This window comes from Miniopterus natalensis, chromosome 9, assembly GCF_054644295.1.
Source record: "Miniopterus natalensis isolate mMinNat1 chromosome 9, mMinNat1.hap1, whole genome shotgun sequence".
In the NCBI taxonomy this organism is placed as follows: domain Eukaryota; kingdom Metazoa; phylum Chordata; class Mammalia; order Chiroptera; family Miniopteridae; genus Miniopterus; species Miniopterus natalensis.
In genome coordinates this window covers 56,318,260-56,441,493 of record NC_142089.1, presented here as the reverse complement: position 1 = coordinate 56,441,493, position 123,234 = coordinate 56,318,260, and the positions used below count along the sequence as shown (strand labels likewise).

Below are 123,234 nucleotides of genomic sequence, written 5' to 3'. Positions count from 1 at the left end.
TACCTACCTTTTAAGGTTCTAGGAAAAATATCTGCAACCCCTCTAGTCGGTCCTATGGAAATGGTAATTATATTTACATTGTTTGTTGTTAGCTAGAATGCAGGCTGGGTTATATCATTTCTTGAAGGTATATTTCAAAAGTGGCCTTTTCTGTGAAGTCTCTGCAGGCTCCAGACAAGTGTAATTCTCCCATCCTTGGGCTCCCACAGCACTTGCTTTTGAACCTCTATTTTAACACTTACCATGGTGTGCTGCCATTTATCTCTACATTTCTGCTCTACTACTGTATCTTTATTCATCTCTATGCCAACACCTAGCATAGAGCCTGGTATTAAATGTTGAAAGAATGAGTTTTGAAGTGTTCTACTGGTTCTGACTTTCAGTGTATACTTGTATTAAACTAAAGCCTCGAATGAATCCGTTAGCTCATAAAGACTTTATATTAAAATAAACTGTTAAGTACATGTGTCTGCTTAAGCCTTGATTTTTCAGTGCTGGGCTTGTTCTTTAAGACCAACCTGCCATTCTTGCTTTGTTTCGTATTTGATGGCAGTTGATCCTGCCTAGTAATAGTGAAAGTAAAATCTAAATTCTAAACCAAAACCACCAGCATTCTCTGTCACTCTGTGCACATCTGCTCCCCAGACCATTTCTGAGCTTTGTGGGAAGGATCCTGAGCTAACAGAAAGTATTGTTGTTTTAAGTTTCAGCTGTTAACACTGTTGCAACCATTAGCACTTTCTGAATTAAGAGCTGCAAGATAAAACCCACCCTTAGCAATAATTTTGAAATCCTTGACTCTAGGCCATTCAAAATGCTGGGACAGGGAGAATTAAACTTCCCCTAGAAAATGTCTTGTGAGACAATTGTCTAAGAGGTGATACGGTCAAATGTGGTCTTGACCCTAAAATGGCAGTTGACTTTATGCCAGAGGGGAGGGTGGTGGTGCTGAGAACCTAAAAACAGGATACTAAAAACTTTAGGTCAAATTCTTCTAAAATCAGCCCTTCATATTTTATACCACCCTACCCCACCCCTCCTCCTCAACAAACACGATAGAAGTAGTTGGTCCCCCTAACTTGTGAGATATTCTTCGGAAATAATGAGTCAGCACTTATTAGGTACACACTATGTGCTCAGTACGTATTACCTTTATATATCTTGTTTAATCACCGTAGCTATCCACTAGGTAGGCAGTGCTATTTTCTCCTATTGACAGAGGAGGAAACTGAGGCACATTATAATCAAGTAACTAGACAAAGGTCATGTGACCAATGAGTGGAAGAGGCAGGATTTGTACCCAGGTAAGTCTAATTTCAGAGTTCTCATGCTTAACTACTACTCAGTCACAGGGCAAAGGTACAGTTATTTTAAAATTGAATCGAAGTGTATTCAATACTGTTAATGATTTTTTTCAGTCATTTTTGAAATTGCATTTGTTTGTGCTTGCCCAGTAGTGTACTCACACCCTAAGAGTGCCTTCGTGAGGTGATTTTACAGCTCAGCTTTAACTCAAAAGCATTTTACGACTGGAAAAAAAACCTTTTTAATGAAAGATCATGAAGTGTCTGTGGCTCTGAGTTTAGGCAACGTAAAGTATACCAGGCAGAGAGCCTCATTCTTGGAATTATTGTTCACATGGGCCAATGATAAATAGGTCACTCAATAGATATGCAGGGTAACTTTAAAGTAAAAAATGAGTTTGACATTCTCAGCAGAGATTTTTCTGTACCCACATACCGCTGCTATAACTGTATTATGAAATAATATTTGCTTGCTACCATTAAGCACGCGCAGCCACTGAACTGGGAACTTTCATGTATTATTAACTCATTAATTAAGTCTACAAATGACTGGCTCTAGCCGTGAACTGAATTATTCTAATGATAATGAAATACTCTTAAGGGGTTTAGAACTTGCTTACTTATTAAAAAACAAATTAAAAACACAGCTCCTAAGGAAGGTAACTCATTTTTCACAGGACTCAAAAATTTCAGCCATTTCTTAACACCGTATCATATTGTGCATATGGAATGTACCATAGAACATCTCAGATCCGGTTTAACATCGACTCGCTTCAAATTTCAGTGACATCAGCCCTGACCAAGCACATAATTTCAAGCCTGAGGAATTGCTTTTTCCCTTTGACTAAGAAACTTCTCTTTTTCTGAGGCATAAAGACCAAGGGCTCAGGAAACCCTATCAGAGTAGTGAAACTGAAGATGCTCTTGTTACTCACATGACTCTTTCTTTGGAAAAGTATCGCGGACGGTGCTTTGTACACTTAGAAAACGCTATAACCACACCCAGACGCCCTCTTCTTAAAGACACCGCCCCGTAGTGACACAAGATGCATGTTCATGAGCCTTTTTGGAGTTCATTTATTAATTTCCTGAATTGACTCACGTTGTTTACCTCTCCAGAGGGTGGGTGGAAGGCAAGAAGAGGGCCTGGTTTGCCTTCTCAGTATCAACGATAGTGACCATTAATGGTCACTTTTATTGCTATTTGTGAAAAGATCATAAACTGGGATTGATGAGACCTGGGTTCCAGGCATGGCTCTGCCATCGACTAACTTCGGGACTTGGGATAAGTCTCTTAATATCATTGGATCATCAGTCTCCTAATCTTGAGGTGAAGGGGTTAAAATAGGCAATTTCTTAGGATGTGTTCAATGTTAAAACTTCACATCAGTCTTAAAATGATACATATTTATCTTTCCTAGACTTCAGTCAGTGATGGGTACAATCACCACCATGTAATCAAGGAAGCAGAAAGGCGTCCATTTCTGCTCTCTATGGGAAATCTGTCTAAAGCAGGGTATACTAGTCAGGCAACATCTTCCCATAGCACCTTTGTCTTCCGCCATCCGTTGTCAGTGAGATGGAGCCATTCCTCTACTGAGACATTTCCAAGCAGATTTCTGTAGGACTCTACCCTTTGAGCACCCTGTGGTCAAATTCATTTGGGGTACACTATATCCCTCTTAGAGATCCGCAATGCATATTAACATGCTTAATGCTCTGAGAAGTCCTGCACTAAAAATACTTGTTAACTTGGCTGAACCTAGCATTTTTCTAACTTCATTTGATTATGGAACTCAGAATAGAATGCCTGAATTATTATCCTAGAGTTAAAGACTGCAGAACCTTCATAAGACATTTTTTTTTAAAGAGAAGGAAAACGATATGCCCTATTAACTCATCTAATGAATGCCTACCAAGAGAAGCCCTCTTGGAAGATGTTTTCTGCAGCTATTTTCCTTACAAACATCAGCCATAATGGAGTGCCTGTCATCTTTAATAGGACAAATAGCATCCATTCTCACTGGTAATAGTGTAGCACTATGTGGTTTTTTTTACCCTGAGGAAATTTCCTTGTATTTACATATTCTTATTAGCCTCTGGGTTCTTTGACATCCTTTTAGAAATAGTTAAAACCAATGGAAGACAAACACATACATTCTGAACACTCAAATGGCTAGCATAGGATAGTTTATTAGTGACTGTTGGGAGACAATTTTCCCCGGGTCTCTAATATTTCTGCACATCTCACACACAGTGAGCAAGGCACGACATGTCTTGTGAGCAAAGGGCAAGCACACTTCCTATCCAGTATCATAAAGTGTCTCTCCAGGGCAAAGCGCAGGCAACTCACACTCATTATAGAAGGTTCTCATTCCCCAAGCTCACGGTTCCTCTCCTATAACACAACCTACTGTTACTGTGTTGGGGCTCCAGGAACTGATACAAAAACGCTGGTGCTCTGGCTACAACTACTGTTGTAATAAACTTTCTTTTTAAAATCTATCTTTATTGATTTCAGAGAGAGGAAAGGAGAGGGAGAGAGACAGACAGAAACATCAGTGATGAGAGAGTCATTGATCAAGCCCACAACTGGGCATGTGCCCTGACCGGAAATCGAACCCTGAGCGCCTGGATCCCAGGTCAACGCTCAACCGCTGAGCCACGCCCGGCCGGGCTGTAATAAACTTTCTTTCCCCTCTCATTCAGGAGTTGCATGTCTTCTTCCAGCGTCCAAAAAGCCATGTCAGGCTAGTTTTTCAGTTTGCAAGGAATAGTCTTAGGTCTTTCACAGCTTTTTATAATAACTGGCTTTTTCCTCCCTGTGAATTGAACATTGGGAGAATAACTATATCTTTAGGTGTTCTTTCTTCCTGGAGCATTCCTGGCCTTGTGAAGATTCCCTCCTAGAATGCTTCTCTAGGCTTGTCCAAGCATTTGTAGCCACCCACTCCTGTTTCTGGGGAACATTCAATAGAGGCGTAGCATTAGTGAGGCAGTTTGATTATGGAATATCAAAGAAAGGCACTGTGAATTTCTGTCCTGCATGATAGCATTTCGTTAAAACGATTACAAAATATTTTACAATTATCTTGTTTTTTTCAAAGGAATTTCAAAATTAATCCTCAATGAAAATGAAGTACTCTCTTACAGTAAAGATATGTGGGGAGTGGAAGAAGTACTTCTGAGTTAATTGTACTGATTGCTTCCAAGAACAACATAGAAAGAGGAAAAGACTGGAGTTTAGATAAGATAAATTGCTTCTGTGACCAAAGGGAGAATCATTTTACCACAAAATGAAAACAACTGTGGTTACATTTAGAAGAATGAAAGCATCCAGATTTCTTGAATGTCAACAATATTCTTCAGCTTGTAAAATGCTCCTGACAGCAGTCTATTTACATCTGATCTGATATCATTTCACATTAACTGATTTCATTGGCTAAACCCAAACTCAAAATTATGCTTTCTGTAATTATGCTGTTCACCAGTTGCTTTGAAACAAACATTTTCTGCTTGAAAGGTTTTCAAGGACTTTAGAATATAACAATAATCAGGTTGGGAGCAACCTGGCCTGGAAGTTTGTAGAGGCAGGCTGCTAACTTGCGACAGTGAATCAATGGAATACCACAACCGGGCAATTAACATTTGTTGAGTAGTCTCTGCAAGGTGTGGCTTAAAGCATTTTACTTGTATTGTTTAATTTAATCCCTGTATCAGCGCTATGAAGTAGGTATATCATTGTCTCCATTTCACAGATGCAGAGTTTGAGGCACGGATTGGTAATGTGCCTTGCCCAAGGCCATGCTGCTTGTCAGTGCCAGAGCCTGGGATGGAATGCAGGCACCCTGGCTCCAAAGCCCACACTCTTACCACCACCTGTCTGCCTTATAACATCAGAATTTTTTAAACTGCTAGAAAATGTGATTTCCCCGCCCCCCCCCCGAAATGCTTAAGAAATAAACATCAATTTTCTTGCTGCTTTGGAGTTTTATCTCTAGACTATTATCTTCCCAGATATACTGTTCTGTTCTTCATTTCTCTATAAGGAAAGTATTTCAGGACCATGAAAGGTTAATTATGTCGATCATCAGCCCATGTTAACAGAAAAGGTAAATATTGCGCAGCTCATTTTGAGTAAGGAGACACTCCAGTTAAGGACACTCTAATCACATTTCCATCTCGAAATGTTCCACATAAGGTTTTAATGTATCTCAAACTCCTAACATAAGATGCATTTGAAAAATTATTAACTAATCTAAAATAAATCATGATGTTTGTCTTTAAGTCTGTATCCGGAGAAGGGGGAAAAGGCAACAATATTTTTTTAATGTTATTAGTTTTTCCCTTGGGCAAGCATTAATTTAAAAAATATATATGTTTTTATTCATTTAAAGAGAGAGGAAGGGAAAGGGAGAGAGAGATAGAAATGTCGATGAGAGAAAAATATCGATCAGTTGCCTCCTGCGGATCAAGCCTGCAACCGGGGCATGTGCCCTGACTGGGACTCGAACCCGTGTCCTCTGGTGCATGGACCGATGCTCAACCAACTGAGCCACACCGGCCAGGCAGCAGGCTTTCATTTTTCATGATCAGGAGTGGTATTATTACCAGTCCCCAAGTCACCCACAATTGCCAGTCCCCAGATGGGCACATTGTGACCCTGTCTAGACTAATAATCCCATCACAATGCTTTTCCTCAAATCAGACTGGCAGCTCACCCTAGCCAGTCTCCCAAAGAGCATGTAAGTGGGAAACAGTGGGTGGGACTTTGAGGACTTTAAGGGGAAAAAGAACTTTAAAATCTTGGCTTGACTATTCCTTAGAATGAGGAGGAAATCATTGAATATGCAGAATTTGTAGATTGCTGCCCAGCCTCTGAAACTGCAAAGGGATTTCTGAAAACTAGTGATAGGAAGGTTTCACACAGAACTCCCTGCGATGTTAGATCTGTGCAGTGTGCCGGCCACTGAAGACGAACAGGGTGGGACAAGTCTCACGTGCGAGGGCAGGATGCACTTCTACATCCGCTGCCACCGTTTTCACAAGCAAATGAAGGGATCACCCTGGTCTTTGCTGAACGACTTTTGTGGAGCTTGGTGGTTCTTTTTCTCTCTCCCTGGTAAGGCCTTGAAGAGCCAAGTGGTGAGCGGAATTTTCTGCCTTCCTGCATCTCAAATCTAGAGTGAACCTAGAGGTGTAAGAGAAGCAAGTATGAAGCCGTCTCCTGATCTTTGTGAGACCGCAAGTAGCTGCGCAGAAGCAGTGTAATTCCTTAACTAAAAGGATTTGCGTTTATCTGGATTTGCATTTATTTTTAAGTCTATTGCATGTTTTTGTAACTTATATGACAACTGAATGCCTACGGACCCAACGTTTTTTGGCAAAATCACTTTTCTAAATGTTGCGCTTGTTTACTGAGGGGACACTAATCAAATTTGCACCTGCCTTTGGTGGCTTTATTGCTCTTTCCTACCTCCTTGGTTTTGTGCATGTCTTCACACCATTTTCCAATTTCTTACTTCCCTTTTCTCATCTCGCCACTCCTCTCAACTTCCATCAGTCTTTAAATGTCCTATTCAAATCCTGTTTCTATGATGTTTTTCTAACACTTTCATTACTGTAAACTCTTACAGTAATTAATCATCATTTTATCTTTCATAACTGTGAGAACTTGGATAAATTACTTAACCTCTCTGAGCCTCAGTTTCTTCATAGGTAAATGAGGAACACTATAGTATCTACTGTATAGTGTGGTTGTCGGGATTAACTTAATACATGTGCCTTAGCACAATGCCTGCTACATTATAAACGTGCAATAAATGTTAATTTTTATTAAAATTAAACAGGTAATTATACCTCCTTTTTTTTTTTTTAACACTTTACTTTTTTTTTTTCCCCCACATAGTTAAGGTTCAAAAATATTTGTTGATTTAATTATTTGAATATAATGTCAAAGGAGTGGTCTATTCTTCAAGATTTTTTAAAGGATATTGACAAACATGAAGAGCAGCTAGTTGCCAATTTTCTTAAAAATCAGCATCTTATAACTTGATATATAATAATTTTTAAGTAAACATAATGAGTTCTTACTGCCTGAATAAACTATATATTTTTTACTATTTCACTTGTATTTAAATTTTACTATACCCATGATACATTAAAATAATCATAATTGCCCTAGCTGTTGAGTGACTTAGTTGGTTAAACTTTGTCCCATGCACCAAGAGATCACCAATTTGATTCCAGGTCAGGGCACATGCCTATGTTTTGGGTTCGATCCCCAGTAGGGGGCATGTATGAGGCAGCCAATCCAGGGCTCTCTCTCATCAGTGTTTCTATTTGTCTCTCCCTCTCCTATCCTCTCTCTCTAAAATCAATAAAAACATATTTTAAAAAAATAACCATAATTTATATTTCCCCCCATTTAAACCCATGAAATTATTATTTTTAAAAAATCTTAAGTATCTGTCATATTGCAGAACTTATGGATATGAATGGTTCACTGTTTAAGTTACTATCATGAAAAAAGAGTACACACTGAGAATTCCGAGATTACTTTTATTGTTAACTGAAATCTGCTTGCAGAAAGAAATAGCTAGTTTTAACACTGCAGTGTCACAGGTTCTCTTACACAGGACTTATGCAGGGATACATCCCACATTCCCCAGCCCCTTCATGAATGTCTGATCTACAAGGGGAGGAAGGACCTTGTACTCAAAAATGAACCAATTTTAAAAGGCTGTTTGAAAGGTAAAAAATGACAACATTTATTTTAAAACAGAAACAGGTCTTCCATTTAAAAACAAGGGGAGTCAACATTTTTGTTCAGAAGAACCATTGGGAATATGACATTAATAAAGGACAGGGGCTCTAAAGTTTGTTCAAGAGGTAAAATATTAAGATCTTTAATGTTACTTTTTAAAAAAATTTATCTTTACTGTTGAAAGTATTACAGATGTCCCTCTTTCCCCCCCATGACCCCTCTCCACTCCGCTCCTGCCCGCCCCTGCCGCTCCCCCCGCCCCCCAGGCCTTCACCACACTATTGTCTGTATTGTCTGGGTTATGCGTATATGCATATAAATTCTTTGGTTAATCTCTTCCCGCACCCATCCCTTCCCTCTGGGATTCATCACGTTTAAAATACAAAGTTCTGTTAATCACCGAGGAGCCACTTTATTACTTGGATGTCTTTAGAAAGTAGTTGAACTCTTCAGGTAGTTTTAACTTCTCGACCCATGATTAGTATTTTGTAAAGGACACAACACTTTAGATAAAAAATCTCCCTCAGGTCTCCCTTTCCATTTCCACTTCTGTGCCCCTAGTTTAGCTCTCACTTTGTGGTTACACAGGGCTACTGCCTCCTTCCCAGTCTTCCCCAGTCTTAGCTTCATCCAGACCACCCTCCGCGCAATCCTCTAATTTATCTTCCAAAAGTACTGCTCTCAACACATCTATTAGGAATGGCTGGCCCACAGCAGTTGCTCAATAAATGATCATTTCAACGTGCCTTAAGTGACCCCCCACTGCCCAAAGGATAAAGCTTAAACTTAAAATCCCTGATGATTTTTAAATGATAATAGGAGACCATAGTATAGTAAAAAACAGCTTTGTCCCTAGTTCCTGGTATAGAGCTCTTGAAATGTTTGAAATTTCCTGAGTCATGGGGTGTCTTTGTTAAACTAATGAGGTGACTCAAGTGAACCTCTGTATAACTTCAGGATGGGGGCTGGACATCAGAAAGACCAACAGTGTGAGTAGAGTGCAGGAACTTTGGGTCAATTTGACCTCCCCAGGGAAGGGTTGGGGGGCTGGATATTGAGTTCAATCTTGTGGCCAGTGATTTAATCAACCATGTCTGTGTAATGAAACCCCAATAAAAACTCTGGATACTGAGACTCAGTGGAGCTTCTTGGTTGGTGAGCTCATAGATGTGCCCAGAGGGTAATATGCCCTGACCCCACTGGAAGAGTGTGCAGAAGCTCTGCGATTTCTTTTGGGCCTGGCCCTGGGCATCCCATTTCGCTGCTCTTGAATTGTATCATTTATAATAAAGCTGTGATCATGAGTATAGCACTTGCATGAACTCTGAGTCATTCTAGTGAATTATAAAATCTGAGTGTGTCATGGAACCCTTGAATTTGTAGCCAGTTGGCCAGAAATGTGGGTGGCCTGGGGACCTCCCAAGACTTGTGGCTAACATCTGAAGTGGGAGCAGTCCTGTGGAGATCTTTGCCCTTAACCTGTGGAGTCTGCACCAACTCTGGGTAGTCCGTGTCTGAATTGGGTTGGAGTAAAAACAGCAGAGATGTATCGAGTAGCTATTACTAGAGTCTATAGTCACAAAAGCATGATTTTGATATATTATAACTATTATATATGGACTGATATACGTCTCCCCAGGGCCATAAAATTATAATACTGCTTCCTCTAATTTGGCTTACATACAACTATTAGGATGACTTAACGCTAAAGAATCACGCCTGTGAGTCACTTGAACATAAGAGGAGTCAAAATGTTTTGACTAGCCCAAGGCAAGGCATTGTGACCTATGGTCTTAATTCAAGGAGGCTCTACCAATAGTTTATTTTTGCAGAAGATAATGTGTCCTTCTCCACTTCCTTTCTTTGAAAACCATTCCTCCTAGGCAAGGCAATTAATCCTAGCTGAAGTGTTACAAGTAAATGGGTATGTTATGTGCAAAGATTTGGAATCTTCTCCACTGCCTGCAACCTCTGTAGCAATTCTGAGAATTAAGCTGCTGGTGCTGGTAACGCTACTGGTTATGGGAGGGAAGTTTGTCTACTTATTGCTCACCAAGCTGTCTGTTTTCCAGTTTGGCTGTAAAACAGCAACAGAGAGAAAGGAAAGAGAAGCCATGAGGCACTGAGTACCTGTTGTCCACTGGGCTCGGTGTGAGTGCTTTAGGTTAAGTTAGCTTATTTCATCTTCATAGCCTTCTTGAGGAGGGGACTGTCATCCAGCTCTGCAGATACTCAAACCGTGGCTCTGAGTCCCCCAAGGTCTCATAGCTAGTAAGCTAGAGAACAAGCTGTCTCATTCCAAATTTAAACTCTGCACTCGACTGTAGGGCTGAGTGTCCAGGTTTGGGTCCCACCCTGGCATGCCCAAATCACAATCTGGGGTAAGAAAGCGGAGAAAAGTTATCTTTTCCCCTCAATTAGTGGGGGTGGGTGGCACGGGTGGCTGAGTTAATCAACCCTCAACTTAGGGTAGAGTAAGCTACTGAACAAATTTTCCCCAGACAAGTCAGAGATTGCCACTGGCAAGGCAACCCTGAACTCTCTCTGCAGCCTTTTCTCTCTGCATTCTCTCTTTTAGGCAAATTGGTGCTAATTCTGGGGCAGGCGGGAACCAGTAATCATCACAGCCTCCTAGAGACATCCTTGACGAAGCTGCCCGGAGCACACTTGGCTGTGTTCACAGAACCTTCCCCCCACTCCCCTGGGTTAATTTTGTCTAGTTTCTAGTAGCCAGCAGTGACTCTTCCAGCAAGAATCCTTTATTGTGCATCTCTCTGTCCACCAGAAGGTCACCTAGAAGATTCAAAATGTGCTGAAGCCATGCTGGGAGGAAGAGGCTGGGCCCTGCATTGCTAAGTGTCTGTTTGTCACTAAAGGTGCTCCTTGCTCCTCGCATGGTTGGCCGAGGACCTACCACTCCAAGGCCTGGAGTGTAGAGCCCTGCCTCGTGGTGGTGGACGCTGAAAGGAGTAGGGTAAGGTATGCTGACCTTTACAGGGCTTCTTGGCCACCAGCAGGGTGGGCAGCCTCGCATTTTGCACAGCTGGGGACTGGAGGCTGGACAGCAGGCACAGTGCCTCCCCTCGCCGGAGGACACCTCGCGCGGAGCCCGCTCTCCCTCCCATATCCTAAGGTTTCGTGGCAGTTGCTTTTCCATGGAAACAAGCAGAAATCTGTTTTCATCGTGGGGCATTTTTAGTTTCCTAATCTGTGTGGGAACCTGGAGATACAGACATGTGGTACATTCATTATCCCAGAAAGCGACAGCTGAAAGAAAAATAGTTAAAGCCAGTCCTAAAACTGGAAAGCGTCATCATACGCCTTCAAATTACTTTCCTTAATCTCAGAGACTGTCATCCACGCCGCCAAGAGTGGTTTCTGTTCCAGCTCAGGGCTTCTGGCGGGATTTACATCTGAACCTGGGTGTGCTTCCCCGCTGCACAGCACAGCTGGCCAGCTCCCATGGCTGGAGAAGGAGCCCCTCTCATCTCCTGAACTAGCTGAGGGAGTGAAATGAGCAGGGCCTGAGTTCTAATCCTGACCCTTGATTTTACTAGTCCTGTGACCTTGGCCTAAAACCGAGCTTCTCTGTACCTCATCTGAAAATTTTATTCAGTCATTAACAACGATTCATTGACCATCTGTTTTGCGGCAGACATTGTTCTAAAAACTGAGATGATAGCAGTGAATAAAATAGGATCCCCACCTTTGTGGAGTTAAGATCCTATTTGGGGAAATTAACAAAACAAATGAGTAGAAGGTGTAATATGTTCACTGGCAATAAGGATTATGAAGAAAAATAAAGCAGAGGAAGGGAGTATCTGGGCAGGGCAATTTCAAATTTAAAATGCACTGGCCAAGGAATCCTCGCTGGAGAAGAGGCAGGTGAGGAAAGTCCTGAAAGAGGGTTGAGAGTGGGCCAGGCAGATAGTAGGAGAAGGGCAATTGGGATGAAGGCCTCGAACTTGGAGAGGACTCACTGTTTTGAGGAATAGCAAGAAGTCCACTATGGCTGAAGTCCATGACTATGGGGCTTTGGGAACCATCAAAGACGTTTGACTGTGGTCACTGTCATAGTGGAGGGTTTTGGGCAGAGGAGATATGATCTAAGTTGCGTTAGGGTTACTTTGGCTGCTGTATTGATAGTAGACTGAAGGGGGAAAAAGTTAGACCACTGCGGTCATTGAAGAGAGGGGAGGCCCTGTGATGTTGGGAGGTGGCATTTGGTGGTGAGAATTGGTTAAATACTAGCTACTAACGCTATTTTGAAGGTAGAGCGACCAGGCTGACAGATTGGCTGAAAGGATAAGAGGAGTGGAAGTTTCCTCCACGGTGTTTAGCCCGGTTGCAGGCTGAAGGGAGTGTCCGTTTTCTGAGCCGGGGATAGTGGAAGGGGCGCAGGCGGGGAGGAACGGCAAGTCTGGAATTCAGCCTCCAACGTGCAAACTTTGAGATGCCAGCTAGAAAAGCAAATGGATGAGATGAAAACCTGCTACTTACCAAACAACAGCACTTACCAAGTGAAATAAATCTAAAAGAACACTTGCTTTGTCTTCAAGAAAAATAAGAGTAACCTCTGCTGATGCAATATGATGAGAAGCCGAGATGACTGAGAAGTAAATAATTCAGTTTCTATGCTTTCTTAGCATTATTATTACTATTATTATTATTTTATTATTATTTCCTTGCAGTTAGTTATCACATAGGATTTCAAAGGTTCACAAATTTAAAAGTGAAGAAAGGTCTTATCCCTGGAACGGACAATAAAGAAACACACATCCACCTGCCTATTTACTTGGTCCCTTTGAGAAAGTTACACAGTGCTTGAGTCTGAATGCTTCTGTTCCCCCAAAATTCATATATAGAAATTGTAATGCCCAACGTGATGGTATTAGGAGGTGGGGCCTTTGGGAAGTGAGTAGGTTGTGGGGGTGGAGCCTGTGTGAATGGGATTAATGCTCTTATAAAAGCGACTCCAGAGAGCTCCCTGCTGTCCCACGGTGAGAACACAGTGAGAAGTCAGCAGCCTGTGACCCAGGAGAAGTCCTTCACCAGAATCCGACTGTGCTGGCGCCATGATTTTGGACTTTGCAGCTTCCAGAATTATGAGAAATAAATGTGTGTTGTTTATAAGCAACCCTATCCATGGTATTTTGTTACAGCAGCTAGAATGGACAAAAACACAGGTTAGAGTAGGAAAGAGGGTATTTATGAAGAAAGGCGTAGAAGGATCGTGGAGAAGAGAATGCCTATGCTTATATCAGTTTCAAGAAACTACACCCCCACCCCAACACCTTTTTCTTTTTCAAGAGAGAGCTTGAAGCTGGAGTCCAGTTGTGTAGTGGAAATGATAATATCTAGCTGGCAAGGATGCCCAGGGCCTGGTGCAACTAGGACTCAGTGAATCTTAGTTCCTTCCCTTTCTTTTTCTTAAGGAGAAGAACTCTGTATTATTAGTCTTTGTACTCTTAGTAAGTACAGAATCAGTGCACTTATTTCTAGATTTGAATTTAGTCACGTTATATATTACTGTTTCTAAGGTACAGGAGACTTAAGTATCAGATCAAGGAAAAGTTAAGACTTTAATCTAGAGCAGCGCTACCAAGTGGAAATATAATGCAAGCCACATGGGTAATTTTAATTTTTCTAGTATCCACATTTTTAAAAATAAAAAGAAAGCTATGAAATTGATTGTAATTATGTTACTTAACTCAATATAGCCAAAGTATTACCTTTCAACATGTAATCAATATAAAAATACTGATACAGTTTGTTCTGTTTTTAACTAATTCTTTGAAATCCAGCATGTATTTTATGCCTATAGAACATCTCAGTTTAAACTAGCCCCGTTTCAAGAGCTTACTAGCCACATGTGACGAGTGGCTAGCATATTGGCCAGTGCTGTTCTGGTGTCAATCGGGAGCTATTTCCCTCTCTTGCTTTATGTTTTTGTAAGCCTGACACTCGCCTGCAGAAACATGGTGTATTTTCAGGCAGGCAGGCTCAGATAGTACTCGTTCCTTCGCTTTATATAGCAGGCAGCTATGTGGTTGCTATTCTTGTGCACGCTGGGAACAGAGGATCTCAGCGGGTCTCGATGCACTGAGCACTTGGAATGGTGAGCTGCCCTGCAGGGCCCCGCTTCGCCTGCTCTCTCCTCCCACAGGTAGAAACACAACCCAGGGAAAACCATGAAGGGAAGATCCAGTAACAGCATTTCTGCTTGGGTGAGTGGTCAATCCCAATGGCTACGTTTTAAAATGTCACTTTTTAAAATTGACCTAGGATCCAGGAGATAGAGGTTCCATTCCCCTTCAGGTTGCGGGTCCAAACCCCAGTCGGGGGCGTGCAGGAGGCACCCATCAATGACTCTCTCATCATTGATGTTTCTATCTCTCTCTCTCCCTCTCCTTTCCTCTCTCTGACATCAATAAAGATATATTTAAAATAAAATAAAATGTTACTTTTCTCTGATTTGATGTTAAAAATCTCTGTGATGGAAAAACATAAAAATGTTGGGTAAGGGGGATACAACTTAGAACTGGTGGCAGGAGGTCTTCTGGGAAATGGTACACATAGGAAATAAACACAAAGGAAAAACTATCTTGAAAAAGATAGAGCTCTTAGTCACAGAATAAATGGGACCTTAACTTACATTTCAGCTTATTAAAATGGGTTCACACACTTTTGCTGACTCGATCATATTTCTAACCTACAAATTTCCTCCCTGTCTCCAGAATATTAATGTTGGTCCTTAATGGGGAGGGTTACTCCAAATAATACTGGTTCTAAGCACTTTAAGTGTATTAATTTATTTACTCCTTGTACCAGTCCTGTGATCCTTATAATAAACCTATAACAGGTTTGGACTGAAAAAACAACAAACCCCAAAACCCCAGAAACAACAGCAACTACAAAAAACCCTAACCCACCAGGGATTAAAATTGTGGTTACCAGGGGATAAGATTGATGATATTTAAGGGTACAAATTTATAGCAAGTAGTAAATAAGCCATAGAGCTCTAATGTACAGTATAATGAATATAGACAATATTGTATTATGACTGTGTAATGTGATAAATGTCACTACAATGGCAATCATACAACAATATGTAAATGCATCAAAATAGCAGGCTATACACCTTAAATTTACAGAGTGTTGTATGCTAAATTTTAAAAAATATTTTAAATTGTTCAATAAATAATTGTAAAAAGAAACAAAAGAGTATAATAGGTTTGAATCTCAGCTCTCACTAGCTAGTTAGGATGGTGTCTGCAGCTCAGTTTTATAATATGTAAAATAAGAATAACTGATTCACTCATAAGATCGTTGTGGAAATTAACCTGAGTTGATGTGTGACATGTACATTGAATAGTGCTTGGTTGCTTTACAAATCTTGAGGAAAAGTTTTCAAGATATTCTATGGCAAAGTAGCCACAGGATTAGAATCTTTTCTTCTGGCTATTAATAGACAGTGGTTTTCAGCTTCAAAAGCCACAATTTTCCTTGTCTATATATTAGAAAGTTTTAGAAGCTATACCAACCTTCAAAGTATTAGAGAACTCTGGAGTATTTAAATCAAGAACTTATTCCAACATCACTGAAATTTTGAAGTAATTTTTGAACAGCTAATATATGCACAATACAAAATGAAAAGAAAATACAAAAAGAAATGAGAAGAGTACACAGTTACCAGTTTTTTATGCAAACACCCGAGATAATCCGTGATTATTCAAGGGCTCCCTCTCTCCTCTCCTCTCTACCTCATCCTCTCTCACCTATACACTTTCAAATGCTCAATTTAGCAAGTATATTCAATAGGCATCTATTGTTTTTACTGAGATACTCCAAAGCCCCAAGTGTTTGTAAAGACTTCAAGCAAGAGTTTTAATTAGGAATATTGATCAGAGTTTCCCCAGGGACACTTTCTTACAGACTCACACAATAGCTATCGGCTCTGTTAGGGGTCATCTCACCCAAGGCTCAGAGAGGTGTCAATAATCAGGTATCATGAGCAAGAAATGGTAAGAAGAGAGTTTAAGGAAAGAAAGGTGAAGCTGGTGAGTACCCACTGGGTGCCAGATATGACTTTAAAAATGTTAAATGTACTGTCTTATTTAAATTTCCCAACAACTCAGGGAAATGGTTATTATCCTTTACCATTTTGCAGATAAGAGAACTGAGGTTATAGAAAAGTTAAGTGACTTGCCCAAGGTAACACAGCTAGAAAGTTGAGAAGGCAGGATTCAAACTTAAGTCTGGCTGACATCAGAGTCCCAAGCCCAACAACTTCTACCCTCGGAGAAAGGCAGAAGGGATTAGATATCCAGGAAGGTGAAGAGTAGTTGCATTGCTAGTTGTTTTAAATGCTCTAGGAAGGGGTGGGGGGTGAAATCTGAAAAACTAACAATTAAAACATTAAAAACAGCACCCAGAGGCTATAGTAAAAAACACTTTTTTGTCTCGGCACTGCTTCAGACACAGAGTCACTGACCAGGACATATTTTAAATGTTCACAGAGGTCAGTCTAAGACAAGCGTAAAGAGATGGTGATCTTTTATTGCAGAAGGTAAGCGATCCAACCCCTTAGCGCATCTCCAGAATCCTCACAACTATGGCTAAGTGGGAATCAGTTATAATCGCTGAGAATATAAGATTTTTGTAAACAAAAATTCCTGAATTAAAAAAAAAAAATTCAGTTTTGGTGGTGGTATTGTCTTCGTCAGTTCAGGCTGCTATAACAAAATACCACAGACTGGGTGGCTTAAACAACGAGCATTTATTTCTCAGCGTTCTAAAGGCTGGAATCCAAGATCTTGGTTTCCTCTGATTTCATCGGGGTTCCACCCTTATGGCCTCATCTAAACTTAATTACCTCCCAAGGCCCAAGCTCCTAAGAACATCACATTGGGGTTTAGGTTTCAACATATGCATTTTGGGAGGACATTCAGTCCATATACTGACAATAACAAAATAATGCACTCATACAGAGTTTAACAGTTGGCAAAGTTCACACAAATCACCTCATTTGCACCTCAGGGTTGGTTAGTTAGCAATTTTTATTTTCTGTGTTCTACAGGTGAGGAAGCTGAGTTGAGAAAGATCCAGTGATTTCCCCAAGGTCACACAACTAGGAAGCGGTAGGGGGTGGAGCGCAAATTCTGGTTCTCTCAGCCGCGTCGGGAATCAGGCCACTCTGCCTGCAGCATTAACAACAGGTGTTCCCAAAGCAGGCCGAACAATTGATGTTTATTTAGCACTTTACTATGTGCCAGTCTCCTTGAAAACATTGTCTCCTGGGGCAGGTACTATTACTGTCCATTTTATGTCTCTGAGAGAGCCTGAAATTATCAGGGTTAAATCATTTTCCAGATCACACAGCTAGTACATGACAGAACAAGTCCTTGAACCAGGTCTAGCTGATCCCAGAGATTATGTTCTTATTAAACGCTGTGCTCCAGTGGCCTTTGAAATCCTCTTTGAAAAGCAGTGTGTGAAACATAGAGGGAATAAATGGTGGTGGAAAAAATAAACAAACAGAAAACCAAACAAAAAATAAAATGAAAAGCAGTGCGCAAGATGAAAATATTTTGTTAGACACGTTTATTGAGATTTTAGCAAGAAATGCATTTCTTGCCCTTTAAAAGCATTCGTGTCCTACAATGTGCTCCATTGAAAGTCCTATTTTTTAGGCACGCAGATGGAGGACAGATGTTCTTTTATGCTCTGAAAGGTCCACTCTGTAGCTGACCATAATGAGATTGTATCTTGTTCTGAATGTTTCAGAAAAATGGCAATGGGCAGATCATTCCACATAAAGCCAAATCAAAGCGGCTGCTGCATAGATTTAATGAAAACAACAACAGGATGTTACTCAGTGGTTCGGATGGGAACTTCTCATCTCAGACTTCATTCTGAGCCACACGGACGTTTCCAGAGAGGCATTCTACCCTAAAATTCAGCCTGAGTCAGAGAATTGCATGATTGAGGCTGATGTGATGGGTGGGGTGCTACAGGTGTGGGTAGAGCACTGATGAACTTCATTTCAGTGTGATACAGAATTCCAGGCAGGTAAAGGCCCTGGGGCCACGGGGAGCGAGTGGAAACTGCTGTGACGTCAGCATGACTCTTCAGATAAACAGACACTTTCTGGGGGTGCAGCAGTTGTACTCCAGTGCCTGAGCGTATTTTAAATGCCCATTTGGGAAGAAGGCTAATAATGCTAAGATAGTATTACACAGCCTTTCTTGTGTTTTGGAGTCATGATTACAACCCGTGAAAAAGTTTTTAGGGTCAATACACAGGTGCACTTATGTTTGACTGAGCTGATTTCCAGGTGGGGAAGCCCATTTGTATTCTACAGAGAACCACAGAGACTAAAATTGGCCTTGCAGTCACCTAGCTCACGGTTCCTCATTTTATTTTTATTTTTATTTTAAAGAATTTTAAATATGTTTTTATTGATTTTAGAGAGAGAGGAAGGGAGAGGGAGAAAGAAACATCAATGATGAGAGAGTCATCGATCGGCTGCCTCCCGCAGGCCTCCTACTGGGGATCGAGCCGGAAACCCAGGCCTGTGCCCTGACTGGGAATTGAACCGGTGACCTCTTGGTGCATGGGATGACACTCAACTGACTGAGCCACACTGGCGAGGCACTCGCTGTTCCTCATTGTTTTGAAGAGGGAACTGAGGTGGGACTAGTGAGGGTTAGTGACATTCTGGAGTCAAACTTAGCACAGCTGGGAGAACACTCCCTGAAGACCTAAAGCACCCCGTTCCTAGTGGAGTTTGCAGATTTGGTGGAGTTTTCACGTAGTATCTAAGAGTACAAACTCTGAGATCAGATCTGGACTCTAAACCAAATTTCTTTGCTTAGTAGCTGTGTGAGTTTTGGTAAAACATTTAACTTCTTAATGCTTCAGTTTTCTCATTTATAGAATGGGCACAAGATTTTCACCCTTTAACCTCACTACACCCATTAAACCCTCAGATAATGTACCCACAATTCTACTTCCTCATGCTGTTTCCTTGCAGACAAGCCTCTAACGACTTCTCGTTGTTTTAACAGTTTGTCCACAAAAGTACCCACTGGTAGTTCCTGGCACATGCACTTGCTCTTAGGCATTCTGGCTGACCCACTGGTCCCAGGACACCGTTTGTCAATGCCCGGCTTCCTGTCTTTCATTCATTCTGCACCTACAATATGCTAGGTGCTATGCTAGGTGAAGGGGATTACAAGGACAAGGTTCCTGTCATCGATTTAGTGAGAAGGAAATGTGTAAATAACCTCACTACATTGTTGGAAGGGTTAGGAATGAAAGCAGCTAATTCCAACTTGGGGGAAGGTAGGTGGTTAGAGAAAGTGTTAGAGACAAATATTTCATCTTAGTCTTGAAGAATAAATGGATGACAGATAATAGATAGATGATAAAGAGATAGATAGATGATAGATAGATAGATAGATGATAGATAGATAGATAGATAGATAGATAGATAGATAGATAGATAGATAGATAGAGATGATAGATAGATAGATAGATAGATAGATAGATAGATAGATAGATAGATAGATAGATGATAGATAGATAGATAGATAGATAGATAGATAGATAGATAGATAGATAGATAGATAGATAGATGATAGATAGAGGATAGATAGATGATAGATAGATAGATAGATAGATAGATAGATAGATAGATAGATAGATAGATAGATAGATAGAGATAGATAGATGATGATGATAGACGATAGATAGATAGATAGATAGATAGATAGATAGATAGATAGATAGATGATAGATAGATGATAGATAGATAGATAGATAGATAGATAGATAGATAGATAGATAGATAGATAGAGATAGATAGATGATGATGATGATAGATAGACGATAGATAGATAGATAGATAGATAGATAGATAGATAGATAGATAGATAGATAGATGATAGATAGATGATAGATAGATAGATAGATAGATAGATAGATAGATAGATAGATAGATAGATAGATAGATAGATAGATATAGCTGATAGATAGATCTTCCATATTTCCATGAAAGGAAGGGACTTCTGATTGAGAGAACAGCATGGGCATAGGTGTGATGGTTTGGAAAGGCGGGACACAGGGGACCGCCGTGCAGTTCCATATGGAAGGCCTGCAGGAATGCACATGGAAGTCCAGCACTGCCCAGAGGACTTGGATTCTGGCCAATAGAAAACCACTGGAGTCAGGTCATATGGCTGCTTCTTTAAATCCCACAGGGGCAGAAGAGCAAGAGCATCCAACATTTCCAGTGAGTCCCATGTAAATGACTGTGTTTGCCTAGGTCTCTTTCTCAAGGTACTGAGACACCTAGAGGCTGGGGCATCTTTTATAGGGGGTGACAGAGTGAAAAGTCAACATGATTCTCTTTCTGCCACTGACATCGTTCAGGTTATGTGGCTTTGGATTTCACTTTTTCAAGCTGCTTCTATTTACAATGATAAGAAACAACACTTTTTCCTTTAAATCATGCTTCCTGGCTGTGGGAGAACAGGCGAGGGTGTGACTCTTATGGCCCTGTTCTCAGCAGAGCCCTGAGTGGTAATGGATAAATGCTTGTTAACAGTGGGGAACCCAACATGCCATCCTTTGCACTTGACTTGGCCACCTGCTTGCTTCCAAGGAGGTGTGAGGCTGCCCAGGGTGTGGCCTGTTTTTTCAATCATCTCTTGGCTGTCCCTCCTTTTCATATAAGGAGAGAGAAAAGAAGGGGGAAATAAAGGGCCCATGTGCTCCTGATGGGCCCGATTCTCTTCTTTCTGGTCCAGTGCACTTTTTCATTCAGAGGGGAACATCTCCTTCACATATCAGCTGGTTGGATGGTCAGATATTTATGGAGAATCTCAAAGGCAGGTGCCCAGACTTCAGTAGACATGGACTGTAACCACACCAGGTTTACAGCATTAAACAAGTAGTAATATCCAAAGTGATGGAGAACTCAAAGTAGAGTTCTGGTTGCCATGATAATGCACAACAGAGGGACCTAGTGGACCTGGTCAGGGAGGTGCTACCCTGAGGAAGCGACCATTTAACCTGAGAAATGGATGAACATGGGTTAGCTAAGCAAAGGGAGCAAGAAAGAGTCTTCCAGGCAGAGAGAAACACATGTGCAAAGACTGAGGTGGGATAGGGCATGTTTCAAAAGGTTGTCTACCGTCTTTGGAAGGAGGAAAACTCATTAGAGCTAACACGCAGTGAGCACCCACCAGGGTCAGACAAGATGCCAAGCATTTTACATGATCTCATGGCATCCTCCTAAGACCATGTGAGATTTGTTTCCACAAGGGCAGGTCCTGTTTATCTTGTCCCCATTGGTCCCACCATATCTTCAATACCTAAGGCAGCACCTGTGTAGGAGTAGGCACTCAATATTTGTAGAATAGAGTTTATATTTTGCAGAAGAGGAAGCTGAGGCTCAGAGAGATAAGGTTACTCAAGTGTTACTGCTGGAGATAGGACTCCAACCCAGGGTGAAGTTGAGTGCCTTCCCAGCAACTGGCAGTGCAGCTCCGTCTAGAACAATGGTCTTGCTTTCTCTTGCAGACACAGCAGAGCCCAAGTCTAGGCTGGAGCAGCCCTGAGCTGGGCACCAGAACACAGAGTTGTTGCACAGCACACAGCTCCAGCACAGCCCACTGCGGGTCAGCTGAGCCTCATGGATGCACAGTTGGCCCTTGGAGCTGGCACCCAGTTGGGGTGGTACCCTAAAAACAGGGAGGAGCTGACATTTCTCAGTGCACCAAGCCTGGAGGTGTGTCTCTCCAACTGGGAGCCTGTTAGCTGACTGGACAGTCAGGCCCAGAGTTCTATGAACCAGAAACCTGAGATCTGAAAACTTGGAGGCATCCGTTGGTCCAGGTCAGACTCTGGGCTGCACACATCAGCGGTGATGGATCAGCCTCAGATTTCAAGGTTTGGTGTAAAAGCTCAAGAGAGCTGAGTTCTTCACAGGTCACCTCTTTACCTGTGCAACCTCAGGACAGTTCTCCATACTGGGAACTGTAACCTGAGCGCAACGCAGGATCTCCTGGGGGTGCTCCTCTCTGCCGGCCCTGGGGAGCTCCTCTTCGCTGTGCGCCCAGCTCTCCCGATGCCGAGGTGCTGCAGGACAGACCGAAAAGTCATCCCATCCTTCTGCACTGGCTTGTATGCCTTAGGTTCTTTAGTGAATAGAAGTCTTCTTCATATGTCATCGAAGCGAGTCATTTCAAAAACTGATAAATGAGTGTATGACATGCTCAAGCTCTTAAGAAAATTACTCAATATTAACCCCGATCAACACTTCCCACTCGCTGTGCATCTCATGTAGATCAGAATAACGGAGTGGGAAGGCACCCTAGGGAACAGCTCGGCTCTCGTGAGGCTCAGGAAGGCCAGGGCCTTGAGCACGCTGACATGCACAGATCACCTTAGAAACGGGAGCACCACGAGGGCCAGTGCTAAATCCCAGATGTCACAAGGACCCCACTGTGAGCCAGGGCCTTGGGCATCCTCAACAGAGCCAATTCCCTGAGACACAGGCCCCCGCCACCCCCGCACAAGAAGCATGTTAATTTCTTGCAGGTCCACCTGGGCTCAGCCAGGGCCCCTGCTGATGGTCTGAGGCAGCCCCAAAGCCATTTGGCTCATTTCCAGCCTTGCAAGAAAATGCTCTGCAAGCACTCTTTTCTAGGCTGGAGGAGTTTGACTCAGCACCAGAAAGAAGAAAGGGAAGAGGCCTCTTCAGGAAGAATATAGAAAGCAAATGCAACTGTGCAAAGTCGCTTGGTAAGCCCTTGTCCCTTCGTTAGCAGGGTTCAGAGGGCGAGGGAGCGAGAGGACATTTGAGAGCTGCAGTCCCACTGTGTGAATGGGCCTTGGAGACCGCTGATCAGGGTCACTCACAGTGGGCCTGGTACGCCACTGGCCTTGAAGGGCAGGCATTTTGAAGCATCCAAGGGGAAATGCCAAGCGAATGAGTGCTGCAGGAAGGGGGCTCTCAGAGCTTGGGGAAGGCTTTCTCCAATCTTAGCAGTGCGTTCAGCCAAAAGCCAAAGCCAGGGAGGGACATGCCGTCAGCTTCTTGTCGGGAGCGTGGCATGCATTCAGTGAGGGCAGCATAGCCCATCCCTCCTCCTCACTCTGCAAACATCTAAATCAGCAGGACGGATTTAGAATGAATTTAGCCTGAACTGGGATTGGTGGTGATTTTGCAAGTCTAAAACGTCTGCCAGCATTTCCCTATAACAAATCTGGACTCTCAGGGAGCTAAGCCGACTGCGAGCCTCCTCTGCACCTTAAAACAAAAACCACAGTGCTAACGGCCCTCTTTAGCAGGGTGGGGGCCTGCTAAACATCCAACATCTCCCATAGGGTCCGACATTCTGAACGGCACTCCATTCTTCTAATGAGAGCAAACGTGCTCATGGTTTACGTTAGCGTATTAAAATAAAAACTGTATTTTCACAAAAATAACCACAAAGCTTAAAAGTACACTGGCCCTTTGGATTAAATGATTTATTGATACTATAGGGTATTTAAAACTGTTTGTGCGTGTCTGAATGTATACCAGTCTTCTTTAGCCTATTTAGAACCCGCGCATTATAAAGGAGAGAATAGTGAATTAGATGTCGAAATCCTAGGCTGTGATCACAAATCATCATTCTCTTGCCATATGATCTTGGCAGAGTGTACGATACAAAAAACAGAGAGCCCGGCCGGGCGTGGCTCAATGCTTGAGCATCGACCTAGGATCCAGGCGATCGGGGTTCGATTCCCGGTCAGGGCACATGCCCGGGTTGTGGGCTAGGCAGCCGATCAGTGGCCCTCTCATCACTGATGTTTGTATCTCTCCCTCTCCCCCTCCTTTCCTCTCTCTGAAATCAATAAATATATGTTAAAAAACACACCAAAACACACACGAGAGATTTGGTGCTACAGTTTTAAACCTGGCTCTGCCATATACTAGCTGTGTCATCTAATATATAACCTAAAATGTCATTTAACCTGCCTGGACCAATTTCTTTTTTCTGTGAGATGGAGATAATGCCTACCTTAATATGTTTTAAGCATTAGAGATGTTTACAAAGTAGACAGCGGAGGACCCGGGGTAGGGAGGAGGCCTTGGCTCTTCCACCAGGCTTCGGTTTCATGTAGGTGACCTGGGTCCCGAGAGCCAGCCCAGAAGAGGGAAAGGAGCTCTCAGCGGCTGCGCAGACTTGGGTGCCATCTCTCAGACATGGGCTTGCGACCGGGAGCTAGGGACTCAGGCTTTCCCCCACAGAGAAGCCCAGGGTTCTTTCCCACTGGGAAGTCCTGAAATTCTAGACTGACATCAGGGATGGGGGCGGGGGTGGCTGGAGATGGCCAGAGCGTGGCTCCCTGGCTCAGGAGAAGACAAACCAGGATAGACGCGGGCGGGAGGAAGCAGGGGACTTACGGCCGACGGGCAGAGCTCAGCGAACAGGCCGCCACCGTGAGCCCTCCCGACACCGACACCGACACCGTGTGGGAGGGAAGATGAAGCGCTGTGCTAGGCGGTTTCCCTAAACCTCTGCAAGCAAACTGTTCAGACCTGTAGGCTGAACATGATTCCTCTTCTGAACAGTCATGAGGCCTCGGGAGTGAACATGTCTAAGTTTCTGTACAATGGGAGTAACGCACCAAGTGAAGTTGTCGGATGGGCTGAGATAACACCTGGCATGATTAAATTTTTTATCTTTTCTGTTTGGCGTCGTTAATGAGGCTCTGCCCAGGTATCACAAGTCCAGCATATTTTCCTAACGCCTCTTAATGGACACGATCAATCCTCCTTCCCTTGGTTAGTACTTCAGCCTTTCCCTTCCCACCGAGCAATTGCCTGAGCCTGGCTGGCTGTTATGAAAAAGATGACAGAACTGCTCTTTTCTCCCCATAACGATCTGAGTAGTTTCTCTATGAAGTCACCACAATGGCAATAGGAAAGGATGTGAATCCAAACCGAGTTCAGGGAAAGACTAGCCGGAAACTCCCTTCACACGGGTGGCATTTGGTCCCCCCCCCTCGCCCCCCCATCCCCAGCTGTGTTTAAACACTTCCCTCGACACTAATTTGACAAGCAACACCCCATGGCATTGGGCTAATTGGAAATAGGGGACCAGTTAACTCAGGTTTCCACATTCGATGTCTCAGGTTTCCAGCCTAAGGAATGCGAATTGGTCCTGCTCCCAGCCAGCACTCTGAACAAGTCTCTTATCTGAAACTGTGACAAGGAGCCACCTCGTAGGAAGGAAGAATCTTGGTAACTGAAAGATATTTATTTTGGTGAGGAAAACTAAAATATCACCCTTGGTATGACAAGCATTTAATACTCTCAAAGATGGGATTTAGTAATGGGAGAGGACATGTGAGCTTGGAGTGTGAGATTAGGACAGCAGCGAACAGCAGAGACAGGGAGAGAGTGGGAGGGAGGGAGAGGGAGAGGGTCTGGAGTATGGAGTGAGATCTGGGGAGGGGGCAGGAGAGTAAAAAGCGGGGAGACCCACAGCTGACAGGCCTGCTCAAGGTGCCTGGGAGAAGGGATTTTCCCCATTGCAATGTTTAACAGAAATGCCATGAGCCCTCCAGCCCCCGCTTGTCTCTCCGCTCAGTGACCTCTAAGCTCTGTCTCCCCAGTGAGAGTTTTGTTATTGGAGAAGGCAACAGACAGCTGATAGGAAGGTTCATGAGTTTCAGTAACAGAAAACCAGTTCCCCCACCTCGACCAAATACATAGTGAATAAATTATTCAAAGAATGTTTTTTTGAAAGGGGTGCTAAATTCTTGCTTGTCCATCTCCGGTCTGGTCCCGGTGCCAAGTGCTGCAGGGCGCTTTCTAAGGCCTCTGATTTGAGATGGAGTCGTGGGCATTGAGTGAAGGCCATTGAATTCTCAAGATCTTCCCTTGGGGGCCGCATTTGCTAAAGGCAGGCAGTAAAGGGGAGGGAACCGAAGCCGAGGAGCTTCTCTGCAGTTTGTTTTCATCTCAGCAGCAGAGGGAGGCAGAGAGTAAAAAATAGCGTATTGCGCTCCACACCGACAAATAGGCCTGCGTAAAAAGGTGAACGAGCTTTAAGGTGTTTAGTATGAGAAATCATTTGAAAAGCTTCTCAGTAACATGAAGGTAGTCCTACAGAATCGTTGGTATTTAGGGGGCAGGACTTACAACTCTTGGCTGGAGGGTGGGTGAAGAGAGATCTGTATTTTTTAAAAAAACTACACATGATAAAAATGACATTTTTTCTGATCCTTCATTGGCGCATATATATATACACATATATATATGTATATGTGTATATATATATATATATATATTTATACACATATATATATATATTCCTCTGTAAATATGTGGCTTGAGTTCAAGGTTTAACTTTGTGCCTTTGGATGAACCGCTTTTCTCCAGACCTCAGAGATGAGAGGGAGAGTTGACAAGTTAGGGTTTTAGGGAACCCAGAGAAGGGGCAGAAACCCAACAAGAGCTGGAGCTCCCGAGAATCAAACGGCGGCCTGGACAGCACGGCAAAGCCCGTCTCCCCCACAGGCGGGCCCTTCACGTTTTCGATAAGCCGTTTTGCACTGTGGAAGGGAATGCTGAGGAACACGAGGCCACACTTACTGTGCTCATGGGGGCATGTCACCGCCCTGCAGGCTGTTAGCACAGGACCCCAGCAGCCCCAAACACCTAGCAGTCCCCGAGTGGCTGCTAATGCCTTGAGTCTGGAGCAGGCTTTATGTCCCCTTCAGTATATTTCCCATTCCCAAGGCACTTATGTGGAGGAAAGCCTTCTCGAAGGACCGCATTTCCAGGGAAAAATATGTCCATCTGATTTCAGCAGTTAATTTCCTTCATAATCCGGTTCGGTATAAATCAAGTTCTGTCCTCTCGCAGAGAAAAGATCTGAGCACCGGCTTTCTAATGTGTTTCTTAAACTGTGTGTGCCTATGAGAGAGAGGGAAACAGGGAGAGATCTATTCAAAATTTCAAATGATTATGTGTCTATTTTATTTTTTTTCTCTTTACTGAAACTTCTGAAAATTTCATCTTGCAGCTCATTACTTTCTATTTATCTGGAGCCAAGAAGAGAGGCAGAGAGATGGGCTGGTGGGTGATCATTGGTGATGAACCTATTAGGAGTGGCAGGTGTCACCTCCCCTTCCCCTCAGTGCATTCTAGGATCAATTCAGCTCTTTTCAGGGGCTTGCTGTTTTGTGATTATTGTAGCTTATTTATTTTTTGTTATAGCTTATTCGAAAACTCATAGGACCGTTATGAGATTCACGTGTAAACCTAAAATCTATTGTTTGGTAAATAAAGTAACCGCACAGCTGGCTGCCCAGGGAAGTGTGGGAGGAAGGAAATCAATTTTAGAACCTGGGCACTGACAGGTGTACACAGGTAAAAAGGAGTACAGTCAACCTCTTCCAACATTTAATCTGGTTTTATTTGCCATTTATTATAAAAACTGAATCTTCCTTTTACACAAAATGTACTTTAAAAACAGTAGAGTTTACCAAACTGATGAATCTCAGGCAAAGGGATCTACTACTAAAATGCAGATTTACATGGTAAACCTGAGGGCCGAAAACATTCAACTCATGACAAAATCCTACATTTTCTAATAATTTATTGCCAGAAGCAAAAACCCATTATGCATGTTCCAAAATATGTGATAAAGATAAAATAAGCAATGCGAGCCTTCAGAGTGACGCTAACAAAAAAATGTCTCTACTTCAGATTGGCCCATCATTTCACTGAGAGTGAAACATTTAATGAGTTTTTAAAATATTTAAACATAAATATTTAGGATTATACACAACACATATATGCACAGACACATCCATTCTAATTCTATGCCCCTTTGTATTTTTTAAATTGCACCATCTCTGTTAGAGATAATATATAACATGCAGGAGGCATTCATAATTGTTTTTCTTAGCAGTAGTGTATTATACAAGTCAAATGCAAAACTTGAATATGAATTAAGTTCAACTGGAAGCCATCTCAACTCAGTGCTTCGGCTTATATTTTCTATGTTAATGCTTTAGTGTTGATGAAATTGTTCATGTAAAAAAAAAAAGTTTAAGAGAATGTAGTCCATTATGAAAGGTACTTAGTTCCCAGTGGATATAGAAACAGGCAGAAACAGGAAGAGAGCAGTGAAACAGGATTGCAGTTTTTTGACTGCTTCAGCTTTCATATCTGGCTGAAGATGAAAAATAATTATATTCAGGGTGTTCTGCAACTGTTTCATGTATACAATGTCTTCAAAATTCAAACCAGGATACAAAATAACTCCTCCCTTCTCCCATCAGCCTTCCTTATGTTTCCAGAAAAAAATAAACACAGATTCTGATGCAATATACAGTTCCTGAAAGCAGACTTACAGTTATGTTCTCATGCTTTGGCGAGGGATGAGGGACCCACCGTTGGATCAGGGATGGGTAAATTAGAACTACTCGATTAGGCATAATTATAGGCTCTGGCTTCCCCCCAGATAAATGCATGCTCAGGTAGCGCTGCAAGCTCTCTAGCACAAATATGTTGTTACTGTACAAGTGCTGATCAAATTTAAGGAGGTGGGTGGGTAGAGAGGGATAACAAAACGCCTTATGTGGGTAGGGCAATGATAAGAGAAGAAAGATGGAAAGAGCATTTTATTGAAAATACAAGGAAATAAAGCTACAAATCCACAGAACTGTTTATTTTAATAGTTTCTGAACCCATCAATAATAGTATGCAGTTTTAATTAAACATACAAAATTTGCATCATGAAACACTTGAAGAACAAAAACAAAGATTTTCACTATCAAACAATGGTATGCAAGTAACTCACTGCAGTCACCACAGCACACTCAGGGAGCTGCGTGTGCCACAGCGCTGAGATTCGGAGGATCTCTAGTTACCCTGTTTCATGCAAACATCCGTTAAGTGACAGTGAAATATGGTGACATCAGGGGGAGAAAAATTAAGACTGAGAATGCAGGATGAAAACACAGTATCTATGTGCCACATAGAGGTACCCTGATGTAGATTAGGGAAAGAACACGACACCTTACCAGAAATGCTCAAAACTGCTTGGATTCTCAGACTAAGGTTGAGCATTCAGTTTTCTTTTCAATATAACTAAGAGAATAGAACACTCATAATTACAAGTAATGAACGAAACAGAATTAATATCCTAGCTTTAACCTAATACCTCTTGCAACCTTGGGAAAAATACTAAACATATCCAAAACTAATATTACATTTTGCATACATGGGTGTGTGTGTGTGTGCAAGGTCATGTGTGCATCTGTGTGTGCATCTCTGTGTGCGTGTGCATGTAAATAAAATGAACCAATGCCACTGCTAGCACAAGCCATCAACTTTGTTCTGAATAGCATCCATATTTATTTTTTGGAAAATGTACAGCATGTTCTTAGAAATCAAATGCCAACTACAGTCTCACAATTTTGAGTGAACAAACATCATTTTCTTCATTTAAAATCCTCTTAAGTGAATAGGAACACTTATACAATGATCTGCTCCAACAATTCAGGAAAGGTGGCATCGAACTCCTTTTGTGTGTCAAGTGGTGGTCTCAGAGTTCACGGCATTGGTGCGATGTCATTTCAAAAGCTACCTAAACACTGGTGTGTAAGGTTGAAATAAAAAATAAACCTAAAAACTATGGCATCAAGAACAGAGTTTGCACCAGTTACTACACTCTTATGTTTGGAAAGAAGCTTACAACATTCATTATTAATCCTGATGGTAACTTGTTTCCAGGAATTGAGAGAGCTGGTAAGGAAGATTTAGCCAATGAGTTTTGCATGTGAACAAAACCTGTGACGAGCCATGGAGAAGTTCGAGTTTGTCAAGAAAAGGGTAACAGTCTAAAATTTGTTTTGAAATCTATTCTTTAGAAAAAAGAAATTTTTCATACAAATTATGGCTAATTATCTGTCCAAAATATTTACGTTCCAAGGACATTTAAATACCTCTCCATGTTATCATGTTCATGTCCAAAACTTAGGATAATTCTATCTAACACTGAATTGATACACATGACAATTCTATTGTGAAACATTAAATGACCATCAACTCATATTAAAAATATGAAAATGACCAAAAAATCCCCCCCAAACCCACAAAAAAACCCTAGATATAGTCAGAATCTGTTTTCTGAAGTCCTAGAAGACAGTTTCATCAGTTATGCCTGGGTCCCTGAGAACATGAGTATTCTGACTAAAGGCAAATTTTGGTAAGAATTACATTTTTACACCATTCCTTCTCATTCAGGATAAATAGTAAGGTTCAGGCAGCCTTTGGTGTTTTATAATTTTTATAGTTAATATTCAAATTCATTTGATGCAAACAATTCTTTGCTCTGAGATTCAGTCCAGGTGTGCGTGGCAGGTGAGGGAAGCTACATTTTGTTATAAAGACTCGCTTTTCATCTTTTTGGAATGGGCAAAGCAACAAAAACAGGACACAGGGCAGCTCCATGCTGAAGGTACTCTTTACCCTTAGTGTTTTCCAGCTTTGTCTAGGTGCGGTGAATAGATTACTTCATAGTTACATTCAAAATCAGATGCCAACGCTCATTTGAGAAAAACACATTACAAGTGTATATTTCCCTAAAATGAGCCAGTTGGTTTTCATTTTACAATATGCAGGATAAAAGGCCAAACACAAAAACCCTTCATAAAAAGGAGCAAAATGTATTCCAGAAAAGTTAAACAAAGGCATGAAATGAATTCCAGTTAAATGGATTTATTTCTTTGTGTGCTTTGAGAACTCATCTTTAACACTAAATAGAGGCTGAGTGTTTTACATTATAATCATATCCATAGATCATGCAGACAGAGAAGAAAGTATTTTGCTTTAACTCTTAATTCCTACAAAGTATTTTGCAGTCAATTTTAAAGATCCAAATCTCTACCTCTCCCCTCCATCACAGTTTCTGAAGTAACTAAGAATTGTACCCGTACAATAGCACAGCAACAAGGGAAGAGAGAGGTAGATGATACGGCCGTCCTCTTATAAGGAAACCCCTAAATATTTTAGGGCATGAAACACAAGGCTTTTGTTACCCAAAAGTAATTAGCTGCAGAGTACAAAAACATTTTGGAGAGTGCACACAAACATGAGAATCCTAAGCAGCCAAAATCAAGTACGTTAGTAGTAAATTCTTAGGGAAATGCGCGTGTTCTCTGTACCTTACAAACATGATTCCCACAGATTTTGAATTCATTATACAATAAAAATTTTTTACATTTAATATAAAAACTTAATAGCAAATTAAAAATGGCTCTGGTGATACACAAGAAGACATCTGAGAGAATACGTTAATTTTCAGGATGTCCCAAGGGCCTCGTGTCCTAAGTATCCTTGCTCCTGTCCTAGGCAAAGGCCAAGAGCAGGCACTTTCTCAGGGTTCATTACTGTTAAGAGAAAAGCAGATGAAGACACAAGCAAGAAGGAATTCTGCCAAGCACCAGACACCCTGCCTACAAATAATTAAGAACATAAAGACAGCTTTGAGTGTGCATCAAGGAAATTTATATTGATGAGTGTACGGTCTGGGTGATAAATCTCCAAACAGGAAGTCAGTTAAAACATGTGTGCAAATAAGTAATGGGGGCTGGGGAGGGAGAGGGAAGAGTTATTTAATCTTCAAGGTAATAGCTGCAAGGTAGAAATACACTCAAAGTGTGTTTCTTACAAGTCAGTAAGCCATAGACCAATTATTCACAATGCTCAGTTCAGTGTTCACACTTTTTACCTGTTTCATTTAGGGCTACACACTGAGTTGCTTTAATAAGACATTCGGTTATAATTAGTCATTATTATTACCCATTTTTAAAATCTTTATAAGTTAGGAAATTTTAGTTCTCATTTAAAGCCCTGGGGCACACTTTTAGGAATCATGTTGTCTTTAGGTCAACATTTATCCAAGCAGGTCTGCAAACGTTCTGTGACAGGGAGAGGAAGGGTACTGAGCAAATTCTCCTCGACAATCAGACAGCTCCGCTTGAGGGACTGACATCCTTCCAGTTCGGGAGGAAGTGTTTCCAGGTAATTGTCAATGAGCTCCAGGTGAGTAAGGTTCGACAGCTCCCCCACCTGAGGGGACAAGCTCATCAGGCTATTTTTCCCCAAAAGTAAACACTGCAGCTTTTTGCACTGAAACAGCCCATCTGGTAGCATCTCAATCTGGAAATGGGAAAAAAAAAAAAAAAAAAGCCAGTAAGACCAGTTTCTGACGGCCTATTATGATACATTTACTTATGTATACCTCTCCCCTTTCCCCAAAACACTTCCCGATGTTTACATACAACGATGATAAATTTGAAGTAGATGGAAAACATGAAGGGAAAATAAGGCCATCCCGACGTGGAGTCAGAACGGAGGCTGCCACAAGCTTCTAAGCGCCCTTGTTACATGTGGGTGGGCAATGAATTTGGCTTTAAGCATTCTAGTCCTCAATTCTCAGAGAAAACCTAATCAGTTACATACTCACTGTCCCTCAGATAAAATACAAACCAGCAGCTCAGGAGCATCATAATTATTCTTGAGTCCTAGAAAAAATAAATTGCTTAGAAATAAATTGCTCTCATGAGTCCTCGTGAAGAGTTCGCTGCCTTACATAACAGGCAACATCCTCAAAGACATCCTGAGAACAGGCGTGAGGCTATTTTCTTAGGGTCTCACAGTAGAGATGAAAAACTTGATTCTGTTAAAAAAATAAAAGTCAACAGAAGCAGAGACAAGAAGATATGATAATATACTTCACTGCCCTCTACATACACACTCATAAGTATTTATTTACCCTTCTTCCTGCTTTCTGGCTGGTTCAATTCAATGATGTAACACAGAGAAATATAATTTTAAATATGAGAAACAGCCTGCAATTAGGTCAACTCCTAGAGCCACTCGACTCAACTCCTAGAGCCACTCGACTGAACTACTCTCCTATCTGGTGGGTAGGCTGCATGTGAATTTCTAAGGAGGCCACTGTGTGCACGTGAAATAGGGTTTATTGGAGAAAGCTGTCCAGAGAAGAGCTGAGCATGTACAGTGCCCTCAGCTCTCACCATGCCGCTGAGAGGTGAGTTTGGGCCAGGCAGAGCTGGACTGCACACGCCTCACCCTATAACACGCCACATATTTATGTAAGTGGGGACGGGGCATCTTGGCTACCATGAAACAATATGGCTCTTGGTTCGGGAAGTGGCTGTTAGAAACAAGGAGGAAAGAAGCACTCTGGAGGAGCTCGGCCTGCTCCTCTGATGGGCTAGCGCAGCCCTGCTGAGCCAGCTCTCTGCTGGGACTTCCAGGGCCATCCAGGACGCTCTCAAAAGGATAAACACTCTCTATACAAACTAAAGAATCACCAGACTGAATTTAAAAATGTTCTTTATGCTGGAAACTCCTCTCTCCTCCATCACCCACACATACACTCAGTACTGCAGAGCACTGATAATAAATCTAATGATCACCGTTGCTAAGACAGGCATTCGATACAGCTCGTCACTTGGTACATCAAAATACTAGGTATAAGCAATGAAAAAACATCTACCCTTGTATTTCAATCCCTTCTCAAGAACGCAAATGCAATACCATACATATGTAGATTTCTATATAGAGATATGACAGAGATGAGACTGAAGAGGTTACTTCTGAAGGTCAGAGACATCAGCAACTCGGAAGGAGGGTCAGTGAGATATAAGTAGAGGAAACAATCAGTCCAGTGCAATGTGCTCAGGGTTGATAGTGCCTGCTGGTGCCTAAGTAATGACTTAGGCAAACTGGCTGAAAAGGGAGAAGGCTTGGCTCGTCTGTATTTGTACATGTGTGCTGAGAGCCTCCTTCTGTGCTTAGGCGTTGGGGATAAAGTGCTGAGCAAGACAGTCTTTAAGGACCTTAGTCTAATGCAGGGTTTCTCAACCTTGCACTGCTGACATTTGGACAGGATAATTCTTGGTGTGGTGGGTGCCCTATGTATTATAGGATGTTTATCAGCATCCCCTGTCCTCCACCTACTAGATGCTGGTGCCACTCCCCTCCCCCGTTGCACCAACCAAATATGTGTCCAGGCAAACGTCTCCGGGACATTGCCCCCCATTTGAGAAGCACTGGTCTAATGGGAGAAATATTAAACAATTGCACAAATAATTAGTGTGTAATGGGTGCTACGCAGAAGACAGCCCTAAGCAGAGGTGCATCATGGTACCCACAACCCCCTTCTTCAGCCCGCTTCCAGATCCCAGCAAGAACCTTGCTTAAGCGAGCTGCCTGCCTAGTGGGTGAACACCCTGAAGCCACAGCCCCATTCTCCTTCTATCTGGTTATCAGAACTATGAGGTTCACACTAGTCTTCTTCCAAATCTCTGACTTTGTGATTTTAGCAATTTCTCAAGGATTTCACAAGGCGATGGGAGTGAACCTCTGGGGCCCAGCTGTCAACACGTCTGTGCTGCTCTCGTGACAGTGAGTCAGGCCTGTGGTTAGCGGAACCACTTCCCGAGTGTCAAGTGTCCATCTCGGGGGCTTCTTCTCAGCATCAGCACCCTGCTAAAGCGCAAGACCTCAACTCACCTACTTGAATTTAATTTTGCTAAAGGAGGCTGGGCAGCTCTGTTAGAGACTCAAGACCTTCCTTCAGCTTAGGAATCTTACCCTGAAAAATCTAGTTATACCTTTAAAAAATAGTTTGCTAGAAGTTTATAAGAACACCAAACACTTTTTGGCCTGGGCCAATGAATTTTATAAAAAAATGTTTGTATAGCATTTACTTATACTGAATTCATTTACCATGTGCTTTCTTACACTGTGTAACACATGAGCCAGAAAGAAAATAATTACCTTGGTGGACTACTGATTTCTTTAAAAAAAATCAAAAGAAATATTTATAGACGTGATCAGGGAGATGATAAAGTTCATAAAAAGAATGGTTTATAGATTAAACTATAACATGTACATATAACAAACTATAAAATAAACAACAAAAAAACTAATGGCTACAATGTCACTGTATATCCTGGAATTCTCTGGCAACCAAATATCTTTGACAAAATGTACTGACACCCCCAGAATACCCAAAGAAGGGTGATTCTTTTCCTGTACCTATGGCTGACATTGACAATGAAATAATCCACTGTTTCCCAGAGGCTGGGACCTTACTCCCGAATTCTTCTCAGTGTCCTATTTCCTTTACTTCTGGCCATTGACACATGCTATCTCACTCAGGATGTGCTAACCAAATATGTAAAATACAATCATTTCAAGAAACAAAGCTGCTTATTTCCATCTCTAAGCAGTGATGTCAAAAACAAGAAGCCCTGCCACAGAAATGACCTTCCGCATTATTCCACGTGGATGTGTGAAATAATGAGGAATTTCCACATTATTCGCCTCTGGCTAGGAGTCTTAATATGCATTAAATGTAGACGTCAGGAGACCTAGTTGTAAACTGGGCTGGTTTTCATGATTTGAGTGAAGCTATTAACCCCTCCCCCCCACCTTCCCCGTGCTTCTCCGTCACATTCCACACGGTCAGGCTCCAATCACAGCTGAGCCCTGGGATGCAGATGGATGCTCTCTCTCCCTCTCCGGTCTTCCGCACACACCCTTCTTCCTAGGAACATCAGTTGGACCGATACATCGAACGTGTAGTAGAAAGAGCTCTCGAGCAGGGGTTGAAACACTTGGGTTCCATCCCAGATTCACCACTAGGAAGCTTCAGACCTCAGGTCAAATGACTATGAGCCTCAGTTTCAGTATCAGTAAAGGAGACTAGAGCAGAGGCTGGATAGTGACTACTTTAGGTTTTGTGGGCCAAGAAGCAAAACTGAAAATTGTGTAGGTGCTTATATAATGAGAGAAAAAATTTCATACATTTTTAAGTGATGAAATTCAAAATATAATAACAACTGAACATAATTTTTTTGTAATATAGGCCCACTAATGAGAACAATGGAATTTATTCAGGGACACTGAAATTTGAATTTTCATATGATTTTTATGTGTGACAAGATATTATTATTCTTTTGACTTTTACCCCCAACCATTTAAAACTTTAAAAGCCATTCTTAGCTTCAGGGTGTGGGTTGATTTGGCTCCCAGGCTATAGTTTCCTTTCAGATATGTGTCTTTGTCTCTAGGTTTCAACCTGTGGAATTCCTAATTGTATATCATAACTGATTTTCATGGGGTTTTGTTTCTTGACTGTCCTCTCCCAACTTTTTTTTTTTTTTAATTTTATTTATTGATTTTAGAGAGAGAAACACTGATTTGTTGTTCCACTTTATTTATGCACTCATTGGTTGATGCTTTTAAGTTCCCTGACCAGGGATCGAATTTGCAACTTTGGTGTCTAAGGGCGATGCTCTAACCAACTGAGCTACCTGGCCAGGGCCCAACTCTTCTAGACGCTACAATCAGAGCCTCCTTTGAAACTACCAGGTCAAGCTAACTAGAGCTTTCAAGCTCAAGTCTCACCACAGCCACTGTCCAGTGAATCCAACATGAACCACCTTGCTAAATACTCTCACTTCTTATTACATCTGGGTATGCCTGTTGCAATCCTCTGTGCATGACCTCTATCTTTTTACGTTTCCTGCCTCTAGTGTTCTCAGGATGTTCCATGGAACACTCCTCTCAAAAAGTTTCTATGAAAGAGTGTCTTGCTCAAGTAAGTTTGGCAAATGTTGCATATTGCATCGCCCCTTGGCAAAGCATAATGCAGACTCATATTTAAAGGCTCTGAAGTATCCTGCTGCAAAAATATGATAAAAAAGGAAATGTTTAATGCTTTTGCGATAAAACCCATTACTAGCCTGTGGAAGAAACTCTGGAGTGCCCTCTCTTTGAGTGTCTGTCATTTGGGGAACTAAGTTTGATATCTAGAGAATTCCCTCTCTTATCTTGGCGGGAAGCAGAGTCCACTTCCCACTAGAGGAACTGACACCACCAGATTGTGTTCCCAGCTGCCTTAAAGCTCGAGTGTGAGCATTCGTAACTCCGCCAATCAGCGCTCAGACTTGGACGTTGAATTGTGGCAGTGTCACAAAGAAGCAGAAATCGTGAAGAACCTATTTGGTGGGAGGGCAAGGGCTGTAGTAGCAGCAGAACCAAGTCCTCAGGGGCAGCACTGGTGCCCAGGGTTGGTCACTGGCCAGGGTATCTCTACCATTTTGCTTTTGTGCTATGATTTTGGCTTTTTTGCTGACTTTGTGCTGGTTTTTCAAGCTTAATTCTGCAGCCTTTTCAGTGATAATGAGCTAACATCCTTTCAAAAAAAAAAAAAGTCTTTTCTGCCTAACGACAGAGTTAGTATTTGTTGCCTCCAACTATGAATCTGATACACTGCTTAAGTCATTAGAAGACTCTTTAAAACATCTTCTCTCAGGAATTCGTACCAACCTCCATTCCCAGTGGGTGAATCAACTCACATTTCTGAGTATATGCATATCTAAATATTTATGCATCAAATTTGATGTTTTATTTTTAAATTTTATAACAATTTTGGTCTACCTCATAGAATCATGAGGATCCGAAGGTTAGAAGGAACCTTAAAATTAGTTAAAATCCCATATGAAACCTGAATCTCTGATTCCCTTTAACAACCTTCCTACTAAGTGGTTGATAATCTATATCTGGACACTTTTATTGATAAGAAAGTCACCTCTTCCTTCTCAAATATTCATTCAATCTTTGGACAGCTTTTTGGGAAAGGTGAGACATCTTCTCCTGCTTGTCCTAGTTCTAATACTTATGGGTACTCCCAATAAGCTTCTTCTTCTATTTAAGTCTTCCAAATTTTTGAAGACGAATTTGTGGACTACTCTCTGTCCCTTCTCTACTCAGTTTTCCCCATCATTACACTAACCTGTTCCATCAGAGAGGCACTTCTCATCATGAGTGGGTTCCAGTTTTGCCACATCTCTATTAAATAAGTCTCTTCACAGTTCTGAGAAGAGTGTTCCTCACCCATTCAGTTGTCACGGTCATCATATGGCTCCGAGGATGCTCAGACACAGATTATCAGATTTTTGAGACAACCTAGCCAAAGATATTCTACTTTGGCCATAAACTATCTTCAGCATAAAATTTTTCATGTCCTACCAAGAATCCTCCCTTATCCAAGACAGGATTGTGTCACATACTCATCCCTCGTCTATCTTTCAGACACTGTCAAGAAGTCAATAAATGTGGTGTCAAAAGTACTACTGGTCTTAGGTTTCATTATATTAAACTAGAAAAAACATTAACCTGCTTATACATTTACAGAATTCATGGCCAGCTAACAGCTTAATCAAAAATTCATGTAGTGATTTAACTGTATGACAACTGGGTGAAACCAATGCCTCTCAAAATAATTATTTATACTTTTAATTATAGATTTAACAATAAAAATAAAACCAAAATATTATCACTAATGATAAATCTCTAGACCTGTAGTCTTTAAAGTATGGTCACAAAACCAGCAGCAGCAGCTTCACCTGGGACTTTTTAAAACTGCAGACTCTTGGATCCTACACCAGACCTACTAAATTGGGAACCCGGGAGTGGGGCCCAGGAATCTGTGTTTTAACAAACAATTCAGGAAATTCTGAGTTTTAAAGCTTCATAATCCTTTAAGATCTGAAGATTTCTCATTTATCTTAGAATGGGCTCTAGCCTTTTACATGTGCGTAAAGTCATAGAGTTCTAAAAATCAGTATGAATTCTGCCCTCATTGCCCGCCTTTCTGGAATTCCTCTAACAATCCATCGTTTTCAAAAATAATACCTGGTGATTAATATGTTTATTAGCCAACACTATGCTCACAGCTATATTTAGCATGAACCATAAATTATAAAAGTCTAGACGATAACACATTTGCGGGTGGGGTAGAAGAAAATAGTTCCCATTTTCCGCCAGAGGATGATCACTTTCCTCTCTTGGCAGAGCTGAGTTCTAACAGGTCCCCCCCTTCTTACCACATTACCATCGCTCTCTTGCCCCTTTTAGCTCGCACGAATTTTTTCATTTTCCTTCTCCTTCACATTTTAACCTAGGAAACTACTCATTTATTTTGTTTTTTCTTGTTTCAGAGATGTTAAGTTTTCCTTAACTTGGCTTTACTGTTGCAAATTATGGTTCATTTTTAAAGCATGGCTGCTGGAAAAAGCTTCTAAGAAGCCCTACTGTTGCATTATAGAGCCAGGCCTTTCATTTTGAATTGCCTTTCTAGACACGCATGTAGATTTCAAATCTGTCCTACTGCATCACAGAAAAAGATTTACGAATAACTCATGATCACAGTATTTTTAACAAAGGTTTCTGCTCCTATGACAGATTTGGGAAGCTAAAAAGTTTCATGAAACTTTCTAAGTAGTTAAGACCTTTCCAAAACGAAAAGTGAGTTCTGTCATTAACTAATTAGTTTAAAATACTTCCAATGTGATGTTTATGTAAAACATAGGAAAAGAGACTAAAGATATGTTGAGCAACTACTAGGAACTGTGCCTAGTGCTTATATAGTTTTTCATAAATTCTCCATGACAACTTGTAAGTTAGATTAAAAACTGCTGCTTGGTGTTTTGGTAATTTGTCTGCGGTCACATGCCTAGCAAGTGGTAGTCAGGCCATTCTCAGAGGATGCTTAGCATGATTTAATGTCTTTATCTACACTACACACTGCAATAGCAGATACTCAAAAGACTGAACCAAGGGAAGAATAAATTTACTTACATTGTTGTTGGTCACAGCAAAGTACTGCAAATTACTCAAATATTGGATTTCTTCTGGAATGAAGGTCAGGTGGTTATAGCTTAGATCCAAATAATGTAGTTTGGTGCATAGAAAAAGCTGCAGGGGCAGATTCTCAATATTATTATGGTCCAAAGACAGCTGCTCTAGATTAGATAACGCCCCAATTTGGGCAGGAATATAAGCAATGTTATTGTGCCACAATTTTAAGCAGGAAAGATTCTGGAGATGCTGAAAGCTAATGATCTCCTCCACAGTTTTAAGGTTATTTTCTTTTAAGTCTAACTCATGCAGATTGTTCAGGCTGAAGATGGAGTGTGGAATGCGTTCAAGGTCACAGCTGAGCAGCTCTAGGCTTTTCAGATTGACCATTTTTTTCAGGTTGTTCAACACAACCAGTTTGCTTCCCTCGTTATTGAGGGACAGTTTCTGCAGGAAAGGCAGGTGGTCTGTAATGACTTGTGGGATCCGGGACAGGCTGCTCTTCAAGTAGAGGGTCCTCAGGTTTTTTAAGTCCTGAAAGCTCTCCAAATGCATGGTACTCAGCTGCTCAGGGAGAACACAGCCAGACAGATAAAGTTCCTTGAGATTCTTCAGGTGAAATACCCAGCGTGGAATTTTCCCCATTTCTGTAAATTTCAGGCGGAGGATTTTTAGATTCTCCTCTAGAAAGGCCAGGGCAGGATGGTCGACCACCAGAGATGAATGGTACACATGGAGCTCCTTGAGGTTGACCAGCTGGGAGACGGTGGAGGGCAGCTTGACCTCGGGAATCAGCTCCAGGCTGAGCACTTCAATTTCAGTCAGCTCAAAGACATTGTCTGGAAGCCCGTTTAGCATAAAAAGATGCAGTTCTACCTTGTCCTGGGAATTTTTCACCAGCTTGCTTTTCAGTTTCTCCACCGTCCACTCGTTATTGAGGTTGATCTGCTTCAGTTTGTTCTCGCTGACCTCCGAGAGGAAAATGGAGAAGCGTTTGGAATAAAGGGGGTCGTACTGATCAGCCAGATGGAGTATGAACGCGAAGTCATTCTTCACGTCGGGTATGTCGCTGTAGTTGCTTTTCTCCCGCAGTGCCTCAAAGGAATATTGCTTCAGGGAGCTCCTCAGCATCCACCACAAGCTGTAGGAGGAGGTGAGACCATAAAGTATAACCAGAATGACATAAAACGAAGCTAGGACCTTAAATATTTCCGCCAAGGAGTAGACACACTGGTAACGTTTATACCCCGTGAAAGCCTGCACGTCAATCGAACAGTCAATCTCAAGAGTGATATAGGTTAAAAAATATGGAACATAACTTATGATGAAGACAAACAAGATGACCTTGACAATTATCTGCTTTAGATACACTCTGTAAATGATATCCTTCTGCTCCACGTGCGTACGGAACCTTTTCACTTTTTCAAAGATGGCTTTGGCCTGTTCACCCTCCTTCTTGTCCAGGACACTGGAGGTCGGGCTTTCTATGCCAGCCGACTCCAGGCCAGGCTGCGGGTAAGGCAATGACTGCTTACTGGCATCCACGTCAGCTGAACACCCCGAGGATGAGAGCAGAACCTTGGATTTGGAGAGTGTCAGGGGCCTCACTGACTGCTCCGCCACTGTTTCCGACAGGGCGCGGGTGGTCCACGGAGAATCGAAGCACTTGTGAAGGATGGCCACAAAGTGCTCCAGCCTGGAGCTGGTGCTGGGGTAGTGAAGCCAAAAGTTGCTGCAGGCTGCAAAGATGAGCGTGTGCAAGAGCACCAGGTAGGGGAAAAACTTTGCGAACCAGTGGAGCTGCTTCTCGTAGCAGACGGCGTCGATGTAGGAGTACTGCTGGCGGTGGAGGTCGTTCTGGATTCTGAGGGGGAGTGGAAGAGGCGTCCCGGGATTGGAGGACGCATTCACGCTGGCTTTCAGGATGTGCCAAGGCACGGTGCAGTGATTGTCAAATTCCACCTTGCATGGAAGACAGCAGAGAACCCTGCTCTGCGTCAGCTGCAGAGCACCGGCCAGCACGGCCACCAGCAGCATGACCAGGGTGATGTAATACCAGAAGACGTCCCACCACGGTTTTAGGATATGATAAGATGATTGGGCGTCTGCTAGACATTTTAGTTCTGTTAGTGTAATCATGACTTTCCCTTGTAGGAGTACAGAAACTGAAAGAGAAAAATAAAAGAAAAACCACTGAAGTAAAAGTATCCAAAACAAGCATTTAACTCTAATGCTTGTACATACATAGCCTACCTGAGTAGGATTTAGCTCAGGGGCAAACCCCTGAAGGCAGGGCTGATCAGGGAGCACAGAGGCCTCTGGTTTCATGTGAAAATGTGTCCTCTAAAGTACCTTAGGTGAGAAGCCATTTGGTGATAACCAGACTGGGTGGGGCAGGACGTGAAGCAACAATCTCAGAGTTTCCTCCTGGATTTTTACATCATGCTAAGCTATTAAGAACCAGAATCCAAATTTTCTGCAGTCAACATTGGGAAAAGCTGTTCTCCTGTTACTTGTTCCTGGCTGTATTTTATACTGCCTAAAAGGTCTGAATAAGCTCTTTTCCACATCCTACCCCCACGTCTGAAGCACTGGTTTTAGCCTAAGAATTGTGTTTCAGTCGCTATGAGGAACCTCTTTTGAGCAAGCACTGCTTTATAAAATTATCCCTTTGGATAATTCTAGAGGGTTCTGCCAATTCTATGTTCAAATGCATTATCTTTCCCCCAAGCCTTTGTATCTTAAGCTCATGTCCAACTTAGAAGATTTAAAAGCTGACAAACAATAGTAATGGCTTAAGAAGGGCCTGGGAATAAATACTCAAAGCAATATTCCACTACAGAGACTCCGATGTTTAAGGTTTCCATGGCAAAATATTAATAGAAGAAATGATTAAGGGCATAGTCTATTATTAAATGATTTTTGCCTTCAGAAAAACAAGGTGGATTTTGCATTTTCATATTCAGAAAGAAACATTACATAAAACATTAAAATTAATTAAGGCATTAAAAAGGTTAAAAAAATCAATTGTTTTTTAAAAAAATAGTTAATTAGTAAAATCCAGACCACCTATAAAATGGCACAGAGTAACACAGACAAAAGGAAATATTTAATAACGTATTTGGTAAGAAAAAAGAAAATCACAGCAGCATGCTTATCTTTTGCTGGTGGTCAAGTCTGAACCTATGTCCAAGGGCTTGTCTTGTACTTTCTTGAATCTGAAGTCTTATCATCTTTCCTGGGTCTGAGTTTCTCTTTCTAGATATCCTAGTACTGGTAGCACCCCACAAGGAAGCAATTTTGAGCTAATCTGTCCCCCTTCTAGAGACTGGCATTCTGCCTTGAACCCCAGAATTCCATTACAGATGCCCTGCTACCTGTTAATCAGTGTGTTCTCTTTTACTGACCCTGAACCCTATACCTTCGTGCTCTCCCACTTGTTAGGGCACCCCATGGTCCCTGATTCTAACTGATGGACTTGCATCCTCTCTGGACATCATATCATATGGATTTGACTTCCTCTTAGGACCGGTGGCTTGATTATACAACGCTCTAGGGCTTCTTTCTTTTAGTTTAGTGGGTCTATTTCTAACTCTCAGCTCCTCCCATTCTGCCTCATCCAACTGCAGTTAACCATAATTATGTGTCAAGACAAGAAAAAAACCAAACCCAAGAGGATTATATAAGACAAACAGAAAGTTCTGGACTTAGACCCCCAAATGCTATAAACATGGTGGCAGGCAGGGTGGTAGAAAACATTGCTGGATGAACATGTGAAAAATACCTAGGGATTTTAGTTGCCACAAATATATCTTTTTAGCTAATAGTGTGATAGCTATTATGCTAACTACAGCTATGTTAATGCTAACTATAGTTATAATATTACTATAATCTGGAACCACATTAACAGATGAACCCAGATAAAGGCACAACAGTCATTCTGTGCCTGTCTGGTGAGATCACACCTGGAACGAAATGCTCAGTCATAGGTTAAAAATTAAGTTGGCAACAAAAAAGTCAGGAGCTACTTGTCTGCAAACCATTATCCACAGAGAAACAAAGGTAACTGACGATATTCAGCTGCGATTATGGGAAGGTGGATCCAGATGGCAGTGAAATAGATGGAAACCACACTCACCTCCTCCCAGGACTGAAATAGAATTACACCGAAATTGTAGAATAATCCTGAAAAACCAACTGAAGACTAGCTGAACAGTCGTGTTATAACCAAGGATTTACAGAAGAAGCCACATTGAGACTGGTAGGAAGGGCAGAGACATGAAAAGGGCTGTCCTTGCACCCACATGTGGTGGCTGAAAATCTGGAGGGCTATCTTAGCTGCAAAGGTCCCTCCTTATGAGCAAGGGTTCTCAACCCCATACTGGGATCCCCAGCCCAGAACACCAGAACCAGGAAGAGGAGCCCAAATAAGGTTTGGCTGTGAAAATCAGTGGGGATTCTGACCACCAGGGAGAGACAGGAGTCTGTTAGAAACCCAGGCACTCTCTTTAAAGGCCAGAAAGAAAAATCTCATCCATGGCCACTCACTGTAGGCTATGGTGGAAGGAAGGCAGATCAGAGAGGACTGGAGTCATTCAGGGAGACACTGGGTTGTGTGCCTTAGGGTAGAGCGCTGAAGAGACAGCTGCCAAGGTTCCTGTGCTGAGTTCCTCCCTAACACCGCCCACCGACATCATCTTTCCTGGGTCCACTGCTCTCCAGGCCGTGTCAGCCTAGGGGAATGCACTATCGTCACCCACCTGACTCCCTGGGGCCAGCCTGGTCAGCAATGCAGACTTTCTTGTGGAGCTCTTGAGGAGATTCTACCACACTCAAGGGGTACAAAAGACAACAGGGAAGGGCTGAGTTGTGTGATTCTAGGGCAAGGGCCAATTTTCCCTCACACAACTAACCAGAGCCACCACCATTTCTGTGTACAGCACTCCCTCCACACATCCATATCTTGGCTATTTTCACCTAATGAATTCTGCTGGCCTCACTCTGACGACACCCTGAGAGCCCACCCCACCACACAGGTCCGCTGGGCCCAGGCAGGTGACATTGGCCTTGGTGTATACTGAGACTTTTGCTGAGTGGCTTCAGACCCAGCACCTGTGCTGAGTTTAAATATGTATCAATCTGGTGAATACTACTCACCCCTACCTACCTGGTGATTCATTAAGAACCTACCTGACACAACTCACGTACCACCAGATGCATTTCCAGACTAACAGGCAGCCCACAGGCAGAAGTGTGTCTTGGGTGCCTTGGGCCTTTTGCTGACCTGCCCCCAGGCTTGGTGCTGGTAGAAGCCAGGCTTGGTACACAGCTTGGCCCCTCCCTCTTAAGCCCAGCAGAGGCAGCCACAAACTATAGATTTCTTTGTAGCTCCAAACATGTAATCTGGGGCTGATCATAGGCAGCTCTTGACATTGACCTGCACTAGAGTTCCCCAAAAGAGGCCCTTGAACCAACATACAAGGTGATAAGCTTCTGGCCACATAAAGCATGGCTGAATATGTCCATATGGGCACAACCAAAAGGAGATGTCAGCAGGCACCAGAACCCGGGGTGTGACTTCTACTTTGTGGGGTCAGTGCCTGCATAACAACTCATACACTATGATCAAGATCAATCCTCATAGTCAGCCAGTCTGAGAGTCAACACCATCAAGACAGGCCAATAGCACTCAAGACTCAACTACAACAGGAATGCTCACATAAACCAAACAAGAGACATTCCTGAAGCACCTAGCTCAGGTGATAAGGGAGCATGTGCCACCAAGCCCCACAGGACACCTACTACATTAGGCCACCATACTAAGACTGGGAGGCAAAGCAGATCCACTTAATATACAGAAACAAATACAGAGAGGCAGCCAAAATGGGAACACAAAGAAATGTGCCTCAAATGAAAGAACAGGAGAAATCTCCAAAAATGAACTAAATGAAATGGAGGCAAGCAATTTACCACATACAGAGTTCAAAACAATGGTTATAAGGATGCTCAAGAAACTTAGGGGAAGAATGAATGAACTCAGTGAAAACCTCAACAAAGAGACAGTAAACATAAAAAAGGACATAGAAACAATAAAAAAGAACCAGTGAGGCTAATTTCACTTAGCATAATGCTCTTGAGGCCAGAGAAGGATAAGTACCATATGACTTCACTCATATGTAAAATCTAATGAACAAAATGTTGTAGAATTGTGCACCTGAAACCCGTATAATTTGTTAGTGTCAACCCAATAAGTTCAATAAAAAAGGGGAAAAAGAAACAGAGGAGTGACATATGCTATAATAAATAAAGCAAAAGAAAAGAAAAAAAAACACACCTAGGAAATACCCAAAATTCCATACATTTCTCCTAAACATATGAAATGCATAAAACTTTTGGATTGGCATTTGACTTTGTATTTCATTGATACATTATTGTAAAAAATGCTCTGCCTTTTTCCTCAGTGAAATCAAACAAAAGTCACAATGTCTGCTCTTCCAGAGCATTCATGACTTCAATAAACCTGTTTTATATACAGCTGTGGCGATACTTAGATATGTAAGCATTTTAGTTGATTACAAAATATACATAGGATCAACATAAAGCTGACTGTACAGCTAATTTTAATGGGTGTGATGGGTAATTTAAAAGGGTGCGATTCCAGGTTCCTACTCCAAATCACAGCAGTAAGTGATTTCAGCAGGTGTCTAAATTATGGTGTGTTTCAAAATGAACAGGAAGGTCAGACTATAATTTTAGGTTGAAAATGTAAAGGCTATTTTCTAAATTTGGGACTCAAATACAAAAGTGGCTTTGCTATCACTATTAAATTGTCCTTGAAGACTCCTAATTAGATCACTGCCCTTAAAAGCTGCCTCCTAAGGCAGCTTAATCAGTTTGGTTATTCTTTTAAAGAGCTTTGTTTACAATGAAAACTTCCAGTAGATTGCTAAAAATAATAAAAATAAACACACAGACATTGAAACTTACACTCTTAAAAAACAAAAAGAAAATAAATCAGTGACTAAAACTGGCAGAATTTCCTTTACAGCTTGCCTTTGGTTTATAAATTTCTATTTCCTGCCCCAGGGAGGGTAGTGGAGGCTAGATTATGGTGCTTTACATGCAAAATGTCTTCTGGATTTTGCTAGTTTGTTGCTAGGTGATCAAGGCTGCATATTCAGTACAAACTATTAGTTTATGCTTACAAAAGTTCAAAGATGTACAGAAGGCTGATTTCTGGATATCTGTGGTTGTTGTTACATTAGTTCTCCTTATTCAAAAACTTCCATATTGTTGATCAGTGTTGACAAATGGCACACTCACAAACACAGTGAACTTCCATCTACTTCATAAAAAATCATTATTAATATTGATGAAATCAGTCTTTATCTAACACTTTATTTGTTGGATCAGCGTGAAAACCTTTCCTCTTTTCCCACCCCTAGGACTGGAAGAGCAGGTGAGGGGATGATTCCCTCTGAGGGGAACACCTCAAATTGGGGTTGTGATTGGCTCCTGGCACTGTTCTCTTGGGCAACTGCTTCCTGATCCACAGAGATATCATGGTTCCCAGAGAGATGATCAGTGTATCAGAAAACACCCAATCAGAGAAGCAAAAAGAAAAATAATTTTAAAAAATAAGAAGAGTTTAAAGGAGATCTGGGACAATATGAACAACAATGTCTGCATCAGAGGGTTACCATACGGAGAAGAGAATAAGATAGGGATTGAGAACATATATGAAGAAACAATAACTGAAAACATCCCTAACCTGGTGAAGGAAAAAGACAAACAAATACAGAAAGTGCAGAGTACCAAAGATGATGAACCCAAAGAGGCCCACACCAAGACATATCATAATAAAAATGGCAAAGGTAAAAGACAAAGGGAGAATCTTAAAAGCAACAAGAAAAAGACAGTTACCTACAAAAGAGCTGTCACAAGACTGTCAGCTGATTTATCAACAGAAACATTTCAGGTCAGAAGAGATTGAAACAAAACATTCAAAGTGATGAAAAGTAAAGACCTATGACTAAGACTACTCAACCTGGCAAGGCTATCATTTAAAATTGAAGGAGAGCTTCCAAGACAATAAAAAGCTAAAGGAGTTCATTACAACCAAACCAGTATCACAAGAAATATTAATGGGACTTCAGAAGAAGAAAAACTGAAACATAATTAAAAAAATAAAATGGCAATAAACAATCACTTGAAATGTAAATGTACTGAAAATTCCAATCTAAAGACCTAGGGTAGCTGAATGAATAATAAAACAAGAGATACACACACACATATATATATGTTGTCTACAAGAGACCCACCTCAGAATGAAAGACACACACTGACTGAAAGTAAAGAGATGGAAAAAAAAAATCATGCAAATGGAAACAACAACAACAAAAAAAGTGGGGTAATAATACTTATATCAGACAAAATAGACTTTAAAACAAACACTATAATAAGAGACAAAGAAGAATATTACATAATGATAAAGGGATCAATACAACAAGAGATATAATCCTTGTAAAAACTTATGCACCCAAGATAGGAGCATCTAAATATATAACACAAATATTGATGGACACAAACAAAGAGACTGAATAATACAGTCATAGTAGGGAGATTTTAACACCATACTGGCATCAATGGATAGATCATCCACTACAAATCAACAAGGAAACAGTGGCCTTAAATGATATACTAGACCAGATAAATTTAATTGATATTTTCAGATCATTTAACCCCAAAGCATCAGAATATACATGCTTTTCAAGTGCACATATTCTCAAGAATAGACCACATGTTAGACCACAAAACAACCACAACAGTATGAAACTAGGAATTAATTGCAAGAAAAAAACTGAAAAAATGCACGAACACATGGAGGCTAAATAACATGTTACTAAACAACAAATGGGTTGAAAATGAGATCAATGAAGAAATAAAAATAATTCCACGAGACAAAAGAAAATGAATATACAACAACCCCAAATCTGTGGAACACAACAAAAGCTTTCCTAAGAGGAAAATTCATAGCAATTCAGGCCTACCTCAAGAAACAAACAAAAAAACAAACAAAACTCAAATAAACAATCTAACCTTACATCTAAAGAAACTATAAAAAGAATACCAAAGAAAGCCTAAAGAGAGTAGAAGAAAAGAAATAATACAAATCACAGCCAAAATAAATAAATTAGCATCTGAAAAAAACAATACAAAAGGTCAATAAAAACCAAGAACTGGTTCTTTGAAAAGATAAGTAAGACTGATAAACTCTTAAGGAGACTCATCAAGAGAAAAGAGAGAGAGGACCCAAATAAATGAAATCAGAAATGAAAGAGAAGTAACAACTGACACTACAGACTATAAAAAAATATTACAAACAACTTGGAAAATCTGAAAGAAATGGATAAATCTCTAAAAACATACAATCTTCCAAAGCTGAATTAAAAAGAAACAGAAAATCTGAACAGACTGGTTACCACTAGCGAAACTGAAAATGTAATTAAAAAACTCCCAACAAACAGAAGTCCTGGACAAGATGGCTTTGCAGGTGAATTTTACCAAACATTCAAAAAGAACTAACACCTATCCTTTTCAAACTATCACAAAAAATTTGAGAGAAGGGAAAACTCTCAAGCCCATTTTATAAGGCCAGTATTATACTCATTCTAAAACCAGATAAAGACACTACAAAGAAAGAAAATTGTAGGCCAATATCCCTGATAAACATACAAACAAAATCCTCAACAAAATATTAGCAAACCAAATTTAGCAATATAGTAAAAAGACCATACAGCATTATCAAGTGGGATTTATTCTGGGGATGCCAGGCTGGCATAATATCCACAAATCAATTAGCATGACAAACCACATAAAAAATAAAAATGAAAAATCCTATGATAATATCAATAGATGCAGAAAAAGCATTTGACAAAATCCAGCATCCATTTATGATGAAAACTCTCAGCAACATGGGAATAGAGGAAACATACCTCAATGTAAAAAAGGCCATATATGACAAATCTGTAGCTAACATCATAGTGAATGGGCAAAAACTAAAAGTGTTTCCCTTAAGATCAGGGACAAGACATAGATGTCTACTTTCACAACTCTTATTCAACATAGTACTGGAAGTCTTAGCCACAGCGATCAGACAAGAAGAAATAAAAGGCATCCAAACTGGAAAGGAGGAAGCAAAACTGTCATTATAGGCAGATGACATGATACTGTATACAGAAACCCTAAACAGTCTACCAAAAAACTACTGAAACTGATAAATGAATTCAGTAAAGTAGTAGGACACAAAATAAATATTCACAATCAGTTGCATATCCATACACCAATAATGAACTATCAGAAAGAAAAACTAAGGAAACAATCCCATTTATAATTGCCTCAAAGAAAAATAAAATACCTTAGAATAAATTTAACCAAGAAGGTAAAAGATCTGTACTAACAAAACTGTCAGACACTGAAGAAAGAAAATGAAGAAGGTACAAATAAATGGAAACATATACTGCGCTCATGGGTAGAAAGAATTAACATGATTAAAATATCCATTCTACCCAAAGCGAGCTATAGATTCAGTGCAATTCCAATCAAAATACTGATGGCGTTTTTCACGTAACTAGAACAAAATGCAAACATTTATATAGAACCACAAAAGGCTCTGAATAGCCACAGCAATCTTGAGACTGAAGAACAAAGTTGGAGGAATCATGCTACCTGATATTAAACTATACTACAAGGCTATAGTAATAAAAAAAGCATGGTCCTGGCATAAAAACAGACACATAGATCAATGGACCAGAATAGAGAGCCCAGAAATAAACCCACGCCTATATAACCAATTAATACTATACAAAGAAGGCAAGACAGTCTTGTCTATAGGTAAAGACAGTCTATTCAATGGATGCTGTTGAGAAAATTGGATAGAAACACATGCAAAAAATGAAATCAGACCGCCCTTTTACACCATATACAAGAATGAATTCAAAATGGATTAAAGACTTAAATACGGGGTGTCCCCCCAAAAATGTATACATACTTTAATAGCTGATAGCTCAATTGATGTTTCTTTCTTTTTAGATTTAACCCACTGGAATTAATAATGGCAGTCAGTGTGTATACATTTTTGGGGGGGAAACCCTGTATAAGGCCTGAAGCAATAAAACTCCTAGAAAAAAAATCAGCAGTAAAATGTCTGACATTTCTATTAACAATATTTCTTCTGACATATCTCCTCAGGCAAGGGAAACAAAAGGAAAAAATAAACAAATGGGACTACATCAAACCATAAAGCTTTGCACAGCAAAAGAAACCACCAACAAAACAAAAAGACAACGTACGTACTAAATGGATGAAGATATTCACCAATGATACATTCGATAAGGGGTTCATATCCAAAATTTGTATAGAACTCATACACTCAACACCAATAAAACAAACAATTCAATTAAGAAATGGGCGCAGAAGACCTGAATAGACACTTATCCAAAGAGGACCTACAGATGGGTAATAAACATATGAAAAAATACTCCATATTTCTAATCATCAGAATAATAAAAATTAAAACCACATAGAGATATAACTCATACCTGTCAGAATGGCTCTCATCAATAAATCAATAAATTGCAAGTGTTGGTGAGTATGTGGAGAAAAAGGAACTCTTGTGCATGGCTGGTGGGCATGGAGATTGGTACGACCACTATGGAAAACAGTCGGAGGTTTCTCTAAAACTTAAACATGGAATTGCTTCATGACCCAGTGATTCCACTTCTGGGTACATATCCAAAGAAACTCCAAACACTAATTCAGAAGAATATATGCACCCCTATGTTCACTGCAGCATTATTTACAAAAGCCAACGTATGTAACCACCCCAAGTGCCCAGCTATAGACAAGTGGAAACAAAAAGCAGTGGTACATATATACAATGGAGTATTACTCGGTCATAGAAAGAGAATGACATCTTTATCATTTGGGACATTATGGATGGACCTAGAGGGTCTTATGCTAAGTAAAATAAGTGAGTCAGAGAAAGACAAACATCATATGATTTCACTTACATGTGGAATCTAAAGAATAAAATAAATGAACAAACAAAACAGAAACAGGCTTTTAGATACAGAGAACAGACTGATGGTTGCCAGACAGGAGCAGGACTGGGGGACTGGGTAAAAAATGATAAAGGAATTAAGAAGTAAAAATTGGTAGTTACAAAAGTCACAGGGATATAAAGTACACTATAGAGAATATAGTCTATAATATTGTAATAACTATGTATGGTGCCAGGTGGGTACTGGAAATATTGGGGGGATCACTTTGTAAAGTATATGATTGTCTAACCACTACATTATACCCCTGAAACTAATACAAAGTAATACTGAATGTAAACTCTAATTGAAAAATAAAATAAAATAAAATAATAAAATAAAATAAAATAAAATAAACCAAAGAAAACAACAAAAATGAGGAGGGAAACCTGAGAATTTCTTTACATTTTTGCATGACTATTTGATGAAAGAATAAGTGATTTCCTCTAGAGGCAGAACTAGGTGGGTGACATTTCAGAAAGTCATATTTGGATTCAACTTGTGGTGGAACATCCACAGAACTGGCAATTCTGTGAAATAGTTCAGCCCTTCTCCCTCCCAGCATCTAGATGGGGGGGAGCGGGGACACACACGGGACAACGTCCGACCCTCCGGCTGTATAGGCCTGCAAAATCATTTGGGCTGGCCCTGCCAAGGCAACCATTGGCGGGACTCAAAATTAAATAAATCTAGGAGCTTTTTTCATAGCTAATTTTTAAGTCGATAATTTTGCATGGCTCTCGAATGATGTTATAAATATTCAAATGGCCCTTGTCAGAGAAAAGGTTCCCTACCCCTCATCTAGATGAATACGGTGATCATATGCCGGGGACATTGAAAAGGAATTCCTCTAATGGATGAAGAGCATGAACCAAAGCATCTCTATGGGCTCTTCCAGCTCTAAGGTCACGGCTTTATTTGTTCTCTCAAGGGTCCTGTGTTAAATTAATTCAAGATACGCAACTGAAGCTGCAGAAGAATATAAACTGAAACAGATCTAACAATGATAAAGTATTTGACAGAGAATGAATATTTATTCAACAAAGAACACAAGTTACATTTACCAAAATAATGTACTTTAAGTATTTATACTTACGACAATAAAAAAATTACTCCAATAATGTGACAATGCTTCAATCAGGAGGTCTACACCTTTTAAAATTTCTTAGACACACCATCTCTGTGTTTGTCTTCATTCTATGAGAAAGCACAGATATTTTGAAATAGTTGCAGTTACTTAAAAAATTTGAGATACTGTAGTCACAGAACTTCTCCATCGTAAGACAATATTAAAAATAAATATTTGTAAATCAGCTCACTTTCCATACTGTGGCACATCTTGGCAAAGCTATATATATAGGATCCCACTCACATATCAGATTATAGTCACTCCTCGAACGCCCTTAAATTGCAGAAAACTTACTACAGAAATTTAAACATAACAGATTTTTAAATCCCACATTTACAATACTTAGATGAGCACTTAGCTTTTCCCAAGCAATCTACAAACGTTAATTTCTCTTACTCAGTCAACATACACAGTTGGTCTTACTTGCATTTATCAGATGTCCTGTCAAACTCTGTAATTTCTACACCCTAACTTAAAACCACACATCTATCTAAATAAAAAGACTCAGTGCTCTTAAAATTTAGCCTACTGATTTCATTAGAAATAGTCACAAGTAAGTAATTTTTTAAGATACAGCTCAGAAAAATGGCTGAAATTCTCTGAAATTATATTTGTTCAATTTAGTTACTTTTATATATATTTTTTTACCTTTGAGGATTAATAAAAGCCATTCTTAGTATCTTCTTCAAATAATCATTTGCAATAAAGTCATTATATTAATCAGTTTGAAATGTGACAACATTCTAAAACAAAATGTCTGAAAGTTACATTGGATTTATCAATTTATGTGTAAAGTCTGCTTAACAATTACTAACCAGTATCCAATTATTTTGCAGGCCAAAGAGCACAGTTAGTGTGTATGACAACCTAGCTGCAGACTAATTCATGTTTAGCACCACTGGAGCATGAGTTTCTCATTCAAAATTTACTTTTCAAAGGCTTACAGCATACGATACACAACTGCATTTATACGCAGCAAGCATGATAAAGACATGTGGCGTGTGAAACGTTTTACGTATTCTTCCACTGCACTGCATCTGTGATATGCCAGCAGAGAAATTATTGCATCATTCCAGAATGCTATTCAGCCTTGATGATACTTCTGGTGTACAATACAACTTTTAAAAAATACTGCAAATACATTTTCTATTTTAAATGCAGTATTTCTATGGAAGCAGAGAAATACAAATCTCCAACTATGGTAGTATTCTTAATCATAGTGAGAAACTACTCTAACTAGTTTGTTATAGTACTCACAGTCCATTATTCTATTATGTAACTTTAACTGATTAAAGGATATCGTACTTCAGGTTCACCATGTTTATTCCAACCAAAAATTATTTGTAAAGAACTTTTATCTTTTTAAGAATTATAAACTTTTCCTCTAATCACCTAATGCAGATTTCCTTTGATGAGTTCCTTGTCAATAAAAGAGCACATAAAAATATATTATTAATAATAATCTAATATATAGTTTCCTTGTTTCAAATCACATTCATTTATATTAATTTGTTTCATACTTATAACAAACCATCGAGATAAATATTATTTTTCACATTTTATAAACAGAAAATATGGCAGGCCCAAAGAAGTTACGATGTCCAAGGTGACAAAACCAGGAAGGAACAGAAATAACAAGAACCTAGGTCCTCAGGCTCAAATCTCAAGCCTTGTCCACCAGAACACACTGTCTCATACAATCCATTTAACTAGGCCAGTCTCAGTTCTCTCAAGAGCTAAAGAAAAAGATAAATATTTAACTCTCTTCTTTAACTGCAATAGACTGAATATTTGTGTTACCCCAAATACACAGGTGAAACCTAACCCCCAATGTGATAGTATTAAGAGGTGATGCCTCTGGGAGGTGATTAGGTAATGAGGGGAAGCCCTGATGAATGGGAGTAGTGCGCCTATAAAAGGAACCCCAAAGAGCTCTCTTGCCCCCTTCTACCATGTGAGGACACAGCAGGAAGGTAGCTGTCTATCAACCAGGATGTGAGCTCTCATCCGACACAATGCACCTTGAACTTGGACTTTCTAGGCTCCAGAACTGTGAGAAATAAATATTTGTTAGGTCAGCCAACAGTTTGTCACAGCAGGCCCAACTGGTTAATTAAAATATCAATTTATCCAAACATCTGCATTGTAACTGGGCTCTATTACAATCTTTTGAAAAAACAAGGATGCACCCGGCCTGTGCTGTTCAGTGGTTGAGCATCAACCCATGAACCAGGAGGTCATGGTTCGATTCCCGGTCAGGATACATGCCCAGGTTGCTGGTTCCATCCCCAGCAGCGGGCATGCAGGAGGCAGCCGATGGAGGATTCTCTCTCATCACTGATGTTTCTATGCCTCTCTCCCTCTCCCCTCTTCTATCTAAAATCAATAAAAACATATTTTTAAAAAAAGAAAAGAAAAACAAGGGTGCAAATGCACAGTTTTCTGCGATAGCTCCAGTCACGTATTATATAATCTACTTTCTCAGCTACCATTTTTTCCTACTAAACATTTTCCACTGATCTAAGATTAAATATATAAATATATAACATCTGAATTTAATGATGTATGAAAAGTCTCAAGCATTTGTATATATTAACTGATATTAATTTTTCTCACTGAAGTGTTGAACTTAAGAGCTAGAGCATAACCGTCCTTTGTCATTACAAGATTTAATACTATTTGTGTAGGAAATTTTTTCAGACCATATTATTGCAAACAATGAGGACTCAATCCAAATCAGATCTTGATTTCTAATACACAAATGCACTAAATCAGTTCAAAGAAACAATGTTAAGAGTAAAGGATTTTATGGTCCTAATCCCATTTCTTTAGCTTTTAAACCTCATTAAAAAATCATAAAAGCTTTTCAAAGCACAAGAATTCATTAGACAATCTCACCCCAAAGTCTCTAAGACTGGGACAACATTCAAGTTAGGCATCTTCCCGTTCCACTAGTCCTTATTTTACTTTGAAAGCATTTCCAAAATAACCAGTGAAAAAATAAACAAATGATGATCAGATGGTATTTAGAGTCATTAAATGCTAGGAACTGGATGGTACTTCAAAGATCCCTGTTCTTTGACCCCAGGCAGGGATATAGCTAAACAATTCAAAATGGGGTTTGTCTCCTTACTCACACTGAAAATTGATTTAAAAGTCATTTTATATCCCTTCAAAATCTTTAGTACTACTTCAAAAAGTTTCTTGGGTTTGTCATATACCTAACTAAAATTTAAATTCACCTCTTTGAGTATTCTCTCTGGGAAACAAAGCATCAGTATCCCTGATAAATTTCCTCCTATACTTTATTCTAAATAACCCCTTGAGAGGTAAAGTGATACGATTTAAGAAGTACTAATTGGTAGTTACAAAATAGTCCTGGGGATTTAAGGTCAAGCATAGGGAATATAGTCAACAATATTGTAATAAATATCTATGGTGCCAGGTGGGCACCTCAACTATTAAAGGGAACACTTTATATAACCTATATGAATATCTGCTCTGCTGTACACTTGAAACTAACACAAAATAGTGTTGAATACAAACTGTAATAGAAAAATAATAAAGAAAGAACACCTTGAACTACTCTTCAGAGATCTGATGACAAGTACTTAAATGATCACCAGCAAGACACTTTGGTATGCCAGTTTATGTCCCTTACTAATTGTTTCAGATCTTGTCAGTATAGCAACTTTCAAACAACAAACACCCTTCCCAAATTTAGCTGTAGTTTTGAGACCTTGAAGGGAACTAAGATTTATCTAGTAAAGTGTTTCTCTTACATCAATACCAATAAAAATCACTGGAGAGCTTGTTAAAACACAAAAGAGAGAGGTAATACCCTGAGTCTCTGATTCATTAGGTCGGAAGCAGGCCCCAAGAATGTGCACGTCTAACAAATTCCTAGTTAATGTGGCTGCTGCTGGTGCAGAGACCATTTATAAGAATCACAAATAGATGACAGTGGTTCTCAATTTTGGCTTCACATTAGAATCACCTGAGGCACTATTAAAAACCCCCAAATCCAGTCCCCACTCCCGTGGAGCAATTCAATTGGTCCTGGTAAGACCAAAGTTATTATTATTATTATTATTATTATTTTCTAAATCTCCCCAGGAGGAGAAAGTCCACAAGATAGATTGTCAATAAAATATCTGGGAAAAGTGCCTACCTTTTAAGTCTTCCAGAAGTTTCACTAGATGTTTAGGATACTCCTCCCTCCACAAACTGCAAAAGAACAGCTATCTCCCCCATAAACCTCAGAGGCTCAGCCATGTGAGGCAGGAGAACAGTGAATCACTGAGCTGTAGAGATTTGCAGGATGGACTGAAGGAGGAGGGATTAGAAACAAGGGGGCAGCAGAAAGGCTATTTCAATCATGTGGGCCAGAAATAGTAAGGGAAAACTGTAATGCATTTGAAAAGAAAGCAAAGAATGAAAGTCACTGTAAATGAAAACTCATACCACTTGCCAACATCAGATAGAGGGATCCATGGAGAAGCAGGAGTCAAATGGATTCAGACTTTGATCCTATGCTATTATTGCAGCATCTTCCAGTTTCTAGCACCCAGTGCACAATAAATATTTGTGCACTAAAGGATTGAACATACAAATATGCAGAAGGCAGAAAACAACAGGCTCAGATGTTTAGAAAGGGTTTCTCTAAAGCCTTTCCCAGAGAGAGGCTGGAACTCATAGCATGCAGATGGGAAGGATGTTGGCTAACTGTTTTCCAAACCGTAAAGGCTTGGAAAGAAACACGGCTCTATTTCTCGTGATTCTGTGGGTGGTTCTCTGCTTCATGGCGTTGGCTGGCACAAAGATAGCTGGAAGATCCAAAATGTCCTCATTCGTCAGGCGGGGAGTGGTGCTGACTGCTGGCTGGCAACTGCCTCATGTGAGACTTCACGTGGCTGCTCGAGTGTCCTCACAGCGCAGCGGTGGCTGGGTTCTAATATGGTGCGTTCCGAGCACCGAGGTGAAAGCTGCAGATCTGTGACGGCAGAGCCCAGAAAGCTACAGTGTCACATCCAACACATCCTACTGGTCAAAGGAGTTACACGCCAGCCCAGATCCGAGGGAGAGGAAGCAACCACCACCTTTCAATGGGAGGAGTGTCAAGGAATGTGCAGTCGTGTTTAATACACCACAGTCTAGTCTCTGTCCACGGATTTATATTCCTATTTATATGAAGCAAGCCTTCCCTCCCCCAACACACACACAAAGTTTTATCCCCACTACGGCATCAAGGTCAGGCTTCAAGTCCAGGATCTTGCCACCTAAATCAGGTCTGCGATGCTATGAGACAATACCCTTAGGATTCTTAGAGCCTTTCTGTCTAGCTGAGACAATCTAGGGGCACTGCCTTAAATCCTTTGAAATCTTAATACAAGGTCTTACAGCTGTGTCCTGGCTTTTATTTTTACCTTGAGACCAAGTGTTACTGTCAGTAGTGCTCTAGATCTGATCTTTCTTACTTCCCTTTTGCTGGGTAGAGAAGCTGGCCATGAGAAACAGTTTTATTTACAACCCTAGAAAATTCTCCTTCGGAAATATTTCCTCTAAAGTCTACTTAAAATCTGAACAGTCTCTTTTTAAATTCATCTTTGCAATACTTTCATTATAGGTGGTTAAAAAAAGAAGTTAACTGGCACTTCAATATTCTGCTGGAAAAAACCTCCTAAGCTAGATCTAAAAATTCATTAGGTTCATTTTCAATCTTCCATGTTATTATAAGGGGACTATCTTGCTGATTTTTCTCTCACTCTAAAAAAAGAAGGCTATTATTTTATATTCACCAATAGCAGTTCCCTTACTGTTCTTCCAGCCAACTTTTGTTTTTTAATCTGCATGTGAGGATATGTTTTTATTGATTTTTAGAGAGAAAGGAAGAGAAACATCAATGTGAGAGAGAAACATCGATCAGTTGCCTCCCTATGGGCCCTGACCAGTGATGGAACCTAAAACCTAGGTAAGAATCCTGACTGGAAATGGAACCTACAACCTTTTGGTGTAAGGGATGATGCTCCAACCAACTCAGACACCCGTCCAGGGCCCAGCCAACATTTAATAGCCTTCTTACTGCCCTGCAGGTCTTCACTGCCATCTGGTCTCAAAGCCGATACCAGATGTTTTGTTATGGCTGCACCGCCCTTCTAGGTACCAGTTGTTGTTTTGGCTATTTATTGCTATGTAACAAACCATCCCAAAACTCAGCAGCTAAAATAACCATTTATCCTTTCTCATGAATCTGTGGGATGATGAGGCAGTCTGTTCCACATGGTGTTGGCTTCAGTACTGGGATGGCTGGCAGGTCCAAAACGCCTCAATCACAGAGCTGGCACTTGGGCAGGCTGCTGGCCTGAGCTCGGCTTGGGCTGATGACCAGGGGCCTGGCTGCTCCCCCACATGGCTGTGTAGGCTTTCTCACAGCAAGGCGTCTCAGTTCTAAGAAGGAACCTTTCAAGCACACGAAAGAAGCTACAAATCTCTTTAGTCCAGCCTTAGAAAGAACTCACATCGTATCTGTCACATTGGATTGATCCCAAAAGGAAAAAGAGCCAGGTCAGATCCAAAGGCTGGGGTGGAGGGTGGGGGCACACGACAGGGTCTATCTCAGAATCGCAAAATATCTGCAGCCATCTTCGATCCCCCGTAGGAAGTTGTGAGTATTTAAGTAGTAGGTAGTGCCGGAGAAATGAATTAACTCTTTGAGGGCACGAATTTAGTGAGTGAATAACAGAACTTTTCTCCCCTAGATGATATATTAGATGAAGAACAACTACCTGACACCGAACAATAAAGGGGCATAGGGAGCGGGGTCAGTGAAATAAAGGGGAAGCAGTGTTTCTGGAGTACAAAAGTCAAGAGCTTCAAGGAAAGAATCTCACATCGTAGTCCAATAACACAGAGAAACCAAAAGAGCATGTGTGACTACCATTCTGCAGCTTCTTACCCAAAGCAGGAGAGCGGTGATGGGTCTATGAAACAATCATAAATAAGATTCTAAATATTAAGAAAATAACCCTACTCATATAAGGCACCGGGAGAAAGTTACTGAATACGACAATTGAAACCATGGGAACAATCCTAATAAAAGCTGAGTTGTTCTGAATTTTAAGGAACATTGTTTTACTTTTCCTTGTTTCTCATGGTCATGGAATACATCATGTATTTAATAAATAGATAAATAAACAAATAAATTTTTTAAAGGTAGACTGCCATGTGCAGCACCTCATTTAGATGTGTCTGGAGTCTTGGAAGCTTGACTACCCTATGTTCTCCTACAGATGAACCTTGAGAGCTTGATTGCAGGTTCTAGCAGGGGAGCGCAGCCACTCATATATCCTTAACTGAAGATCAGTCCCCTCTCCTCTTCCTGCTTTGGGAGAGATGCACACAGATCAGTGAGGGAGGAAGGGGACACCCACCTAGCCAGCCAGATCAGCCGAATCAATCCTGGCGATCAATGGGGTGACAGATGTCCAGCCAGATCTCCCTCATATCCCATCATGTATTTAATTTAGATGGTAATTATATTTTTAGGAAAAGACTTCTAAGTTCTTGGATGTTTTTAGTGAACTACCAAACTAACTAGAACACATTTAAAATAAGAGAAGTTGCAGCCACGTTATTATAGTATTAGTTGTTGAGCATAAGCCACCAGTGGCTGCATAATTCTTAGAGAGAATGTATAACCTCAAACCCTTCACCACTTTCATTGTCCATAAAAATGTTTCCCTGGCCCTCACCTCCACCCCACAAAGCAAGCCATAAAACAGAACCAAACTTGGTGCCTAGGCAGTCTCTTGCGAATCACACATGCTCTCCTTTCAAATGACTCGTTGAAAACAGGGATCATCATTCCATTTGCTTCTCCTAATTCTTCCATAGGTGACCTACCTTTCACAAGACAGAATCATATCGACTATTTACTCTAGGAAGAAACCATAGAGACCAGAGTCCAACTCTTTACAAATAAGGAACCTGAAATTCATAGGTGTTCAAGTGGCTTCTCGAGGGTCAAAGGGCTTATGGCCAGGTTTCCTAATTTGAAAAGAACTGGATGGTTAGTAGTACTGATTCTGGCCATGAAGCCTAATTAATCATAGACCTTCCTAATAAAAATAAAAAAGAGTTTTGGAACATGAAGTTGTAAACATAGTCCAGAACAATTCTATGTTATAATTCTTCAACTATAATTCAAAATGAGATTTTTTTTTTTTTTTTTTGGCTAATCTTAACCCTTTCTCTAAAGTTAACATTTATATGCACTCAGTTATGGAGGCTAGAACTATAAAGGCGTACCAAAGAGACACGAGGCCTTGTTTCTGCTTTCATAGGATTTAGGTTCCTATTGTGGAGAGAAAACACGCATAGTTGAGAGCACCCCCATCTCGTCCTGGCACTTCAGTGTCAATATGAGTGAGAAGAAGGCTAAACCTAAAAAGTACTACATTTTAGTTCCATACTAACAAAATAACCCAAGAGAATGGGTGAAACATGAATGAACAACAGCATTTGCCAAAGAGTCATCAGAACTTTAATCTGTTCATGCAACAAATATTCACAATGCCTACTAGGGGCCGGGGGCAGTTCTAAGTGGTCAGGGAAATACAGGTATGTAAGATAGACAAGACCCCTGCTCTCAGCGACCTTACTGGGTAGTAAGGAAAGAGAGACAGTAACCAAATAGACAACACAATAAAATCAGAAATATCATGAAGACTTTAGATTGGACGGTCAGGGAAGGCCTCTTTAGAGGGACTGCCCCTAAAGCATAGATCTAAAGGGAGCCAGACATGTGATGATGCTGTTGGAAGATCATTCCTGGAAGGAGCAAGACGCTTAGGCTGTGTGAGGATCAGAAAGGAGGGCATTTTGCTAGAATGTCAGGAGCCTGTGGAAAGAAGGAGAGTGACAGAGGGCTTGCAGCCAAGGTAGAGTTTGGATTATAAACAGTTCAGGAGTGACAGAAAAGCCACTGAAGAGTCATAAGTGGAGGAAGAGCTGACGATGATAGCTTTTAAAAATTTATAGTCGTCAATGAATCAGCAGGGAAACATGGATATACTCAAGAAGTCAAAGGACCAATATCTTCATCTAGAATACAAAGGAACAGACCTACTGTCCTCTGACTATACATTCAGAACTGGGTGACACTTTTAAGACATATTTGTATCCATAACACTAGGGAATCACACTATTTAATACAGTGTATAAATTAATCATTTATTATGTCAAAGTCAAAAGCTCTGCACATCACTAATTTCAGATTAATCTTCTACAACTATAAAACAAGAATGACATTTAGAGGAAGCAACAGAGCACAGGACTTACTTATTTCTGACTTACCTACTCTAGGAAAACAGGCCATCTACTACTTATGGAAAGACAGCAAACCAATTCTATGCATTAAAAATACTACCTTAAACAAAAATCAGAAAAATATAGACATAGAGTCATGCAGTCTAAGTCTTTCATAGACATTTATTATATTCTTTAGCTTTTTAATATTAAAAATGACACATATCAAACACACACACACACACACACACACACACACGCACACATGCACTTCCCTATATACAAAACTAACAAAGCACAGTAAGATAACATTTTACCAAAATTTATACAGATTTAATTTTCGGTTTAACGGGTTTAAAAACATCAAAAGTATTTTACTCAAACCATTTATAAAAATAGTGATTTTTTTTTTTACATACTAAGCATTCAGTATTTGTTTGCCTCAAGCTACCAATGTAATAGTAATTATCTTTACCATGTGTTCACAATTCAGAATGTTAATCTTACCCTATGAATGCTGGTCAACTGGAAACTCTGCAATTAGTTTCTCTCTGAAAAATTCCTAAAGAGAAATCATAAACATATTGTTATATTTTATGCATCACAGGACTCCAACACAATTTATCAATTTATATAGTTCTAAAATTTTCAACATCTATAACAACTTTATAAAACATACAAAAGGTAACTTTAAAAAAAAGTGAGTGTTGTTAAAGAGATCATCTTCTGATCTCTCACAAAAGGTGTTAATTAGTACCCAGGGAAAGAAACAAATCACTGTCACAAATTACAGACTTAATCTCAATCACCATGGCAATTTATAGAGTGTAAAATAGGAACATTAAATTTTTAGTGAAAAATGAGATAAGCATTATATCTGTGGCACCGCTCATTTCATAAATAAAAGATAGAAAAACCCACGGAAAACATCTATGCTTCTTACAGAAAACAGGAAAATATGGGGGTAGGGGAGAAATATTTAGTATTTGAGATTGGTTTCTCCTTCCAGGTTTTTTGTGTGTTTTGTTTTGTTTAATGTTTGCTGGACTGCAGTTTTACACAATTGTGCCACTGTACAATTCAATTGCACAACACTGAGATCTTCTTTGCCTCACCATTTATCACTGGTTTTGTTGATGTTGTTATAGTTTCTCTAAACATACTTCATACATGGGTACGTCACAGTTTACAAAACCATTTTGCTGTGAAATATTGGATTTTTTTCTTTTGATTACTAATAATGCTGTAAACATCTCTGCACTCTGTTCATATGATTTCCTTTGCACAGACTTCGAAAAGTGAGAGTAATGGATCAAAGAGCATAAATATTTTAAGGCCTCTGATATGTAACATCAAATTATTTCCCAAGACAGTTATGCTCATTTTCTTTCCTGTAAACAATATATGAGAACTCTCACCAGATGTGAGAATCAACATTTAAAAAGCACACAACTTCACTAATTCCATGAAAAAATGATTTTATTATTGCTTTATTTTGCATTTCTTTGATGAACTGGGGTTGAACGCTTTCCAGTATATTTTATTACCAAGTTTCATTCCTTTTTTCTATTTCTTCACCTAAACCAGAGGAATATTTTGCTGAGGAGATATAGATGTATAACTTAATGAAAGCTCTCTCATAACGACAACTAGTCATCTCAGAGTGCATCCACTGCAGTCAAGTAAAAAGAAGAACAAAATGTAGTTCAGTTTCTTTATCCAGGCTAACGCCAAATCACTCTAATTTTAGAAACCATAGCAGAAGTTATCGCCTTTCTTCCTCCCCAGCAGCAAGCAAAAGTACAAGCTGGAAGGATGAGAGGGCAAAAATACTAAATGCAATGCTTCTTAGAACAGAACAGCCCATGTTAGGCAGGATGAAAACAGGCCTGGGCTCACTGTGATTCTGCAGACCCAGCTGCCCAGATAGCATCAGTGGCTTCTCCAGTTTGCTATGCTAATGAGTGTTACGAAACTGGCATTACCTACTCCCTCAAGGACATTCTCTTTCCCAAGCAGCAGGACAACCGACATGTATTTTCACCTAAAAAGTCAATTCCAGAAAGTCATCTCCAAATCTGGAAGACAAGCAAAACACTGAGAATCCCCTTTCTCAAGTAAGAGCTCCTTTCCAGAAGATTCCCTAAAAGAGATTCATAAGGGAATACTCCCCAGTGACTATGGATCAGGGAACAATAGGCGCAATCAGCCTTTTTGACAGGAAAACAAAGGCCCCAAGGTTTTGACCTTGAAAACTGAGAAGTCTGAATGCCCTTATTTCCTGCTTGTCTGTAGAAATAATGGAGACTGACAAAACAAATGTTTAGTAGTAAAGCAAAAAACCAAAATTTTGGAATCTGAGAATGGCTTTCCATTGGGTGAGTTTGTCTTTTAGTGATAAATTAAATAAAATTTTTAAATTTAAGATTTAGCAAGAAGTCCAGAAGCTCCTCACAGTCACTTGACGTCACTTTGCAGGTCATCAAATATGGCAAGAATCACTGCAATATCACACTTATTCACCTTGCTTTGTGCAAGTCCGTAAGTTTAAGGCTTTTGGTGGTGTGAAATTAAAGTATCTTATTTCATCATTTGAAAGGAACAGTTCACTTTACCATCTGTCCCACCCTGGGATCATCTCCATGAATCACTTCCGTGAGTACCCTGACTGACCTCCAGAGGCTGAATCCCCTGCTCTTCCATCTCTGTCCCTACAGCACTTTACTAATAGTTTTCTCACACTGTGTGACAGTCTGTCATAAGCTATTGCCCCTGGTTCCTTGAAGCCTGGGGCAGTATCCCCAGGACCTAACCCAGTGTCTCTTCCCAGTGCTAGATGATGGCCTGGCTATCCCAGTGGCATCCATGCACAGATTCATCAATGGGGTGCTGAAAACATCTCTGGAAACTTAACTAGATTAAACAAAAATGGTATCTACCAGAACTCTCAGGGATTGTACAGAATGTGGTTAGAAGGAAAGATAAGGATTCTGCTATTTTCCTTCTGGTCAGTTGAGATCCTGGGAACGGGCAGAGGGGGAACCAGAGGGCCTCTTTGGCGACTCTCCCCCCTCTCGTAGAGCGCTTGTGTTCTCCTCTTAAAAATGTCATGAACAAGTATTTAAAGAATAACAGTCTGAAGTGACATCAGATCACTAGGCTGCCCAGGGTAACAAGTTATTAGCTCACCTAGAGTGAACCCATATGTAGTCCTAACCCTGTCCTCACCATAAAAAAAAAATCGTAAATAATTACTGAGTGAACACATAATACCAGGTCAGGATAATACCCGGTTAGGAACCAAGGGTGTGAAGGAGGCGGCCTGGCTCTCTGAAAGATCTGAGAACACATTGGTGCATTTGCACGATGGGTCTGGAACGGGGGGGGGCAAAACAAACTGGAGGGGACAGAGCTTCACACATTTCCATCACCCTAGGACAGGTACAGAGATTGAGAAGCAGAGGCCAAACCTTCACCCTACAGGGAGAAAGGAGGAAAATTCACAGTTGACAACTTCCCCACCAAACATGACATCTAACAAATCTGAACGGAGAACTGCCGTCAAACTCAGCATGACCAGCTGCTTTATAGTGATGGTGAGTCATTTTAAATCAGTGATGGACCACTGGATAAATGCCACAGCATTCCTAAATGACCTTAATATCTTATCAAATTATAATTACAGTTCTTCTCTTGTGCAAGTCAACAGTATAATGCAACAGGAATAATGCTGGAGCCAGTGGAATTATCAAGTTATTACCCAAGCAAGGATGGTGTGTACCATGCCCTGTCCACCTTCCCCCAAGACGAGGGACTCTAGGATGGCAAGGACATTTCCTGTTTCCCAGGGCCTGCTGCATAGCAGGTGCTCTATATGTATTATAATTCCTGAACCCTGTAAGCTATGACCAAACTGACAACACTGCATGTCCTTGGATGGTTTTAGTCTTATAAAATTAATAATTTTTGATAGTGATCACTGTAAAGATTGCTACATCTAGTATAACATATTCTTAACCCAATGACAAAAATCAAATTGCCAGTTACTGCAAATCAGCCTAAAGTTTAGCTTGAGCTAATTTCTGACCATAAAACACAAAGGTTTAATGTTCACCCAGTAGTAAATGACCACTAAACACAAAAGATGTTTAAAATGGACACTGCTGCCCACTAACCCCCAAAACATGTAATTGCTCCATACCTCACGCTTCTTCAGCACTTAGAGAGTTCTGATCGTTCTACTACACTGCCACTGAACTGCATCACAAAGAGCTGGTTAGATACCTTTCTGCCTTTCACTTCGAGCTTTTAGAAGAGTTCAGTGTTCAGGACAGGACCTAACACACACGAGACTCTCAATAATTATTTGTTGAATGGAAAAAGGTGGTGGGAGATGGAAAGGGGAAGGCTATGATTTACTGTGTACTTAGGTAGGTATTATGATCTAAACTCTAAAGGTGAGAAAGCTGAGGAGACTGGAGAAACTAAGAAACTTGTTCAAGCTCACAAAACAAACACAGAATTCACACCAGCTCTAGGAGCCATCTGCTATACTGCCTCTCCAATGAGCTATATAAAATGGAGTTTTATATAGAATATGACATCCGTCTTTTTAAAAAATCAGCAATCTATCTTTTAGAGGGACTACAAAACACAATCTAAAAGAAAATCAGGTTGATATAGTTTTTCTAGCTCATTACTCAGTATTCCATTTTGTGAAACAGAATCAACAAGTTCTCCCTCCCTCCATCCTGCCTGCCTCTATTAAGTAATTATGATCAACATTAAGATAGCAGAGCAAGGGTGCATCCTGCCTGCACAACCTCCTACAGAGAAACATTTACCTACCAATTTAATGAAAAGAGGAATATCCGGAGTTTAATCTGTACTTATATATTGTTTTACATGGCTTTTCTTCCTGCCTTCCTATTAAAATGTGGGTCAAATAAATTAATACCATTATCGCCAAAATATAACCTTCTTTCTGAATGGCTTAATAAAGGAGCATCACATGACCTCAATTTGTTGTTACTTCCAATCTGTTACTTTGTTAGGTCTAGTTCTGATCCTCAAATTCTTATGAATATTTGAGAGACCTGGAAAGAAGTGTAGCCAAATGGTTAAGATCAAATTCTGACTTTGTCATCTACCATCTGCTTGACCTTAGATAAGCTAAGTATCAATTTTCTTATCTGTAAAATAGATATTAATGAACTTGTTTCAAGAAGTAAATGAGGTAACTATAAATCAAATGCTTAGCACAGCAGCAGGTACAAAGTAAGTGCTCAAAGTGGTAATTTATCAACAGAGTAGTAGCTATATCTAAAATTAATCCTTTAAATGTAAGCTTTAAAGTATTATCCTGTAAAGAGAAACTAGATTGGATGTTAGGGGGGTTGGTTCTCCACTTAAATCAGTAATTTCCACACCAGATTTTGCAATATATCACATGATTCCAGTTACTACTGCAGTGTTACAAAATATAAATGTAAATTACCCAAATTTTTAATATATGGCCCATAGGAAAGACAAATTATTGTAAAGCCAAACTAACACATAATGATACAACTTTTTAAAAGAAATTACCCTGTGAAAGTAACCTCCACTTTTCAAGCAATGTCTGTCCCCACAATTGAGATCCATGCTGCAGACAAGACAGATAGAGCCAATGTCACCCAAGCAAAGGCCATGTTTCCTGGATTCCACTTTCCCATGAGTTGACTAATTGCAGCTGGAGCTAGGGGACACCTAATCTGAAGACTCCTCTGGAGTGGTGAGAATTGCACAGGGCTTTAAAGGAAAAAATGGACAGCACCTGGAAAAACATTAACTCCAAGAAAAATGATGTTGCTCTTGCTAAAAAGAAAGTAAAAGTGAGTCGTAGCAAGAAAAGATCATCAGGTCAAGCATATAATTAACGAAAGCGATGATTTTAACTGGAGGTAAAAAGGTAACTGGGAACCATAGAAGGGTCCTAATACAAACCCACCCCCTAAGGAATGGGGTTCACCACATTCAGTCCTTGGCCAGAAGGTGCATATGCGCTCCTGGGGTGACATCCTTTGGTTAAAGATCATCCATCACCTCTGTGTAGATGATTCCCAAAATACACTGTGAGCCAACTCCCTAGCCTTACTCCGAATCATCTCCCCAACGTCTTTGTGGCTATCCGCTGAAATGTGTGTCTGTAGCTCAAACTTAGCATGTCTCCCATTGAATCCGCCATTTCTGCTCCCATCCACATCAAACCTGCTCCTTTTGGGGTCCCTGAATATTGATAGCAACATCGAGGCTGATCACTAAAGGATGCTGAAAGATGACAGCAACATCAAAGCTCAGGCACCCCACCGAAAAGCCTTCTTACCCTCTATTCCCTCAAATCGGTCAGGTCAGCTCTTTTCTTCAACTAGCCCTTTCTTCTGCATCCTTAATACCACTGCCGGGGGTGGAGCCTGCCCCATCTTTTAGGAGGACAACTGAAATACCCTTCTCTCTTGCCCTTCTCAGTCCCGTTTCCATATTGCAGCCAAAGAGCTTTTTCTAAAACATATCACCTCCCGATTTGCTCTTTGTTGTTATAAAGACAAAATACTGTCTCAGGGAGGCGTGGGGAGGTCTGGCAATGGCACTTGATGAAAACAAGCGCTACCCAGCTTCTCTCATTGTTTTATTAGATCTTGTTATTTCCTGCCCAGGAATGCTAGAGTTTGACCCCAGAGGGCTGGGCACACTGAATCACATATTCTGTGATCGCTGTAACCATCCCTCACCTGAGGATAGCTGGGATAGAAGGAAAGGATGCTTTACCACGTGGCTCACGGGGGCACACACTCAACCTCCCAAGTTAGTATGGCCACCACTAACCTCAGCCACGTGGTCTATGCCATGGATTCTGACAGTTTCAACTACAGAAGGGATTTTTCAAGTCTCTAAGCACTTTCTATCTACATGTTACTGGTGTCTATGTTCCCAGATACTGGGCATTTTCACAGAAGTTTGCTTCTACTTCACGGTCAGCAGCAGTCAATTCTGGGAATATAGTGATTGCTCCTCCTGCTGACATGTTGCCCTGGAAATGTTTTGAGCTGCTTTAGGCAAGTGCAAACTGCCTGATTTTACTTTATTTTTATACCTTTTGTATACAAAGCCCCCCAATCCTGGGGGCCTTGTTGTCTGAGTGAAGCCTCAGGTTCTCCACTCCCCCCACAAGCGGGAGTGAGAGACAGGCTGGTTTTCCATGGCTGCAGTGTGGAAGATCTGTCCTGCCAGGAATCCCAGGTCTGCCTCCACCACCGTCCGCATGGGCTTAGGCCAATCACTCACTCAATCCAGGCCTTCCTGTCCTTGGCTTCATAACATGGACAGTCATACTGGCCCTCAGAGCTGACAGCAGTGGTAAAATAAATATTGTGAAGTACTTTGGAATCATTCAAGTGGCACATAAATGTAAAGGGGAACTCACAAAGAAAGCCAATTCTTTCGCTGGTAAAATAATTTTAAAAGATGATGAGAATGGCCTTGGAACATTATCTTAAATTGAAACAAAACAATCCATGAAGTGAGCTTTATCTACCACCATTCTGGTTCCAAGGAAACAAAACAGCAAGTGTTACGAGGTCACTGACACCTCCTAACATTTAAATCTTACTGCAAAGTCAAAAGGAAGTTTGGGAAAAGGCCCAGGGGTCCAGGTAGAACTATGTGGCCGAAACACAGAACTGCAGGGTTAGAAGATGACTTGAGTGGAAGATTATTCTCCCAATCCACCTGGAAATAATGGACTGATATGGACCATTTACATTCTATCAACTGGGGATTTAAAAAGAAAGAAAGAAAACAAAAACACCCACAACCTTTGGCTCACGGTGCCAATGAAGTGCAGCCGGTTTATGTGAGCAACCCAGAGAGATCCCCGTCAGCCAACACTGCTTATCTCTTCAGGCTCCTACCCACCCCCCCAAAGAACATGTGGTACGTGAAGCATTGGGAAAGAACGCTGTAAGAGAAAGTCTGTTTAGAAACAACAGGCTCTTATGTCATCTATTATTTCAGGTAAAAAGTCCACTTTCACCTGGGTGTTAAATCAACACTTCGTATTTACAACTCGGTTAATGGCTGCCGGCCAAACTCCCTGGTTTCCATTTGCTCCTTCACTGGAGCAGGACAAAGTCTGGTTTACATTTAGGGTAAACACAGTGAGACGTCTTTTTTTTCTGACGTGAGTTTCTCTCACACGAACTGTCTTACAGTGCGATCCTATTCTGGTACGAGTTAGTGTCAGACTCCACAGGTTTAAGGGTTCAGTCCCACAAGACTGTCCCTACTTCAGACACAAGTCACAAGTCCTGGTATCTAGACTACCCACCTTTCGGTATGACTTGATGACAAATTCAGGGGTTCCCACAACCCCCTCCTTAAGTTCAATATTTCATGAGAACATAAAACAACTCATAGAACTCAGGACAACTCTTTACCTAGCATTACTGTTTTCTTGTAAAGGATACAAGTCAGGAAAGGCCAAGTGGAAGAGATGCATGCATAGAGCGAGGTATTTTGTGGAGGTGGAGGGATGGACCTTACAAGCCTTCTCCAGGCCCTACACCCTGCCGCAGCGCCTCAATCTGTTCGCCAACCTGGAAGCTCCCTAATCCTGTGGTCTAGGGGTGTTTATGGAAGTTTCATTACGAAGGCATGATTGATTAAACTGCTGGCCATTGGGTATTGAAAATCTCCAGCCCCTCTCCCCTTTCCAGAGGTCAGGGGTAGGCTGAAAGTTCCAATCCTCTAATCACACAATGGGTTCCTTTGGAGACCAGCCGCCATCCTGGAGCTATCTAGAGGCCCACCAAGAATCACACCATTAACATAATCTCAGGTATGGTTGAAAGGGGCTCATGACGAGCAATAAAAGATGCTCCTACCACGGCATTTCAAGGGTTTTAGGAGCTCTTATGCCAGGAACCAGGGGCAAAGGCTAAACATATGTTTCTAATTATATGACTTGTAGTATGTCACTGCATAAGAACAGTTTCACACACGGACTAATTCTTATGCAAAGTAGTTGCAATTTGAAACAGTGCCAAGTAGTCCACTTAGAAGGTCAAGCTCCCCTTCAAGGCCCAAACAGGGCAGGCATTTAAGCCATTGCCATCCTGAGTTAATGACTTATAGAAGTTACTTTCTAAGGAATGTCTTCCCTGACCACTCCAACCAAGCCCTTCACAACATGCTCTTTCAGTTCTCCCTCCCTTGTTTTCATAGCTCTTATCACACACTTGAATATAATTGTTTGATTACAGGTTTATTTCTCTCCCACTAAACTACAAGCTCTTTGAGGTCTGTTCTACATGTATCATGTGCATCGTTGCACACCCAGGGCTTAACAGGCAGAAGCTGCTATTAAATATTAAATAAACAAGTGTGGGAGAGGCTGTGGAGAAAAAAGAACCTTCATTCACTGCTGGTGGGACTGTAAACTGGTACAGCCACTATGGAAAACAGCCTGGAGGTTCCTCAAAAATTAAGAATAGAGCTACCATATGACCTAGCAACCCCTCTTCTGGGTATCTACCAGAAAAATTTGAAAATATTCATTTGTAAACATATATGTACCCCTATGTTCACTGCAGCATTATTCACGGTGGCCAAGATATGGAAACAACAGAAGTGTCTTTTGATAGATGATTGGATAAAAAAGATATGGTGCATATACACAATAGAATACTGTTCAGCCATAAGAAAAGATGCAGTACTGCCATTTGTGACAACATGCATGAACCTTGAGAGCATCATGCTAAGTGAAATAAGTCAGACAGAAAAAGTAAAAAACCATATGATTTCACTCATATGTGGGATATAAAACTGAAAGCAACAAATGAACAAACAAAAAAACCAAAAACTCAGACCCAGACAACAGTATGGTGGTTACCAGAGGGTAGGGGGTTGGGGGTAGCAAAGGGTAAAGGGGGTCAGATATATAGTGATGGGAGATGATTTGACTTTGGGTGGCGGGCACACAATGCAATAAACAGATCATGGAAAAATATACTTGAAACCTGTCTGATCTTATTAACCAATGTCACCCCAATAAATTTAATAAAAAATACATTAAATGGCCCGGCAGGAGTGGCTCAGTTGTTTGAGCATTGCTTTGTGCACCAAAAGGTTGCCAGTTCAATTCCCGGTCAGGGCACATACATGGGTTCCAGGTTTGGTCCCTGGTTGGAGCGCATATGGAAGGCAATTGATCAAGATTGATGTTTCTCTCTCTCCCCCCACCCCTTTCTCTCTCTAAGCAAGTCCCCTCTGGCAAGGATTACTTATATATATATATATAGACAAAAGAATAACAATTAGACTCCCTTGCTTGGAGCAAATACCATGACACCTTCCTATTACAGCTACATCATTTTGTTTTCAATTCACCAAATTCGACTTGACATGCAAAGGTCCCTAAATCCTTTAGCAAGTAAAGACTCCATTTGAGCCCTATCAGCAGAGAAGAGGGATTTAGCTTGGCCACAGCATTAAGAGTAATTGGAGGCAGCTCAGGGCAGGGTATATTGAAGTGATAGATAAGGTCAGGCTTCTAAAAGAACCCACAACTAACTAATGGGAATCAGGCAGAATGCCCACATTCCAAAGAAGGTGACAGGTAGGGTTTCTGCACATTGGGCTTCAGAGCTCAGCAGGATCCTGCAGCTTCACTTGGTGTTAGTTAGCAAAAGAGAGAAATCACATTCTCCCTGGGAATGTGGGAGTTTTGATGACTTCCCAAGAGACAGAAGCCACATTCCCCTCCGGAAGCTTAGCCCATGACTTCTAAATCAGTGTGGGGCTTTGTCTGGCTGAGTGACAAATTCAGCTACACATGCATGATCTCTAGTCAAACTTAAGCTTCTCCTCTGTGCATAGCAAATGAATCTAGTTATTTCTTAGCAACCCAACTTGAAAGGCAGAAAGATTGCGCCAAGACAACTAATGGCATGTTTTTTTTCTTCTGTATCTATTTTTTCCTTATTCACCACAAGAAATAATATTTTTCTATTTATATTGGACACCACCATCTGTTTTTACTGTGGAAAGTCTTATCTATTCAAGGGAGGCCAACAACTTAGTCATGTTAGTTGAATAGTTAGAAATGAAGAGGACCCTAGCTACCATCAAGATGTGTCATGGCAAGAGATGTGGCTCTCAAGAGAAAGTGTAAGAGGAATGTCTCATCTTGCATCCACTCTGCCACTGGGTGTACTCAACAATCATGGCCTAGTTTGTGCTAGGTGCAAAGCATCGTCCAAAATGCTACAGGGGGTAGAAAGGTATCAAACTCAAACAGGACCCTAAAAAGGGTGAATATAAGAAAGATCCAACAGATGGATTACATAGTTGTGACTTAAGGCAATATACGCCAAAGGATTAATAGTTATAACATAGAAGTTATGAGTTGGGCCAAGAAAGATGCATAGAATTTATACAGGCGGGAGGTGAAGGAATAAGGGGTTAATAATAGGGCACAGTATTTTAATGTGGAGGAACAAATAAAGAAGGTAGGAGGAAACCAAGAGGAATTTCAGGAGTTGGTGATGAGACATATAGACAGAGTGGTATTTCTGAGACAGAAATAATGAAGACAGGATTAGGAAGCAGATTAGGGTAAAATATTAAAGAAATTTTGGAATGTTAAGCTAAGGACTTTTCAAGACATAGCTCAGACCTTAGCATATAACAGGCACATGAGAAATGATTGGAGTAAAAATATCACTTTTTAGAATTAATAGCTGAATATTCTAATGAAGCAGAAAGGAATTTAGATGTGCTCGCTCAAGCAGCAGGGAATCACGGATGATATCTGAGCAGAGGTATTATTGTGTATTAGGGAAATTAATTTGAAAGCATAGGAAGGGGGTTAGAAAATGAGAGCAAGAAGCCTAATCCTTTATTAGGGCATATATCAGATCACCTTGTAAAATAAAGCATTAATGAAATTCAAAATTAAAGTAGAAATTTTCAAGTAGAAAAATAGTTATGCTTAAAAAATTAAACTATCAGATTAGCCAGTAAAATGATGCAACTGGAAGAAACAATTAGATTTTGAGGGAGCAGATTTTTCCAGAAAGTCTTAATTGGTGTTTTCGAAAGAGAAATGGATTTTATTAGATGGTTTTTTGCTTGTTTGTTTTACACTAAATGGTATCTGAATACTTTGATAAATTACATGCTTTGGGGTAAAAATATAACTTTTAGAATTAATAGCCAAATATTTCATGAACTGCCACATCACACGAGAAAAGTCATTTAAAACACACACACAGAAGGGTGAGAGATATTCTAGTGGCCATGTTAAATACACCATTAGCAAGCCATCATCCTAAGACTATACTGGGCCCTTCCTCTGGAAAAATCATTAGGCATTGTCACTCACTATGCAATCAAACCTCTGTTTAAAATCAAGTTACAATTCCTCTAATTATGGGCCAACATTTCATTTGTTTCATAACTGGTGCCTACTCAAACGGTTCTGTAGATGACTTCACCACAAGGTAACTTAATTAAATTCAGTGCCAAAGAGGTTTTTTGTTTTGTTTTTTTAAAAGAGTTTTCTTTAACCAAATGATTAAAAGTTTAGGCATCAGAAATCCTATTTCTATAAAAATTACATGAACTACATCTAAATCAAACCAAAATGTTTTCACCCATTACAAAACAATATTCTTCTCTCATAAACATTTTATTTAAATATTTCCCAGCAACAGGCTTGTGCGGAAAAACCAGAAAGTGAAACCAAACATGATCCCATTGTGAAAGCCCAATAAAATTAAAGAACACATTTGGAATTCGCTGAGGCATTATTAAAATTTCATTTAAAAATACATTCCCTTAAAAACATCAATTTAATGAAAGCAGTGATATGAGGAATTTCAAAAGCATCCGTCTTCATTTTGTTGTTTGGCAATTTCCCCAGCCTCCTATGCAAATATCTTTTCATATCCAGGCTGGTTCATCTGAAATGCGAGCACTCACCCAGCCTGCCAGGGGTAGGCAATCATTTTCACGCTAGCAACTCTACTCTTCAACAAAACAATCAAAATCTTTAGTGATTTGTTTTGTAGGTAATTACACCCTTTGCCTCGAAGGTAATAAGCAAATCCCATTTCTCTTGGTTGTTTTGCTGGGGTAACTATCATTCCCTTTGTTCTCCTGCAAATCATACACTCCCTGATAACAGGAACCAATTTTTCTGTTTGATTACTTTGTTTTTTAACTTAATAGGAAGACTCAGTGACCCGGGGACAGTAAGAATTATAAAAAGCATCGAATGATTATTCTTATTGTCCAAGGATAGTTTAACCAACCAAGGCTTGTCACAATTAATGCTTCCCTTCTAAGATGGATACCAGGCAGAAATGTATCCAGCAGAGGTAGGTAGATATTAACAACGGAAGAGAAGGAAGGGAATCGGGCATTGTTGAGTCTAAGGGGCTGGGGAGCTGAACTGGACAATACGCTGGCTTACTTCACTAGGAAGGTACAGCTGCACCCCCCCAGGGCATCCTCCGCTCTCAGGGCCTAATCCCCCAAAGGACCATTACTGGTCATTACCAGGGGAGGAATGAAGACAGCAGAAATTCCTCTGCTGGGCGCATATCCAAAGTAAAGATGGTGCAGGGGGAGGTGCTCCCACTAGGAGGCATACTCAGTAGGAACTAAGAGTGTGACCAGTAAGGGCAGGAGCTTAACCTTGGAATAGGGTCCCTGAAAACGGTTTTCTCCCAACACCGCAAGGACCCCATTTCCACCAGCAGCAGAATCATAAATTCCTGCATTCCACCACCATATCCTTTATTCCTAGGGGGCTGCCTGTGAGAGGGGGGCTAGAAGACACCTGTGCAAAACTAAAATAAATTCTTATTTAATGATTATTATTCTTTCTTTTTAATTGTAAGCAGGATTTAAATAAGTTTAATATTATATACAATATTTTGTAGGCAATTTCTTAATCTAATAAATAAGGCAGTCCCTGAACTACCTATGACTTCAGCAAGTGATCAGGTACCCCCATCAAACACTGTGCAAACACAAAGCAAACGTGATCATCAGTGCTACTCAGCAGACAAAGCAGACACACTGCTGCTATACATGAGAATGATACTTAAAAGGAAAAAAGAAACTATGAATAAACATTGGCAGTGACAAGACAAATCCATTGACATGCATGTGCATGTATAAACACTTTGTGTATGTGCATGCATAATGCTATAAAAATTGTGTGGATAGTGAATTCAATAAACATTTGAGAGCCTGCTCTGTGTAAGAACTATTATTTCTAAGAAACTGAGGCAATTCTATTGCCATTGTCTAAAAAAAGGCTGAAGAATGTGTCCAAGAGGTCTAAATCCTGAGCTTGTTTTTGGATACATAAAAGAAGTCAGTACTGGGGCAGGTCAGTCCCCCCCGTAAGTCTACTTCTTTTCTTCCTGTTACTCTCTCACTCCCTTTCCCAAATACTATACTCTCACGACAGTGCCCGGGAGTTGTATGCATTGGATTCTCTTGACAGAAGAGAGTTTAAGAACATTTGCTATGATGTGGGCTGAACAGGACAAGAAATAATAATAATCAGTGAGTGAGAAAAAACCTTTTTGGTATTTCACCTTCTATCTACCCTTAAAACACTCATAAAAGATGGGAAATATACACAAAGTGAATAGGAAACAGGAAAATATATAATCAAGGGTTAAACTGTTTAGTTGAAACAACAAGATACAGCTGCATAATGCTTTAAAGTTTATGGAGCATTTCCCATCCTCATAGGTCACTTAAGCCATGCCCTTAACTTTATAACAAGGATACCAGTTCAGAGAGAGAAAAAATAAGCAGCCTAAGTCACATGTCTAGCCATCAAGAGCTTGATCCCATAACTGACACCGAACATTGTGTTCTTCCTGCCACCTGAAGCTGCTCTCACAAAGGTCAACAGCTACCGTTCAGGGAATGGGGAAAGCAGCGTGGCTGATGTGCACCTCGAGCCTTCAGGGATATATGGGAGCTGGGACAGAAAAATCTCCAGCTGGGGAAGGGCAAGAGCAGAGAGGTCTTGAGTGAGGAAGAGTGAGTCCCACTTAGGAGAGAATCTTTATAGCCAGAGGGAGATGACTTCACAAATAAGTGAGTCAGTGAGAACATCCAGGACTTAAGGTTCCGGAATGAAGCGTATGACATGACTTGACTCACAAAAGAAAACTGACTGGCTCTAAAACAGAATGCAAGCAGTGTTTGAGGAAAATTAACCTAGCAGAGCATGGGAGATTCACTGGGGCAGTAGAAAGTAGGGGGACAGAATAAAAGCAAGGGAACCAAGTAGGACCCAACGGTAGTAATTTAGCTAAGACAGTAGTGAGGCCCAGCAGCAAGGGGAGTGTCAGTGAAAATAAGGAGGAATGAAGGAATTTGAGTAGTACTAACAGGTGAAGAGGGCCTAAGTTTTGCCACCTTGATGCCTTTTTGGGATATTGACTTTACATAGTTAAGAAATGAGACTCAGAAAGAACCTGTGACCCTCCCCCCTTTCCTGCCCAAGAGATTCAGATAGAAGGAAAAAAACAACAACACACCAAAACAAAAAACCTGCTTCAGGAAGATCTCAGAATGTTAGCCTTAGCCTCATTTGAATTAAGTGTGGCAAATAAGTGGGCTTCAGGCAGGCACTCGTTAGATAACCTCAGTGCCCCACTGTTTCTGAGTCTCCTAGCGTGAACTTGCCTGCTCTCTTCCTCAGCTACCTGTAAATTGCTCACTCTCCTTCTGAAATTTAATACCCCATCCCCTCCCCCTGCTCCTCTGTCCAAAAATGTCACATATATCCAATGTTGCCTCGCTGTCATTGGAATTTTCATGCTCATGTGAATTCCCCATGAGCATGTATTAAAAATTGATTTTCTCCTGTTAATCTTGTTTTGTTCATGATTATTAGCCCAGCTAGAGAAATTTCAAAGGTGGCAGGAAAAGAATGTTTTTCCAGCACAGGGAAAATCTGACAAGTTACTGGCTAATGGGAGAGATGGAGAAAGGAGAGAGAAACCAAGTTGGGCTGGTGAAAGGCTCTATCATAAAGTACTAGTTAATATCCCAAGATTCACTGGAAGGCCAATGAGCAATCTGGTGAATTCTGCTCTTTCACTTGGAATCAAGGATGACCTATTAACATAATTAAGATTCTATATCCTTATTAGGGGGTTGGCATAACTAAATATTGATTGAGTATTGCTCTAGAGAATAAACCCAGTGGAAAAGCTGCAGATGGCATGAAAAGGCTGTTTAGGTTCAGATCATAAAGACACCTGGGTACCATGCTATAAAATCAATGGTTTCCATGCAAGGGAATGCCATGTGAAATTTTAAATTCAGAAATTTAGAATTTGCCCCTTTAGGAGCAGCATGAAGGATTCATTAGGGGGCAGAAATATTTGGTGCAGGTAGAAGACCAGGTTAATAGTCCAAGGGATAAAACAAGAAAGAAGGCTTGAACTAGGAAGTGACTGGGTAGGAGGAGAAGAGAGGTGAAAAGCAAGTACTTTTAAGCACTTTTATGTACCAACACTTTCAAGAACTTTTAAACAGGTACTCTGCTGAATAGCTTATGGATGGGCAAGGATTCTAGAGTTACTCGGGTATTAATCAGGATTGGTGGCTGCCCAGATGTTAAGAAAGAGAGCTGGGACTCAAGGACAAGTGACCACCCTACTTTTGGCCACAGGGTAATGGTGAAAATTGGTCAGTGGAGGAAGGTGATGAGCGTGGTTTTTAAAATCCCAAGTTTGCAGTACCTTTGGGCCATTTGGGTGGTGAGGTCTAGTAGCCAGCTGGAAATACAAACTGGAGCCCTGGGGAGAGGAGAACATATGAATGAGTTTTTGTGCTGCTGACCTTGGCCAGTGTTGGGTTTAAAGGCTTTTACTTGGTAATTTGGGGAAAAATAAGTTATTTAAAATGAAGAACTCGACGTAGCCTGAATCCATCTCCTATGTAAAGGAGCTCACTGAATACCTTCATTTCCTAAAATTTCCATTTAAAGATGAGACAATTTAATTTTTTATGAAGGCAATTAAGGTGCCTAAGGTAAAAAGTCTTATGTTATACAATGCACACACACCACCTCTTTGAACGGCTTCTGCTTGTCCTACCCAACAGGAGGTAAACAGAATTGGAAGCAAAAATGTTTTTAAATAACTTCTAGCCTCTCTGTGGTAGGTGTCCATTGCCTTCCTAATCATGAATGGCCAACTCCCTAACAAGTATGTATGAGCATATTTTTTAAATTTTACTTCACTGTAAAAAAGCTGCTCCCTCTCCCACGCTACTTCAGATTTAATTTGTGCTCTAAAATTACTGGTTGTAGAAACAGTGAATATATTTAGTTTATCAAAGGACTTAATAGAAACATGAAGGAATTTCAGATGTGGTATGTTTTGTATTTTTACAAATATCAATCTTTCCTTTGCTAGCTTTGATAGAGTTGGAAAATGTATCCTTGGGGAATCCAATTCTCAAGAATACTTCCTGTTTTGATTTTCTCTATGGAATTTATCTCTGTTAAATGTACTATATAATTATTTTGTCTATTTTCTGTGTCTATCCACTAGGCAGTAAGCTCAAAGAACACAGGGCTTTTATCTGTAGAGTTCACTGATGTATCCCCAGCACTCAGCCTAGATAGAAAGGGCCCAATAAATAACTGAGAGTGAATAAATCACAGTCCTGTGATTATTATGCCTCAAGAATTTACCATGTGTTTTTCCTTAGCAATCATTACTCAATCTCTATGTTACTACTTAATCTTGAGTCATGATTTCTATTTATATACCCCCCAAAAATTCCTTCAGAACCTATATTGTGGTGGGACCCTGCAGGGCACTGAAGGTTATCAATACAAATAAATTAACTTGGGAAAAACTGCAGCCAAGTGTCAAAACCTCCCAGGGTCTCCAGGTGATTGCTTCTCCTACGTCTGTCTTATGAGAAGGAGTTATAATTTCTCACCTACCCATCTTACTCTGACTTCTGGTTTCTTGGTCTCAATTCCTGTTTCAGTCTAGGTTTCCTTTTGGTATTCTGACTCCAGGTTACCTGAGTGTGACATCTGTTGTTTTCATTGCTTGACACTGATTTTTTTTTGGTGTGTGTGGTTAAACCTAGAGCATGTTTTCAGCCTGAATTTCTAGACAGATCAGAGACTCACAAAACTTAAAATTATAAGACATATTAAGGACTACTTTCCCCCCTCAAGGTTCTTAATGTCTTTTGCTCTCCTCATTATAAAACCTAATAATTTCCTCACCACTCTGTTTGATGGGATCATCACAGTGACTACTTGCATTCCTTACTCAACATAAAATTCTTTTTTCCTGGTCAACTGGGTTTAGTTAGTATGAATTATTATGTAATCAAAGACAAGAAGAAACTATTATCATACTACAAATTCATGTTAAGAATGAAATGAAAAGAACTTCAACATTAGGAAAAAAATAGATGTTTTCTAAGTAATATGTTACAACTTTCCCATTTGACATCTAAATAATATATGTTAGAAAAAAGTATTGTGCTTGTGCACGCTGTGAAATGTAGCCATTGTATCACACAGGCTATGGCTAAGTCATTGACTTGGTCTAATTTAATTCATAGGCCAATAATTCCAAATACATCAACTATATCAGTGAGGTGATGTTTAGAAAGGCTCTCACTTGCATGAAAGACAATTCACTTGACAGCACTCTTTTCTTGGACTCAAATCAGTTAGACTGAAAATAAATCTAAAGGGCACACAGCTGTCATATAGCCTGAAGTAGCCCTCTGAGCAACAACTTGATTCATTTTACCCTATTTGTATAACTGGTTCTGCAAACAGGATTGCAATACAAAAAAATTTCCCCCCACAACAATGTTGACAATATCTCGGATTCGTTTGCTCTTATGGGTATGGTAAACTGCATATAGTGATTTCTCAACTTTATTTAACAAGAAACAGGAATTTAACTGAATGACCTATGTGAACTAGTCACAAATAAGAGCTCTAAAATTAGAAAATAATATTTTATCAAAGTAACATTAGCATCAAAATTTGAGGAACAGACAGACACCAGACTGAATTTCTATGTCTACTTGGTATAAGTAACTTATTTATTTTCCTTGTAATTATTTATTTACTTTTTTGAACTTTTTCTTATGGAAAATGGAAAATACACACAAAGGTAGAGAGAGTGGTGCAGTGAAACCCATGTGCCCATCACTCTGATACGCATTCTAGATATCACATTTTACCTGTCTTATTTCAGTATGTATCTCTGAATACTAAAGATCAAGTATTCAGTATGTATCTCTGAATACTAAAAGGTAAAGAGAGCCTTTAAAAAATATAGCCACAGTATCATACCCATGGTATGCTGGTAGTTTTTAGCAACCAGTATACACACTGTGTGCCAGTAGTTTTTAACAACCAGTTCTTGGTGGGGGGTGGGGTGGGGGAAACCCTAATACGCAGTCTTTGCCAATTTCCTGGTGTAAATATGGTACCATGGCCAATTTCAAGGTACCAACATGTTGCATTGAATGTGGCCTTGAGAAACTATGTGCAGCTCACCATTTTACAAGACTTCCACTCTGCAGACACATTAGACATAAATAAGCTTAAGAACATAAATAATAGCAAATTATAGTAAAACAATTAGGAGGTGGTACATTTTGAGCATTAATTTTAATATTTAATTTTGAGTATGTATAATTTAATTTTTAATGGCTGTATTTAACAAATGGCTTACAAAATTCCTGAAATATAACAATCAGCCCTCTTCGGCTCTAGCATACCACTGAATCACATCCAAATATTTAACAATCTCACTATTCAAATTTGTCTGACATGTCTTTCTTTCCTGTTTTCCTCAGCAGTAGAGAAACATTTTACGCAGGAATGAAGAGGGAACTTTGCTTCCCAAAGCTACACCAAAGTGTTAGGCTTTCCAAATGGTTCGGTGCTGTTGCACATAATTCAGTGTGCTGATAAGTCTGTTTCCAGGCAGCTGAATTACATGCGGCATGCACACATTCCTTTATATCACTGGGGAATCATAGTAATATTTTTATTTCGCTTTTACTGCCCATTCTCAAGCCCCCAAGAGAAAGAGTTTGAAAAGGGACAGGGCAGGGGCTTTTCAGAAGGAAAATTAAGTCCTTTCCAGGCAGACAACCTTGAGTTGATGGAGGGTTCTACCAGGAAGATTCCGAAGAAGATGTGAGATACCCTTCAGTGCCTGGTATGTCCGACCATTGAAACTCGGTTTGTAAAACGCCCTCTTTAAATGTGCCTTCCAGAACTGAATACAGCAGGTCACATGTGGTAGGGCCTAAGCAGACAGTGAAGTGGGGTAGCTGCCATCCTCAGTGAGGATGCCAGTCTACACTGCAACTCCTCCTTGAGCTCACAGTCAACCAAAACTCAAGTGCAGTCAAAGAGCCAGTGTCGACCACTACTCACCCAGACCCCACAGTGCGCACTCATGAACCCCCTCCCACCACCAAGGCCGTTCCCAAACTGCCTTTCCAATATCATTTCCCACTATGCCTTTGAACAAACCCTTTTACTCCAGACAGGCCAACCTACCCACTGTCCCCAAAATACATCCCATTTTTATATTCCAAACTTTTTATTATGAAAAATTCCTAACATGTACAAAAATATAAATAATAGTCTAAGGAAGCCTCATATACCCTTCACCCAGCATCAGCAATTATCAACTCATATCACACCCATGGCCTGAATTGTTCTGAAGCAAACCCTAAATGTCTCATTTCACCCACAATTATTTCAGTACTACACACTTTCTTTCTTGCACACCTCTGCTCAGACAGTTCCCTTACCCCCCTTCGTCTTTCCAAATTCTGTCACACCCTGCAAGGCTCAGCTTGAGTCTCACTTCCTACATTATTTCCACTGAACCTGTCACTTAGCCATATGTCTCCTTGGACACCTCTCTTATTGCTATCCTGTCGCTCCTCACCTCTTACATTGTATCCTCACAATGTCACTGGAAAGCAGGAAACCTCTCTCACTACCCATAGAGTACAACAATAACTGCTTAGCAGGGAAAGAACTAAAGGATAACAATGTGGCTTTATAAAGTTTATTAAAATTTGGTACACTTTTACACAGCATGTTCACCAAATGTGTTATATGGGAGATGTCTCATGGCACAGAACACGGGATGCAGGCTCAGTAGGATGGGGCAGAAAGAACCCGGAGTTTGAAGGCCGGGTTCTTGACCTGGCCCTTCTGTTTGTGTATCATTTGGGGTATATTGACTGACTTCTTGGAGTTCACCCACAAAATAAGAATTAACTGCACCCATCCTTTCTCTTTCCCTCACTAGACTGTCAAAATCAGATGCGATTATATATGAAAAGATGGCTTTGTAATTGATAGAGCACGTTGTTGATACACAGCATTACCTGCAAATGCGGAAATGATTGGCCATATGACTTGACAACAACAACAAAACCTGTTGCTTTGGGTCCTGAGTATATGAGAAGAATAAATGTAAGTTCTCAGCAGGGAAAATGAGAATGTGATACACAGTATCGCGATCAGGTGGCATTCAGAACCAAGAAAATTAACCCTGGGAGGCATGTCAGAGCGTATCTAGATTCTTTCTGAGACCTCAGAAACCAATGCCATATAATTAAAACAGACAGAATGTAGGACCCCTAAAAAGAGATTGCAAAGGAAGCAAGATATATTGTCAGCTATTTAAGAAAAATTTGTTATATTAAATAATTAAATGAAAAGAGAAAACTCAACATCTGATTCCCTCCTTCAAATAAAACTGTAGAATTACCCAATAAAATGACTATAATTCCGAGTTTATGCTCTCGTAGGACATTTTCAAAGCCTTTGGCTTCTTAGTGTTGCATTCTGTTTTGCCAAAGAACAATCATTAATATCAAACTGCAAACATTTACTATATTATGCTAAACACTACTTAAATTACAATTTGGAGTTGAGATCTCCTTTTTCTCCAGGAGAAAAGGGGATAGGTGGCTTTCTCAAGAAAATACTGTTCTACAAACCACACTGCAAGCTGAGAGGGGCAGGTTCAGCCTATCTAAACCATCTATAGCAATATCAATATTATTATAATATTTTTTTTGCAAGTAAATGAAAATGACAAGGGTTAGGTAAAGGCTTAAATTTTCTAAAACTCTGCATAATCTAGACCAACATAGAAAAACAGATTTTTCAACTTTGGACATTAATACCATTTAGTCATAGATGGTAAAAACAACAGCTGCTACGCCTGGTAAATCCAAATAAGATTATTAGGTCAAAATCACAGAAATACACTGAAAACATTTCAAAATTCCCAGCACACTGACAACAAAGCCCCAAAGCGGAATTTCATTAGGAAAGGAAATATTTTGTTTAGAAAGATTTATTTTTATTTTTTTTTATAAGATTTCACCATATGTGGTATCTCTGAGGACTTCACTAGAGAGGAAAAAAACAAGACTCAAAAGGGTAAACTTCAGAACAATTGTTTCCTTCCTCTATTCCCCTTCCCCTCTTATTAACCCCCACTGCACACACCAGGCAACTCTGTCTATCTTTATACCTTGTTCTCCATTCACACGTACACAGAGATTTTAAACAATCATAGTTTTAAAAAAATGAGATATGAGAATATACTTTCTCTCATATTGGTCACCCTAAGATAAGTAAAGTACCAGTCACTCATTCAGTTAGCTTCGAGCACAACAGGAAAAGAAACAAAGGAGTTTTAAGACTTCTAATAATAAAAATGAGGATTTTATACCATCTAGATATATTACTTTGAGTACTGTTACCTATGATGGTCAATTATCATGAAAGACTTTTCAAGAATAAAGTCTACATATCGCAAATAAGCGTTAAAAATAGGAAGGACCATTATATTTTTTATTCTACTTGTCCATTTGATAAATAATTCAAGGTTGAATTTCAACCATGTAAAGGATGAACAGATTTCAGGCTATAATAGAAACTTAGAGATCTTTCTGATCGGGTCCTGGGACAGCTATAAATTCCTCTAATTTGTCTGTAGTGTTGTTTTTTCATCGATAATTATACAAGCTTAATTTGTCAGCATTAAGTAATCTGGCTGTACTTTAAAAATTAACCAAGAAAAAGTCCATTTAAGCCTAGTTAACTGAAACAACAAATTATAAATCATCAAAAGACAAATTAAATGGAGCTTTTCCTAATAGTTTCTCCTCGGTGGATAAGACAAAAGGTCCAGTGTAAGGACACAAAGACCCCATAAGTCGCTGATGTGAGGCTGAAGTAGTTGAATACGCTCAGTGTATCACAACAGTCATGGGAGCGGATGCTCATCACAAGATAACCATGTTAAATATTCTTCTAAAACACCTTTATGTCACTTAACTAATGTTCCCACAACTCCATGAAGTTATGGCCACTTTATATACGAGGCAACCAGGGCAGTTAAGTGATTTACCTAGGCCTGCACAACTTGTAATAGTAAAACTAGCATTACTGTGAATAATTGTCAAAGTAATCTTTGAGGAGGGTGAAAAGTAGCTTAGCTGGACACAATGAACCGAGTAACCCCAAACATGCAGTCCTTCCTTCACTCACTCATCAGTATTGAGTGGAGAGGTCAGCAAAAGGACAGAGGAGAGTGAACTCCCATCCTGCCTTCTATCTGCCTGAACTTCAGCCAAGCTACGCAGCCTCTCAGAAAGCCAGCTTCTGAACTGTAAAAGTAGACATAATTCTACCTGGCCTACTTTCTACCCTCACATTGATGATAACATCAAATGCAATGGGAACTCCCTCCGCTCAGGAGGTATCAGGAGGTATCAGAGAACAATCACCCGTGAAGGAGGGATCTCCTCACAAACACAAGCTCTGCCCTCCCCATAAAACCGCCCAACGTGCCCACAGTTTTCACGCCTTCTGGAAGACAAGGAGCCGTCCTGCATGGTCTCAGCGGACCTCCCCTGTACAAACGCGTCCTTACTCTTCCCATAGAACAAACACGACTTCCCTCAAGTCCTTTCTCACTTCCAGTCAGGAGGCATTCATGCTTAGGAGCTGTCTTAATCCAATCTTGGCTCCTATAACAGACTACCATAGTCAGGGTGACCTAATCAACAAACATTTATTTCTTGCAGTTCTAGAGGCTGAGAAGTTCAATATCAAAATTCCAGAGGATTCAGTGTCTGGTGAGAGCTCGCTTCCTGATTCATAGACAGAGCTGTTCCCGCTGTGTCCTCGCATGGTTGGAGGGGCAAGAAAGCTCTCTGGATTCTATTTTATAAATGCACTAATCCTGTTGATGAGGGCTCTATCCTTATGTCCTAATCACCTCCTAAAGGCCCCACCTCCCGAGACCATAACCTTGGGGATTAGGGTTCAGCATATGAATGGGGCAGGAAAGGGGGGCACAAATGTTCAGTTTATAGCAGAAGTTACAATATTTAAAGTTGTGCTAATATAACTTATATTCACTGGTAATCTGAAATTTGAGGATTTGCAGGATCCAATAAATAATCAGGAAGAATTTAATCCATTCCTTCTATGAAAAATAACTTGAAGTTGTAACATAAGCATGGCTTGATTTAAGTAATTATCATGGGATCCCTGTGATGAAAATGAATGGGAATATTTAATTCTGTGATCTCTTTCTCAAATTTCTTTTACATTAGTCTCCTCTGTTCTATTCCCCACTGCACTACTTGGGTCTCCCAATATAATCTCTCATCTCCAGCATGTCCTTCCTACAGATACCAGCATCACTTCCCAAAACAAATCCGATATCATCTTCTGCTTTGACAACTTCCTGTGGCTCCTAGGCTCCTCCTGATGAAGCTGTATGCTATTTGTAAAGTTAAAAATGCATCTCCAAGTCCACCCCAGGCAGCAGCTGAGCCAGAGCCAGCACTAGGGGGTCCAACTCAGTGCGTTCGTTCTTTCATTCATCCAAAAAGGGAAAAAGCTGACTTTGCTCGGGGGGGTTACACTGTGTAGGTTATCCGAAAGACTCAAAGTATGAGGTTGATTCCAAGCATATTTTTACATCAATGTAAAAGCCATTATAGCAGATAACAAAATTGGTAAAATATGGGTCATCAGACAAAAAGAAAGGAGCTACGTGACCAAAGAATCAAAACTGTAGAGCTGGAAGGAACTTCAGGCCCTTGTGTCATGACACAATGCAACAGGCATCTGGAACACTGTTTCTTTTAGCTCCAAAAGTTGGATTATGTCCCGTGATTTTATATTCTAAAACATGCTGCTGAATTATTTTACCCTATATCTGCCCTTTAAATATAAAAATATAAGCAATGCAAACTTAAAATATAGTAACAAATTTAAAAATAATTGTCCAGAAGATGGAATTGATTAACTGGGATATTTTATTTAATCTTTGGGTATGTCATTAGGGTTGTATAAGAATACGATACATGAAAATGTAATCTATGAAAGAATGAACACGCACGTAAGAAGGTTAAAAACCACTCCCAGATCTTATGGTAAACACTAATTTCCACAATTTCTAGAAAATTCTTAATTGTAATTCTTAAACAACCACAAAATAAGCATGCATTAGTAGTTTAATCACTTATTTAAAACAATTCCAAGTGCAACTACTACAAGCTATTATCAATCAAGACAGGTTTAATTTTCATTTTCATTTAATACAGGCTAAGTACCTTGAAGGGAGGAAAACCTAAGTTGGCAAATCTTCTCTACTGGAAGCTTAAGTTAAACAATGTGAAATCAAGCAATGGGATTCACAACGGGTAAACCTAAAAACCAGCCCAAGATTCCCTCCCATGAATACGCTTTAGTAGATTTGTATTCTGCAGTGGGTGGACGCTTTCTGCAGCACTAATTTTTAATTTTTAATTTTGTACTCCATTCTCTCCGAAGGCTCCCGTTGCTCTTCCTTCAGCTTCATGACTCTGGGTAGAGAAAGGTCTGGTGATGTGCAGGACAATGGGAATAGTAGGGTCTGAACCAGCCTCTAACCCCAGTGCCCCCTCCCAGTTGGGCTGGTCCAGTTCTGCTACCAATAAAGAACAAGCCATGCCCCAAAAAACTAGGTCCCTTTTTAGCACTGGAAACCATGTAGGAGATGCTTATTACATCCGCTTTGTTCTCTGTTTCTCTGGTGCCCATCACCATAGTAACAAGGCACACAGATGGAAAACTAGGCTAGAAATACCCCAAAATGGGGGTAGCGATGGGAAGTATGGAGGAAAGGGCCTTTCACTGGTTGAGAAAAGGCTAGAATTTCTTCTGTTAGAGGTATCTCAATATTAAGGGCCAATTCTAATGGGAAAAGTAGGTTTTCTTTGTCTTTAAGAGCAACAAATGGAGAAAAGATTAAAAATTCAATAACTATTAATGTTTATAGGAGCAGACTTGCTGGGTTTTGGAGGTGTTAAAGCCAGATATGTTTTATTAGAAATGCTTGTATGCAAATAGAAACGTTTACATAGCATCTAATTTTGGAAATCAGGTACTCATCCCATGGTGTGGATTGTTGCTACTTAAATTTTCGGTTAGTAAAGTACAGCATAGGAAATAATAGTCAATAATATTATAACAACTATGGTGCCATGTGGATACTGGAAATACTGGGGGCAACACTCTGTAAAGTACATGATTGTCTAACCACTATTCTGTACACCTGAAACTAATACAAAATAATGTTGAATGTAAACTGTAATTGAAAAAAAAATTAAAGAAGGAATATTAAATTTTACCAAATGATTTTTGGCCACTGTGAGAATGGCATTTAATTATTTAACTTAATAAATTATATGCACTGATTAAAAATTTTTGGGGGTTATTTTGTAATACTAAAAGTTGAAACATTTGCCAAGGAAGTGGGGCTGGAAAGATAAGTTAATACAATGAATATTTTCCTGACAGTGACAACTTTATCTCCCAAGTTTTTGTATTAAAAAAAATGTCCAAAGAGGAAATCACTGTGGGGGGAGGGTGACGGGGTGACTGCTGTTTTACCCTAGGGAGTCACTGCCCCTTGCTGAAACTAGAACGAGGCCTTTCGCATCCCCAGCCCCTCTACTGCCTTCACCTTTAGAGAGCTTTACGCTATCAGTCCCTATCTGCTCTTCAAAGCCACGATGTGCCAAAGTTTCACTAGAAAAGATAAATCTTCCCACTCCAACACCTCCACTTTTTGTTGCTGTACTTTGTCCTTTCCTGCCACCAGCCTGAGTGCTCCTTGCTCAGAATTTTCTAGGACACTGGGATCCCTGGGGTATTATTTATGTTGTGCCTGGTCAGGAAATTGGAAAAGGAACCACAGTAGCCACATTAGCTACTTGGGGAAGTTCTACTCCATGCAAATAAAAATGCACGAGATGCTTTTATGGACAATTGTTTTAGAAAGTTTAATATTCTAGTTATGTAGATTTTAGCGGAAAAAGCAATAGACAACTTTGGGGGGAGGGGGGTCTTTAGGTCTCCTTGACTCGGCCACAAACTAGCTGTGACACGGTGGGCAGTTTTTACTTTGCCTTTCTCAACCTTAATGTCTTATCAGGAAACAGAAAGAACTAGAAACAGAACAAGGATATGAACTTGAGGTGATCCAAGGATGATTTCAAGGCATGTTTAAACGTTATGCATGTAAGTCTCTATGTATTATTCTGGGAAGGACCTTCAAGGATATTCATAACATAAAAAAGTTAAAAATCAATAAATACCCTTGTAAGGTCTTTTCCAAAGAACTCTAGAATGCCATGACTGGACTCAACTTACCCAAATAAACTCAAGGGTTTGAACTCAGACGCTGGTGACCATAATATTCAGGTCTTCTCAAAAGTCCCCACCCAAGGAATGTTGTCCCTGATCACCTCATCTAATCCCCATCACTAACCTCTCTCGGGCCCTTTACCCGCTTTATTTTCTTCCACGGTACTATGACATTACATCTTGCACTGGCTTACTGTTCAACTTTCCTCTTTGAGGGTGTATGAGATGTGCGCAAAGCATTTTCTTTTGTCTATTTTTTTTTCCATTGTTGGATTTGTTCCCAGAGCCTGGCATGATGCCTGACAAATATTAAGTGCTCAAAATAAATAAATAAATAAATAATCGATTGAATGTATTTTTTTTAAATCGATAAAATAAAACATGGCAGCACAGAAACTGAAGCGTTATTTTTCTTTTTAAAAAGTCTTGCTAAGAACCATACACTCTACGAAACATTTTATAAGCATGTCTATTGTACTTAATCTTCATATGGTCACTGTAAGTCAAGTTTTCCAAACCTTAAAGCCTTCCATAAAATAACAATCTGGGAAAAGGAGCCAAGCAGTGCATACACCATAGGAAAAGCCGCTTCATCAAGTGCCAGATCTGCCATTAACTTGTGGGGTTTGCCTGACAAGCAACATGCCCCGTTGCAAATTCAGTTTCCACATCTGTATCACAGGGATAATACTTGCCTCATCTACTGCAGGTCTTCAGGGGAATAAAAGTGAATATAAATGCTTCAGTAAGTTAGAAGTGATGTACAAACATATATACAGTAACTAATGAGGGGGGTCCCTGTGAAGTATTTCAGGAGACATTTGCTACAGGCTGTTGGAGATGGCAAGAAAACAGGGGGCATCTGTAAAGTGTCGTCCGCACATGCCAGAGCACCCAGGAACAGGAGGGCCCCAGCAAAGGCTCCCTACTCAGTAGGATGACAGCTACGCTTAACTCCCCTCCCTCAGGGTGCATTGCTTCATAAGGGAAAAAAGTCCCTAATCTAGCCGGCGACCAACCCTTTTGCAAGTTGTAATTCACAACGTCCTCCTGGGAAGAAATTAGCATTTTTTAATAAACGGTGAAAGAATTTTTTTTCAATGTGAATGAGACTTATTCTTAGAAACCAGTCACCCACTGACCCAGCTGACTGTCAGTCAAGCATCCGGTGATCTTTACCAATGTTGTTCTTTTTTTGTATCTAGTCTAACAATGGGTCTAAAAAAATTATGTAACTGTTCTAGGAGAGTTTGTTCCTGTGTTCCTGAAATGGATGATGGTGATTAAATCACTTTGCTATCAAATTAGCTTCTGTTAGATACACATATGGAAGAGTGATAGGCACTAGCCATGCTCTTACCCTTCTGAATGGTACTGGCCACCAAGAGGAAATCTTTAAATTGTTCTAGTAGGAGGGTTTTCGCTTAGAGTGGATAGCTAATTTGACTGAAAAGTTTTCTTTAGCCCTCAAACCAGTTCATCTTTAAACAGGACTATGGGCTTTGCAGCCCCAACCCCCCACCCCCGGCTTTTGGAGGAAGACAAACTCTAGAAGAATTTATTTCCAGGTCATCAACGAACCTGTGTCTATTTGCTTCAAAACACCTGATGTCCCGTTGTTTTTGTTTTGTTTTTTAACGCACTGAGCATACTTTTTTCCATTGCTTTTCAGAGAGCATGGAAGGGGGGAGAGAGAGAAAGATCGATGGGGGAGAGAGAGAAAGATCGATGGGAGAGAGAGAGAAAGGTGATCGATAGGGGAGAGAGAGAAAGATCCATGGGAGAGAGACGCATCGATTGGTTGCCTCCTACAGGTTCCCTGACCTGGGCTGGGGATTAAGCCTACAACTGAGGTACATGCCCTTGGCTGGAACTGAACCCAGGAGGACCCTTCAGTCCTTGGGCTGACACTCTAACCACTGAGCCAAACCGGCCAGGGCTGTCCTGTTGTTTCCTAATCCTTTCCTTTGCTCCCTTTCACATTCGTCCTTTCCCACATTCAGAAGGCACACATCCCACATGTCAGGGGTGTGCTTCCAGTGCCCTGTCTTGGGGAGTAAACATCTCCAGGGCCGCAGCAGAGGGCCCTTTTGGAACAGCTGCAGGGTTATAAATCTTAAGAAAGTGAATGACTTTCATGACTGAGAAACAAATCCTCTGGGGAGTCAGGCGAAAGTTTCCCTTTCTTTGCTTGGAGCAATACTGGAGGTAGACCTAATTAAGTTGTTAGACAGCAGAAAGCTGACAATCACTTTTATGATCAATCACTAGATAACTTCTGCCTTTTAACTCAGGAGTCTAAAAAACAGGGTTGGAATTATAATGCCTTCATTCCCATATTCTGATTTTTGCAGCAAGATTTCTTAAGCAACTTCATTTAAAAAGTAGCACATGATTTAATATGAAGAAGCCTGGCTTACTCTAGCAATAAGTTATATTTAGTTATACATAAATAAACTATTTTTAAACCCCAGGCACCTCACCGAGAGATAATTTTCCAATAAAATTTTACCTATGACTAATAACAATTCATCAAAATGCTAATAATATCCTTGTTCTGGTCACTTGTATACTAAAAAAATAAAGCCATAATTCAGTCTAAAAGAAATTTTATTTAACAGGAACTTACTGTCACAAGAAGTTAAAAAAATAAAGGTACAGTGCTTGTGTGTGTGTGTCTGTCACAAAAGTAGGATAAGGTAATCACTGAAAGATTTTCAAACATAATAATGATTATTTTGGGATTAAGTTTAATAAGAGAAGAGGCATGACAAGAGTCCCATGAGGGAAACAACTACGTAAAATTCCCAACTTTTCTAGAAGAGCTTGTTTATGTGCTTTTTAAATGGATGATATGGTAAATATGAAATCATTTTGGTATTAATTTAGCTTCTATTGGGTATATTAAGAAGTTTTTTTAAAAAAATCAATTTATAATATCAGAAATGTCATCTTTTACAACTATTTAAAACCATGATTAAAAAATATTGATATTAAATTTTAAAATGTATGAGTACTGCACAGTGTTTCAAAATACCTTTAAGGGATGCTGGAAGAAAAACGTTCGGAGACAATGTTCTAAGCTGTCTGAGAGCTGACCACCTAACATTTTGACTTCTAATAGGAAGCCAAAGCCAGGGTGATTTCAGAAAAGGGCAAAGCTGTCTAAAGCCTCTCCTGTGAAGTGGCAAATCCAGAACTCTGAACAGTCTATGTTCAACTCTAGCTCACTGACAAAATATTTTGGCCCTTCAACTGATATTTATTAAGAATATAAATACAATATGCCTTTCTACATCTAACCTTCAAGGAGAGCTTTCAAATTTCAGTCAAATACCAGCCAAAAGTATGTTATTGAAATAAAGCCCTGGACTAGGCTGCATTTTATTCCCTAATTCTTTCCCAGATTTCCATTTACATGCCAAGTATGATGCCTGGCCCAGGGAGCCCCGGAGGCAAACAAAATAACCGTTATCATGAGGGAGGGCCTCGGAGAGGCAGAGCTGTCCTCGGGCATAGATACTGGAGCAGGGACACAGGCTCAGAGGCAGCACAGAGCGGGGAGCGAGGAGCTCGTGGCTGGGCAGGCAGAGGAGGGTGTCCGGAACGGTCTTTGAGAATAGGTAGGGATGCCTGAGCTGATTCTTGAAAGATGAGGGGACACAGCCTCCCAGGTAGAGGGAAGGAAGAAAGCGTGGCGTGCGGCCATTGCCCTTCCTGGACGGTAAGTGGTTAGACGGCTGGCGTGTGAGAATGTGACTGCTCACGCTGTGCCCACGGTGCACGCACTGGAGATTAAGAAATGACAGTGTGGCAAGAGGTGAAACTGGAGAGCTGCAGAAGCCAACAAAGGGAGACTTTATTCTATGGCTCACCAAGGAGTTTGGACTTGATCCTGTGGCAAAGCAAATAATTAAAGGTGATTAAACTTGGCAACAATGGTATGGTATTTGCCTCTCAGGAAGATTACTTCCCTGTGGGGTGGACGACAAATTGGGGGCAGGGGGTGGAAGGCAGGAAAGACTACAACTGAACTATGGGCTGGAAGACAGTTAGCAGTGATCCCGGAAAAGACTCAAGACAGCGAAGGGACTGTGTAGGGAAAGTGCTGATGGGAGGAACCTTAAGAATATAGTCTCTAGCCCGGCCGGGCGTGGCTCAGCGGTTGAGCGTCGATCCAGGCGATCAGGGTTCAATTCCCGGTCAGGGCACATGCCCGGGTTGTGGGCTCGATCAATGACTCATCATTGATGTTTCTGTCTCTCCCTCTCCCTCTCCTTTCCTCTCTCTGAAATCAATAAAGATATATTTAAAAAAAAAAGAAAAAAGAATATAGTCTCTGGACACGCTGCTTACCAGCAGCAGAAGGAGCAGCTCAGGTGGGGGGATGGGGCAAAGACAAGCCTAGGATGAGTTCCAGGTTTCTCTGGGTCATGTAATTAGGTAAACAGCATTGTTATTGAAAAATATGGAATCTACAGATGAAGAGCCAGTTTTGGGGAAAAGAAAGAACCTTCCATTTAGTAACCTCAGTCCCTCATTTGTTCTCATGAGGCTGGTACCATAGGTATTATTGGCCCCATTTTATTCTTAAAGGGGTAAAATGACTTGCCAGTTATCACATCTAGCAGTTTGGGAAGCTGACTGTAAACGAGGCTTAGAGCAGGCGAACAGGGAGGCGGGTCCCTGCTTCCACAGAACTTCTATTCTAATTAATGGGGTAAAGGGAACAGAAGACAAACCAGCAAGCAACAAGCCACGGTCTGAAAGACTGCGATGGGGGCAGGTGTGGGGACTTTACCTGAGGTGGTCAGGGAGGGTATCTCTGAGGTGACATCTGCGTTGACTCCTCACTGAGGAGAGGGCAGTAGTCATGCAGATTCATAAGGAAAGAGCACTCCAGGCAGAGAGCAGCAGTTGAGAAGTCCCCAAGGTAGGAACAAGCCTGGTGTGCCACTGAGGGAGGAATTCCAAGCACATGGCCAGTCGGGAGCAAAAGAAAGTCTTCGTTGCAAGGGCGTCACTGGGAGGGTGAAGGAGAAAGGCTTGTGGCCCCTTAGAGAAAGACTCTCTTGGGGAAGCCTGTTGAGCACCATGCATAACACTGCGTCTGAGAAACTGCATCATGACTCACAAACACTTTTGGAAGACAAATCCTTGCTCAGTTGAGGACTGCCTATTTCAGCACTGAAACAGGGCCAGGAACAAACTCATTTACTTTTGCCTAGAGAGATGAACTTTAAAATGTTTAGATGAACAGAATTCATCTTAAATTTATCTACTCAGAGCAAAAAAACAACTTGTAGTCTAATGGCAGGCACTTTGCCCCCCCGAGGCTCAGTCATGCCTCACTACCCCTCAGGGCTCTCACAAGGATTAAAGATGCAACATTTCTCCCCAGGGATCCCCAATTAACTCAGCTGGACAGGGCAAGGAGAAATGGTACGCCACTGTCAACATGTGGAGCTGGGCTCCTGCCTACGCAAACCTGAGGGCCTGGAAAGGGCTGGATGCTGGTGCTGCCCACTGGCCTTGAGATAGGCCAGCCCAGGCACAGCAGCCCGGCCAGCTCTCTGGAACACACTGCCCATATTTCCCATCCTGTGGCCATTTATCACTACTGCCGTATATAAAGAGCTACCAACACTTCTGCCAACAGTCTCACATGGCCCCCCCTTCAGCCAAATGGCTTCAAATTCCACTTGCTAAGGGTGATGCAGATCAAGCCTCTGACCCTCTCTGAAAAGATCTTATTTTACCATCAACTTTCTCTGATGCATCTGGTTGGTGTATCAAAAAGTATCTATACTTAAAGTTTTCCAATATAGCATGAATAAACTGTAAAAGATTAAATTATTCCTGAACTATGTAGTCCCTTTCAGAGTATCACACAGAGAAGATAGATATTATATACACTTGTTTTAAGGATGGCTCCAAGCATTATGAAATGTCTTCTTTGTCATGGTGTTGGAAACCTGTGGCATATTCTGGTCCCTGCCTAAGAACAGGCCTGGGTCATGTCTGAGCTCATTTCAAACCACACTCCTGCACAATCTCTTTACTTTTCAGCTCACTGGCCAATATTTTGTTCCTAAAGACTCCATTCTACCTCCAACCATAAGACATTGGTACATGTTTTCACAGTACCTGTATGTCTCCTTCCTACCAACTTTCATAGTGGCATTTTTATTTGCTGGCTGCCCCAGTAATTTCCAACCTTCATGATGGCAGTGAATGCATCTGTGCTTACTACTATATTCCCACACTGTCCACGCCTCCCATCCTAGCACAGTGTCTGGCACACAGTAGGCACTTTATAAAGAGCTGCTGAAAAGAATACTACGAAGTATGTTAAATCATGGAAATGTTTCAGCCTCTGAGAGTAAAACAGCCCCAAATTATCAAATGAAAGCTGAGGAAGCTTAAGGCTGAGCTATTCTGTTTTTGATTAAAAAATACAAGAAAGATTTCGCTGTTATTTGGGTTTAAACTGATTATGGAGACAAGTCTCAAAAAAAGTTTGACTAGCCATTTAAAAACACTCATTTGGAAGTGTGTGGAGATGATCATTATTTAAACACTTTTTTTTTTTAATGGAATTAGAGTTCGTTTTCAAAAAGGTTCACCCAGATTAGGCCAAATTAAAAAAGTGAAGCTACCACTTACTTACTTTATCGGGCACAGTATCAAGCACTCTATACACATTTTTTTTTTCTTCCTTTAATCCCCATATCTGATTATTACTCCAAGTTCACAGGTGAGGAAACTGAGGGAGCACAAGGCTGATGTTACACACTAACTGGCAAAGACAGGATTCATATCTGGGCCTATCTGATTCCGAGAGCTGTATCTTTAATCTAAGCCGTGTTTTAAACTAGGAAATAAATGCTGACGCTGAGTAACAATGTGTCGCTGCCTCCTGTGAAAAGGTACAAGCATACAACCTGATACCACCAACTGGGCAAATGTCTACGTGTTTAGAACAGGGTTTGGATGCCAATGGGGTTTCAGCTGGGACACTAAGGCAACTCACGGAAGAGGGCTGAGGAATATAGACATTTCCTGAAAACTTGTCTTATGCCAGGCACTGTAGTAGATGCTTTAAGGTATCACATTTCTTTTAATTCTAAGTATCCTGTGAGATAGGTAATATTAGTCAAGAGAAAGAGCTGTAGAGCAACTGCGGTGTTTGGCTACCCAGTGTTCATTTTCTCCATTCTTCCCAAGCACATGAGCCTCCCCCATTTGAGCTGGGCATAAGGCTGTCTGGAATAATGACAATATGACCATCTCTATTCCAGCTACGTGAGGTCACATCACTAAATTCTGGCCGATGAGATGTAACAAGAAGTGTATGACAGCCTCAGGAAATTTCCTTAAGAGACCTTCCTTCAGAAAGGCTTTTGCTTTTCCTCTGTTTTCCTCTCTTACTTCTTCCTCCTTTCTACTACTTGGAACCTGGATGGCATGGCTGATACGCTCCACCTAGGGCAAGGAGGTTGAGGGCCTCACCCGATGTACAGTAGATCTAAGAGGTGGAGCTAGCCTAGGTCTCAGAAGACTGCAAAACCACCATACCAGCCCTGGATTGTCTCTATAATTTTTTTTTTTTTTTTTAATGTGAAACAGAAACAAATACCACTTTGTTTAAGCCATTGTTCTTTGCGGCCTCTGTCACTGGCAGCTAATCTTAACGAATCCGGCAACTCATCCAAACCCAGACCTATCAGTCTGCAAAGTCCACGCTCTTCGGCAGAAGCCTGAAGAACTCCTGCTTATAATTTGCAAAAGATTGGGGGTAGGGTAGTATGCAAATGATGCAAAGGAGTTTGACAGAAGAAGGGAGGTTTGAATATGTTCTAAAGTTGGCATACCTGAGAAACATTCAGAAGGAATATGTTACTTGACAGTGAAGAATTTAGCCTCCATCAGAGATGGGCAGAGGAAGCTCTCGGGCACCTATGTGGAGCTGGAACCAGGAGAGAAAGAGAAGCTGTGCAGGTGGTAGCTTGGGTGAAAGGTGCTGTTGGCTGAAGAGCAGGCATTTGTAGAATGGAGCCCTGGAAATGGTCACAGGATGAGAGAGACAAGAAGAGTTACAAGAAACTCTGAAAGTGAAGAAGTAGGAGATGAAGCACAAAGATACAGTCTGGAAAAGCACAGGCCGAATCATGAGACCCATATCCAAGACAGCATAAAGGTCAAAAGGCAAAAGGAAAGATCAAGGTTGAAGCTCCGGCAACTTTTTATTCATTTGCCTTACACAGTTCACAACAACACCGAAGTGAATTTAAATTATGTTGCAATTGAGTAGACTCCTAAATGAAAGGCAGGCATAGAACAGGGGGTTTATTATTACCCTTTGTTGAACTTCTAAATGAACAGCAGTGTTAAGAACTTAGAAGAGAGATTCAGTGACTGGAGTTAGGCCTAATTTTATTTAAGATCTTAATGACCTAGAAAAGAAAAAAATAAGCTATGCCTGCCAAAGTCAGTATTTTTAAACACTAGAAAAAACTGTCATAATAAAGGAATGTAGGAAGTTTAGAAAATACAGATAGAAAAGAAAATGGAAATAGGCAATGGCAATCAGAGAAACAGCAGCAATATGAAAACAGACGTCATACAAATTAGAATGCATTTATAATTGGTTAAATAAATTCTGTAATATAACTTGGCCTCTCAAATTCCTTTTGGGTGGTCACAGGTCTAAATTGCTGCAGGATCCTGTGCTCTGGAGTCAGAACAGCTGGGAGAGACATGCTTTCTATATGGAAATTAATGCAAATCATTCCACCCAGTCAGGAGTAACAGGACAGATTCGGCATATATTCATTACTGAAATATCGGTGTAGGCCAGAAGAGTGTTGGTAAAGAGAACAAAAATAAAATTTGGGCCCTGGCTAGGTGGCTCAGTTGATTGGAATGTCATCCCGTAAACCAAAGGTTGCTGGTTTGATCCCTGGTAGGCACATGTCTAGGTTGAGGGTTCAATCCCTGGTCAGGGCACATGCAGGAGGCAACTGATAGATGTTTATCTCACATCAGTGTGTCTCTCTCTCTCTTCCTCTCTCTTTCTCTCTCTCTCCCCCCTTTCTCTCTCTAAAAAAAAAAAAAAATCAATGAAAAACATATCCTCAGCTGAGGATTAAAAAAAAAAGTAACGCAGGCAATAGTTAGGGGTCCTCCCCTCTGCTCCCAGTGGACTTTCAGAGGGAATACACTGTTAAATTACATAAAATAATAATAATAATTAAATAAAATTCAGAAATTCACCTTGAGAGACAGTAAATGAAAATCAGGGATTAGATTAAGTAGGCTATTTTTATATGGGCAGCAAAAAATAAAAAAGAAACATAAAAATACTCATATGCCATCAAAAAAGATCTGAAAAATTAAAAAATAAAAGCTTGTTTACAAATAAAAACTTTGGTTAAAGCAAGAATCTTCTAAATATTATAATATTTGCCCCCCTCAACTTCAGAAAACAAAACAAAAAAATCACAAATTTCAGGCCACTGCAGGAAAATACCCACACAGTCTAAAAAAACTTGAGGGATAATGGAATATCATCATTCAGCACTCAAAAGAAATGAGCTATCAAACCATGAAAAGGCATGAAGGAAATTTAAATGCATATTACCAAGTGCAAGTAGGCGACAGACTCTAATGATTTCAGCTATATGACACTCTGGAAAAGGCAAAACTATGGATATAGTAAAAATATCAGTGGTTGCTGGGGTTGTGGGGAAGGAGGGCTGAATAGGTGGAAAACAGGATTTTTTTAGAGCAGTGATACTATGAAATATAGTATCATACTCTGATGATACTACAAAGGTGGATACAAGTTATTATACATTTGTCCAAACAGATAGAATGTACACTATCAAGAGTGAACCTTAATGTGTACTATGGACTTTGAGTGATGATGATGTGCCAATATAGGTTCATCCATTGTAACAAATGGACCACTCTAGTGGGGCATGTTGATAATGGGGGAGGCTATGTATGAGTGGGGGCAGGGAGTATACGTGAAATCTCTGCACTTTACTCTCAGTTTTGCTGTGAGCCTAAAAGAAGAAAAAATAAAGAAGAAAAAACTTGGACAACCTGGTACACCTTTTCAAGTTATATTGATTAGGGCCCTTTCCATTTGAATTAATGTTGCTTTCATTATGAAGATTCTGAAGAACGAAACCCAACGGGGAATGGTCTTCAAAAAGCAAATCTTAACTAATCAAATGAAATCACTCCAGATGTGAAAATATTCATGTTAGGCTGGACATGTTAGAACGCCTTTCCAACTGAAGAAACGGAGTAAATTTTGAAGAATAGCACATTTAATTCTAACATTTAGGTTTTTTTCTATAAGGAAAACATCTTGTGGGGACAGTACATATAAGAAAAGTGCCATGATTCAACTGTAGACTCAGTGACAACTCTGCCCACTTCACTACCTGAACTAAGATACTACCAGACCTATTAGGTCTTATGCTCTTAAATCACACCAGCCCAATTATGTAAGACATTAGCCGTCATTGTACATTGTCTTCAAGGGTGAGGCTTCAGACTAGAAATGCCAGGGGCAAAAGAAAGTCATCTTGGCACCCTCAACTCAAAGGGGGTTTTCAGGGGGTCCAACCTGAACACACTGAGGGTGCTGGAACTGTTAAACACTTATACTGCAGTTTGGCTTCTTTTGTGTGCTTCGACCCTACACTCAGGTTTAGAAATGGGACAGTCTGACAAAGACCCATGCCATTTAATTTCTTCTTAGGAAGAGGTTTAGGTTGTCTGCATATTTGAAACTTAAAATTTTCATACTGATATCTTTTTACAGAGTTTTCAAAAGTTTTTAGGCAAGGCAAATTTATTCAAGGAAGTTCATGCATAAGTTGTTTTTAAATTTAGGTTTGCCCCTTTCTTAGGGGGAGGGGAGAAAGGGGGTGCTAAGAAGGGCGTCTTTCTGACCACAAAGAAAGGTCTTCCACAAATGCCATCTAAGGGCAACCTATGGACTTTGGGAAGTCAGGACTCTGAGGACACTGAGTAATGAGCGAACACAGAGCCTCCTCCCTTCTGACCTCCCAGCACCTGCTCAGCTGCACCCCGAGAGGAGGAAACTCTTAGCTTCTCTCTCTCGCATGGGCAACGACGGCCCCCTTCTCTAACAAACGAATGCCACCACCACCAGCACACTGCAGGGGAACAATGAGTGCCCAACGAGCACAAAATGTTTGTCAACAGCGCCAGGGCAGGGGGCAAACGCGAGCGACCAAACGCGCGCTCCCTCGGGAGAGGTCTACTCGCCCGGGGGCGAGACCCCCGCCGGGACCCCCAGCACCCCGTTCCCACCCCACCCCAGGACTCCCGCTCAGGTGCGGCGCCCAGAGCGCCGGGGCGCAGAGGGGACCGCCTCGGTGCGGCGCGGACCGGGGAGCAGCGAGGCCGTGACTCATCTCTCCGGCCCAGCCAGCTGCCCGCGAGCCCGGCTCGCAGGTGGGGCGCTGGGCAGGTAACCGCACCTGTTCGGCCAACCCCACCTGCTGCGCCCCTCAGCCCGTCCTCCCGCCCCCTCCGCCTCCTGGGTCGGCTGGGCACCTCCTCCCCGCGAGAGCAGGGGCGCCCCGCCACGACCTACCTGCGCGAATCCGGGGCCGGGCGCCCGCCCCCCGCGCCGTCCGCCCCGCGCCTCCCCGGGCGCGCAGGCGGCGGCCCGGCGCCCGCACTCGGTCGGCAGCCGGCGGCGCGGGCTCAGCGGGAAGCCCCAGCGCCGGCCCGCTCGCCGCCTCCGACCGGCTCCATTGTGACGCGGCGCCTGCGGCCGGCCAATCGCGGCGCCGCGGCGCGAACCGCTGACTAAGTTCGCGGGTGGAGGAGGCGGGGACTGGGCGGGGGCGGGGCGGGGCTGCGGCGCGGGGCCCGTGCGGAGGAGGAGGAGGAGGGGGAGGAAGGCGACAGGGCGGGAGAGAGGCTGCGGCCGCTCCGGAGCTGCGCCTGCCGCTCTGCTGCAGCCGCTGCGCCCCAGTGTGTGCCCGGCCGCGGGACTGCGGGCGCGGGTGACTCACCGCCTCGCGCACGGGAACAAAGCGCCGCCGCCCTCACCCGCCTGCGGCCATATGGCCCGCGCGGCCCGCCAGCCACGGCCACGGCCCCCGCTGGGGGAGGGGCGGAGGCCCGGGGCGCGCGCTGGCCTCGGGAGCCGCGAGGGGGCGCGCCGTCCGGGGACCTCGCGGGTGCAGCCTTGACGCGGGGGCGCCCGGGTGACCGGCGATTTACAGGACGAGCGCTGGTCCCGAAGGGAAGGCTCGGGCGCGGCACGCGGGACACCGCCTCTTGCGCAAGTTCTTTCGCCTGGCTCGACGTTTGCGCGCTCGGAAAGGCCGGAGGCTGAGCGCGCCCCGGAGGGTTTGCCGTCGTGGCCAACCGGGCGGCCCCAGTGGGGATCCGGGCCTCCCGCGTCCTGCCCTCGGGGGGAGAGGGCCGCGGGCAGGGCCGCCCCCTGAGCTGGAGCGCGCCGCGGGTCCACCCCGCTGCTTTCCCACCCGGTCCCCGGCCCTTCAGTGGCCCTGCGCTTAAATAATCTAAACCCAGGAATTTGGGAGGCTTACTGTTTTTATCACCCCCAGTCACCCCCACTCTCATCCCCGCCCCAGGTTTAATTCAGTCTGTTTGCAGGAACTGTCTCCAACAGTGATTGGAGTTAGACCACGTGTGTATCTCCCAGCTGCTGTGGCGACCACATGCCCATTTTCCAAAAACGTGTGTACAGGGACCTCCCCAAAGTAAGTGAACTATATGAAACGCGCAGCATTTGGGGTCTGTCTGATCCGTTTGTGTAAATGGGAGTCAAGAAAATGGCCCAGCTGAGTTTGTGAGACTGAGTCCTGTCCCGCAGAGTTGTTAGCTCAGGGCCACTGCTTGAAGGACCCCCGAGGGAAGGAGAGGCTGGCTGCGCGGCGCTCTCTGTTCTGGTCTCCCCCCTGCCGTCCTGGATTGGCAGCTGCCTTCTTACGGAGCCGGAGAGGAAGGGCTGAAGGAACCTTCCTTTGGTCATTCACACGGTTTTTATCGAGCTTATGTGGGAGAGGCACTGGGTACAGTTCTATTAAGCTAATATAGACTTGGGTTTGGTCCTCAAACTGCTTACCACTTGGAGAAGCAAATTTAAAAATACACAGAATTAAATAATGAAACAGGGGAAAAAGTGAGTGCTAGAAGAGATACCGATTGTAAAGCCATAGCATTAAAAATTGAGACTGTCTAATATTCTGTATGTATCTTCGAAGGTTTGGAAAGCGATGTTCTCTCCCCTTCCAAGTCCACGAATATTAATTACAGCAATATCTATTAACGGCAGCATCACTACCTGTGTGGCTTGGGGTAGTTACTTAGCCTCCTTCATCTATACAATTAGATCAGATAAACTAGGTGACCTTTAAGATTCCCATCCCAGTGATGGTATGAATGAAAAAGTGACTTCCATGCTTGGTAGCGCAAGTCACCATTTGCAGGAAGTTAGAGTGACAAAGTTCATTAAAACCGTGTTGAGCTTGGGTTAATCTCAGATATGTAGTTTATAAATGTGTTTATTTTATTCTAATTCTCATTAACAAAATCACCCTCCATGGTGACAACATTTATTACTGACACTGGAGAAAGTGGGTTTCTAAATTGGTGATATATCTTCCAGGAAGCCTCTCTGCAACCGGAACATCAAATAGATACTTCTCTCGTTTTCCTTTGCAAGGCTTCCTATCAGCTCCTGCTTGCGTTACAGGGAGGAGAAAGATAACCTCCAATGCTGTTCTCAGAGAACTCTTAATACTATGCACAAGATTTGGGCCCAAAAGAAGAGAGAGTATTTTAGTAATTACAAATTATTTGCATTTCATGGTAGGCCTCAGAATGAGAAATACAAATACTGTTAGGCTTTTCATGCCTGTGCCCAGTCAGTCTCTTTGAAACTAGGACCCACGGAGTCTTGGAAGATATGCAGTCCCTAGAGGAGTATCTGAAGAAGGGATTTTTCTGACCGATTTGATAAAAATTCTAAAAGGCTCAGTCGCTATTGACATCCAAAGTAGTGATTCAAAACCCCATCATAGATATTAAGCACGTAGTATGTGTCCATCAATATGCTACACATCAGGAGTGATATCAAAGAAGCGTCAAATTTGGCTCTGGTCCCTGAGCTCAGCTGCTCACAACTTAGACAAACACACAGAAAACAACCAAACGCTACTTAAAACTCAAATGAAGAGACTGAACGAGGCAGGTGGCAGTAGTCAGAAAAGGCCTTGTGAAGAAAGGGGAACTTAAACTACGTATTGAAAGAGAAGATTTAGGAAGACTAAATTCTGTATCTTTGCTTTATCTGACCCCAATATTGTCTTAAAATGATCAACCCATCCTCAGGGCTCAATCTTTCTGGTGAGCTGAGGATCACCAGAAGAGTCAGAAGTAAAAATATTCTAACTTTCTACACATCCCATTGAGTAAGAAAAATAGCTACTTGTAGGGTCCTCATATTCATGTGACAAAGGGATGACTGAAGAGCAAATGTGGCCAGCTTCTCTACCCAATGACACAAGCAAAGCCACAAATAATAGAAATGAAAGGATCTCTACAGTTTGGCCATTTGGTGGCTGAATTACACGATCCTCATGAAGTAATCAACTAACACTTGGATTTGACACATCCCTTCTGAGCTGATTCCCTGAAAGAAACAAAAACCCAAAAACCTCTGACATGAGCATTAAGCTATGCTTTATGTGGTTGCCTTAATAAGAGTTTAGTTTTCTCTGAGTCTTAAGAAAATTTTTATGATTAATGGGAGACAGAATGTAATCTTACATTAATAGTTCTTTTCCAATGCATCATCCTAAAATTATTTATTATAATAAAAAATCCTCTACTTTAAATTAATTAAACATTTAATGCCTACAGTGTATAAAAGAAAGCACTGGGGATCTAACAGAGGGGAGGGAGTATGCGAAAATAAATGTAATTCCTTTACTCGGCCATACAGTATGCTCTAGTGGGGAAGGTATATCCAGAAAGCATACAGCCTCTTAGAGGGGAGATGAGGTTGGTGGGCCATGTGTTGAAGAAGAATCATACTGAACATGGGTCTGAGGAAGTCTGGCTAGCTTTAAGGTTCTGAATTAAAATATTACTTTAAAATATTGTCTCAGCGTCATGGTTGAAATTTATTAGTTTTGTCTACGGCCATACCACCCTGAACGCGCCCAATCTCGTCTGAAATTTGTTAGTTCTCCCTAGATGTCATTTCAGAAGAAAATAAAAGAACTCATTCACGATTTTTCATTCTCAGAAAGTTTGCCAGAGTCCCCCTGGTCCAGCTGTGTGTGACTGAGCATATTGTCACTGATAAAGAATTTTATTTATTTTTGGCCACTTTTCCATGTTTTTCTGACCCTTCCAGTCTCCTGGTTGCAGATGTTTCTCCGGGATTATTCCCGGGGAAAATTCTGGGAATAATCCCGGAGAGTGAGCTCCGTGGTGAGAATTCTGAGAAGGGCATGAGGAGGACATTTCCCATGTGTTTGGGATAATGTAGCTCCACCTAGAAATCCAGACTGTCAGTGTGCAAGGCCTGCTGTGCATTTCTGTGTCAGTTGATCCCTTATCACAGCCCCAGTCTGAAATAATCATGACTCTTTACTCTGTGTTCTCATCACCCACTATATGTTAGCTATACTCTGCCCCTTCCTCATGAGACAGGTGCTAAGAAGATGACCTTCAGCTTCTTCTGGAAAGGCTGAAGGAAACACATCCATTCCTGGGGCAGGATGCCTGACATCCCCAGTTGATCTGTCTTCTGGGAAGTTGTCCAAATATTTCTTTGAAAGTTTCCCATGCATTTCATTAAAAGAATATGTATTGTCATCTGGGTCACATATTGGACTCCACCACACAGCAGCCAGCCATTATTGACTCATGTCCATAAAAAGAAGGTGACTTCTAAGAAAACTTCTGTAAGTGAAGCCGGGCTGAATGCCTACAATTAAAGCAGAGCCAGAGTTTCTCAGCTTCTCCAAAGTGGTCTGATGAGTTCTGCTAGAGATTAAGACATACTTACTGGGTTCCTGTGAGGATTCAGTCTGTGTTCCCCGAATCATGTTGAAATCTGGGTAAGAGGTTTTGCCCAGCTGTAAAAGCAGCTGGTTTCTGAGGCTCCTTATAGTTAACCCTTCCATTTCTTTGGTTCTGAGTGACCCAGGTCTAGCAGCAACCAGTCCTTGATTTTTCCCTCAGTAACTGTGTGTGTGTGTGTGTGTGTGTGTGTGTGTGTGTGTGTGTGTGTTTCTTGGCCTATAATAAGGCCATCTGCTAATTATAATTACACATTGAATACTGGACTTCAATTTTCATCTAACCTGATTTGCTAAGAGCGGGAGCTAATGTACCTGTGGTTTATTAAGAATTTTTAAAAATCAAAATGCTTTAAAAGAACAAGAACCAGAATATTTTAGGTTTGGTGGTGAAAGAGATATGTGCCAGAAAGAGCATTGGACTTGGAGTCTTGAGTTCTAGTGGTGGCTCCTTTGGTCATGAGACTCAGGGCAAGCCACTAACAGTATAGGCAGGAGTCTCTATTTCCCAATGTGTTTGTTATTTCTATCCTGGACTATCTAAGAAAAGAAGATGGGTATAGTTCATGTTTCAGAAGTTTCAGCCTTCATTTTATTCCACTCATTTATCATCCAGAAATATTTATTCTGTGTATACTATGTGCAAAACACTGTACTAGTTTTTGGGAATACACTGGACAGTGTGATGGACATGGCCTTTGCCCTTCTGAGGTCCACAGTCTGTCAGCATTCCTCCAGAGGATGTTAGGCTAGACCTGATAAATCAATGGGGACTGACTAACCAAATTCCAGTCGGTCCCCACAATACCATTCTCTCTTTGGTTTTGTCTCCTGAATCCTGCAGGATATTAACATGGCTCAGAGCCCATGACTCAGATATGCTTTATGATAGCTGAATATAATGTGATTACTTTATGAAAAAGGGTAATAAAGTAATAAACCAGATGTTCTTTATCTCATTACAAAACTGAGGGCAAAGGTAGTCGAGTCTCACATTGATAGAGGAGAGAATGGGTTCAAGTGGCTAAGACTCCTCAGAGAAATTGAGACCTGATTGAATTAAAGAACTTAGGACTTCAAAGGAAGCCTGTTCTTATAGTGAGTAGAATAGCTTTTGGTGGCTGACAAAGGCCTCATTGTAGGTGGAGGAATTACAGACAGCTTGACTATAAATAAAGATAAGGGGGAAACACTGAAAACAGATATATAGGTGGGTGGAAATTTTACAATTTTATCTTCCTCTTTGAGTGAACTTGATTGTCAAATAAAATTCCTGGATATACTTAATTTACTTAGCAATTCAATAAGCAGATATAATGTTTTGCTCTTCAGGGTCCTCAAGGACTAAAAGGATGTGTGCCTTCTGACAAAATACAATGATAATGCAAATAATTTCTATTTATAAACTATAGCTCATGGAATGCACTCAAATAATGTGTTATAGTCATCTCTAAACAATGCACTTACCTCTATAGTCTGTATACCTAAGAGTGATGTCGTCTGTGGGCAATCCCTAGCCTTATGGAGTTACTCTGTTAAACTTCCTGCAGCTCAGCCATCGTTCAGAGGCCTAATAGGTTGAAATGGTGATTGGTTACCTGCAGATCCCTAACATCCTCTGGGGGAATGCTGTGAGAGTATGGATCTTAGGTGGGCAAAGGCCACGTCCATCGCATGGACTAGTGCATCCCAGAAACCACTACAGCATTTTGCACATAGTAGCACAGGATAAAATATTTGCCAAATGATGAATGAAGAAATGAAATAAAATGAAGTCTCTGGGACTTTTGAAACACACATCTTCTCTGTGTTGTATATTCTAGTGTGGCATCTCAGAATCAAAACCGTAGCTTTGTCCACTTTAGGTCTCAGTTGAGCATGTTGTTCCTTGATTGAAAAATCAACAAATTTAAAAGACAGATTTGGAAGTGGGAAGGAGTACATGGTGGTGATTAGAGAAGACAAGGGAATTTTCCACATTCAAGTGACAACATTTGTCAACATTAGCTAAAAAATTCATCATTACAACATTGCTTATTGTATTTCTCATGGCTGTGGATATTTTAATCTCTTCCTTCTGGTAACATCCACATCCACATTGGGATTGGGCCTTTTCCCCCAAATTGAGTGTCTTGTGACTTTGAAGTGTCATAACATCTTGAGATTTCTTTGATAATTCTTTAAGTTAATTTAAATTTTAATTACAGTTTACATTTAATATTATTTTGTATTAGTTTCAGGTATACAGCATAGTGGTTAGACAATCACATGCTTTACAAAGAGTCTCCACACATACCCCTCCCTCCCTGGTATTTCAAGTACCCACCTGGCACCATACATAGTTATTACAATATTATTGATTATATTCCCTATGCCATACTTTACATCCCCATGACTATTTTGTAACTACCAATTTGTACTTTTTAATCCCTTCACATTTTTCTCCCAATCCCTCAAACTCCCTCCCCTCTGGCTACCATCAGTCTGTTCTCTGTATCTATGAATCTGTTTCAATTTTGTTTATTTCATTCTTTAAATTCCATGTATAAGTAAAATCATTTGGTATTTGTGTTTCTCTGACTTATTTATTTCACTTAGCATAATACCCTCTAGGTCTATCCATGCTGTTGCAAATGGTAAAATTTCTTTTTTTTTTTTAAGGTCGAATAATATTCCATTGTAGATATATATCATCTCCTCCTTACCCACTTATCTACTGATGGGCACTTGCTTGCTTCCATATTTTGGCTATTGTAAATAACGTGGCAGTGAACATAGGAGTGCATATATTCTTTTGAATTACTGTTTTAGGTTTCTTTGACTATATACCCAGAGATGAAATCATTGGGTCATAAGGCAGTTCCATTTTTAATTTTTTGAGGAACTTTGATAATGTTTTCCATGGTGGCTGCACGAATCTGCCCAAGGGTTACAATAACAGTGCACAAGGGTTTTCTTTATTCCACATCCTCACCACTTTTGTTACTTGTTGATTTATTGATGATAGTCATTCTCACAGGTGTGAGGTGATATCTCATTATGGTTTTAATTTGCATTTCTCTGAGGATTAGTGATGCTGAGTGTCTTTTACTGGTTATCTGTATGTCCTCTTTAGAGAAGTGTCTATTTAGGCTATTTATTAATTGGATTGTTTGTTTTTATGGTGTTGAGTTGTATATGTTCTTTATAAATTTTGGATATTAACCCCTTTTCAGATGTATCATGGGTGAATATGTTCTCCCATTCAGTGGGTTGCATTTTCATTTTGTTGATGGTTTTCTTTGCTGTGCAAAAAGTTTTGGGTTTGATGTAGTCCTATTTGTTTACATATTTTTCTTTTGTTTTTATTGCCTGAGGAGATATAGCAGAAAAAAAATATATTGCTAAGAGAAATGTTAGAGATTTTACTGCCTTTTTTTTTTCTAGGAGCTTTATGATTTTGAGTCTTACATTTAAGTCTTTAATCTATTTTTTAAAGATTTTTTTAAATTGAGTTTTATAGAGAGAAAGAGAGAGGGAGAGGAAGAGAGAGAAATACTGATGTGAGAGCGGATCATTGATCTGCTGCCTCCTGCATGCCCGCTACTGGGGATCGAGCCCACAACCCAGGCATGTGCCCTGTCTAGGAATTGCACCGACAACCTTTTCGTGCACCAGACAATGGCCAACCTATTGAGCCACACTGGCCAGGGCAAGTCTTTAATCTATTTTGAGTTTTTTCTTCTATGTGTTGTAAGAAGGTGGTGTAGTTTCATTTTTTTTTTGCATATATCTGTCCAATTATCCGAACACAATTTATTGAATAGTCAGTTTTTACCTCATTGTATGTTCTTGCCTCCTGTCAAATATTAATTGTCCAAAAAGGTATGAGTTTATTCCTAGGCTCTCTATTCTGTTCCATTGATCTATGGGTCTTTTTTCCTGCCAGTACCATGCTGTTTTCATTACTATAGCCTTAGAGTTTGACATCAGGTAGTGAAATGCCTTCAACTTTGCTCTTCTTTCTCAAGATTGCTTTTTTATTTGGGGTCTTTTGTAGTTCCATGTGAATTTTTGGATTATTTGTTCTAGTTTTGTGAAAAAGTCATTGATGTTTTGATAGGAGTTGTGTGCAATCTATAGATTTCTTGGATCTATAGATAGTATGGACATTTTGATGATGTTAATTCTTCCTATCCATCAACATGATATATGCTTCCACTTATTTGTATCTTCTTCAAATTTTTCTTCAGTGTCTTATAATTTTCTGAGTACAGGTCTCTTTCATCCTTGGTTAAATTTATGCCTACGTACTTTTTTTTTGAGACAATTATAAATGGGTGTTTTTTTTTTTTAGTTTCCCTTTCTGATAGTTCAATATTGGTGTACAAAAGAGCAACCAATTTCTGAATATTTTTATATCCTGCTACTTTACTGAAGTCATTAATCGGTTATAGTAGTTTTTTGGTGGAATCTCTGGGGCACTCTATATACAGTATCATGTCATCTGCAAATAATGACAGTTTTAATTCTCCCTTTCCAATTTGGATGCCTTTTATTTCTTCTTGTCTGATTGCTGTTCCTAGGACTTCCAGTACTATGTTAAATAAGAGTGGTGAAAGCAGATATCAGGCTCTCTCCCTCTTGGGAGCATGTTCATGCCTTTCTTCTCTCTCAGGTGTGCATCTCTTAAACTCTAAGGGTCCCCATGAGACTTGCAACCAGGGGAGCAATGGGCAGCAGCAGCTCATCCTGGGCTAACCTCCTGAACCCATCTCTAAGGCCCCCTTTCTCCGACTTTCCAGTGAGCAGACCTGACTAGGCTCATTTCTTTCCTATAACATTTCTAGAGAGCCAAAGCAGCCCTGCCTAGGCTCTTTCCTGTTGCTTCATCTCTCCTAAGCCCTTCCTTGTTTCACTGTTGTCAGCTTTAATAAACATACTCTCAAAATCAAAAGAAAAGAAAAAAAGAAAGTGGACATCATTAGCTTGTTTCTGACCTTAAAAGAAATGCTTTTAGTTTTTCCCCATTGAATCTGATGTTAACTGTGAGTTAGTCATATATGGCTTTTATTATGTTGAGGTATGTTCCCTCTAATCCCACTTTGCTCAGTTTTCATCATAAATGGGTGCTGGATTTCGTCAAATGCTTTTTTGCATCTACTTATATGATCATTTGATTTTTACCCTTCACTTTGTTTATGTGGCATATCACGTTAATTGATTTGTGGGTATTCTCCCAACCTTGCACCTCAGGAATAAATCCCACTTGATCATGGTGTATGATCTTTTTAATGTATTGCTGAATTAGGTATGCTAATATTTTGCTGAGGTTTTTTGTATGTATGTGTATCAGGGATATTGGCCTCTAATTTTCTTTCTGTATAGTGTCTCTATATGGTTTTGGAATTAGGATAATGCTGGCCTCATAAAATGAGCTTGGGAGTCTTCCTTCCTCCTGAGATTTTTGGAATAGTTTGAGAAAGATCGGTGTTAGTTCTCCTTTGAATGTTTGGTAAAATTCACCTGTGAAGCCATTCTGTCCAGGAATTTGTTTGCTGGGATTTTTAAAATTACTGCTTTGATTTTGTTAGTGGTAATTGATCTGTTTAAATTTGCTGTGTCTTCTTCTTTTTTTTTTTTTTTTTAATATATCTTTATTGATTTCAGAGAGAGGAAAGGGGAGGGAGAGAGAGAGATAGAAACATCAATGATGAGAGAGTCATTGATCGCCTGCCTCCTGTACACCCCCGTCTGGGGATCGAGCCCGCAACCTGGGCATGTGCCCTGACAGGGAATTGAACCCTGATCGCCTAGATCCTAGGTCGACGCTCAACCGCTGAGCCAGGCCCGGCTGGGCATGCTGTTTCTTCTTAATCCAGTTTGAAAGGTTGAATGTTTCTAGGAATTTATCCATTTCTTCTAGATTGTCCAATTTGTTGGCATATATTTGTTTATAATATTTTCTTATAATCTTTTGTATTTCTGTGGTGTCATTTTTTACTTCTCCTTTTTCATTTCTAATTTTATTTTTTTGGATCCTCTCTCTCTTTTTCTTAATGAGTATGGTTAAAGGTTCATCAACCTTGCTTATCTTTTCAAAGAACCAGCTCTTGGTTTCACAGATTGTTTATATTGTGTTTTGGACCCTATTTCATTTATTTTTGCTCTGATCTTTATTATTTCCTTTCTTCTACTCACTTTGGGCTTTGTTGTCTTTTTCTAGTTCTTTCAGGTGTAAGATTAGATTGTTTATTTCAGTTTTTCCTTGTTTTTTGAGGTAGGCCTGTATTGCCATGGATTTCTCACTTAGGACTCCTTTTGCTGTGTCCCATAGATTTTCAGTTGTTGCATTTTCTTTTTCATTTCTCTCTAGTCTCTAGGTATTTTTAAAAATTTCTTCCTTGGTCTCATTGTTAGCCCATTCATGTTTAGTACCATGTTATTTAGCTCAATGTGTTTGTGTGTTTTTTAGTGTTTTTCTTTTCTTGTCATTGATTTCTAGTTTCATAACACTGTGGTCAGAGTGGATGCTTGATATGATGTTAAACTTCTTAAATTTACTGAAACTTGTTTTGTGTCCTAACATGTGATCTATCCTGGGAAATGTTCCAAGTGCACATGAAAAGAACGTATATTCTTCTGCTTTGGAGTGAAATGCTCTGAAAATACCAATTAAATCCATCTAATCTAGTATGTTATTTAAGGCCACTGTTTCCTTGTTGATTTTTTTTCTGGAAGATCAATCTATTGATGCCAATGGGGTGTTAAAATCCTTTCTATAACTGCATTACTGTCAATCTCTTTCTTTATGTCCATCAATATTTGCTGTATGTATTCAGGTATTCCTATGTTGGGTGCATTAATGTTTATAAAGGTTATATATCTTGTTGGATTGATTACTTTATCATTATGTAATGTATTTCTTTGTCTCTTACTATAGCCTTTATATTGAAACCTGTTTTGTCTAGTACAAGTATTGCCACCCCAGCTTTTTTGTTTGTTTGTTTCCATTTCCGTGAAATACTTTTTTCCAACCTTTTACTCTTAGTCTGTGTGTCTTTTTTCTGAGGTGGGTCCCTTGTATACTGCATATATTTAGGTCTTGTTTTTTTATTCGCTCAGCTAACCTAAGTCTTTTAATTGGAGCACTTAATCCATTTACATTTGAAGTGATTTATTGCCATTTTAGTTTTTAAAGCTATGTTCCTCTTTTTTTCCTTTTTTTCTTCTTAAAGAAGATTTTAACATTTCTTGTAACACTGGTTTGATGGTAATGAACTCTTTTTGCTTTTTCTTGTCTGGGAAACTCTTTATTTCACCTTCAATTTTAAATAATAGCCTTGATGGGTAGAGTAGTCTTGGTTATAGGTCCTTACTTTTTATCACTTTGAATATTTTGTTTCAATTCCTTCTGACCTGAAATGTTTCTGTTGATCAGCTGGAAGTATTATGGGAGCTCCTTTGTAGGTAACCGTCTTTTTCTTGTTGATTTTAAGATTCTCCCTTTGTCTTTAACCTTTGCCATTTAAATTATGATGTGTCTTGGTGTGGGCTTCTTTGGGTTCATCTTCTTTGGGATTCTCTTTGCTTCCTGGACAAGGGTGTTTTTTTTCCTTCTCAAGTTAGGGAACTTTCCAGTCATTATTTTTTTAAAAGGGTTCTCAACCCCTTGCTTTTCTCTTCTCCTTTGGTACCCTTATGATGTGGATGTGGTTATGCTTGATATTGCCGCAGAGGTCCCTTAAATTATCTCATTTTTTAAATTCTTTTTTATTTTTGCTGCTCTGATTGGGTGTTTTCTGCTACTTTGTCTTCCAAATTGCTGATTCAGTCCTCTGCTTCATCTAGTCTCCTATTGATTCCTTTTAGTGTATTCTTCATTTTAGCTATTATGTTCTTCATTTCTGATTAGTTCTTTTTTATGCTTGCTCTCTCTTTGTTGAAGTTCTCAGTAAGTTTCTTGAGCATCTTTATAAACTGTTTTGAACTCTATCTGGCAGCTGGTTTCTTTTATTTTATTTAGTTCTTTTTTGGGGAATTTCTTTTGTTTTTTCATTTGTAGAATGTTTCTTTTTCTCCCCATTTTGCCTGTCCCTCTGTATTTATTTCTGTGTATTAGGTAGATCTGCTATTCCTCCCAGTCTTGGTAGGGTGTCCTTATGTCCTAGGTGTCTTGTGGGGCTCAGTGACACGGTCTCCTTGATCCCCTGATCTAGGTGCTCCAGGAATGCCCTTGTGTGGGTTATTTGAGCCCACCTGTTCCTCCTGTGCTTGAGTTTTGATTGCTGTTGGCCTCTCCATGGGTGGAGTTGCCCCTCCAGTAGGTTATGAGGATCTGCTCTGACCACAGTGTATGACTGTGCAGGTGCTGACTTCCCAAAGCGGAATTTGCTCTAACAGGGTCTCGTGTCTACCAAGATCTCCCTTTGGGTGTGCTGCATGTAGAGCTAATTGGGTTGTGCTCTGATGTGGGCTGAATCCTGCCACTGGGTATGTATGTTCTAGCACCACTTTGGAGGGACTTCTGTGCAGGTCAGTATCAAGTGCTGCCTGTAACTGTCCCTGGGCTACCTGTTTGGAGCTGCAAAGCATTCCACAGTTTGTGGCTGCCTCTTATGGACCTGGTTGTGTGTGTGAAAGCCCAATCTGTTCACCAAGGCTGGTTTCCACGAGCACCAAGCTTGGGAGCAGGTCAGCAAAAGGCCCAAATTTCCCCAAGATCAGCCTTCGCCTGCTAGCTGCCTATTAGTCTCATTCACTGAAAGAGACTCTGGCCATTTGGAAGTTGTGTGGGGTTGGTTTTTAGTGAGTCATGAGGTAGGGGCAAGTGGTGTTTACCAGATTAACAAAGATTCAAATACGGCACCACTGCTACATCTGAGGCTACTCAGCAACATTCTCACCAAGGTCACACCAAGGTCATCTGCCATCCTCTGAGCACTCTCAGACCTTTCTGATGAGGCAAGATTCCAGGAGTCATCAGGGTGAGGCCATCAGAGTTTATCAAGTTTAAGGACGCCTCTGCACAGGAATGGGTGTGCCAGAGGGTGAATGAGGAAGAAATGGTCCCTGCCCACAAGCCACACAACTCAGTTTTTCCCAGAGTCTGCCCAAATCTCCTGGAGAATCTTCTGCACTGATTTCCAGGCTTGTCACAGCCTGCTGACAATGTTGCTCAAGCTCTGGTGGGTGGGCCTCTTGGAGTTGGGAGGGTGGAGCTAGTGGTTCTCTTGTGGTGGGGCCAGTGGATCTCCCATGGGGGATGGGGTGCTGCTGCTCTGTCTAGAGGGATGCTTCTGTTCTGGTGCTGGGGGACTGGGCACTGCTGGTCTGCTGCTGAGGTACTGGGTGCTGCTGCTCTGGGACATGGCTCAGGTGTAGGGGAAATTGCCACTGCTCCAGCCTCTGTCACAACTCAGTCTCTGACTCCCCCTGAGTTAGCCCTTAAGATCCCTCCAAGGAAGTCTACACCACAGGTCCAGGCAGCAGACTCCTTTGCAAGGCATGAGCTCAGCAGGGTGGGGCAACAGGGAGGTGGGAGGGTGTTCACCGGGGAAAAATGACCCTGCCCCTAGAGCTACACAATGCATTCTTTATTTGCGCATCTCTGATACTCCGGTAGTCTGACTGGCCCGCCTAGAGAGTCTTCCAAGAAATCTGCACTGCCTGCCCAGGCTGGCTGTAACCAGCAGACTCCTCTACAGAGAGATTTGGGAGGTCAGGGCCACAGGGAGTTGGGAGGGTGGGGCTAGTGCATTGCATTCCCACATTCATTAATGTGCTTGACCCAGGAAAGATGATGTCTGTGAGTAGTGTGGGAGAGGGACTCGATACAGGGACATTGGTGGCTGTCCCTCCAGCCTTCTCCTAGAAGCAGGACAACCAGTCTCTCCCTGCCCTGTATGACTTCAGTCTACTCTGAGCCTCCTTCCCTCTGCTAGAGCTCATGGTGATTGGCTGCAAATAAGATTTTGTGCACTGGCTTCTTAAGAGGGCATCTAGGTTCCCAGCAGTCCCCTGTCTCACCCTGGTGGATGGAATCCATGCTGATTATCACAGCCTTTTGGTATGCAGGCTCCTTTCCCTGGCACTGGTGCTTCGGGCTGATGAGCCCAGTGTGGGGCTGAAACCCCTCCCTCCTCAGAGGGGACTTTTGCAGCTGAGGTATTCTGGTTTCCCAACCAGGGCATGTGGGTGCTGGGCCAGCCCTTTTTGCATCTCCAACCTTTTTACAAGTCTCGATGTGGCTTCTTCTGTAAATCCTTGGTTATAAGACTTCTGTTCAGCTAGTTTTCAGTTGGTTATTCAGGTCGATTGTCCTATAACTTAGTTGTAATTTTTTCTTTGATAATTCTTGACCAGAGTATTGGCTTTGGAGATGCTGGAAACAATGATGATTAGCATAAAATAACAAGAAAGCATAAAGATATGAATCAGAAAATTGTGACTGCCTTTAGAAATAGCTACTTAAGTGTAGCATAGCATCTAAAAGCAAGGATTCTGGAACAAGACTGCTTGGGTTCAAATTTTAGCTATGCCCTTATGAGCTGTTTTATTGTTATTATTACTTAATCCCTCTGTGCCTTAGTTTTCTATTTGAAAATGGCTGTAGTGAGGATTAAATGAGTAATATGGTTAGAGCAGTTCCTAACATATAGTAAGTCCCATATTAATCTTAGTTGTTGTTATGATCTTGGGTAAACTATTTACCCACTCTGGCTTTAGAGTTTCTATATATAAAATGAGCGACTTTGACTAGATTATCTCTAAACCCCTCATGAACTTACTATTTTCAACCAAAGACAGTTAGTCCATGCATGTGTGTGTGTGTGTGTGTGTGTTTAGAGATAGGGAAGTGCATGATTAATTATTAAATGCTTTCCTTGATTGATAGAAGAAGAGGCTATTGGGAGATGGAGGTAAATTTTTTCATTAAACTTTAAATTCCTTGAGGGTAAGAAGTATATCTTTTCTTTTTTGGCATACCAAGGACTAACATGGTACTGGGAATAGTGTGTGCTCAATAAACTATTAACGAATGTGGAATAAATGCCCTTGTGTCTTATATTCCCCGATGTGTGCTCACTCCTTAAGCCTTTTCTAGCTTTAAAGCTAGTTATACAAAATATTCAAAAGACATTAGTGCTCTCTGCTGGAGATATTCATAGTGCAAGAATTCATAGTTGTTTGGGCAGATTCTGATTTGAATTTGGAAGTCCTGGATTTTAGAAATAAGATATGGCAGAGATACTTTTCTGTGTTGAAAGTACAGATTTGGTATTATGGTACTGAGCATGACATGATTCACACTCAAATGCTAAGCCTCACTTCTTTGAATTCTATTTCTGCCCTTCCTTCTGAGCACTCATATCTGTACATTTGTACAAATTTTGTATTCTTTTTTTTTTTTTAAAATATATCTTTATTGATTTCAGAGAGAGAAAGGGAGAGGGGAGAGAGAGAGATAGAAACATCAATGATGAGAGTCATCATTGATTGGCTGCTTCCTGCACACTGCCGAATGGGGATCGAGCCCACAAGCTGGGCATGTGCCCTGACTAGGAATCGAATCTTGATCTCCTGGATCCTAGGTCGATACTCAACCACTGAGCCACACCTGGCCGGGCAATTTTGTATTCTTTTTTATTCACTGTCAATAAAAAGAGAGGGACAGCATTAATTAAGATATCAATGTTAAGAAAGTGAAAAGACAAATCACAGAATGGCAGAATATACTTGCAAATCATATACCTGATAAGGGACTTGTATCCAGAATGTATAAAAATATAACTCAATATAAAAAGAAATAACCCAATTTTTAAATGGACAAAATATTTGAATTGACAGTTCTCAAAAAAAAAAAAGAAAAAGATATACAAATGGACAATCAGCACATGAAAAGAGATGCTCAACATCATTAAAGAAATGCAAATCATGACTACAGAAGATACTACTTCAAGTTCATTAGGATGATTAAAATAAAGATAATGATAAGACTCAGTGAGGATGTGGGGATTTTGGAAGTCTTACAACGTTGCTGATAGGATTGTAAAATGGTATATCCTCTTTAAAAAACAGCCTGGCAGTTTCTGAAAATGTTGAACATAGAATTACTAAACAACTCAGCAATTCTATTTCTAAGTACATATTCAAGAGAATTAAAAATATATGGGCACAAAGAAACCCTGTACACAAATGCTCATAGCAGCATTATTCATAATAACCAAGAGGTAGAAAAAGACTAACTGTCCGTCAACTGATGAGTGGATAAACAAATTGTGACCCATACAATGGAACACTGTTTTGGCAATAAAAAGTAATGAAGTATTGATTAGTGCTACAACGTAGATGAACCTTGCAAACATGCTAAGTGAGAGAAATCATTCGCAAAAGGTCACATATTATATAATTCTATTATATGAAATAGGCAAATTTACACACAAAAACATAGAATAGTGGTTTCTGGAGGTGGGAATGAAGGGGTGATAAAAATGTTCTGATCTTAAATAGGGATGATAGTGAATATATATATGAAAACCTCCCACTGAATTGTACACTTTAAAAAGGTGAATTTTGTTCATTACAGCTCAGCATAGCTACTATTAAACAAAATCAATGTTCTCTAAATACACTTGATTTCATAACCATGCTGTGATAGGCAGTTAGACAGACATGAGCAGAGCAAGGATGATGGGCCAGGTACAGAAAGCCACCAGGATGGAAAGCCCTGGATGCCTAGCAAAGGACAATTGTAGGGTGGGACCTCACCCTAGGGTGACCTTTCTTCCCCTAGCATATCACTGGTCCTGTGGTTTGGACTCCCTGACCTTTCTTCCCTAGAGATAATATCTAGGCCTCAGTTGTATTTCAGCTCCAGGCCCAGAAAAGCAACAAAACCAGCCACAGCTGACGTCAGGACCAGCCGCATTGAATGATGGCCTCTGCCCTGGCACCAACCAATCAATCAGTGGAGACCACCACCCTGAAAGGACACACCTGGAAAGCTGCTAAATATTGTAATGAGATCTTTTCCTGGGACCTCTGCTAAGATCTCCACACTTAAAACCATTAGGACAGAGGACCCAGTGGGCTCTCCCTGGAACAGGCCGGTGCCTCCCCACCTCCCATACCCCTACACGTTACCATTAGCTTCTTCAGTCCCAAGCTCCAAAGGCCCTTTCCTTAACCTCTATAACTTGTTTCCTAAGCTCATTTCTTCCAGGAATTACTTCTTCTGCCTCTGTGATCAGTGAAATAAATGTTCTCTTATAGTTCGGGTCTTGGCTCTGAATTCTTTCCTAGTCAGAACCACAGTACCGAGGTTGCTGAACTCAAGCCCGGCCTGACCCCACTGAACAACACCCAGTGCTGTTCCCACCGCCTACAACAATAGGACAAAATTTCAGACTTTGGCCCTGCTGGGCGTGGCTCAGTGGTTGAGCATGGGCCTAGGATCCAGGAGATCTCGGTTCGATTCCCGGTCAGGGCACATGCCCTGGTTGCATGCTTGATCCCCAGGCGGGGGCGTGCAGGAGGCAGTCGATCAATGAGTCTCTCATCATTGATGTTTCAACTCTCTCTCTCCCTCTCCCTTCCTGTCTCTGAAATCAATAAAGATATATTAAAAAAAAAAAAAAAAAATTCAGGCTTTGGTGACTCTTTGAACCTGGACTTTACCATATAAATATCTCCTGGAGAGCCGAGCCTGTTAAGTGGTTTCTGGGTTGGGTTTTTGTTTTTGTTTTTTAACTAGAATTTTTAAAAATATATATCTTTATGGATTTCAGAGAGAGGAAAGGAGAGGGAGAGAGATAAAAACATCAATGATGAGAAAGTCATTGATCCGCTGCCTCCTGCACGCCCCCGACTGGGGATCGAGTCCGCAACCCGGGCATGTTCCCTGACCGGGAATCGAACCCCAATCACCTGGATCCTAGGTCGATGCTCAACCACTGAGCCACTCCCGGCCAGGCTGTTTTGTTTTTTAACTGAAGAAATAATCTGAGCTTGTGTTTGTTGAGGGAGTCCTCTTAGAAGAAAGCTTTAGAGGTGGTGGCAAGGAGGGACATAAGATCCCAGACTTCTCCTGAGGGAAGTGGTATGAGCCTATGGTAGCCAACACCCATAGCATCTAGGGATGGATACTCTGTTTTTTAAAGAGACTCAGAGTGGAGTTCAACAGCAGCTGCTACAAGAATCTAAGTCAATCTCATAAAAATAAGCATTGTAACAGTAATAAAAATAATGCAATGGCTACTTTTATGGGCCACTTTCTAATTATTTAAGAACTTTACACAATTATCTCTAACTCTCATACCAATACAGTAAGTTAGCGATCACTCCTTCATTTCTACAGATGAAAAGAGTAGACCTGAACTTGTCTAGGTCATTCAGCTTGGTTGTAGAGATTAATCTTAGATATAGCCTGTCTGACTCCAAGGCCTGTCCTTTGTCTATTACCTACAGAAAACTGTCCAAGAAGAATTAAAAAAGAGATAAATAAAACGAAAATAAAGGAAAGAAGACCAAGAAAAGAATAAAATACTAAGCAAAAAGCAGGGTCATGCATGGGAGTGCCCAGGCAAGACCAATTTCCCCATTGACCGTTCAGTGGTACAAGTGCCCATGACTTTGGCCTAAGCTTTCTGAGATCAGCTTTGTCAGAGTTCAACAATGCTGAAATATCTCCATTAATATCATCCAAGGAGTGAGGATTTTGAAAACATTGCACATGGGCTCATTTCCCACTCAATATGCTTAAATTATTTGGTTTATCAAGGAGTAGAGTTATTTCTCTAAGCAAGAACCCCATATGCCAAATATTTTCCAAGTTAATTGGCCATGGAGAGACTTCAAGTGGTGCTACATACCCCCTAAGCCCCATGGTGGTCCAAGTGCTAAATATTAAGGTGCTACGTGAACATCAATTTAAGCAGCACCCTGCAGTAATTCCTTCAGAAGGAGCTGTATTTTTGTAAACAGAGCATGCATGCACCTGGTCTCTCTTTTATAAGCGACGACGTGATAGATCTTAATAAGAACCACGTGGAGGAGCACTTACAGATTGATCTATACTTGCCATGCATGCTTTCTTCTGTCACTGAAGGTGTTTCGTGAAGTAGATCATAGAAACCACTTCACAACCTTTGCTTTTTAAGACTAGGTTAAAGAGAAATTTCCATTCATTAAAAATAAGACTCCACTGGAGTGATACGTCAGACGTCTAACTAAACAGGTGTATGTTTGTGAACGTGTTGGAGTTAGACATCACTCTCTCACTTTGTCTTGCTAATTAAAAATATATTAGCACATAAGTAGCTCTCTCCAATAGCACTTGTGACTCCAAAGGGTGAGCTGCTGGAACACCACAGAAATATTGAAAGTGGTGATTTTAATCACAAAATGTAACTCTCATGTTCTCCTAAAACAGAAGTTCATGATTTTAGATGCAGAAGAAGCAGTGCAGTCTGACAAGTTAATAACTCCAAAAATAAACCCACAAAGATCTCATTGGCATATGAATAGTGTGAGTTATAACAAAGACATTTGAGAGACATTTAGAGCTATTATATTCAAATGGAAGACTTTCTAAAGTTTCCTCTAGCATTTGCCTTTTCAGTGCCAGCCAAGATTGGTGATATGATTGCACCACATTTTTAATCCCTTGGGCTTCACATTGTTTAAATTTGCCAGATGGCATTTCGATATATTTTTAAAGGTTCCTTACAGCGGTTTCTAGGAGAGCTTAAAACTAAATTCCCCCTAGGAAATGATTTCTTATCTGTACCTGTAGAAATAGATGCAGGAATCACAGCTGGATTAAGCAGAACATATGAAGCAATGGTATCGATGATTGGTATCTGTTGACTGATGACCAATTTGATGTTCAATCCCTTACAAAATTAGACTGATCTGTAACTCACAATTATTTTATTAATATTTTTATTTTTACCGTACTAGAACAATAGATAGTACTTTAGGGCAATGACAATATAATAGGACAATAACCTCTACTTTGCATACACCAATTTTTAATATTTCTATGTGTTTTCTGTCCGATATAGTCCATTTGCAGTGAATTTTTATCTTCAATAGTTCTATGTTCCCCTTTATGCCCCACAACTCCAGACAAAGTCAACTCTCAGTGGAGGGGCTCAGACCCTCCACTCTTTCAATCTTATTTCTCCTCTTGCTAACCCTCAGGACTCTGCCCTAGTTACATCAGTTCAAGAAGTGTCTGTCAGTGGCTGATAATACTTAATATTTGCTAACATCAACAAATTGCCGCAAAAAGTCAATAAGCATCTACTATGTACTAGAGGTAGTATATGCTTATATTGCATGTTATGACACACACACACAAACACCAATCTTACCACAGAAGATTGAAGTGTAACAATAGTCCTATGATTCTGAATAAACCAAATATTATTATCTTTCTGACAGTGGTGTGTTTTAAGATATGAAATATAATAAACATTATAGGATACTTTTTTTCAAAGTCTACTAATGAATAAATATGTAATGATTGGCCCACAAAGAGCTAAGAAGAGAAACACCCATTTTACACAAAGTATTCATATAGTATGCAAAGAATTCATATTACCAAACAGATTAATTAGGAGTGGTTGTTTATTTTAAGCAAGGGTACTTCACAGGATTTTAAAAAATGAACTCTGATTTAACCACCATTATTACTAATGAGATACTAAAAAATCAATTTGTGCACTGACTTTCAGGGTATACCTATTATCATTCTAGCTGCATAGATTAACCTATCTGAACTACTTTCTGAAAAATACATCCATCTGGACAGAGTGCTACATTTAGGTCAAATTACTTTTCAAAATTTTAAAAACACTGCATTCGATTCTCTTGTAACATCGAGAGTAGAGAAGAAGAAAGCAGAGGTAACTAATATTTACTTAATA

At 40.8% G+C, this 123,234-nt stretch overlaps 1 protein-coding gene across 3 annotated transcripts; it reads right to left on the bottom strand.

The window, feature by feature from the left end:
- Positions 1 to 27,532: 27,532 nt before the first annotated feature.
- LRRC8B (leucine rich repeat containing 8 VRAC subunit B) lies at positions 27,533 to 101,861 on the bottom strand. 3 transcript variants are annotated; one of them, XM_087820575.1, is made up of 5 exons: positions 101,845 to 101,861; positions 62,876 to 62,930; positions 53,030 to 53,130; positions 39,836 to 42,000; positions 27,533 to 32,311 (listed from the first exon to the last, which is right to left on the bottom strand). In XM_087820575.1, the coding sequence occupies exons 4-5, from the start codon at positions 41,972 to 41,974 to the stop codon at positions 32,039 to 32,041; spliced, it is 2,412 nt and encodes an 803-aa protein (XP_087676701.1). In that variant the 5' UTR covers positions 41,975 to 42,000; positions 53,030 to 53,130; positions 62,876 to 62,930; positions 101,845 to 101,861; the 3' UTR covers positions 27,533 to 32,038. The 3 variants fall into 3 exon arrangements, with proteins under 3 accessions (XP_087676701.1, XP_087676700.1, XP_016052695.1); XM_087820574.1 differs by lacking the exon at positions 101,845 to 101,861 and adding an exon at positions 98,078 to 98,166; XM_016197209.2 differs by lacking the exon at positions 101,845 to 101,861 and adding an exon at positions 79,192 to 79,207.
- Between the last annotated feature and the right edge of the window lie 21,373 nt (positions 101,862 to 123,234).

Bases quoted from the DNA above. Each gene is read 5' to 3' on its own strand.
- LRRC8B (XM_087820575.1), bottom strand. From the start codon at position 41,974: ATGATTACACTAACAGAACTAAAATGTCTAGCAGACGCCCAATCATCT. The intron at 32,312-39,835 runs GTAAGTAAATTT...TCCCATTTCCAG, and splicing joins TTGCTGTGACCAACAACAAT to ATTGAGATGCTACCAGATGG.